A 144179-nucleotide genomic window follows, 5' to 3' on the forward strand; every position below is an offset into this window, starting at 1 on the left:
ATCCCAAGGTATAAATGAAACAAATTAGATTTATATATATTTTTTGTGCGCCATAGCAAAGAACATACTTTTTGTACTGTGTAGGAACATGTCAAAACTGAGATACAATTTTGAGATCTTCTCTTTGAGAATATTCTCAAGATGTGTCCACAATTATCAGTGCACTTAAAATTGCTAACTCATCAGCCATAGAGTAGTAGCCTCATCAATATCATGCACATCTCCACAGGCCTTCAAGGTGCATGCGTGGCCGAGGGGGGAGGGGGGGGATCAAGGGCGGAGAAGTTCACGCACGAAGGTTGGAGAGATCTCAACCCCGCAGATATTTGCTCAAAATCTAAACCTGGACATGTAGTAAACCTGGACAACCTGAGCAATGCATGCCAACTTACAATATTACGTCGTAAAAACGATTGTGGATACACAATGTGCGCACGGGTGAGGTGGTTAGCCTATGTAACCCTAAACTAATTGGACTGCAAGGTCACAGGTTCAAATCTCACTGGCGTGCCTCGTTTTTCTCGCTTGCCAAGTTTAGTGCGCCTCGTTTTTTCGAGGGCGCGCCTCGTTTTGCCTGTTGACCAGGTTTAGTGCGCCTCGAGATCCCCCCTCCAACCCCGACCATCGATCCCACTCTCCCTCGCATTAAATATAGGTGTTACTTAGTGCCAAGGGCATGTGTAGCTGATTGCATATGGAGAGGTCTTTTTCGGGTCTTGGTCAGTTTCCTTGTCATGGCAATGTCAGGCATATTTTGCAATCGATGCACTCTAAGGGACGACATCCTAGGGAGGAGCTCGTTCAAAGAACTTCTGGAGAAATTTGTGAGGCCGTCACATTTTGCACACAAAGCGACCAAAACACCTCCAAGCACTCCCTACCTAGCAATCTCATCGTGTATTCTTTGGCGTAAGGCACCATCTTGCAGAAAGCCACAAGCTTTTAAGATGCATGGATAGGTGATTGCATCCAACGAGAGGCCATGCTGGGCATATTTTGCAATTAAGTAGTTATAAGAGACGAGATTCTAGGAAGGAAGTTCATCTTGAATATTTTAAGCTTGCATGAGGGAATCACACCTAGTGAAAACATTCCAGATATTTCTTACAACGACCATATCGGGCATGTCTTGCAAACAACTGATTCTGAGGACATTCGAGCCAAGGATAAACCAACATTTGGCATCCATACCAACCAAAGGACGTCAAACAAGACATGTGCTAGAGGGAACAATGTAGAAAGACTAACCGACAACTGTGGACAGTTAGGATGAAGGAGAGAGATAACAAGAGAATATCTATATAAACTATACAAAACTGGTATACATGTTTGTTTCTGTAAACTAATAGATTTTGGCTTATAGTAGTTCAATTTGAAGTTTCTTTTTTTATCTTACAAATTTAATTTGATATGTTACTTTGAGAATATAGTTATGCAAATAAAGAAGAATTAGTAGTAATAATATTGGTTCGTAGGAAATAAGTATGCTTTCAAAAGAAACTGGAACTCTAAATCATATATGAAATTAATTTTTATGTAAAACATGCTTTTTTTTTCGAGATGCACTTTGATGTCATCTAATTACTTTCACAAATCAAAGTTTAGTATTTTTCTAGATCACAATTTATATCATTTGCTATTGTAAATTGCCAGGTATATTTATACGATTTCTCACACATATAGTTCAATAAATTTTTAACCAGAAATTTTGATTTTTATTGCATAAAGTATATTTATATGATTTCTCACATATACAATTCAATAACATTTTTAACCAGCAATTTCAATTTTGAATTGGAGGTAGTGCCCTCGCTACTGTAGACGACCTTGTTTCTAATCTTTTAGAATAGTAGGGCACATAAAATAATTCTATTTCTTATAATATCCTCCCCCCGATTCGTGTCGCCCTTGCCTCGCGAACATGCTACGCTTGCATCCCGTCTTCCCCCAACCCTCACAACGGCCCTCCTCAAGGCAGAAGCACGCTCCTCATCAACCCGTGGCCTTTCCCCCACTGCGTGCGCGCGCGCGCGCGCACACACACACACAGATGCCCATCGCCTTTTCAAAAGGCTTCTCGAAGAGCAACACCAGGTGTCGCACAGAGAAAGAAGAAGAAGAAGAGTATTTTGACGTCGTAGGAAACCTAAACATCTTCAAAAGATTCTCGTCATTTTCCCTTTTTCAAAAAACGACCAGATAGACACTCTCTCTCTCTCTCTCACACACACACACACATACATATAAATAAATAAATAAATAAATAAATATATATATAGATAGAGAGAGAGAGAGAGAGAGTCGACTCCCCCTCAGCCTGCCTCCGACTCCAATGGACAAAGAGAGAAGAAGAAGAAGAAGAAGAGAGTTTTAACGTCCTAAATCTTTGATTTTCCTTTTGTTTGTTGTCCATGCTCCAGCCAGTGTGCCCTGCAGAAAGGCGAGACATCGAGCGAATGCACAAAGAGAGAGAATTCCAGTCAATGCAGAAGCGCAGCTTCTCTTCACACGCGCGGCAACTCTGCAGCAAATTAGGTGGGCTAAATCTTTTCCTTTCCTTCTCTCTCCCTCTCCCTTTCTCTATATGGTTACATTCGGGTCTCACCTCCATTGGTGCCATAACTTCGGTCCTGCACACCAAGAAGTGCAGCCAGCACAAGCGTTACTAGGAAAGCAGCAAGAGCTTTCACCTGTTGTGTGTGTATATATAGGGTGGAGAAGGATAAAGGCAGATGGTGTTTTGTCATCCCTTTTCCTACTCACTCACAGTACCTCACCTCATAGAGGAAGCACATCACCTTAAAAACCTCATCATTTTTTGTTTATGTGATTGGATTGATCTCCAACCTTCACAATTGTAAATACTATTGGAATGATTGGAAATTGTTGTGGATGTGAACTAGTTAAACTATTTTAAGCTTTAAAATCTAAAGAATCCTCTCAGGTTGCAAGCTAGATAGAGAGAGAGAATTGACTCCCCCTCAACCTGCCTCCTCGACTCCAATGGACAAAGAGAGAGAGAGAGAGAGAGAGAGAGAGAGAGAGAGAGAGAGAGAGAGAGAGAGAGAGAGAGAGAGAGAGAGAGAGAGAGAGAGAGAGAGAGAGAGCATCTTTGATTTTCCTTTTGTTTGTTGTGGAGCATACATACTAAGGTGAAAGTTCACTATGGCCTACATAAGGCTATGTATTACATACTCTACGGTACATATTCATAATTAAAAATCAGTAGCTTGAAGATATTGGGCTAACGTTGGTATAGCTATGACTGCTTCCTAATGTCCAACCATGGGTAGACAATAGTGCAAAGATGGTGCTTAGGACTGAATTCCACTGTGAGGAATGTGTTGTGGATGGAGGTTGCAGATTGCACGCCCCCCAACTCCCAACCTTGACGGACTGACATTGAATGCAATATAAGGTGTGTTGCGTTTGCAAGTCTTAGAATGCCTTTCTGTTGTGGAACAACTCCATAAACACCACGAGTTCCCCCATGAATAAGAAATCTACTTCGTGAAGGGTGCTTCCCTGATACCTCGAGGAAGGGAGTTAGGCATATATTTGAGTCTTGACTTTTGCAAGTAAAGAATTGAATGATTGCCATCTTCTTTGGTATTTTACTTCATAAAATTTCCTTCATTCAAGAGCTTCATACGGATCCTCTTCAAATTTTTCTTTTGTTTTAGAATGCCAATGTGACCCTTCACCTTGTTTGACTGATGCGTTGTTCTGGTTGCAGCACAACAGGCAAGGAAGGGGTTAAGCCTACATCAAAACCCCCTAGAGGATTGGTCCCCTTGAATAAATAGACAAATTTGGATGAGGCCAAATACTGAAGCCCCTTACATTATTGGCTCCCTCTTGTGCTCCGATTAGACTTAGAGGTCAACGTCAGTGCAATGGTGAGGGCTAGACTCCACAAGCTCCTTCCTACTAGGAAAGAGTCTTAAAAAACCAAGTCCCTCTTTTTTTAGCAACTCAAATAGTGTACATTCTATAGATAGCTTCATTGCCTGTGGAGCTATATCTGATGGCAATAGCTTTCATAAGACATAGTGGTAGTAGCTATATTAGCTTGTAATTTGCACACACTATTGACTAAAGAATTGAAACAGTAAAAGATTATGAGATTGATAATTGATATGTACAAAATTGGATACCACTTGTCCTTTTGCTTTCAAATGTGTCATGTCATCCATAACATCGGGAACATGGAGCACATGTGGCACGCGCATGTAGGGTGCTTAGTGCACACTGCTCTAGGGGGTGGACTCTACACAAGATCTCAGGAGGCGTAGGATGGCCAGAGGGGTGTGTAGCCTAGCACACAAAATCCTTGGGTCTTGTCCGCCCAAATGTGCACTTTTTCTAGTTGGGAATTGACCGTTTACTATTAAGCGATTAGATCTTCTAAGTATCTCACCTTACAGTGTGTCACTGGGTAGAGTGACGTCTTTTCCTTGAGACTGATGAGCTCTTAATTCAATGCCAGTCTTAAACGTGAGTTTCTACATTCATGTTTTCACAAAGGTAACCCATTGTTAGCATAAAGAACAAAAAAAGATGTCTTGTTTGAGAGAGAGAGAGAGAGAGAGAGAGAGAGAGAGAGAGAGAGAGAGAGAGAGAGAGAGAGAGAGAGAGAGAGACTCTCAGGTGTGAGAGATAGAGAGTTCAAATGATCTCACCACAAGTTTATGATAGGCGCACAATGTCTGCATTAGATTGGAAAGTGATTCTCTAGGGAGAGACAACACAAAAATTTCACATGAAATAGAGAGCAATTTAGGATTTTCTAATGAGGAACATTCAATTCCCTTGTTACCATTGCTAGAAAAAGAATCCAATTAAACCTGTCTAGTGGGTGTTTGAAACCCATGATCAGCCATTGGTGTGAATTCTTCAGGGAGTGATGGGTATGGTATGCAGTACACATTTTTTAACCCACAAAAACATGTATTCTTTGGCACAATGGTGAAAGTGCTTGTATGTAAAACAAGTAGAATAGAGCTAGTACTTGTAAAAGAAAGTCAAATTTTAAAGGGGAGGAAAGATATCCTCCACTGCACATAAAGTAGGCACTTTGAATTCCTATATAAAGAGCTTTCTAGATTTTAAGATACAATAGCATATGCTTACATAAAGTTAGTTGTAAAGACTAGCTTGGACAATGGAAGCATGGCAAGGTCTATAAACTTAGACCCTCAATCAAGGCATTAGAGTTGGAACACCCATCCAGACAAATAAAGGCAAACTTAGTAACAATTGAAAGGTAGCATGGAAAGGTCTATAAACTTAGACTCTTAATCAAGGCATTAGAGTTGGAACGCCCATTGAGACAATTAAAGGAAAAGTTAGCAACAATTGAAAGGTAGCATTGCTACCTAAGGTATAAAGGTATTTGGTAAAGCTGGTGAGTGCATGGTCCCTTAAGTCCTTCGATAAACTGACATGCTAGAGACAAACTGGATAGTCACCCGTCTGAGTTAGTCCTCAGTTAGTCCCTTGTCTTTAAACACTCAAATGATGGGGGCATTCTAGTTTTCACCCATGGACAAATCAATCCCTAGTTCAGTATAAATGACCCAAAAAAAAAGGATTTCACACACTTAAATGTTACCAAGTCTAATCACTTATGATTCGGATACTAGTCTCAATGAATAGGATCTGTAATCTTTAGTAGATTTTGTCAACAAAGCGACCTTGAATGAAACCATATGGTAAGGAATGCATGGTTTCGTCTAAAGGCACTTTGGATATGTTCTTTGTCCTCAACTTTCCAACACAAAGGTAGAAAGTGAAGTCCAAGAGGTTGTTACATGTAACAAAGAAGTTTTATATGAGGACATATAAAGTCCTTCATCAGGGAGGAAGAAAGTACACGCTAACAATGATTTGCCTTTAAGAAAACATGAGTGTAGAAACTCACATTTAATACTGGAAGCCAATTAAGAGCTCATCATAAGTCTCAAGGAAAAGATGTCACTCTACCCAATGACACACTGTAAGGTGAGAGACTTAGAAGACCTATTCGCTTAAAATGAGTGGTCAATTCCCAACTAGCAAAAGTTCTCACTTGTTAGAAAGGTAAGAGTATTGGCTTGGATACAAGTAAATATATGGGTAGGCGGCCACCAATGCCAAGACAATAATATTGAACGTCTTGAGCAAATGTATAGATCTTTGGAGATCTCAAGTGGCTAGTGGTTTAAAGATCTCTAAAGATAGGTAGACAACAATTACCTAAGAGGGGACATCATTAGGTTCCACCAAATAGTATGGGATGCTTGGTTTCAGTATGGCAGTAAAGTACCAAAAATACATAAACTAAAGATCTCTAAAGATAGGTAGACAACAATTACCTAAGAGGGGACATCATTAGGTTCCACCAAGTAGTATGGGATGCTTGGTTTCTGTATTTTTGGCACTAAAGTACCAAAATTACATAAACTAAGGTAACACAGTTACTTAACGTCACTCTCATGAAGGAACCTTAGAGGTTAGAGATTGCCATTAAGATGTGATATGAGTTTACAATAGCACTAAACTCTTAAGGTAACAAGGAGTTATAAATAAATAAAATCCGCTTGAAGAGGATAAAAGAGTTTACATAAACTCATGAGGTGATAAGCAACTCATAAAGAAAGAACTCTCAAAGAAAAGAAGGAAAAGATTTCTAAGTTGAACTCATGCAAGGAGAATTTTTCACCTTATGGGTTTCTCTCCTTAGGGGTGTAAGGATTTACGAGGACGCAAACTTTTTTTCAAAGGTATGCAATGTCACATAATCCATAGCATTGGGAACATGGAGCATATGTGGCACATGGTGGTAGGGTGCTTAGTGCACACCGCTTGTGCATAGCTAGGGCGTGGAGTCCACAAGGAATCTCAAGAGGCCTAGGATGGCCAGAGGAGTGTGTAGCCCGGCATACCAAAGCCTTGGGTCTTGTCTTGCCAATTGTGAACGATCAAGGTCAAAGTCTTTTATAAGGAGGACTCCTATGTTTGGGTGGTTATTCTTTAGCATTACTTCTAAGTCAGTGAGTTCACTCTAGAGTTCTATTCGAGAGTCGTACAATGCCTAGGATATGGATTACGTAAAAGATTCCACACATTTCAAAATGCCATCAAATTCTAGTATCAACCTTCGTATGGCAGAGTAGACTTAAAACTTGTGAAGGTACATTCTCTCTCTCTCTCTCTCTCTCTCTCTCTCAACTCTAGGCTCTACCTCCTCACCCACTCGTCAAATAGGAGGAAGACCCCACCTGCCAAAGGAGCAACATAGACACGGCCATTGCCATGTCAAACTACAGATCGAGGCACACATGACCAAGAGAACCCCCCCCCCCCCCCCGGGCTGCCCCCACAACAATATCGTCACCATCACCATATTCAAACCATTATTGCCCACCATAGCAACAATGCATGAAGGCTCAATAGCAATCTCTTCCTCTTGAGGCACAAACTCATGGATTTATTGGGTTGATTCATGACTCTTCCTATGAGATTTTGTTTGCAATGCAACAAGTCTACAACCTAGAATCATCAGGAGGAGTTCCTTCCTAGCTAGCAATTTAGTTAGCAAGATACTTTCATTTTTGTAACACTCTATGAGGAAATATCGCCATTAGTTGTACCTTGATTGATCTCATGGGGCCCTTTGGCCTTTAAGAGACGTTAATGTGTGTGTGTGTGTGTGTGTGTAAGGCAGTGCCTATGTTTGTCGTCAAATTCCTTGATCTAAATGTCCCACAATGCCAAATATATATTGTTGTCCCGATGAGCACACTACTTTGTGATAAGTTAATGCAAGACTCAATAAGGACATTCAAGGTTGAAACAAAGAAAGAGAACTCAATTGTTGTGCACGTGAGAGTGAATTTATGATAGAGTTTGTTAGTAATTGGGAGGAGCACGTGAAGTGGGCTCAACCAATAGTCAATTGCAACATTGTTGACTGTGGTAATTAACACCATGACAGTCTATAATATTGCATTTTCATAAACTTTGTCCACAATTTCACAATGCCTTGACTGTGTAAGCAAATTTTAACATGCCACATGCTCAATTGTGGAGATTGTGCACCTTACAAATCTTTGGTAATGGAAATTGTTTGCCAATGCTCCTATGTTATAATTGTCGATTCTCTACTAACAACAAAGCTAATTGATAGCATTTGACAACTAGTGGAACCATATTCGAGGTGACCATTGGCAGGAAGAAACCCACATGATGACTTATCTTGTGTCCATCATAGTGTGAAGATAGATGCTCGTTCACTGCATACTCTCTATATTATTATGAATTGAAGCTTAGATAGATTGCAAGGCAACACATACCGATCTCAAAAGCTTTCTTGCAAGATTGTTCTATCATTAAAATGTAACCAATATGATTTTTGATGCCATTCAAACAACCGCAATTGTGCATGCTCACTATTATCCAAATCTATGCGCACAAACATGCTATAGTCAAGCTGGAAGACTCACATAAGTTAACCAAAAGTACTAGTTTCTTTTCTTTTGGGGGGAAAGTATCTCATTGCAAAAGGCTAAACTGGGAAATGGAAAAAAAAAGTCCCCAAAGGAAACTATAAGTTCCAACTGCCCCAGACCTTGGAGGACTAGCTGCTTCTCAAGCTCTAGTGGAGGTGAAATACTCCAAATCAACTTTTGAGTTCTTTTTTCTCGAAGTAGCTCATTTAAATGAGCTAAACCATGAATTCAAATCCAATCCAAATTTGTAAAAGATCTTGACCAACATTTACCTGAATTTGACAATTACATTGCCTAAAATGGATTATATTTAGGTGGCAACAACGAAATGAAAATAGAATGTAGATCCATTTTATCAAAAAAGAAACATGGGGTGGCATAAGTCATGATTGGATCTTTTGAATTCAACCTACGATATATCTTGCGCCACTAGAATGATTCGAAGTGTTGCCTCACATAAGATGATTCCATTAGCTACTGCGCACCCTAGTAACTACTCTAAATAGCCAAAGGCCAATTTTACCTAAGAAGGGAAGGATCGGAACTATAATCTCACAAGCTTCATAAAACGCTCAAGATAGGAAAGGAAGGTTGAAAAGCTCACAACATAAAGAAATTTCAAATTTTGAGCAAGTGTTTTCGACCAAGAGCAAATCCAAGTGGCCAAAGATAGTGGAAGAACGGCTTTTATACAAGAGCATGTCATGAGCAATGGATATTGTAAGATAACTACCTTTAGGAGTATTTGAAATTTAAACTTGTTTTTTTTTTTTTTTGGGGCGGGGGGGAGATAGCATTCTCTCACTCCTTGGGAGATAGGTGCTTGCCCATGGTGAATAGACATGGCGTAAGGCTAAGTTCTTACCTGCAAGCAGGTTGCAAGAAGGAATGTTGAGGAATGCTACAATGACTATTCTTATAATTTTGAGGGATGCAACAATGACTATTCTTATAGTTTTACAAGGCAAGGAGATTGATTATGGTAGCATTTCTTTTTTTTTCTTCCAATTACGTTCTGGTAAATTTTTATGTGAAAATTTATTGGTAAGTTGCACACATTTCCGCAAGAAAAAGAGACATTGGTCAAGTCTAGTCTTGCTGATTTAGGGGATCTAGCACCCGATAAGGTGCAACTTCTTCCTTGGATTTTGTTAATATGCTATGCCACAATCTCACTCAATTAGATAACATTTAGATATTTGCTCGGGTTACTTTGCTCGAGAAATCTCGCTTGAGCTATGGTAATACTCATATACTTCTTCAAGACAACTCTCATCAACAATATGGCCTTCAAAAGTGAGCAGCTTGCCATTCTATTCATGTTTCATATGTACAACATTAAAAGTATCATTCAACATTTTTCATATAAATGCTCCTCATTGAAGAAGCTCAAAGGTGGCAAGAACGTTTGTGACAAAATTTGCCAACTATGATCTATTAAGGGAAATTTAATAAATCACCCTAAAACTTGTGAAATTCCCAAAATGCCCCTTAAATTTCAAAAAATTTACAATATACCCTTCTATCATTTTTGGCAAGAGTACCCCACTTTTCGCATAATTGATCTTTTTGATAATGGAGAACCATCTTTAAGTGTCTTAAAACAAAACTATTCACTATTAGAGGCACTTGTCTTAAAAAAAGGAGCAATTTCATCTTGAGAGCCCACAATACCATTTGAATCCTAGCTCCATCATTTTCTACAGAGGGTGAACCAATCCTCCAATGAAGAATTGCAAAAAAATAAATAAAAAATCTTTGGAGCTGTTCACACGGGTAATGAGGAATATTTTGGGAATTTTGGAAAAAATTAAGGACAATCCAAGAGTTTTCTGCCAAATAGGAAGGGAATTTTTTAAATTTGAGGGACATTTTGGGAATTTTCACAAATTTCAAGGATATTCTGGAACACCAAAGAAATCATCTGCAGCACGAGATCAATGTTGAGGAAGAATTATTGTTGCTCAAAAAAACAATATCTCAAAGAAAATTGATGTCCATCACAACTTAAAGCCAGTTCCACAAAAACTTTGGGGATCTTGAGAAAAACAAGCAAGGATGGCACTGCAACTTGCAGATGGACATGTAGAACATGAAGTAGATGAAGCCTTCTATTATTACAGCATCTCTTTTCAACTTTGTCCATTTAAGCTAACAAATTGTGTCGAAGTAGCAAGGCGCAACAAACGACGTTAACCAAACACGTAGAGTCTAAACATTTTAGGTCAAAGAAAAATTCAGAAATTAAAATTATCAAATGGTGGGTGCTTCATTTGGAAATGGCAATGATCTAGAACATTTTTCCAATGTTTGTGCCGCTCCCCAAAGCAGATTCAGGTATCTGGAATCGCTGCCACTTACCTACTAAAGGTTGCAACTGAGGTAACTTGTCATACATCCCAAGGAGACCACCCGTATGAACAAACAGCACTTTTCTGCCAGCCCACTCCTCTGGCCTTTCCTTCATATCCTTCAGCAAGCCAACCAAGGCCTTCCCACTATTGAACAAACGGCACTATGTTATGTACAGGCAGACAGTTTTCAAGGAAAGCCAAGACAGGGGTTTGTCTCTATAATAAGCTTACCTGTAAACAGGGTCAAGAACAATCCCTGTCGTCTCCGCTACTGCCTTGACTACCTTCAGCTCTGCACTTGTACTCATGGCATAACCAAGACCCTTTGCCTGATGCAGACAAAATCTCTTGAGACTACCCAACAATAAGGCAAAAGAGGAAAAGTAAAAGCTCCTTTCAAACCAGAACAAGAGACCTTCAAAAACGATTAAGCTTCGAAGGGTTCAGAACTCACATCAATAACATTGACAATGTCGCGAGAAGCAATGTTTGCATTCATCCCATCAAGGAGGCCTTGAACATAATCATAAAAGTACTCCGGATCGTCACAAACACCATAGGCGTGAACCTGTACCATGATAAACCTTCAAAACAGGATCAAAGTACTTCAAAATGCATTCTCAAGCATGTGTGAGACCTCTTACCCTGGCCTTCAGAGTACTCAGGTGCGATGCCAGTGCCAATCCAGCTGTTGTGCCGCCACTGCATTAAGTAGAACAACAGTTTTTCTTTTAAAAGAGACTCCAGAAAACACAGCACCACAAGCAAAAGCACACAGTAAACCTAACAACCTGCCACATGCCATAACGATATCATCAAATTTATCAACACCGCATGTCTTCTCTCTCAATTGATCTTCGATCTCCTTCACTGCTTCCACATAGCCCCTGCAACAGAATAAGCAGGAGCATCTTGAACAAAAACTTGCCATAGAGATCTTACTACAGGTGTCAAGAGAAAAGGGACATGGTCCAAACCAGGCCCCCAAAGAATTTGAGCCTCCGACTGGTATAATGTAAGGAGAACGCCCTTCATTTATAAGCTTCTCTCTCAGCATCTTTCCAAGAACCTGGATATGATACTAATATATAGCTCTCCTAATGGCTTCAAAAAATATATATTCACTACCAAGGACACACTCTAAAGAGAAGAAGACGTTAAAGGGAAAATAAGCAAAAGAAAAATGCATGTATCAATGTGCACTCGACCATCTCTTTATATGGACACAAAAGGTCTTCTGACTTTCCATTTTCATGGGTCTTTTCATTTCCTAAACTCACCCTTCACTTACACACTTAAGATGTTTTGCAAGGCTTTTCATTTTTCCGAGATTGGGGAGATCTAAACTTATGCACTTCAGATGTTTTGAAAGGCTTTTCATTTTTTAAAGATTGAGGAGACCTAAACTTATGCACTTAAGATGTTTTGAAAAGCTTTTTAATTTCGAGATTGGGGAGACCTAATTGCACAAACACAAAACAAACACACACACATACTATAAGATGGCTTCACATGGGTGAATTTATTAGGCATAAGGAATCACATGAAAAGCCCTGACATCCAAGAAATGTGCAGAGAGCGAGCTGCTCAATGGCATCTCCTTGATCAACAGACAACCAACAACTCAGTCTGTTCAATTCACCAAAAGCATTTTCACAATTGGGGATCGTTCAGCAATGTTATGCAGAGCAGAAATTCTTGGGAACATACCTTGATACTAAGCATCTCTCATATTCTAAGTAACAACAAAAGGAAAACAAAATTTAACCCGCCTTGTCAGACCAAAAAGTGTTAAAATTGGAGTGAATATGGCGCTTAATGCTTTTTGCAGGTAGTGGGCCAGTGGCTCCTAAGATAGTGGAATATGTACAAGCCCAACTAAGGGCAGCTACACACCACATGCCATTACACCAGCTTGATAAGACATGGCTCCTCATGCTACAAAGCTCCTCATATGGATCTCTAACAAGACACATCAAAACAGGGGGACCAGTCCGTTATAAAGTTATTTATCTCTCTCCATTCCAAAGTGTTCGTTGCTCTATCGCACTTCCGAACTAGCTCGCTGTTGTTGTCACGTGCACATCTAACCCTATGTGTACGTGGACAAGCTACTTCATGACAAGGGTTCAGTCCAGTTCAGTTAGCCTAGATTAGGAAGTGTTCTGGCACTTTTGTGAGTCTGTCCGCAGACCATGCATGTCCAGGCACTTAGATTAGATGCATATCCTCTGGTTGCACACAGCATGATCATCAGATTTCCCACCAGGAGCATTTTTACAGTGCATAGACCTATTTTCCCTATTTTAGCCAATTTTCACTTATTATTTTTAAGTGACTTTTGCTGGGAACTGGGTAGGGCAATTTAGCCATGCATATATATAAGAAACCTTAGCGGTAGCACAATCTGGCAGAAGAGGCAGCAGGAACCTTGTGTTCACCAAGCACCTCTCAGCAAGACCCCCCCCCCCCCCCCCCCCCCTGGCGGAACTCCTAGCATTTTCAGCCACCAGAGCAACCAGCGTTTTCAGCCTTGCAACGTTTTTGCATTGCAGATCCACCTGGCGACAGCAGGACACAACAGAACCTAGCGTTTTTGCATCAAGAACATAGAACCAGCCCTAGCGTTTTTGGATCAGCAAGCAAGGTTAGCGTTTTGCAGATTCACCGCGACAGAACTCAGGTCTAGACTAGAGTTTTCAGTTTTCAGCATCAAGACTCCGCACCGCAAGTCCCGAACCTTGCAGATCTCACCTTCCCGCAGCAGATCCTCGCTGCACGGTCAGATCAGCCACATTTGCAGTTTAGCCCGGAAACGCAGATTTCAGCATCTGCGTTTTCAGCACGTCGTCGTTGCATCGTCGTCATCGACATAGAGTCAGAATTCAGCAGATAAAGATTTGCAGATTTCAGCCCTTAGCGTTTTCAGATTTCACTCCGTCTCGTCGTCCTCCTCATCGTCATCGACATCGTCGGCAAGTCCAAGGCATTGTAGAGATTTGTGCAATCAATAGTAGACCGCTCTCGCCATAGAGAGTGGGGTCTTCGGAGGAGGGTTTGACAACATTTTGGTGTCGTATTCTTCTCTCTCTATCTCTCAGTCTCATGCACCTTCATTCAGTGTTCACCACTTTGTTTGTGTCCATTGCACTCTCTCACTAAAGGAACGGAAGGCTCTCCCTTCCGTAAGTAAAAGGAACCCTTGAGCACAATTCGGAGCACTCATCTTGAGCAAAGTTCAACTTTCACTTCCGTTGCCCCACCTAACAGTTGTGGCCCAAGTCTTAGGCTAGAGCACCCAGGGGCAAGTAATTTGTTGTACACCTCAAGCTCTTTCCACTGGCCACCTTGAGAGCATAGTTTTGACTTGCCCATCATTTCCTTTGTCATAATAGCCCATACTTGGTCTTGCTTTGTGATTGCTACCACAAATTTGGCACATTGGGCCTCCGGTGAATAGTAGGGTTAAGGATCCCGATACCACCTTGCTCCATTGGTTTTGCAACGGGCATAATCCTTTCAAGCTTACTTCGTTGATTTTGGATTATGGTATCCACAATACTCTTACCTATTTCTCCACAAGCATTGCTAAGGGAGTTCACTTTAGATGCATATGCTGCTCGTTCAATGTTGTGTGTGTGTGTGTGTGTGTGTGAGAGAGAGAGAGAGAGAGAGAGAGAGAGAGAGAGAGAGAAAAGAAGTTTAAACGTCATAAGAACAATCCAACTCACCAACAATACAGCTTTCAGCTGCCATATCCGCATGCCGTCTCCTTAGTCTCAGACTCCTACACATCAACATTGCCCACCAGACTCAGTACTCTTCTGGGACCACCATTGGGCTGCCTTCATAGCCCAACACCCCCGTTTGCTACTGGCTGTGTCAAGTCACCTTTCCCAGGGTGCAACTCATCTTGCCCGCCTGCAAGCTGAGGCCCATAATGTTGCCAAAGCACCATACCTCCCCGCATTATGTTTCCCTTGATGTGGCAATGACAACGACCCGAGTTTGCTGCACAGCTGCGAGCTCGCATGCCTCGAGCTTACCACCTACTACCACGGTAGATACATCATCCACGTTGCGTTCCCAGGGCTCTATCTGCTATAGGCCCGGGCAAAAATCTTTGGCTTGATTTGTCGGTTACTAGGCCATGGAGCTCAAAAGCCCTATTGACCGCCAATTTCTCACTTAAGGAGACAAAAAGTTGCGCATCAAGTACTATGAAGCTCTTGAATCCCTCCAGAAGTAGCACAAAACGCAGAAGCCAAAGCACTACCTTGCAATATGCTAGCTGTGTCACGGATGACCCAGATTAGGAGGGGGAGAATGCTAGTAGCAGGCTAACAAAGCGGGCCTTATTTTGAGCTCATTATTTGTAATTTCATTCATTTTCTATATAAAAACCCATCATGTCCAAAGTTGTACTTTTAATTATTTTTACGAGATTGTAAGAGGCATCCTCGATACGTCATACTTTATACACAAGCTCCTCAAGAAATCTAAAGGAATCCAACAATCTGCCCAATGTCAAGAGTGAGGAGCTGGTGGAGCCATCAGCTAATTCTCAAGAAACATCCTACTTGGCTAAACTACCCCACACTCTCTCCACCAAAAGGGAAAGCCATTGAAGACTATATGCTAAAGACCTTAACAGATGCTATTGGAGATGCCCCATCCTTGAGGGCAATCAAGGACTCTACTACGACTTGTCAGATCAATCTCCAGATGAAGTGCTTTATAGAATTTATACACAGGTCGTGTTTCTACTGTCATATCATATGGATTCAAAAGACCTAGATAAGCAAGTTTGGAAGGCCAAAAACTGTGGGTTTTCGAGAATTTCCTTGCAAGTTTGCAACAGCTAGATTCATGGAGATTATACAAGAAAGTAGGTAAGTGATTTTTGCCATTGGTAAACGGAAGAACTCTGAAGAGTGGTATAGGGCAATTGGTGCCGTAATAACTGGCTCGTGTGCTAATGATTGTATGGGTTGTGGTACGCCTCTGTCTGGGGCCTTGTAGCTCTTCAATGCATCGTGTGATCCCTCAAGGATCGTCATGAGCTTTTGGTTTCTTTGTACATTTCTTTTTAAGTAATTTAATGTCACGGAGACAGGCACCACGTGCCAACAGAAAAGAATAGACTGAACAAACTTTAAGAACTTCAATAATAATTGAACTGAAATAGATGCACGACACACGAGACGGGGAGTGGTGGAGTTCCACCCCAAGAGAGCACTCGCCCCAAACCTTGGCACCTCTTTCGGTATTTCTTTATATTGCTTGAACTCAATACAATGCCGGTACTCGAGACTCTGCACCTTCTCCAGGAAGCATGCCAGAGAATGAGCCCTTGGCTCATATTTAAAGGCCCTTGGCCATGAAAAGCAATTAACATGAAAGGCTTGAAACTCAAAAGCAACTAGCTCAAAAGCTGGCGCCCAAAAAAACAAGCAGCACGTTTTGCGGAAATCCGTAGAACTACCATGTGGCACTATCAGCAAAAATTGTGGAAATCTGTACACCTGCCATGTCAACATGTCAGTTAGAAATCTGGGATTCCATACAGCTTTGCCACGTCATCAACCTTTACGCAGGTGAGTGTGTGTGTGGTCCTGCATTATTTTTATGCCTTTAGGTCCTCTGGGCCCCATCAGACAGGGTCCCAAAGGTTGGTGGAACTTTTTTTTTTCCGAGAAAAAGATCCTTCTATTAGTTAATGAAAACTGCACAGAGGGCTACAACAAACATGATGGGGAGACTCTCCCAATGAAAAAACAGAATATATACAATGAGGCTAAATCAAGAGATGGGAGGAGGGAAGAGCCACACAGGTGGACGGTAGTGCCATCTGAGCACACCCTGGACAATGGTGTAGAAAGGCCCAAGGAGCCAGAGTCGAAGGAAAGCCTTGCGGCGCTCCCGCATGCGGTCGGAGCTGCCATGTAGTGCCTCAAGCTGTCTTCTGAGAGTATGGATCAGCTCTAGCCAAAAGTCACGAATAGTCTCTGCTGGTGGCACAGGGCGAGCCTCAAAGATGCGGAAACAGCGGGCCCGCCAAATGAACCAAAGTGTCAGGCCACTGATGAGCTCCCAACACTCCTCTCTCTCACTGCACCACTCCTGTGGAGTAGGCTCTGTAGCAGGCTGGAGTGTAGGTCGCCCCCCCTGCATCACTATCATCCTGCTAGTGGAAGATAGCTCAAACTGAAGTGCCGAGCTCGTGAGAGTGGACCAAGCCGCTGCCCCCCAAGTGTACTGTCGAGCCGTGGAGAGAGTAGGCATCAGCCGAAGAACTCGTAGCCACACCTGCTGGGCCGAGGGACAGTCCCAAAGACAGTGACGCTGACTCTCCACCAAATGGTCACAGGCTGCACATGCGGCCGAGAGACCACTATGCACTAGCCAACTCCCTACTGCTGTAGCTCTATGTGAGACCAGCCACTGAAACAAGGTGACGCGCCTCGGCTGTCTGGAGTCCCACAACCTCTCCCAAAAAGGCTGCCAAGAACTCAACTGTGAGACCCTCCTCCTGCCAATGACGTGCTGCAGCGGGGCAGGCCTCTCTCCTGGCCATCTAAGTACAAGGCCGAGTCATCGGCAAACTCAGCGTCCAGTAGCTCATCTCCCCGAATAGGGAGTGCTAAGCCCAGTAGACCAACCTGCTGTGACACCAAAAATCTGCTCATCGCCTCCGTATAGAACAAAAAGAGAAAGGGGGCAAGAGGACAGCCCTGTCTAACCGAGCGTGTAAGCATGAAGCGATCACCTCTACCTCCTGCCAAAAGTACCTGACAATGAGCCTATCTGTACAAGGCTGACACCCCTCTGATCCAAGCATTTGAGAAGCCCATCCTGCGTAGAGTGCCCTCTAGAAAGTCCCAGTCAACTCTGTCGTATGCCTTCTCAAAATCGAGAAGAAGAATCACGAGGTCCTCACCACGGAGCCGTGCCAGGGCAGAAGCCTCCCAGAAAGTAAAGATGTTGTCAAGGATACTGCGTTCCTTGACAAAACCTGTCTGGGTCCCATGTATAAGGCTCTCTAAAAGTGGCTGAATCCTCAAACTCAGAGCCTTAGCAAGAATTTTGTAGGCTGAGTTGAGGATGGTGATGGGGCGCCACTGTCGAATCTCATCCAAGGAGCCACCCTCCTTGGGAATGAGGTAGATCAGGCCCTCACTCATGCTGTCAGGCATCACTCCTATGTGCAAAATGTACTGAAAAGCACTACAGAGATCTGGGCCAAGCAGGTCCCAGTACTCCAAGAAAAAGCTGGGAGTCAACCCATCCTCACCTGGACAACTACCACGGGGGAGGGCCCTAAGAGCCGTGTGCAGCTCCACAAGCTGAAGGGGCATCTCTAGCCTCTGACGCATCTCCTCAGTCACAAGACATGGCATCTGTGCCCAAGCCTGCTCCCTGCACGCATCCTGTCGCTCTGACTAGGGCTCAGCAGACAATAACTCACGGTAGAAGTCAGTAGCAACTGCACGCATATCCTCGGGCTCACAAGCAACTGACCCATCGGGCCTCCTCAACTGAGTGACCTTGGCATGCGAGTGCCGAGGTTCCACTGTCTCAAAGAAAGCACCAATCACTCTGTCACCCACCTGAGTCCACTGAGATGCGTGTCGGTGAAAAGCAAACTCATGTCGCCTCTCCTCTGTGCTAGCAAGCCCTGTCGGCCTACTGTAACTGCTCCTCCAACCAAGGACTGTCTGGATGCTGCTCTTGCATCCTCTGTAGTGAAGCAATGCCCCGTCTGAGACGCTGCTCCGCCTCTCGCTGCAACCCGGCGAGCCAGAGACTCCTGAAGAAAAAAATGGCTAATATGTGCTAGGCCTGAGGCCACTCTGTCAGCAAGAGAATCCTGTCTGTCCATGCCCTCTGTCCAGAGAGCCTCTACCCTCTCTCTGAGTGCTGAGTCTAACAAGACCCCCTCTGGGATGCGGAGCATCGTGCTCCCACTCCTCTGCCTGTCTGACACTGTGAGGATCACTGGTGCATGGTCCGAGCAGGAGGTTCCTGCCAGGATGCCCACTGATCCTCCCAAGTCACTGTAGTGGTCACTAGTGTAGAAGCGATCTATCTGCGATAGATTCACTCCTCCCACTCTGCGGTCCAGTCTAGAGAAGGCAAGACTGTCTGGGGGCCTCACAAAACCAAAGTGCTGCCATGTATCAGAGACCCTCAAAGTCATACACAAAAGGTTGGTGGAACTTTTACTTCTTCTGTTGGTTCTTTTTGGGGTTTAGGCCCCTCGGTCGGGATCTGCAGGTTGGCTCCGTTCTTTAGTGGCTTGACTTTCAACCATTTGTGACATTTAATACATCCACTCACAATCTTGAGTTTGGTAAAAAAAAGCTAGAAGGGAATATAAATAACTTTCATAAAATTCAATACCTTTCTTCATGAAATGGCTTAAGTCTAAAGTACGAACGAAATGTGTCAAGTACCCTTCAAGTTTGTAGGATGCACTACGCAACATGGAATCACCAAATAATAAACTAACATTTCTATAGATCACAAATTGTATATAAAACTTTTTGATGAGAACAAATTACCCAATGTTTAGTCTTAGATCGTTCTTGGAAAACCCAATCCTCCAGGACTTTTGAATCCATTCGCAAATCTTCCCCACAAGGCCTCTAATAATCCGGGCACTCCTTGAATAAGTGAGGGGGATCCTCACTTGTTGTTTTGCACCCCAAGCACCTATTTGAGCCAATACCTCTGGCTTGAATTTTAGTCGGCATGTTACATGCTTGGATACTCCAAGCGAGAAATCAATAGCAACACACGAGCAGAAACTTTCAAAATCACTAAACTTTAATAGAGAGAGAGAGAGAGAGAGAGAGAGAGAGAGAGAGAGAGAGAGAGAGAGAGAGCATGACGGAGCTCCGCACCCAAAAGCACCGGCCCCAAAAATTGGCGCCCCTTCCAATATTTCTTTATTATTGCAGGGTCCTCTGCTCTTAGACTCTACGTCCAGATGCTCTGCAAAGTGAGGCCTAGGGGCTCTTATAAACTTACAAGGGATACCCAAAAGCAAAGCCCCAAAAGCAATCAGTTCAAAAGCACTTTCTCCCAAAAGCGTCAGCTACCAAAAGCTCATGCAAGATTGCCACGTCATCAGCCCAACGCAAATTGCGGAAATCCATATAGCCTACCACGTAGCACTAGCAACACAAATTGAGGGATTCCATAGAGTCCTGCCACGTGTCATTTCAGCACATTTTACAGGCATCCTCCTCAGAGTTCAAGCTTTTGGTCTTCAGGGTTTTAGACCCCACGGCCAGTACTCGTAAGTTCTTCAAGTTGGTCGGTTCAGTTTCTCTTGTCCACTTGGCCATTTCTCTTCCAATTGGTCATGCCACGTCATCACTTTGTGACATTTGCCCCTCTTGAAAGAATTGTAATCACCCTCGATTACGCCTGCAAATCTAGACCACGCCGATCTTTCACGAATGTCTTGATCTACTAAATCTTGTTACTATTAGATTCATATCTTTTCATTTCACATTTCAATCAAGCAAACCATGCCTATGACCGTCCTCACAAGACAATACATCCACAGCATGCAGTTCACAAAATCACACACTTAGTTCACAGTGAACGCCGTGTTATCAATCATTCAATCTAACCATCTCATTCCGCCTAGAACGCTTGATGCACTTAGATCACTCTGCAACCATTTCATCCTTCCCAAACCCTTAATGCACTCACACGAGTTCCAGTCATCTCATCCAGATAGACATCTTGATGCACTAGAATCTCATTCAGTTCTTATTCACTTAGCTGTCACATTTAGATCTCACCGATCTCTAATAAATGTATAGATGCACTAAGTTCAAATCATTCATCAGACAAAATGTTGCAGACATTTCATCTTTCTCTACATGTCTCTGACAATACACACTGAAAGAGCACATGTTTTCAGTTCAATCAAGGAAATTTCCAATTCAGTGTACACAGTTCATAAAGTCATTCCGCAAAATACTGCCAGCTTGTGAGTACCCTAAAATCTCAAAGAGAAATTAGTGACTTTATTCAATCTAGGCAATGTATGACAAAGAAGTGGAGTGACTCCCCTCTTGTGCAGTCTACACCGCACCACAATCAACCTGCTGATTCATCGGTAACTTTTGGCCTAGAAACTGCTAATAGCCCAAAAGCTTCAAGGTACAGCTCTCTCTGAAGACAATTTGCAAGGTTCTCTTCCTCCATCCACTTTGCATCAAGCGCCAAAAAATATCTTGACCAAATTATCCAGTGGATCTAGCTTACCTTTCTGTTTTTTTTCTCGTGCCCTGGGACCTGTTGACAGCCCTTCTTGTCCTTGGCACCTCAATCTGGATCTAGGAAATTCTTTGATGTACCAACTAATTCCCTTTCCTTTCTCTTCCTCCATCCACTTTGCATCAAGGGACAAAAAGTACCCTGACCAAATTATCTAGTGGACCTAGCTTACCTTTTTGTCCTAATCTCGTACCCTCAGACCTATTGGTAGCCCTTCTGGCCTCACTGTCCTTGGCACCTCAATCTAGATCTCGGGAATTCTCTGAGCTGCCAGTTCATTCCCTTTCCTTTCTTTCCTTGTGCCCTGGACTTGTGGGTAGCTTTGCTAGCCTCCCCTATCCATTGGCATGTCAGTCTCAATCATCGAAACCCTGAGACACATTGTCATCTGATCCCCTTTCTTCTCCGGAATCCTCTGATGAACTTACATCTGGTTCCCTTAGTTTGTCGGAACCCTCGGATGCCCTACCATCTGATTCTCTTACTGATCCAGAATCCTGTGATGATCTGTCATCCGGTTCTTCTGATTCATTCTCTTCATTGGAACTCTTGCCTTGGTGAGGTGGATAATATCCTGTCTATAGGATAAGTCAATAAGCCGGCATGCTTTCCAAATCCTTGCTTAGCATGTCCCAGATGTCACAAAATGATGATGTGGCACTGCTGCCCGGAGGATGACGTGGACACAATGTACGGACAACAATACATCAAATGATGACGTGGCAGACAATACGGAAGGCTGTAAAACGCACTGACATGCAACTCACAAGGCAGTACGGACTTCCGCGAAATGCGTTGCTGATGTGGCAGCTTGTACGAATTTCCGTAATCTAAGCTGACTACTTTTCCGTTTTTGAGGACCAGTTGCTTTTGGGGCAGTTTGCTTTTGAGTTTAACTGCTTTTGGGACTCTGCTTTTGGCATCCCTTGTAAGAATAAAAAGGGCCCAAGGGCCTCACTCTTCAGAGCATCTGGACGCAAAGTCTGAGAGCCAAGGACCCGCGGGAGTTGTATTTTGATCAAGCATTAATAGAAAAGAAATACCGAAAGGGGCACTAGTCTTTGAGGCCAATCTCTCCGGGCACAGAACACATCGAGCCGTGTCGACCACATTGAACTGTGATTTTAAAGTTGTGAAGTATTTTAAGTGATTCTCTCGTGTGTCGTGTCGGATTCTCGACTTGGGGTGCCCAAGCCTCTGACAGTGGTATCAGAGCACGGCCGATTTCTCTTCTACCAGGAAATCCGATCCTCGTACCACGACACACATGGATTCAAACGACGAATCCCGCAAGAATCAGACGAACCCTTCTGATACTTCTGAAACGAGAGGCGCTACGGAAAATTCGAATGGATTATCAGATCACGAATACGGGTGTAACAGACTTGGACACTCCAAGTCAAGAATCAACCGCGACATCACCAAATAACCACTTCAAAACAAGTCACAGATCACAATAGATGTACACTGGCCCGGCGGAGTTCCGTGCCTGGAGATATTGGCCCCAAAGACTGGCGCCCCTTTCGGTATTTCTTTTTATATTAATCAGATCAAAGTACAAGAGAGTGGTTAGGGTTTCACTCTCAGACTCTGCGTCCAGATGCTCTGAGAAGTGAGGCCCTCACCACTAATTTAAAGGTTACAAGGGATGCCCAAAAGCAGAGCCCCAAAAGCTTCAAATCAAAAGCAATTGCTCTCTCTCTCTCTCACAGAGAGTCAAAACTTGAAAGCAAAAGCATTCCCTCTCTCTTTCTCATATTGTAGAGAAAAAGCAAAATTTGCGTCGCTCATCATTTTCAAAAATAAACAAATAAATAAATTACTTTTTAATAGCCTCCGCGATTTTCGGAAATTAGGGTTTCTGGCAGAAATTAGGGTTTTTGCTCTCCGCCACGTCATCACTTTGTGACATACCCCCCTCATAAAAGCATTGTAATCGACCGCGATTACGCCTGCAAAACCGACAAAAGCCATAAACCGTCTTAGCAGACACTGACTGTTAGTACCTACGTACTAGGAACACACATCTAGCACATGTACAAAATCGATAGTCACATCACAGGACATCACAGGACATCACATGACATTCAACATTCATTCGGATCTTAGACCATGATTTATCGGCAATGTAGCTAGCAATCACATCTAGGTCCAATCGGGACCGCATCGATGTCCGATTGACTAACCCCTATTGCAACCATGTCTATTCGAGATCAATCAGACCAAAATGCTGCAGTCATTTCGTCTATCAGTTCCTGCACTCACAAGAAGTCAAGAACAAATCAATATCATAATCAAGAATTCCATTTCATAAAGTCATACAGCAGAATACTATCAGCTCTCAGCTGATATCCCTGAAGCTCAAAGAGACATCAGTGACTCTAGTATCTAAATCAAGGCATCTGTTGACAAAGGAGTGGAGTGACTCCCCTCTTGTGCATCCCACTGCACCAGATCTCCGGCCAAGCTGAATTCTAGGTTCCATTTGGAGTAGACTATGCTAAATCAAAAGCATCGAGGTAAAGTTTCACAATCTGAGGAGTATCTGCTAGGTCCTCCTCCTCCATCCACTTCGCATCAAGTGCAGGATAATTCTTGAACTTAACCAAGAACCGCCTTCGGACTTTACCCTTATTCTTCGTATCCTTATGTGCCAAAATCTGTACAGGAACAAGGATCTCCTCGTTTTCTTCCACTTCGGGTTGCTCATCAGGCTCCTCGCCTTCGGGCACATCACCTTTAAAAGGTTTCAAGAGACTCACATGAAATGCATTGTGAATCCTCCAAGTGTCAGGCAGTTTCAGTCGGAAGGAGACATCATTGATCTTTTCGGAGGTCTGGAAAGGTCTGTAGTATCTCATACTAAGCTTCGGAAAAAGTCTCTCCTTTCCCTTTTTCTTTCTCAGGCGTGTCTTCTCAAAATGTAAGAGCACCCAATCATCCTCGTTCAATTTCATGTCGCGACGATGGCGATCCGCTGCCTTTTTCTGTCGTTCTTGAGACTTCTACACAGTCTCGCGAACCTTGGCAAAAGCCGTATCCAAATCTTGCGTATATTCATCCGCTTCAAAGATCTTATCTTTCGTGCTTAGGAAGGGTGGAACCTTCGCAACACCTTCAACAATCTCAAATGGCGCCTTCCCCGTCGACGAGTGTATCGTGTTATTGTAGGCAAATTCCACCAAAGGTAAATATCTTTCCCATTGAGTCTTCTGATCTGAGATATAAGACTTCAATAAATCTAGAACCACTGAATTGGCAATCTCGGATTGCCCGTCAGTCTACGGGTGGAACGATGGCGAGAACTGCAACCGCGTGCCAATGTTCTCCCAAATTGCCTTCCAAAACAAACTCGTAAATCTGGGGTCTCTGTTGGAGACAATTGTCTCAGGCATGCCATGTAATCTGAAAATCTGGGCCACAAACAGTCTCGCTAAGTGATCCGGCTTGACTGTTTTCTTCACTGGAATGAAATGAGCATGTTTGCTAAATCTATCAATAACAGTCCAGATACCATCGTGACCACTCTGTGTTCTCGGGAAATCAAAAGTGAAATCCATCGCTATACTTTCCCAGGGGCGGGTGGGTATGGGTAAAGGCTGTAACAATCCCTGTGCTTTATGCTAGTTAAACTTGACCTTCTCGCATACCAAGCAACTGCGCACAAACTCTTCCACATCTTTCTTGAGTCTCGGCCAAAAGAAATATCTCTCTACCCCTTTCATGGTGGTAGCAATGCCGCGGTGACCCGTAAAAGGTGGACAGTGGCATTCAGTCATAACCTTCTCCCTCGACGGCTGTGTAATGCACAACATAGTCTTTTTCATCAAGTAGCCTTCCCAAAGGGAGTATCCAGCTACTGTCTCCCCATCCCGTAGCCGTGTGAAAATATCTGCAAAATCTGTATCTGTGGCATACTGATCGACCATATCCTCGAAGCTCCTATGATGTATCGCGGAAATAGCCAGAACGAACGGTTTCCGAGACAAAGCATCTACCACCACATTCTTTTGTCCCTGCACATGGACAATCTGGAAGTGGAACTGTGACAAGATGTTCGCCTACCGCATCTGCTTTTCCGAAAGCTGCTTCTGTGACAAGAAGCAGCGCAAACTCTGATGGTCTGTAAAGACAGTGAAATCCGCTCCAAGTAGGTAATGCCGCCACTAAGTAAGAGCATGGATAACCGCCAAAAGCTCTTTCTCATAAATCTGTGCTGTCATCTCCGGCCTAGAGAACAAACGGCTCTCGTAAGCTATGGCATGGCCTTCTTGCATCAAGACCGCACCAAGACTACGACCACAAGCATCACAATATACTTCGAATGACTTCTGCAAGTCCGGCAAAGTCAAAATAGGTCCCGTAGTCAATTTCTCTTTCAATGTCTGAAAGGCAGTCACCTCTGTGGGTCCCCACGAAAAAGGTACTCCTTTCTGTGTCAAGATATGCAAAGGGGAAGCAACCTCTGCAAACTTTCGTATGAACCGCTTGGAGTACAAACACAGTCCCAAGAAGCTTCTAACTTCATGGACATTCTTCAAGTCGGGCCAATCACGGATAGTCTCTATCTTGGCCGGATCCATTTGCACTCCTGCTACTGATACAATGTGTCCCAAAAAGTGTATCTCTAGTAGGAAAAATTCACTTTTCTTTGCATTAATCACTCACTTGTGATCTCGTAATGCCTGAAAGACCTGAAGCAGTTGATCTCTATGTTCTGCCTCATTCTTGGAGAAAACAATGATGTCGTCAAAGAAAGTGCCAACAAATAGCCTGTACTCTCGAAAAATCCTATCCATCATCCGGTTAAATGTCGCAGGAGCATTGGTTAAGCCAAAAGGCATCACCAAAAACTCAAATAACCCAAAAGTCGTCCGAAAAGCTGTCTTGTAGACGTCTCCCGACGCTATCTTGATCTGATGATATCCACTCTTCAAGTCAATCCTGCTAAAGCACGAGGATCCCTGTAACCTGTCGAGTATATCATCGATTCTAGGAATCGGAAATCTGTTCTTGATGGTGATTTTGTTGAGAGCTCTATAATCGATGCACATTCTCCAAGATCCGTCTTTCTTCAAAACCAACAACACTGGAGAGCAATACGGTGAAGTACTAGGCTGGACAAGACCCTTTTCCAAGAGGTCTTTCACTTGGTTCATAATCTCTTCATTCTGTGCTCGGCTCACACGGTAGGGTGGCCGGTTCGGTGGTGTACTACCAAGTATCAAATCAATGGTATGATCTTCAGGACGAGCAGGTGGTAACTCTCCTGGCAGGCCTTCTGAGAAGCAATCGGTGTGAGAGTGTAGAAAATCTTGGCGTTCTTTATCAAGTTTAGACATATTTGTCGGATGTCCTATCATCATCACTCAACTCTTTCATAAAGATCGAGTAAACAAACAGACTGGATTTCATCAATTTTGAAATGGCCGAAGCCGATACAATAGGGACAGACTCGCCCTTCAGTTTAACATCAAGTACAATTGTTCTGCCCTTTTCTGTAGTCAAAGTCGCTTTTCTCGCCCGATAATCGACCACGGCGTTGTTCTTGTGGTACCAGGGAATCCCTAAGAGAACATCACAACCCTCCAAAGGCATTATGAAGAAGTCCTCATGCCCCAAATGCCCCTGACAATGCAACCGAAGTTCAAGAGGAGCTAAGGAACGTGGCAGATAGAAAAGCAGAACTGGTACCATATGGCGTGGGACTTGCACCGAATCTAATGAATGAAAGTACAAACTTTGCCGAGCTTGGGGCAAAGTGAAAGATCAAGAGGCCCTGATTTTCTTTGATGGAGGAGCCAATGCTAGGTGTAATAGCTACGTCCCTGCCGAGTGCCGCTAGAACTGCCTCTGCAAGTGGTCCCATCCGATCGGGAGTAATCTCGAGCCGCGCCGCCAATTCCGGTGAAATGAAGTTGGCCTTGGCTCCTCCATCAAAGAAAATCAGGGCCTCTTGATCTTTCACTTTGCCCCAAGCTCGGCAAAGTTTGTACTTTCATTCATTAGATTCGGTGCAAGTCCCACGCCATGTGGTACCAGTTCTGCTTTTCTATCTGCCACGTTCCTTAGCTCCTCTCGAACTCTCAGGCCTGTCGTCGTCTTTATCATTCTGTTTTTTGTGTGCCTTTTTAGGACACTTCGCGGAGATATGTCCATGTTCCCCGCATCCAAAGCACTTCCCCTCTCTGATGAAGCGAGCTCTCTCCTTAGGAGTAAGCTTGGGTCAGGCATCCTTTTTCTCTGGGTTGCTCTTTTTCTTTCTACTTTCATTCCCAAAAGTCTGTTCGGCTCGTTGTGTCATGGCCTCATATGTGGGGTAGTTCAGACTGCCAGAGTGAATGGCAAAGCCCCGCTTCGCATGACTCATCAACTCCTGAATAGAAGCTGACTTCTATTCCAAGCAATGATCTCGGATCTCTGTAGGTAGACCCAAGGTAAACCGCTCAATCTGTTCTCTGAATGAGATCTTCTTGAATGAAGAGGCAGGTAGAAAAGAGCTCTAGAATCTTTCATGGTAAGCATTGATTGTATCTTTCTTGGTCATCCGAAGATGGTTCCAAGCAGCTCGTATATCTCGTTCATATTCTTACGTCAACCAAGAAGAAATAAAAAGCTTCTTAAATTTCAGCCATTTAACTTGCGCAGTCTTGTTTAAAAGAAGCGTGGACCACCAAGTACAAGCATTCCTCTTAAAGTAAGAGGTAGCTCTCCGAATCTTGGAGTGCTCTGAATAGCGTCCTCCCGTGAAAGCGATGTCAAATTGCTGTATAAAAGACAAAGCCTTCGAAGCATCTGAGTATCCTGAAAAACTATCAAACTTGATCGAGTGGCCACCTTCCTTAAACTCTCGGACTTTCTTGCTTTTATCTTCAAGAAAGTCATACTGGTTAGCTTTGTAAAAATTCTTCTTGTTCGCATAAAACTTTCCGTCATCGGAATCTGAGCTGTCTGTAGACGAGTCCTCAGTAGAACTGTCAATCTCTGGGCGAGATGTAGCCTTCTTTGCCTTTTTTCTTGCCCTTTCCGAAGCTTTGTGTCTTGCTTCGCTTTTTGCTTTTTCTATCTTCTTCGCTCGAATCCGAGGAGCTAGAAGAACTGCCAGAAGAAGAAGAAGAAGAACTGGGTACTCCTTCAAATCGAACACGCTTCTTCCGTTTCTTTGCCTTGTCAAAAGTCGACTGACGACCCAAATAACCTGGAAAGTCAGTGCTTTTCTTCTGCTTTTTGCCGTGCTTTTTGGCTTTCTTTTGCGCGTCAAAACGCTGAGCAATCCGTGCATCAACCACGTTCTCCGGTTCCTTCTCCGTATATTTTCTTGGAGGCAAAAGGTTTCTTGAGAGCGGGTTTTGGGAGTGGTGTTGTGGTTCTCTGCCACTCCGTCTGTACCTCTTCCAAAGAGGTCTGGTTCATATATTTTGCCATCTTGGGGTCCTTGGTAAAAGTGAGCATCATCTTTGTTGCATCATCAATCAATTTTCGACGCTCCATCTCTCGCTGCTCCGCTGGAGAAGGCCTAGGCGGGCCATACTTCGTGCCGGAATCTTCGTTGTGATCCCTGCCCGCATCTCCAGATGCAGAGGGAGTCGACTGATCCTTGCATGAAGCCATAGGTGCCGCGGGAAAAAAATTGGGGATCGGATTTCCCGTAGAAGAGAAATCGGTCGTGCTTTGATACCACTGTAACAGACTTGGACACTCCAAGTCAAGAATCAACCGCGACAACACCAAATAACCACTTCAAAACAAGTCACAGATCACAATAGATGTACACTGGCCCGACGGAGTTCCGTGCCTAGAGATATTGGCCCCAAAGACTCGCGTCCCTTTCGGTATTTCTTTTTATATTAATCAGATCAAAGTACAAGAGAGTGGTTAGGGTTTCACTCTCAGACTCTGCGTCCAGATGCTCTGAGAAGTGAGGCCCTCACCACTAATTTAAAGGTTGCAAGGGATTCCCAAAAGCAGAGCCCCAAAAGCTTCAAATCAAAAGCAATTGCTCTCTCTCTCTCACAGAGAGTCAAAACTTGAAAGCAAAAGCATTCTCTCTCTCTTTCTCATATTGTAGAGAAAAAAGCAAAATTTGTGTCACTCATCATTTAAAAAAAAAAAAAAAAAGCCTCCGCGATTTTCGAAAATTAGGGTTTTTGGCAGAAATTAGGGTTTGCAAGAATTTTAGGGTTTCTAGCAGAAATTAGGGTTTTTGCTATCCGCCACGTCATCACTTTGTGACAACGGGCCACTCAGCCTACGCAATATCAAATGATGGAGATGCAGCGTCAGCAACAAGTTGATGATTGTTGAAAACAAATGTTCAAAATTGCAAGGATCCACAATATGAAATTTTTTTGACCAGGCACCCGATTGACGAGGTGCATACGCATTGGCAGCAAGCCATTGATACCACAATCAAGAGAGCCCTCAAGCAACCTCCTGTTTTACAGATGTTTATTGAAGATGAACTCGAGTACATTGTTGAAAAACGAGTCAACCAACTATTGGGTCAAAAAGAAAAACGACTTAAGAAACGTAACAAGGGAATCGATTTCCCCCGTTACTTGGGCGAAAAATCCTCTTTTGAAAACGCCATAAAACAGAAGAAGCGTGTATGCTTCGAAGGATTGTCCAGTTCGTCCTCATCTCCTTCTGACAACTCGAACAGCTCATCTTCTTTTGACTCGCGTGATGAGGACAAAAAGAGCAAGAAACGACGGAAAGATCATATGTTTTATTAAAAAAGGAATCATTTTGACAAAGCCAATCAATATGATTTCCTCGACGACAAGGGCAAAAAGGCCACAGAATTTGAAGGAGGAGAGGAAATAAAGTTTGAGGATTCGGGATGCTCCCAAGGCTTTAGCCTTTATCCAACAGTTTGATATAGCATTTTTTGGCGGCCGCTATACAGCACTCTAAAATCAGACGAGCACCATCCTTTCAAAAAGGCAATGCACGGACATGGTGGTCCACACGTTTGTTAAGGAAACAAGCACCGACAAAGTGGTCGAAATTTAAGAAACTCTTTATTTCTTCATGGCTCACACAAGAATCCAAACGAGACGTGATTACTGACTGGAGCCATATTTGGATGGTCAAGAAAGAATCTTTGGATTCTTACTGTGAGAGAATTTGGGATGTCTTTTTACCTGCTTCATCCTTTAAAAAGATCAGTTTTAAGGAACAGATTTAACGGTTCTGTTGTGGACTTCCTAAAGAGATCCGAGACTACTGTCTTGACAAGAAGTCCAAGTCTATACAACAATTGATGGAACATGCGAAGCGGGGATTTGCTATACATTCGGGTAACTTGACTTACCCACCATATGAACCTTCGACAGGTCAGAACAGAAACAGACGACAAAGAGATATACGATCTCGACTAACAGAAGAACAGCGAGACTGACAAAAGAACAAAGAGGAATATTTCAAAGCAGGAAAATGTCTGAATGTGGAGAACAAGGACATATTGCTGCAAGGTGCCCCAAGAAGGCACAAGAATGAAAATGGTTGACGGATCAGAAATAGAACGGGGGGAGGAGATACTTGTTCCATAGCAGATTTTAGAAAATTATGCATGAACTAGCATTATTTTGCTTTGTGAATTTATGAAATAGGACTTTTTGGACGATGATCTTGAGTTAAGTATGAAACTAATGTTTTATGGAAGAACCTGCTATTTGTGAACAGATAACAGGAATAAGAATGAGATGATGATGATTTTGGAGCAGTGACAGCTCCCGAATGAACCTGATAATGAATATTGAATCACGACCGATTCAATGGAGCTGTCGTGCACGCATCAAGAGTTCATGCGGGATGAAATGGCCCACACAGCTAGAACTGAATGATTGGACCATTCTCTTCAGTATGAACTTAGTGATGGATTGGGATCCCTGGAAATGATTACTCGCACATGACAGTGCTGGAGTGCAGAAATCTATAGACATGATTCCAATACGGGATTAGTCAATCCAACATCAGTGAGATATGGGATAGATCTAGATGCGGTTGCAAAATACGTTGCTAGGAATCATGCTCCTAGATCGGAACCGAATCCATGGACGTGATCGCAATATGGGATTAGTTAATTGCCATCGTGGATCTAGATGCGATTGCTGAATACATCGCCAGGAATCACGGTCCTAGATTCTACGTGACTGTGATCTCAATGCAGTCTGACTGTGACCTAAATGTGATGTGATGTGACTGTTGTCATTGTACAAATGCTGGATTTGTGTCGTCTAGTGCACCGGTACTTAAGAGTCAATGTCTATTGAATTGGTTTATGGCTCATGTCTGATTTTGCAGGCATAATCGAGGGCGATTACAATTCTTTCAAGAGGGGGATATGTCACAAAATGATGACGTGGCACTACTGCCCGCAGGATGACGTGGACACACTGTACGGACAACAATACCTCAGATGATGACGTGGCAGATAATATGGAAGCCAGTAAAACGAAACACGCTGCTGACGTGGCAGATTGTATGGATTTTCGTAATCTCTGTTGATTGCTTTTCCGACAGTTTTTGAGGACCAATTGATTTTGGGGCAGTTTGCTTTTGGGGCTCTGCTTTTGGCATCCCTTGTAAGAATAAAAAGGGCCCAAGGGCCTCACTCTTCAGAGCATCTAGACGCAGAGTCTTAGAGCCGAGGACCCGCAGGAGTTGTATTTTGATCAAGCATTAATATAAAAGAAATATCAAAAGGGGCGCCAATCTTTGGGGCCAATCTCTCCGGGCACGGAACTACGTCGAGCCATGTCGTCCAAATTGAAATGTGATTTTAAAGTTGTGTGTAGTATTTTAAGTGATTCTCTCGTGTGTCGTGTCGGATTCTCGACTTGGGGTACCCAAGCCTGTGACACCAGAAGTGTTTGAATAGAGTCAAACTTCCGTTCCAAACAATGCTCTCGAATCTCTTTTGGCAAACCACAACAAAATCATTCAATCTGGTCCCTCAAAATAATCTTCCGAAACGAAGACACTGGCAAATAAGTATCCCAAAACCTCTAGCAATAGTCATCCAATGTATTTTTCTTAGTCATTCTCAAATGATGCCAAGCCATGATGACATCTCTTTCATATTCGTCTAATATCCAAGTTGACATGGAAATTTTCTTGAATTTTAACCACGTCGCAGGTGCTTCTCTACGTAACAACAGAGTAGACCACCATGTATGTGCAGTTCCTTTCAAGTAAGATGCCACCCTTCACACCTTGGAGTGTTCCGTGAACCACCCTCCGGAGAAGGCAACGTCAAATTGCTGTATAAACTCAAGGGCTCGATGGGTGTCCTAGTAGCTTGAAAACGTCTCAAACCTGACGGCGTGACCCCCTTCCTTGAACTCCTTGGTCTTCTTGCTTATCAGAAGAGGACAAGCTCTCCTCCTCCGAGCTACTAGATAGCCTCCCATGCCTTCTAGACTTTTTCAAAAATCTGCTTTTCTTGCTTTTTCTCCGCTTCTTCAACCTTTTCCATCCTCTCTAGAACTACAAGATGACGAATTGTGGAAACTCTCTGAAGACAAAGAAAAATCTGAGTCATCCTCGAAACGAGCACGCTTCTTGGATCTGCTTGCCACCTTGAAACTCGACTTCCAGCCTAAATAACCAGGGACATCCACTGATTTCCTCTTCTTCCGGCACTGCTTCAAGCCTTTCATTATCTTGTTCATCTTCTTGTCAAGAGCTATGTCCAGCTCTTTTTGCGAGTACAGCTTCCGCTTTTTTGCACTCGTCTCTCCTTTCAGCTTTCTTGCCAACCCGAGAGGAGAATCAATGGCCTCTCGCCATCTCGCATGAATCTCATTCATCGGGTAATTCTTCAGGTGTTTCACAAATCTCGGGTCTGTAGAGTACTCCATCCATCTTTTCACACATGTGTCAACCTACAGTCGACGTTTGTACTCCGCTTTGGCAAACTTCCCCACCAAAAGTTTGCCCAATTCTTCATTCTTTTCTTCAGTTCTCGCGCTGGATTTCAACTTTTCTTCGCCTCCCCCTCTTGAGAGGTGTTATCTCTGTCAAATTCTCCACGAGAAACCATGTGTAATCTTGGGTTCTTTATGGCTTATGCCCCTTAAGATAGAGCGATGAAGATGGGTGCGCGCCTGATGCGCGATGGACTAAGGGTGAGAGTGGCTAATAAGTCGGGGCACGGACCTGAAAGATTCTTTCACAAACAAAATCTTGTCTACTCTGTCAAATTCTCCTTGAGAACCTGCATGTGTTGCAGAAGGGGTCGGATCCTCTTTAGAAGAAAAACCTTTCTGAGCTATGATACCATTGTTACAGGCTTGGACACTCCAAAAGAAATCAATAGCAACACACGACTGAAACTTCAAAATCATTTAACTTTAATAGAGAGAGAGACAGAGAGAGAGAGTCGACACGGCACGATGGAGTTCCGCGCCAGAAGCACTAGCCCCAAAGACTGGCGCCCCTTTCGGTATTTCTTTACTATTGCTCACACCAAAGTACAACTCCCGAGGGTCTTTTGCTCTCAGACTCTGCGTCCAGATGCTTTGCAGAGTGAGGCCCCATGAGCTCTTATAAGTTTACAAGGGATTGCCCAAAAGCAAAGCACTTTCCCCCAAAAGCGTTTGCTACCAAAAGCTCACGCAAAACCACCACGTCATCAACCGAATGCAAATGGTGGATCCGTACATCCTACCACGTGGCACCAACAGCACAAATCGCACGATTCCGTACAGCCCTTCCACGTGTCTTTTCGCCGCATTTCACGAGCATCCTCCTCAGAGTCAAGCTTTTGGTCTTTAGGGTTTTAGGCCCCATGGCCAATACTTGTAAGTTCTTCAAGTTGGTCGGTTTAGTTTCTCTTGTGCACTCGGCCATTTCTCTTCCAGTCGGCCATGCCACGTCATCACTTTGTGACACGCATAGTCCCCCCATAGCTGTCACAACCCAGTGACGTGGCATGGTGGACAAAGTACACACACACTACCCCTAGGCTGAAAACAGTCCCGTAGTCAAATCCCTGCAGAGAAATGCAAACGTGCCAGCCTCCGCCTTTTGCGGCGCAATTCGCGGACAGTGTACGGCCTAATGACGTGGCATCAGATTTTCGGCAACTTTTCTGGCTATGCGGTGTGGAATGCTTTATTCTACGCAAGGAGATTAAGAGAGAGAGAAAGCCTTTTGCTTTATTTTTACCTCAAGAGGCCTTGTGAGAGAAATTATTGAGCATGCTTTATTTTTAAAGGCCTTTAGATACACAGCTTTTGAAGCTTTTGGGCTCTGCTTTTAGCATCCTTTGTAAACTCTTTAAAAGAGTCTTCGGGCTCTCACTTCTCAGTGCATCTGGACGCAGAGTCTGAGAGTGAGTCCCAAAGACTCGCATTGTACTTTGAGTTGCAAATTAATACAAAAAGAAATACGGAAAGGGGTGCCAGTCTTCGGGGCCAATATCTCTAGGCACGGAACTCCGTCGGGCCAGTGTCGAATCAATTGTGAACTGTGAACTGTTTTGAAGTGATTATTTGTGGTGTCGCGGTAGATTCTTGACCAAGTCTGTTACTGTGGTATCAGAGCGCGGCCGATTTCTCTTCTACGGGAAATACGATCCTTTTTACGCGGCACCTATGGCTTCAGGCAAAGATCAATCGACTTCCTCTGCATCCGGAGATGCGGGAAGAGATCACAACGAAGATTCACGCGAGTACGGCCCGCCTCGGCCTACTCAAGTGGGGCATCAAGAGATGGAGTGTCGACAATTGATCGGCGATGCAACAAAGATGATGCTTAATTTTGCGAGGACCCGAAATTTGCAAAATATATGAGCCAGACTTCTTTTGATGAGGTGCACACGCAGTGGCGGCAGACCACAAAACCACCCCTCAAACCAGCTCTCAAAAAACCTCCTACTCCCAGGATGTACACAGAGCAAGAATTAGAAGAGGTGGTTGATGCACGAATTGCTCAGCTTTTTGACGCATAGAACAAAGCTAAAAAGTACGACAAAAAGCAAAAGAAAGGCGCTGACTTCCCGGGTTATTTGGGTCGTCAGTCTACATTTGAATCGGCAAGAAAGCAGAAGAAGCGTGTTCGATTTGAAGGAGTACCCTGTTCTTCTTCTGACAGTTCTTCTAGCTCATCTGACTCGAGCGAAGAAGACAGAAAAGGCAAAAAGCGAAGCAAAAAGCAAAGCTTCAGAAAGGGCAAGAAAAAGGCAAAGAAGCCTAAATCTCGCCCCGTGGTTGACAGTTCTACAGAGGACTCGTCTTCAGATAGTTCGGACTCTGATGACAGCAGCTTTTACGCAAAGAAGAAGAATTTTTATAAAGCCAACCAATAAGACTTTCTGGAAGACAAAAGCAAGAAAGTTCGAGAGTTTAAGGAAGGTGGACAGTCAATTAAATTTGACACGTTTTCTGGTTATAGAGATGCTTCAAAGGCTTTGTCTTTTGTACAGCAGTTTGACATAGCTTTCTCAGGAGGGCGCTACTCAGAGCACTCTAAGATTCGGAGAGCTGTCTCTTACTTTAAGGGAAATGCTCGAACTTGGTGGTCCATGCTTCTATTAAACAAGACAGCGCCAGTTAAATGGCTGAAATTCAAGAGGCTTTTTATTTCTTCTTGGCTGACTTGAGAGTATGAATGCGACATACAAACTGCTTGGAACCATCTTCGGATGACCAAGAAGGATACAATGGACGCTTATTGCGAGAGATTCTGGAGCTCTTTTATACCCGCCTCTTCATTTAGAAGATCTCGTTCAAGGAACAGATTGAGCGGTTTACCTTGGGTCTTCCTACAGAGATTCGAGATCACTGCTTAGAACAAAAGTCAGCTTCCATTCAAGAGTAGATGAGTCATGCGAAACGGGGTTTTGCCATTCACTCAGGCAGTTTGACCTACCCCACAGATGAGATCATGACGCAAAGAGCCGAACAGACTTCGACAAAATGAAAGTAGAAAGAGGAAGAGCAATCCGGAAAAGAAAGAAAAGGATGCACGACCCAAACTCACTCCTCAAGAGAGGGCTCGCTACATCAAGGAAGGGAAGTGCTTTGGATGCGGAGAAACTAGGCATATCTCCACGAAGAGCCCTAAAAAGGCACAAAAAGAACAGAACAACAAGGACGACGAGAGGCCTGAGAGTTTGAGAGCAGCTAAGGAACGTAGAAGAAAAGGCAAGATGAAAACAGGACTGGTTCCAGATTGCGTGGGTACCGATCCCAGCACGATGGACGAGAGTACAGAACTTTGTCGAGCTTGGGACAAAGTGAAAGACCAAGAAGCCCTGACGACTTTGACCACAGAAAAGAGCGGAACCATTGTACTTGATGTGAAACTTAAGGACGAGTCTGTCCCTATTGTATCGGCGGCTTCGACCATTTCAAAATTAATGAAATCCAGTCTGTTTGTTTACTCGATCTTCTTGAGAGAGATGAATGATGAGAATAGGACAAATATTTGTGCCTTGATAAAGAACGCCAAGATTTTCTCCACACGCATGCCGATTGCTTCTTAGAGGGCCTACCAAGCGAGTTACCACCCGCTCGTTCTGAAGATCATACCATTGATCTGATACCTGGAAGCACACCACCGAACCGGCCACCTTACCGTGTGAGTCAAGCCCAGAATGAAGAAATTATGAACCAAGTGAAAGACCTCTTGGAAAAGGGTCTTGTCCAACCTAGTACTTCGCCGTATTGCTCTACAGTGTTGTTGGTTTTGAAGAAAGACGGATCTTGGAGAATGCGCATCGATTATAGAGCTCTCAACAAAATCAACATCAAGAACACATTTCCGATTCCTAGGATCAATGATATACTCGACAGATTACAAGGATCCTCGTGCTTTAGCAAGATCGATTTGAAGAGTGGATTTCATCAGATCCGAATCGCGCCGAGAGATGTCTACAAGACAGCCTTTCGAATGACGTTTGGGTTATTTGAGTTTTTGGTGATGCCGTTTGGCCTAACCGATGCTCCTACGACATTTAACCGGATGATGGACAGGATTTTTCGAGAGTACAAACTATTTGTTGGCACTTTCTTTGACGACATCATTGTTTTCTCCAAGGATGAGGGAGAACATAGAGTACATCTGCTTCACGTCTTTCAGGCATTACGAGATCACAAGTTGGTGATTAATGCAAAGAAAAGTGAATTTTTCCTACCAGAGATGCACCTTTTGGGACACATTGTGTCAGCAGCAGGAGTGCAGATGGATCCGGCCATGATAGAGACTATCCGTGATTGGCCCGATTTGGAGAATGTCCATGAAGTAAGAAGCTTCTTGGGATTGTGTTTGTACTACATGCGGTTCATTAGAAAGTTTGCAGAGGTTGCTTCCCCTTTGCATATTTTGACACAGAAAGGAGTCCCTTTCTCGTGGGGACCCACAGGGGTGGCTGCCTTTCAGACATTGAAAGAGAAATTGACTACGGGACCAGTTTTGACTTTATCGGACTTGCAGAAGTCATTTGAAGTATATTGTGATACTTGTGGTCGTAGTCTGGGTGCAGTATTAATGCAAGAAGGCCATGTCATTGCTTACGAGAGCCAATTGTTCTCAAGGCCGGAATTGACAGGATAGATTTATGAGAAAGAGCTTTTGGCAGTTATCCATGCTCTTACTCAGTGGCGGCATTACCTACTCGGAGCGAATTTTACTGTCTTTACAGACCATCCGAGTTTACGCTACTTCTTGTCATAGAAGCAGCTTTCGGTAAAGTAGATGCGGTGGGCGAACATCTTGTCACAGTTTCACTTCGAGATTGTCCATGTTCAAGGACAGAAGAATTTGGTGGCAGATGCTTTGTCTCGGAAGCCGTTGGTTCTGGCTATTTCCGTGATTCACCATAGGAGCTTCGAGGATATGGTCAATCAGCATGCCATGGATACAGATTTTGCAGACATTTTCACACATATACGAGATGGGGAGACAATAACGGGATATTCCATTCGGGATGGCTACTTGATGAGGAAAACCACGTTGTGCGTTACACAGCCATTGAGGGGAAAGGTTATGACCAAATTCCATTGTCCGCCTTTTACGGGTCACCGCGGCATTGCTACCACCTTGAAAGGGGTAGAGAGATACTTCTTTTGGCCGAGACTCAAGAAGGATGTGGACGAGTTTGTGCGCAGTTGCTTGGTATGTCAAGTTTGACAAGCATAAAGCACAAGGATTGTTACAGCCTTTGCCCATACCCATCCGCCCTTGGGAAAGTATTGCAATGGATTTCACTTTTGATCTCCCGAGAACAGAGTGGTCACGATGGTATCTGGACTATTATTGACAGACTTAGCAAGCAGGCTCATTTCATTCCAGCGAAGAAAACAGTCAAGCCGGATCATTTAGCGAGACTGTTTGTGGCCCAAATCTTTAGATTACATGTCATGCCCGAGATAATTGTCTCCGACAGGGACCCCAGATTCAGGAGTTTGTTTTTGGAAGGCAATTTGGGAGGACATTGGCACGCGGTTGCAATTCTCGTCATCTTTCCACCCGCAGACTGACGGGCGATCTGAGATTGCCAATTCAATGGTTTTAGATTTATTGAAGTCTTACATCTCGGTTCAAAAGACTCAATGGAAAAGTATCTACCTTTGGTGGAATTTGCCTACAACAACACGATGTATACACTCTTCGACGGGAAAGGCACCATTTGAGATTATTGAAGGTGCTGCGAAGGTTCCACCCTTCCTGAGCACGAAAGATAAGATTTTTGAAGCCGATGAGTACACGCGCGACTTGGACACGGCTTTTGCCAAGGTCCACGAGGCTTTGCAGAACTTTCAGGAAAGACAGAAAAAGGCAACGATCGCCATCGTCGCGATTTGAAATTGAAGGAGAATGATTGGGTGCTCTTACGTTTTGAGAAGGCACGCCTGAGAAAGAAAAAGGGAAAGGAGAGGCTTTTTCCGAAGCTTAGTATGAGATACTACGGACCTTTCCAGATCTCCAAAAAGATCAATGATGTCTCCTTCCGACTGAAACTGCCTGACACTTGGAGGATTCACAATGCATTTCATGTGAGTCTCTTGAAACCTTTTAAAGGTGATGTGCCCGAAGGCGGGGAGCCTGATGAGCAACCCGAAGTGGAAGAAAACGAGGAGATCCTTGTTCTTGAACAGATTTTGGCACATAAGGACAGAAAGAATAAGGGTAAAGTAAGAAGGCGGTTCTTGGTTAAATTCAAGAACTATCCTCAATTGGATGCGAAGTGGATGGAGGAGGAGGACCTAGCAGATACTCCTCAGATTGTGAAACTTTACCTTGAAGCTTTTGGTTTAGCATAGTCTACTCCAAATGGAACCCCGAATTCAGCTTGGCCGGAGATCTGGTGCAGTGGGTTTGCACAATAGGGGAGTTACTCCGCTCCTTTGTCAACAGATGCCTCGATTTTTGAATACTAGAGTCACTGATGTCTCTTTGAGCTTCAGGGATACTAAGAGCTGATAGTATTTTGTTATATGACTTTATGAAATAGAATTCTCGATAATAGAAACTGATTTGTTCTTGACTTGTTTAAGTGCAGGATGTAACAAACTGCTGACGTGTCGAAGCCTAAAGAATGGAGCCAACTTACAGATGCCAACCGAGGGGCCTAAACCCTAAGAAGAACAAGCAGTAGAAGAAGTGTCACAGAGTGAGGACGTGGTTGCCCGAGTGCAGAAAACCCTAACCCTAATTTCTGCCAGAAACCCTAATTCTGAAAACTCTAATTGCTGAAACCTAATTCTGGAAACCCTAACCCTAAAACCTGCAAACCCTAATTTCTGCCAGAAACCCTAATTCTGAAAACCCTGATTGCTAAAACCCTAATTCTGGAAACCCTAACCCTAAAACCTGCAAACCCTAATTTCTGCCAGAAACCCTAACCCTAAGGCAGCAGACAAATTCCGAAAATTGCGTTGACATGATGACGTGGCAAGCTGTACGGATTTCCGCGTTTTGCGTTGGCTGATGACGTGGCAGGCTGTACGGATTTTCGTAAATTGCGCTGGCAGCTTTTGGCATTGCTTTTTGGACCAGAAGCTTTTGAGTTTGAAAGCTTTTCATATAAACTGCTTTTCAGGCCAAGGGCCTTTAAATATGAGACTAGGGCTCATTCTCTGGCATGCTTCCTGGAGAAGGTGCAGAGTCTGGAGTACCGGCTTGTACTTTGATGATGCAATATAAAGAAATACCGAAAGGGGCGCCAAGGTTTGGGGCCAATACTCTCTGGGGTGGAATTCCGCCACTCCGTGTCGCGTGTCGTCTCTCTCTCTCTCTCTCTCTCTCTCTCAGTTCAGTTGTTATTGAAGTGCTAAAAGTCTGTTCAGTCTGTTCTTTTCTATTGGCACGTGGTGCCCGCCTTGTGACAGTGGTATCAGAGCATCAGCCGTGTGCTTTTCTGAAAGCATACCGGTCCTACAAAAGAGCAGACAGAGCTATTGGAATTGAATTATATTTGAGATATCAACCACTCCCACCCTTACTTCATCGCGCATCGGGTGCGCTCCTGTCTTCACCGCAGTGTCTTACAAGGCATAAGCCAATTAAGATCACTTGCAAGAGAAGGATCCAGATTTGTTTCAAGTCATTGTTTTTCTCAGACGTAGTGCCATGCAGACGTTGATGTCTACAGCTACCAAGCAGCATACTCCAAGTACTTGGCAAGCTTTCAAGAATTTTTTTGCCCGAAGTTATATGGTTTCTGACATCTTCCTTCGGAGTGCAACTTCTGGCAGAGTGGGGTATCCTGAAATGCTTGCCATGGAAACCCTAGCAGATTATAACTTGAAGTTTCTCGACATCTCCCAGTAGATGTCTCTTCACGAGCAGATGAACTTGGAGACCGAGTGCGATTGCTATCTTGGGACTACCATCGCCACCAAAGAAACACTGTTTGTACAAGAGATGATGGACCATGCTGTGCTCGGCTACGACCATATGGAAGAAACCTAACCCTAATTTTTGGTGCAGATTTCAGGATGGAAAGTGAGTCGACTTTTCGAGCTCGACTGATGTCGAGATTTCTTTTTAAGTTTGAGTTCTGTTTGAGCTTGTTTGGTGATCCTGTTTGGAATTTGTTTGAAATGGATGGTATCTGTTTTGAACTTGTTTTGGTGCCGATTTGAATTGTTTGACTCTGGTTTGATACTGGTTTCAATGATTGGTGATTTTACTCCCGGGTGGAGAAGTGAGAAATACTGTTTTGGTATTGTTTGAAAACCTCCGAACGACGCAGGCCGATGCCTGGGGAGCGTTTGGTTGTATGCTTGTAAAATAATTGTTGTTGTGACTCCCGGCCCGGACCTGGATGGTTATGCGGGAGGAGTATTAAGAAGTCTGAGCAGTGGTTACTCTCAGCACCTCCAAACGACGCAGGCTGCGGTCTGGGGGGCGTTTGGTTGTAAAAGGCCTCTATATCTCCTGGCCCGGACCTTTTTAGGTTATGCGGGAGGAGTGATGAGGGAGTCGTTGAATATCTCCCGGCCCGGACCTTGTTAGGTTATGCGGGAGGAGTGATGAGGGAGTCGTTGAATATCTCCCGGCCCGGACCTTGTTAGGTTATGCGGGAGGAGTGTTCATCGGCGGCTTTATGTTTCTATGTCTTGTAACATGCATATGTGAGCATTTGTGTTGCATTGTGATGTGCCAACCATTGAATATTCCTAATTGGATGAGATTGCCTGAGCATGTAATTTTAGTGCATCAAGACACCCAAGGAAGATCAGTACGGTCTGGGTGTGATGGCTAATTTTACTACGCCGGAATATCAAGAGTTCCGATCTGGACGAAAGGAGAAGCTAACTCCTTGATCAAAACAGCCGATAGGAGCAGCTAACTCCTTGATCAAAAGAGCATAAAGGAGAAGCTAACTCCTTAATAAAAAGAGCAAACTGATTGTCCCTCGGAATGACCCTCGGAAATTTTTGAGCTAACTTGAGTTGTTTTGCAGATATGTTGTAATCGAGGACGATTACTCTCTTCAAGAAGGGGAGATGTAACAAACTGCTGACGTGTCAAAGCCTAAAGAATGGAGCCAACTTACAGATGCCGGCCGAGGGGCCTAAGCCCTAAGAAGAACAAGCAGCAGAAGAAGTGTCACAGAGTGAGGACGTGGTTGCCCGAGTGCAAAAAACCCTAACCCTAATTTCTGCCAGAAACCCTAATTCTGAAAACCCTAATTGCTGAAACCCTAATTCTGGAAACCCTAACCCTAAAACCTGCAAACCCTAATTTCTGCCAGGAACCCTAATTCTGAAAACCCTAATTGCTAAAACCCTAATTCTGGAAACCCTAACCCTAAAACCTGCAAACCCTAATATCTGCCAGAAACCCTAACCCTAAGGCAGCAGACAAATTCCAAAAATTGTGCTGACATGATGACGTGGCAAGCTGTACGGATTTCCGCGTTTTGCGTTGGCTGATGACGTGGCAGGCTGTACGGATTTTCGTAAATTGCGTTGGCAGCTTTTGGCATTGCTTTTTGGACCAGAAGCTTTTGAGTTTGAAAGCTTTTCATATAAACTGCATTTCAGGCCAAGGGCCTTTAAATATGAGACTAGGGCTCATTCTCTGGCATGCTTCCTGGAGAAGGTGCAGAGTCTGGAGTACCGGCTTGTACTTTGATGATGCAATATAAAGAAATACCGAAAGGGGCGCCAAGGTTTGGGGCCAATACTCTCTGGGGTGGAATTCCGCCACTCCGTGTCGCGTGTCGTCTCTCTCTCTCTCTCTCTCTCTCTCTCTCTCTCAGTTCAGTTGTTATTGAAGTGCTAAAAGTCTGTTCAGTCTGTTCTTTTCTATTGGCACGTGGTGCCCGCCTTGTGACACAGGAACTCATAGACGAAATGATTGCAGCATTTTGGTCTAAATGATCTCGATAGACATGGTTGCAATAGGGATTAGTCAATCGGGAATCTATGAGGTCCTGAGTGGATCTAGATGCGATTGCTAATTGCATTGCCGATAAATCATGGTTTGAGATCCGAATGAATGTTGAATGTGATTTGTCATGTGATGTCCTGTGATGTCAAGTGATGTCATGTGATGTCGTGTGATGTGAGTGTCGATTGGTACATGTGCTAGATGTGTGTTCCTAGTGCGTCGGTACTACAGTCAGTGTTTGCTAAGACAGTTTATGGCCTCTCTGTTTTGCAGGCGTAATCGAGAGCGATTACTTTCAAGAGGGGGGTATGTCACAACCCAGTGACGTGGCATAGTGGACACAGTACACACACACTACCCCTAGGCTGAAAACAATCCCGTAGTCAAATTCCATGCAAAGAAATGCTGACATGGCAGCCTCCGCGTTTTGCGGCACAATTCGCGAACAGTGTATAGCCTGATGACGTGGCAACAAATTTTCGGCAGCTTTTCTGGCTACGCAACGTGGGATGCTTTATTCTACTCAAGGAGATTAAGAGAGAGAGAGAAAGACTTTTGCTTTATTTTTACCTCAAGAGGCCTTGTGAGAGAAATTATTGAGCATGATTTATTTTTAAGGCTTTTAAATACACAGCTTTTGAAGCTTTTGGGCTTTGCTTTTTTGTAAACTCTTTAAAAGAGTCTTTGGGTTCTCACTTCTCAGAGCATCTGGACACAGAGTCTGAGAGTGAGTACCGAAGACTCGCATTGTACTTTGAGTTGCAGATTAATACAAAAAGAAATACCAAAAGGGGCGCCAGTCTTTGGGGCCAATATCTCTAGGCATGGAACTCCGCCGAGCTAGTGTCAAATCAATTGTGAACTGTGAACTGTTTTGAAGTGATTATTTGTGGTGTCGCGGTAGATTCTCAACTTGAAGTATCCAAGTCTATTACAATAGCACCTTCCACATAAAAATCTTCATCGCAAGAGGCCAATGTGGATGGCAAATGTTATTTTGCTATCACCCCCATCTTGATTCAAGCCATTGCTTACCCCTTTGTTTATGGAGGGGGAGAACCGAATGTGGTAGATATCCTTGGTTTGCAGCTTATAGAACTGTCTACTCTTGGGCCTCTGCCAAGCTTTCCACTTGAATTCAGACTTGCAGATAGGCATCAAGCAATTGTCTACCCCTTCTACAGCTTTGCTTATCAACAGTCTTTCAGTACCATTGAGGTGAAATTGGGTAGCCAATTGGTCTCTTTCTTTCTAGCTCTTGTTGCTGCTGTTCCAAAAATGGGCCAATTGTCGAAGTCCTTTGTTATTGACCTTTCTAGCAATCTCTCTCAAAAATGGGTTCAATAAATCGCTTCTTGCTTTAGAGAGTAAGGGGACCATTGCGTTATGGATATTTGAAAATATTTGGTTGTCTATCCCCCTTCAAGTGCCCCCGTTGCTCTGGTACACTACCATACCAGTTCGCTCGTTAAAATTAGGGATTCTATAGTCCATCTTTTTCCTTATTAAAATATCAAGAGGTCATAGCGTAGGCTCAAGAGGAAGCACAACTTTGGATTCTAAAAAAGAAAGTTAAGATGCACCAGGAGATTCAGCAGTTAGTGTGTCTCCAAGATATGCAGCCAACAGACACTAGATCCCAGAATCTTTGTAAGCATAGCTCCAAGACAAATAGAGAAAGCTTTGATTGAATCTTGTGTCGATTTAATCAATTATTCGAACTATTATGGAACATTAGGAACCACATAATATTTAGCTTTGAACAATAAACAAAACTAATTGCAACCCTAAGAAGAATTCAACCCAACCTTATGGTTCATGGTGTCAAATGTCCCTAAAATATTCAATGTAGAGTGATAATGCCTAGAGATATGCTGCCAAAAACGTGAGGGGAGATGGCTATGAAGAGGGAGAGCAATAACAGTTGGGGGGAGGGCGTTGGGGGGGGGGGGGGGGGGGGGGGGGGAGGAGAGTCTATGGGTTGGGTGGATGAGTGGAGCATGTTTTTATAGTGGCTTTGTTTTGTTTTTTATTGTGTTAGCGCTTTTGTGAGTGTTTTCCTCTTTGCTTTGGTGTTTGTGTTTTATTCTTTGTTTTTGCTTGTTTGCTTGTTGCTTTTCGTTTTTGCTCTCTCTTTTGCTTGTCTATGTAAGAATTCGAGTGCTAAGCGCCTTTAGTGAGAAAGGCTATGATGGATGAAGCCTTAAGCTCACCATGATGCTAGGGTTAGGGTTAGAGCAATGAAAATTAGGGTTAGAGCTATGCCAAGGTCAAGAGCATAAAGCAAGAGAGTATAGACACAATGATTAAAACTCAAAGTGCAATTGATTCATTAGAAAATAGCCTCTAATATAGGCTTGGTAGCTTACATCCATTGGCTAGAGAGGTTACATCCTTTTTCCTATTGGACCATGTTATCATCTCGTCCATCAACAAAATATTGGTCGGCCCATTAGTATCTCTGAAATCCAAAGGGGACATCAGTGACTTTATTCCAAATCGAGGTAATCCGTTGACAAAGGAGCGGAGCGACTCCCCTTTTGTGCAAACCCGCTGCACTAGATTCACCCTTGCTATGCTAAACCGAATGCTTCAAGGTAAAGTTCCAAAAATCTGAGAGTATCTGCTAGGTCCTCCTCCATCCACTTCGCATCCAATGCAGGATAGTTCTTGAACTTAACAGAGAACCGCCTAATCACTTTACCTTTTATCTTTTTGTCCTTGCGTGCCAATATCTGTTGTGGAATGAGTATCTCCTCCCTTTCCTCCACTTCGGGGTTGCTCATCTAGCTCCCCATCATCGGGCACATCGCCTTTAAAAGGCCTCAATAGACTCACATGGAAAGCATTGTGAATCTTCCAAGTATCAGGCAGCTTCAATCTAAAGGAGACATCATTTATCTTTTCTTTTATCTCGAAAGGGCCGTAGTACCTCATGCTAAGCTTTGGACAAAGCCGCTCCTTTCCCTTTTTCTTTCTTAGGCATGCCTTCTCAAAACGTAAAAAGCACCCAATTGTCTTCCTTTAATTTCAAATAGCGACGGTGTCGATCTGCTGCCTTCTTGTGTCGTTCCTGAGATTTCGCTAAAGCCTCCCGGACCTTGGCAAATGCAGTGTCCAAGTCCCTCGTGTACTCGTCGGCTTCAAAAATCTTATCTTTTGTGCTAAGGGTGGAACCTTCGGAGCACCTTTAATGATCTCAAATGGCATCTTCCCCGTCGAAGAGTGGATCGTGTTGTTGTAGGCAAATTCCACCAAGGGCAAAAAAATTTCTCATTGAGTCTTCTGATTAGAAATGTAAGACTTCAATAAATCAAGTACAACTGAATTCGCAATCTCAGATTGCCCATCTGTCTGCGGGTGGAAAGATGATGAGAACTGCAACCGTGTGCCAATGCTCTCCCAAATAGCCCTCCAAAACAAACTCGTGAATCGGGGATCTCTATCGGAGACTATTGTCTCAAGCATGCCATTTAGTCTGAAAATCTGTGCAATGAACAGTCTCGCTAAATGATCCGGCTTGACTGTTTTCTTAACTGGAATGAAGTGAGCTTGCTTGCTACACCTGTCGATGACAGTCCGAATGCCATCATGCCCACTTTGTGTCTTCGAGAGATCAAAAATGAAATCCATAGCAATACTTTCCTTGGGGCGGGTGGAAATGGGTAAAGGCTGTAACAATCCCTGTGCTTTATGCCCGGCAAACTTGACCTTTTGGCATACCAAGCAATTGCATACAAAGGCGTCCACATCTTTCTTGAGTCTCGGCCAAGAGAAGTAATGCTCCACACCTTTCAAGGTGGTGTCGATGCCGCGGTGACCCGTAAAAGGTGGACAATGGCACTCAGTTAAAACCTTTTCCCTCAACGGCTGTGTAACGCACAATATCATTTTCTTCATCAAATAGCCATCCCGTATGGAATATCCCGCTACTACCTCCCCATTCTGTATTGGAGTGAATACATTGAAGAAAACCAAATCTGTGGCATATTGATCAACCATGTCCTCGAAGCTTCTATGATGAATCGTGAAAATAGCCAAAACAAGCGGCTTCCGAGACAAAGCATCTGCCACCAAGTTCTTTTGTCCCTGAACATGGACAAATTGGAAGTGAAACGGTGACAAGATGTTAGCCCACCGCATCTGCTTTTCCGAAAGCTGCTTCTGTGACAAGAAGTAGTGTAAACTTTGATGATTAGTGAAGACCATGAAATCGGCTCCCAGTAGGTAATGTCGCCACTGAGTAAGAGCATGGATCACTGCCAAAATCTCTTTCTCATGAATCTGTGCTGTCAATTCTGACCTTGAAAGCAATTGGCTTTCACAGGCAATCACCTGGCCTTCTTGTATTAAGACTGTTCCCAGACTACGACCACAAGCATCACGATATACTTCGAATGGCTTTTGCAAGTCCGGCAAAGCCAACACTGGTCCAGTAGTCAATTTCTCTTTCAGTGTTTGAAAGGCAGTCACCTCTATGGATCCCTACGAGCAAGAGACTCCTTTCTGTGTCAGAATGTGCAAAGGGGAATGTCACGTGACACATCCCAACCCTATGTGTCCATGGACAAGCTACACCACAGCAGGGTTCAGCCAGTCCAATCAGTTTAGATTAGCAGTGATCTGGCACTTTTGTGAGTCTATTCGTAGACCGTGCATGACCATCACTTAGTGTAGATGCATATCCTCTGGTTGCACACAGCATGATCATACCTCTCTTCTCTCTCTCTAAAAATGAGAAACAAAATCACTATCAGGGGCACATTAATTAGCGATTGATTTTCAACAAAAATGCCATAGAAAACCGGTCTTTAGTGTATTTTTAAAGCCAAAAATTTGAAAATTCTCGGCTAGTTTTGAGGGTCGCCTTGAAGGGAACTGGCTAGATTTGGCAGATTAAAGTGTTAAACCCTTAAAAAATCCTAAATTTTATGTGGAGATTTTCAATGCTCTTTTCAATTTCAAAGAAACTAGTATGTCCCAACAATTTTTGAAAAAAAAAGTATGACATGAATCCCAAGAGATGCCTGTTGCAAAGACAAAGGATGGGACGGACAAAAGGAAGGGCGTGGAACCATCTACTACTAGAGAATCAGAAGCAAAGCTAGAGGCAGTAATGCCTCTAGCCACAAGCAAGGGCTAATGACGTCCCGTTTTCAAAATCCACGGCCGTGGGAACATACCTCAAAGGGGGAGCTTAATAATCAATACAAAAAAAATAAAGTTTTTTTATCTTCCTGTATGCTGCCGCCACCTTGACCTAGCGCCCCCCTTTGCTCATGTGCATGCAGTGTCCCCCTCAGCCCCCCTTTGGCACCACCCTTTCTCTCCTCCATTATCGCCACCCCCAACCCCCTTCTCCCTCTCGTTCGTCTGCAAGCGGCCAAAGGCCCTCTCTCTCCATCTCGTTTGTCAACCCGAGGGGTGCCATGAAGAATCTCTCTCTCTCTCTCTCTCTCTCTCTCTCTCTCTCTCTCTCTCTCTCTCTCTCTCTCTCTCTCTCTCTCTCTCTCTCTCTCTCTCTCTCGTTCCCCCACCCATGCCTATACACTCTCTCAATCACACCCGCACAAACCACATTCTCTCTCCCTTTCTCTCGCTCACTCTCCATCTCTCTCCTTCCTTGTGTCGACGGCCAGTTCAGTAGGAGATCACTCCCTCCCTCTCTCTCTCTCTCTCTCTCTCTCTCTCTCTCTCTCTCTCTCTCTCTCTCTCGTTTCTCACACACACACACACACACTCCCTCAGCCTCTCTCTCCCCATCTCTCGCTCGTTCAGCCCCCCCACTGTGTGTGTGCGTGTGTGTGTGTGTATATATATATATATATATCTTTCTTGTTTTCAGCAAGATCTCTCTCTCTCTCTCTCTCTCGTTACTTACACACACACACACACACACAGAAAATAGCATGAGTTCTTTCTTCTGACTCTTCTATTACAAGGGACAAAAAGAAGCAGGACCGATAAGTATTTTGAGAGCACCTCATCTACATCTCTATTAAACCGCCCATTACGTGATCACACAAACAGCTATCGCAGTAAAAGCAGGTGTTTGGACGCTCTGCTAAAGGCAAGATATGAGTCTCCAAGACTAACCCATACTCCCGGGGGCGTGGAGTACAGTTAAAATACCCTCTTAATTGATGACCATAACTACGATACAAAAAGATCTTTTGAGATGGAAGGAATTGGGCTAGTAGGTATAACCGCTCTGAAAAACCTGGCTTCATTGAATGTTCTAGCATTCCCATTAGAATCCATCAAAATCCTTCACGAGAATTTTCCAGTGCATTTAGTCTATTTTCCTATTTTTGGTTATTTTCACTTATTATTTAAGTGACTTTCCAACAAAAGTAGGTAGGGCAATTTTGCTAAGTTAATATATAAGCAAATCCAAGTTAGCACTTTCTGGCAGAAGAGGCAACAGGAGCTTCCCGCTCAACAGGCAACTTCTCAGCAGTACCCCCCCCCCCCCCCCCCCCCCCCCCCTCCCCAGCATTTTTGGACCTCCATCATCGCGGGCAATTTCCACAGCTTGGCACTTCCTTCCACAACAGGCCATCGCCATCACCCCTCAGCATCCTAGCGACAGCAGACTCTCATGATCGCCATCAAATGTCCAGCATTGCTAGCGTTTTCTCACATCAGCCCATCAGCGTTTTATGTTTGTAGATACAAATCAGCCAAGCGTTTTTTGTGAAAGCCAAATTCAGCCAGCGTTTTGTGTTTTCAGCCCTAAGCCACTTCAGACCACAGGTTTCCAGTAGTTAGCAAAGTAGCAGATTCCCCCCAAGTTGGTTGCAGATGTTCCCCCATTTTCAGCCATAAAAACGCAGCCAAAACAGTCATTTTCAGTGACCGAACAGTCCCCGAATTCAGCGATTAGAAGCCTACAGATTTCAGCCATCGAGTCGTCGTCGTCGTCATCGGCATAGTCCCATTGCATCAGTCCATTGCATTCACATTGTACACCTTTGTGCAATCAAAGTAGACTACTCTCGCCGACGAGAGTGGGGCCTTCGGAGGAGGGTTTTACAACCTCTCGGGTGTCGTATCTCTTCTCTCTCCTTCTCTCAGTCTCATTCACTTGCACGCACAATATCCACTCACTTTGTTTGTGACCATAGCACTCTCCATAAGACGGAAAGCTCTCTCTTTCCCTAAGAACTAAAAGGAACCTTGATCAATAAAGATCACTAATCTTGAGAAAATACAACATTCATTCCGCTGCACCTTACACGGAAGCTACCTCTGCAAACTTTTGAATGGACCGCCGGTAGTAAGAACATAAGCCGAAGAAGCTTCCAACTTCATGAACTTTCTTCAAATCTGGCCAATCGGAATAGTCTCAATCTTATCCTGTGTCTGGGGAATGTTATGATCTACCAACTGATTCTCTTTATCCTTTCTTTCCTTGTGCCCTGGGACCTGCGGGTAGCGTCTTTCGCTTCCCTTGTCCATTGGCACGTCAGAGTCAATCATTGGAACCCTAAACGCACTATCATTTGATTCCGCTTTCTCTGGAATCCTTTGACGCACTATCATTTGATTCCGCTTTCCCTGGAATCCTTTGATGAACTTGCATACGGTTCCCTTAGTTCGTCGGAACCCTCTGATTCTCCAGAATCCTGTGATGAGCTATCATTTGGTTCCCTTGATTCATTCTCTTCACTGGCAGACTCTTGCCTTTTTGAGGTGGATACTATCCTACCCTTCGCATAAGTCAATGAGCCGGCATGCATTCCAAATTGTTGCTTTGTCATGTCCCATAAGTCTCTAAATGGAGTTAGACTTTGGTTATAAAGCATAGTCTTGAATTTCTTTAGCAAACCATAGCAAAACCGCTTAATCTGGTCTTTCAAAGTAATCTTCCAAAACGAAGATGTTGGCAAACAAGTATCCCAAAATCTCTAGCAGTAGTCATCCAATGTATCTTTCTCAGTCATTTTCAAGTGATGCCAAGTCGTTATGACATTCATCCGCATTGTTCCTTTTTGAAGTAATATGCGGCCTGTTGCTCCCTGGAATGTTCTGAGAGCCATTCTCCAGAGAAGGTGACATCAAAATTGTATATGGCCAGGTCTATCTGTACCCTTTCTACTGAGACGATGTGTCTCAAGAAATGTATCTCAGGCAAGAAAAACTTGCTCTTTTTTTTCACATTTATAAGCAATTTATGCTTCCTCGGTGTCTGGAAAACCCACAAATAATTGCTATTCTGTGATAATCTAAAAAAGTCGTCATGAAAGCTGCCTTATAGACGTCTCCAGGAGCAATATAGATTTAATGGTAATCACTCTTCATATCAATTCAATAAGTAGAATTCTGAAGTCTGTCGAGTATATCATCGATCCTCATAATGTGGAAATCTGTTCTGGTTCATTGTTTCTTTATCTTGGCCTCGGCTAACCCTATAAAGTGGCCGGTTCGGTGGTGTACTACCACGAATCAATCATGTGATCTTCACGACGTAAGGAGGTAACTCGCTTTGTACGCCTTTAGAGAAATACCCAGCCTCTATTGCAAAAAAATCTTGTCGTTTCTCTTCGAGGTCAAACATATTCGACCTTCATTCATCATTCAGTTCTCTCAAGAAAAATCAAGTAAAAAAATTCATCAAGTACAATCTCTTTGCCCTTCATTTGTCAAAGTCGCTTTCTTAGCCCGATAGCCAACCACGGCGTTCTTCTTGTGGTACCAAGGGATTTCTAGGAGGACGTCACAACCTTCCAAGGGCATTACGTAGAAGTCCTCGTGCCCTAAATACCCCTGACATTGCAAACGAAGTTTGCCAATGATCGGTGTAATGGCAACATTCCGTCCGGGTGCAACTAGAGCTGACTCTGCCTGTGGCCTCAGCCTGTCGGGCGAAGTCGAGCCGCCAATTTAAGAAGTTGGCCTTGGCTCCTCCATCAAAGAAAACTGAGGGCTTCCTGATCTTTCACTTTGCCCTGAGGGAGGGCAAAGTTTTGTACTTTCGTTCATCTGATTCGGTTCGGGTCCCATTCAATGTGGTACCAGTGCTGCTTTCATCTTTCCTTTTCTTTTGCACTCAGCTGCTGCTTTGTAACTCTCAAGTTTATCTTCTGGTGGTTCTTTGAGTTCTGGTCCATCTCTTTCTGTGTGTACAAGTTCCGTTCTTTTGCACTCGTCTGTCCTTTCGGCTTTCCTCCCTACTTAAAGGAGAAGCAATGGCTACATGCCATCTTGAGTAAATCTTATCAATTGGGTAATTCATCAGGTGTCTCGCCAATCTCGGGTCCCTAGAGCACTTAATCAATCTGTTCACACATATGCCAATCTGCAGTTGACGTTTGTACTCCGTTCTGGCAAACTTGTCCATCGAAAAAAAAAATTGCCCAAATCTTCATTCTTTCTTCAGTTCCCGCACCGAATTTTCAACTTTTCTTTGCCTTCCCACTGAGAGGTGTCATCTCTGTCAGATTCTTCACGAGAACCCATGTGTAATCTGGGATTCTTTATGGCTTTATGCCCTGTAAGACAGAGCGATGAAGAGGGAAGCGCGCCCGATGCGCAATGTATGAAGGGTGGGAGTGGCTAATAAGTCCGGAGTCAGGACACAAAGATTCTTTCACAAAAGTCTATTGTGCTGCAAAAAGGATCGGATTCTCCGTAAAAGAAGAATCTTTCTGTACTCTGATACCACTGTAACAAACTTGGGGCACCCCAAGTCAAGATTCTACCGCGACACAGCAGAGATTCACTTCAAACTTATTCACAATTCACAATAAAGTCGACACAACCCGTTGTAGTTCCGTGCCAAGAGGTCCAAAGACTGGTGCCCCTTTCGGTATTTATTTTTATATTAATCTTTTAGCAAAGTACAATGAGCCCCGCCGGTGCAATCTCTCAGACTCTGCGTCCAGATGCCCTGAGAAGTGAGGCCCTTGGGCGTATTTATTCTTACAAGGGATGCCCAAAATCAGAGCCCCAAAAGCTTTCAAACTAAAAAGCAATTGATCTCCAAAAGCTTTAAACTTTAAAGCAAAAGTTCCAAAAGCAATTGGTTCCCAAAATCTGCCAAAAACAGTCAGCCCAAATTACGGAAATTCCGTACAGCTGCCACGTCAGCATGTCAGCGCAAATTGCGGGCGTCCATACAACTGCCATGTCATCAGCCAGCCACGTCATTGGCCAGCCGCGTCAGCCTGTCGGTGCCTTTTCCCGGGCATCTGCCATGTCAGCAGTTGTGTGTTTGTCTGGGGGCCTGCCATGTCACCAGTTTGTGACATGAATAATGCTAGGTTCAAGAAGGGTAGCGACATCATCAAGGCAGGCTTTGGTTAGAATATGAGGCATGCTGCAAGTGTTGTAAGTATCATCAGCAACGGGCAGTTAATCTTATATGGGTTTGGTGAGCTGGAAAACGGTACAACAATTACTGTTTTCAGGAAGCGTCGATGGCAAGCATGGCATGGGTAAATGCGGAGCTTTGTGGGGCTTGCAAACAATACATGGCAGGGCAGTACATGGCATGCACATGTGGCGTCGAGGATTTTCATAGCCTGAGCCTTGAAGATGACGACCATGAGCATTGACTCACAAAACAAATATATGTTGGGGCCTAGTCTTTTCTCCTTTTTAAGTCCACATGGCAACCATTTTTGAGCTTCCTCCACACACACACCCCTATAATTGGTTGTGGAACTTAATAGTGTAGGTGGGCATAAAAAACTCAAAGCCACACACAGAGGGGGTCTTCACTAAAATTTTGCAGCAAGATGGCACACATAAAAGCTCGCTCACACACACCCTAAAATAGTAAATCAAATTAAACAGACTAGCAGAGTGCGAATAAAAAAATTAAGGGCTCGACGGATTGCTCTCAACAAATGCTCTTCACACACACAAGGAATGCAATGATTTGAAGCTCGCATAGAAACTAATTGTGAAGAGAAAAATGCATAAAAGTCAATCGCTAAATGCAATTAAGAAATACAAGTGCAATGAAACACACACTAACTGTCATTTGAAATGCAATTGCAAATCTTCTCCTAGCCTAATCACAAAAGGGTAGTGGAGCATGCTCATGCCCAAATGGTGATTCGGGAGTAAGATTATTAGGGATACTGGTGCAATAGAACTTAATTGGCCTAGGTTTAGAACCATCGGCTCTGATACCACTTGTAAGAATTGGGGTGCTCAACCCTAAACTCCTTTAGTGAGCTAGGCTATGATGGATGAAGACTTAAGCTCACCATGGTGCTAGAGTTAGGGTTAGAGCAATGAAAAGGGTTAAAGCTATGCCAAGGTCAAGAGCATAAAGCAAGAGAGCATAGACACAATGATTTAAACTCAAAGTGCAATTGATTCATTAAATTATAGCCTATAATATAGGCTTGGTAGTTTACATCATAGTAACAGGGAACGGGCGGAACGGGGCCCTCCCGTTCCCGGAATGCGTTCCCAAGCCTGGCGCCTCCTCGAAACGGGAACGGGACCGGAACGCCGTTCCCTTCCCAGGCATAACCGGAACGGCAGGCGGAACGGGGCCCAGAACGGCCGGAATGGCATCCGGAACGCGGAACGGAAAATCCGGAACACCAAAGTTTTAAAAAATGACAGTTTGGGGCAGATTTTTTGAACTTTTGGGGGGGTGTTATTTCCATCCTCTCCTATATAAAGAAGGGCGTTAAACCCTCTCTCTCTCAAGCTCTCTACCTCACCCTCTCCCTCAAGGCTCCCTCTCCCTTTCCCTCAAGGCTACTGTTCCGGCCTCCGTTCCCGTTCCGCCACCCCGAAGGCCCCCCCGTTCCGGAAACGTCCCGGAGCCCCCCTTTCCCGTTCCCCGTTCCCGTTCCGTGTAACTATGGTTTACATCCATTAGCTAGAGAGGTTGCATCCTTTTTCCTATTAGAACATGTCATCATCTCATCCATCCTAGTAGACAAGGGATCTTTTCCATGTGGTGCCACAAGTTTGGGCTTACCCTAACATTCTGGTGACTTGGTGTATGTGGTCTGCATGGGGTTTGTTCTATCTCTACCAGGTGTTTTGCGATTGGATATCTTTTGGGTTGGCCCAAGGAGCATACATACAGTAATCTGCACCACCAAGCCCTCGTAGGCTGCTCCATTTCACTGCTCCTCTTTGTTCTTCCTTTTGAGCTCTACATCTTTGTCATCAATTGCTACCCTTTTCCTGTTCCTCAGCTCCATGGTTGCAAATGGTACTAGTTATTGGGGTTCGGCTAGACACCAAGCTGCTACCTTGAGCAGATACATTCATTTATTACAGGCTGCTGGCCCCTCTGTTACTCTTGGGTTTTTGGATTTCGGATGTAGAAAGTAATTTTGTTGCAGAGTGCCTATCTTTCAGAGGCAACAATCATCCTCTCTTCTTCCTAGGTGGCAAGGGCACCATAGTCGCAAGGGACGCGTCCGGAGGAGTGGGAATGGGGGACGGGGGATGGGGCTCAAATGGATTTTTAGTGTAAAAAAGAGGGTGGGACGGCAAGTGGGGACGGGAAGCCTAAAATTGGGCGTCCCCTGTGACTATGAAGGGCACGCACTCTTGATATATAGATATATACCTAGCTGAAGCCAGGATAAGCTCTGATTCACCCTTAAAGGAAACTGCAAGGTATAGACCCATGGTAGTCAACCACAAGACAATACAACCATCAGCTCCATCACGCACTTTTTACCCTCTTTAGGGGAGGTTTTTTCCCCTAGCTTTTTGAGTTTTTACAGTTTCTATCATGTGGATGAGTTGTATCAGATTTTCCGGTTCTTTGCCTTCAGGCTTGCTTTGTATACAGCTGTGCACTTGCCCTCAGAATCAGCCATTTGGGGGTTCTAAGGGATCTCCCCAATAATAGAAATCTTTTTCTTTTTTTTTGGAGGGGGAGGGCGGAGAGAGAGATGATGGAGCCCCTCTATCCATTTTTGAGTACTCTGTCTCGCTTGAGAGGAGACTTCTTTTGCAGACTCGGCACCCTCTTCACCGTCCACGCCAGTCAAAGGTATGGCAGGATTAACGCATCCTCCCCGCTTGCCAAAGACAGTTTTGGTCACGCATTTGGACCCTCCGGATCAGCCGCAAGATAGCACATGCAGGATTGCCTATTGGAAGTTGCTCGACAGTCACTTGTCATGACCCGACTTGTCAGTGATGTACTTCAGAGCCTGCGTCTTCAAGGCATCATTTCTTGGTTTGTCCTTTTGCGCAGCCAGTGTGGATGGATCATGGCAATTTGTTGTTTATTGATTACAGTGGGCGTCCACGATGTTTGTGACGTGGGGAGCAATTGCATGGCTTTTGCCATTTCCGGGGTCACGCATCTTTTTTTCAAGGCTTGGCGACAGATTTGGTCTTGTGAGAGTGTGCGTATGTGGAAGCATGTGAGAGAAAGAAAGAAAGAAAGAAAGAAAGAAAGATTTTTAACGTCTATGTCAGGCCGAAATCGGCCTATGAGACAAATCAAATGTACATGGCGTGTATGTCATCCGTCTATCGGAAAGACAAATGAAACAAAACTGATATAAAACTGAACTGAATGTAGGTAATGGAGTATCTGAGGAGGGATGGGGCTCTATCTCTAGGGGTATATGCATGTCTATATGCTCAAGGTAGTACAATCATGAGAATGCATCAAGCTCTCTAGCTCCATCCTGTACAAATGGGGGGATGTAAGATGTGGTACATGGGCGGGGCTGGTGCCAAGGCTACCCGGATGAAAGCTGTCGGGTCGGCCCTCATCTGAGCTACTCGCTCCTCAGTGGCACGGCGCTCCCGGGCTCGGATCTCCTCGATCTGTCGGTGGTGGGAGCTCACGCCCCTGTAGCCTGTGACTCGTGGTCGTCGTCTAGCTCGGTTCACCTCCGCCTGTGGGAGTGTCACTCCTCTCTGAGTATCTGGTGAGGTAGGGGTGGCAATCTTCTGAAAGAAGTCTGTGAGCTGCGACTGTCTCCCCTCTGTCTGTGTAGCTGTGCGTGGCTGTAGTAGTGTGTCCCGATGGCTCTGTATCTCTAGTAAGAAACGTCCGAGCTGTCTCTGATCTCGAGAGTCCATGATCTCTCGGAGAGTGGGCTGTCCTCTGAATAAGGCCTCATACCTGCCTCTGATCTCAGTGTATGCTCTGCATCTACATACAAAGTGCTCCTCACTCTCCACCTCCTCTGTGCAGGCTCTGCAGACTCGCTCCTCCCTGGGAACACCAGTATGTCTCCCGATCTCAATCTCTAACCTGTGTGAAGCCACTCTCAGCTGACCAATCGCCACCCGTGAGCTATGTGGCATATATGTGTCCATATAGCGTGGTCTCTGTATGAACCCCCCAGACAATATGGTGAGAAACTGGTCTCTGTAATCTGACATCCTCGTCCCCGAGCCAGGTGACTCCCAGACTCTCCTAGTGTATAGCTGCCACAGATCCTGTCTCAATACCAAGTTTCTCTCACTGCGAGAGAGGTGAACAGATGGTGAGTGGGGGTCGTACTGGAATGGTGGTAGGCTCTCCATGTCAAGACCGTGTCCCTCAAACCATGCTCTAACCTGTGAGTACCAAGCTCTCGCATGCCCACTCTCTGATAGCTGTATAGCTGCCTCAAATGCTCTACGAGTAAGTCTGTCAGGAGGTAGCTCTCTCATCCTCTGGATGAAGCAGACTGTCTGGAATAATGCCTCTACAACCATAGGTGGTGTGGCGAGCTCGGCTCTAATAATGTCATGTGGCACTGTCTTCTTGCTGCGGAGCAAGCGTGAGATCATACATACCTGTGGCCTCTCAAGCTGTGTCCACTGGTCATCTGTCAATCCTGGTGCCCATACTGCGGCCGAGTACATCAGGGCCGGGGTGACTAAGGTGTCAAAAAGCCAGCCCTTCGTGCGGGGCTCCTGAAAGTGTGCCTGGTGGCATCTCCGCTCTAGCATGGTCAGAGTTGCATATCCTCGGGTGAGCCTGTCAGCAGCAGCCTGCCTCATAGTGAAGGGTCCTGGTAGGCTGGTGAATGTGATGCCAAGATAGACATAGGAGGTGACTACATCAACCTGTCCTCCTGCTGCTGTGAAGGTGGCAGCGCTCCTCACTGCACTGGATGTGTGAAAGATCATGACCTTGGTTTTGCCAAGGTTCACAGTCAACCCCTTGTGTGTGCTGAATTCGTCCAAGGCCTCAAGATGGCGTTGCAAGCCCTCGGGTGACTCTGAAATCAGCACAATATCATCAGCATATAACATGATGTGGACCGGAGTACCTGCCAAGTCGCTCCCCTCTCCCCCTGCTCGGAGTATGTAGTCGGAGATCTCGTCGATGTAGAGCCCAAAGAGTGTCGGGGAGAGTGGGCATCCTTGCTTAACACCAATGGTGCTAGCAATGGTCTCTGAAAAGCCGCCTGGGCAACGAACTCGACCCGTCACCCTCTCGTAGAGAGTATATATGGCCCAAATCATCTCTGTCGGTACCCCAATGCTGTGAAGGCGCTGGAAGAGTCTCTCGCGTGGGACTGTGTCAAAGGCCTTGCGGAAATCCACAAAGCAGCAGTAAAGCCTCTTCTTCCGTGCCTTTGCCCCATCAATGAGGCAGCGCAGAACGAAGATGTGGTCAGTGGTGGAGAAAGCTCGTCTGAAACCTGCCTGGCCTGGAGCTCGTAAACCCTCGGTCTCTGCGTAGCAGCTAAGCTGTGCCTCAAGTACTGCTCCATATAGCTTGGCCATCGTGTGGCCAATCATGATAGTCCTGTAGTTCCCTGGGTCCAGGGTGTCGCCAGATTTGTGGATAGGCACTATGGTGTGCTGTGTCCACTCCTCTGGGAAGCCCTCCCCTATAGCCCGGTTGAAGACATGTGCAATCAACGGGGCTATAGTGGAGGCCGCATAAATGATGTGCTCACTCTGTAATCCAGTGTGGTCAGCTGATCGTCTGTGCTGCATGCGGCGTATGGCCCTCTCTACCATCTCTGCTGTAAAGAAAGAGGAGCACGTGGGGCGTGGCTCATGTGGCTGTGGGATAGGAGGCTGCCCTGGCACCTCATAGAGGCGCTCTGCATAATCATGCCATATCTGTGGATCCTCAATAGCTGTGGTCGGACGTGGCTCGCGCAGGGTGCGCCATGCCGTCGCGCTATCTATGCTCATGAATAGGCGGTATAGCTCAAGCTCCTGTGCCTCTTCGAATGCTCGCCGCTTTTGGCGTGTCAGCGTCTTCATATCTCGTCTGGCCTCTCTCTCTGTGATCTCTCCTAAGGCTCGCCGTGCACGGAGGCGTCGGTATAACTCTCTGCACTCATCATCATACCAGCGGTTCTGAGGCATAGTCCCGGGGGGGGGAGTGCGTCCTGTGTGAGTGGTGTGTGGAAAAGAGCTAATAGCTGAAGTGTGGAGAACGGAAGAGATATGTGATGTGAGAACTGAGAGTGAGAGAGAGAGAGAGAGAGAGAGAGAGAGAGAGGAACATAAACACAAGATATGGTGAAGAGGGGGTGATCAGCCCCCCATGACTACCATGAGCAGAAGACCCAATACACAATGACCAGATAGTCTGGAAGTGGGTACCCCCCTGGCCCCATAAATAGGTGCCCAAGGGGAGGTAGGGCAAAACCTGGAAAAATCCCCCACGACCCAACAAGAAATAAATGATATATGGAAATGTATGAGGGTGCCCGTACAAGGTGGGCGACCGGCCCCAAACTTGTGCGGCTAGACCACGTACAACCTAGACTATGGGTGGTCAGCCCGGAGACATACTAGCCGTACAAGTATGCCCTAGACTTGTGAAGCAACAGAGTGGTGTAAATCTAACACCCCCTCTCAGCACCTGATGCTGAACAAACCGCGTGAAGCTGAAGATGTGAAACAAATGATGAAGATGTCTGCTGCAATGTCCACTGAGGACAATGCTAAGACAAACTCCGCGAGTGTAGCAACAGTCTGGGGTGTCCCAACCGCCAAGAGATCTCCATGGTAAAGTGCCGTTACGAGCAGTATAGCAAACTGCTGTACTCCGCCGATACAAGGTGAAGATAATGCGTGACGGTCCCGAACTGAGTGTGAAAACAACTTCTTGTCGTAAAAGAAGTGCCAATAGACCTGCAAGTGTCCTGCCCAATAGGATCTGTGGTGTCTATAGTCAAATAGTCTGGAGAAAATGGGGAAGCCCAAGAACCGTCATGAGCATGACTGGAAGCCCGTCAATGCATGAACCTGTAACCCAAGGTGGCCAAGTGGCTAAGTTGTGTAAAACTCCAGGAAGGCCAAATGTAGCAATCCGCGCCGTAAACGTCCTCCGAATCAAGGAAAGCCAAACTAAACAGTTTGCACTGTAGAAGCTATCGTAAGCTGCAGCAGTCACCAAGAGACCGCACGGACCACCACCGGATGGTGTCCTGTCAGTAGGTAGGGTAATCCAAGATAAGGGGAAAGCCAGACTCAACAGTGTGCACTGTGAAGGGCCTCTAAGAAGAGGTGCAGTCAGACTAAGATGTCTACACCGTACTCATCCTGTAGAAGTAGGGAAGCCAGACTGAAAAGTCCGCGCTGTAAAGATCATTTGAGAAGAGGAAAGGCCAGACCAATCTGTCTGCGCCGTCTTGCTTGTATCTCCTGCCTTCAATCCTCCGGTGTCAACCAAAAACAAAATCCGCGCCAACAACACCACCAAACCGTGAGTCGGTGTGGCTCTCTATGTGAATGAGCTGGGAGTGGCCTACTACCCAGGTCGGGGGATAAGTCTATTGTAAGGTTATCGAGGGCGAGTGTAATTAACTCTGAAGGTAGCGATCCAAATGATCATGGGTGTAGAAGAGCAACGGCACTATCATCCAAGCCAAGCTCCGGGATGTAGTCGCGGGATGCCTGATCTCCCGCATCTCGCGGGTAAACTCTCCAAGAGAGTCCAAAGCACTGAAGTCCCACTCCAATCTGTAGATCCAAGCAATGAACCTGTCCAAGAAGAGATCCAAGATCCTCTCCCTAAGTCCATGTAGATGCTCCTGTGTAAGCAAGTGATCTGATGTGTTGAGGTCAAGTGGTAAGTATTTGTCCACCCAAGATGGTGGTGTCCTCTCTGGGAATGTCGGAATCCCATATGCCATGAGCATGGCCATATCTCGTGTGAACTCGTCTGACGAGGGCATAGGTGTGTCCACAGAAAACCACGAGTCACCACCCCCATTTGAGAGCGCAACCGCCAAATGATGGCTAGAATGAATGGATCTCCCAAGGATCATACGCCCGTAGATGATCAAGCCAATGTCGAAGATACCGTGTACTGCAACAGTCACTAAGAGACCGTACGAACCACCATTGGATGGTGTCCTGGCAGGAGGTAACTTGTTACTTCATCCTCTGTGAAAAACACAAGCCAAGTGTCTGCTGTCCACCCAAAAACACAATTGCGAGGTGATGAAAACGCTGCTGTCCATCAATTTTCAGCGTGCTCGTACGCTCCCGGCAGGGTCCGGAGCGGTGCAGAGGGTCTGGGGAGGGTGGTGAATCACCCACTGCCCCTGATGGGCTGAAAACAGAGAAAACAGCAAGGGTAAATCTGTAGGAAATGGAGAGATACAAACCGGCAAGGCACCAGATGCCGAGCCGGTGGGGAAGGCAAGATCTAATAGAGCAAAGCTGAGCACTGCCCCCTTTGCTGCAAAAACGCAGCAGCTGTCCAAAAACGCAAGTGGATCTGAGGGTTTTCCGACGACGGAGCTGTCCAGAAAGGTAGCGCTAGCAGCGCTACTGATGCCAGGTGTAAATGCAGGTTGAGGTGAGGTCCTCCCACGGCCAAAAAACGCAGATTTCCATCGCTTGCCTGGTGCATGCAAAAACGCTGGCAAATCTATGTTCCTTTTACAAAAACGATGGTTGTTTCTGATCTTAGGAGAAGTACACGATGCAGATGATGAAGCGCTGGTCCCATGGGGAGCCTGAAGTTGTTGATACCATGTGAGAGTGCGCGTGTGCGGAACCATACGAGAGAGAGAGAGAGAGAGAGAGAGAGAGAGAGAGAGAGAGAGACAGACAGGAACGCAAACGCAAGATATGGTGAAGAGGGGGCGATTAGTCCCCCCATGACTACCATGAGCAAAAGACCCAATACACAATGACCAAATAGTGTGGAAGTGGGTAGCCCCCTGGCCCCATAAATAGGTGCCCAAGGGGAGGTAGGGCAAAGCCTAGAAAAATCCCTACGACCCAACAAGAAATAAATGATATATGGAAATATATGAGGGCGCCCGGACAAGGTGGGTGGCTAGCCCGGAGACATACTAGCCGTACAAGTATGCCCTAGACCTATGAAGCAAAAGAGTGGTGTAAGTCTACTTCATGCTTACTACCTTGAGACTAGGGACTCTACAGATGATCCCAGATGCAGGTCACCAGCTGGCTCTCTGTCAGCAAGACATCGTGCTCACCACGATATGCAGCGTCATGCTTTTGGGTGATGTGCAAGGCTCGATGTGCCCGCATTCTGCGCTCACAGCCCTCCCCTACATCCTCCATTTTGACAACCATCTAGACAGAGCTACTGCATACTCTTCGCCGTCAATGGAATTCTTCAGCCGGCTCCTCTGGGGCAGCGGTGCAACATCGATGCGCCTTTTTCCACACATAGGTGCAATCGTCAGTTCTTTTCCGTCGAGATCAAGGTCACATCACATGGCATTATGCACCCCCGCAGTGGTTCATTTTACAGTCATCGTACAGACCACCTTGATATTTATTTACATAGCCTACACATTGTCAATCCTCTTTTGTACTTCCTCCAGGTGATAGGACATTGAGCATCTCCCGAGGTCTCTTATCTACACAGAATACAGCCCCGAGAGAGAGAGAGAGAGAGAGAGAGAGAGAGAGAGAGAGAGAGGGGGGGGGGGGATGGAGAGAAGAAGAAAAAAAAGAAAATTTAACCACGTAGGAACAATCCCAAGAAAACTCAAAAATCTGGCTGACGAGTCTTACACTGAAGACCTAATAACTATAGAGAGAACTGGGATAACTTATCTACACACACACACACACACATAGAGAGAGAGAGAGAGAGAGGGGGGGGGGGGGGGGGGGGGGGGGTCACGAGGACGTGGCAATTGCTAACCTTAGTTGTTGGTTTCTTTCCAATGATTTTTGTTTAATTTTTGAGACCCTCTTTTTGAAGTTGCAAATGGTCGGACATTGTCTGGCCAATGTGAACGGTAGTTTCACCCGTAAACGGGAAGTTGGTCGGCACTGGAATTCGTAAAGTAAAAGGATGTCTAGGCACAGTTCAAGGTCATGTAGGTCCCCCCACCGCACTGAGCAAGTTGGTGGATACTAGGACGTGAACTCAATAAAGGCATAAAGTCAAGGTGGGACTACCAACAGAAAGTATCCGACACTTGGGCCACATTGCACTTTTGGATGCAGTCCCAATGAGGATAGATGGTCAGAAGACCAGTGGGAGTCCAACGGAAGCATCTCCTAAAAATTAGGGAGCTGCTATTTTGGGCTGTGAAATGTGTTCGCGTCATTACCTTCGGTATGATTAGGGGACCATTTTATTACTCTACTGCAAAGTCAACTGATGCACCTGTTGAGAGATTTTTAAGCAAGAAGCTCAATGCGGGGGAAATGTATGTATGAGTGCCAAGTGGCACTTTTTGACCAATTTACCAAGTCTGGGAGAAGAGAACTCGTAACTGACTTTTTGGAGCAGTTTTGGAGGCTGATAACTGTGATTTTCAGCCATCTCTCTCCATTTTTGAGCTTCCCATGACCTCACCTAGGACCAAGGAGCTCATTTTCAGCATTGGAAGGCATCAAATGCGTGCTTACAGGGCTGTTTTGCTGTGTTTTCAGCGATCCGCAGGTTTGGGCAGCCATGGAAATCTTCCCCTTTTTGCATCTATTTGCTCACGGATGCATTACAGGTCAAGGGCAGAAGAGGGGACGCTCGATTTATTCTGGGGGGATGCTTCATTGAGAACCTGTCACAGGTTAAGAGCTATGGAGTGCTATCTTTCCCTCTCATGTACAGTGTGGTGCTAGGAGTGATGCCCTGCAGGCTACGCACTGCTCTCTCTCTCCCCTACGTACAGTTATGTGATGCCTCACAAGAGGGTTCTTCATTTGACTAATGTACAGCTGTGTGGTTTCATGCTTTTGTGCTGAGGCAAGAGCCTCCTTGAGCAGGAACAGGGGTAGCTAGCTGCTACTCCAAAGCAGGCACCGGTGAGGGTCATAACCTCACCGTACAGGTGCGATTTCAGCACTGTGTATGCACTGTAAATTGACTGTTTTTCAGCCATACGGATGCCAGAACCATTGGGAATAGTGCCCCACTGGCAGAGGACAGTTAGGGGACTGTTTGGGGCTGAAAACAGGGCAAAAACCAGTAAATACAGCGTGCTGAATTTACTGTTTTTGGGCAGGAATCAGAGAGTTTATGCCAGTGGAAGTGAGTTCCAAGAGGGGAATTGGTTTCGCGCAAGTTTTGGGGTTGTTATGCTGCCGAAATTTGGCCAAATCAAGTGGTATCTAGTTGGATATAGACAAAGGATTGCCAGGACTCTACTTTGTAAATTTACCCTCTCAAAGTATAAAGAAATACCGAAAGGGGCGTCAATTTTGGGGCCTACAGGTTGTCGGCGTCTGCTCGGAGCATTCTAGCTTCCGAGCTGTCTGTGTATTCAAATGTTAATTCCCGTTGCAAGTTCTCTTTGCAAAGTGCACTGTGTGTGTGTCTAAAGTAAAGAATTTCGGGTGAAAGCCAAAGCCTACCGCCCCACCACGGGCCGGTTTCAAGGTTCCATTGCAGGGATATCAATCACTTTTTCCTCAAAGAGTTAGCCTCGGTTTTTGTGGGTAAAGACACAGAGTACAAGAACTTGGAATTACACTATGACTGACAGGATGAATGACACCAAGGAAGAGGGTTTCTCTTCACAGGACAGACAGGAAATTCCGCATGTTCGCCCTGCCAAAAAGTGGTCAAATTAGGGCTGATTTTCTATTGCATTTTTAGGGTTTGCAAGTATGAACCAAGATGAGATAGGGAGAGGTCTCACGGTGGTAGATTGGCCACTAGATCTCCTACCAGAGTGATGTGGGTCTGCCAGGTGACACGCTGCTTGCCGATTCTCTGAGGCAATTGCTTGGATTCTATGACGCATTGGTAAATCATTTTGAAATTTGAGCTTGCTTGGTCGTGGGTGATACGTCAGTGTTGTGGAATTATGCTCGTTTAAAGAGGCAAGAGCCTCTTGCACAGTTAAAAAGTTAAGGGACAGCTTGCAAGATGCTATGTGGTGAAGTTCAAGAACTATCCGCCTATGGATGCAAAGTGGATGGAAGAGCATGAACTGTCAGAGTCACCAAATGTATTGCAGCTTTACCTTGAGGCCTTTGGGTTACAGCCTACGTATGCCCCAACCCAATGTCTGCAAAGGAGGGGTAATGATAGAGCTAGCACATCAAATGTACTCATGGATTCAGTGCAACAGCAATGTACAGTTTGACAAAAGTATGAAGGTCTCATTAAGTCATTTGTACATATGTTTTGACAGTATTTCTTGCGGATACATGCGATGATAAAAGGGTGCGGGTGCTTACCACACAAGATCATCTATGGCATGTATTTATGGTATGCAATCGAGGACGTTTGCAATTTCAAGAGGGGGGTATGTCACGAGGACGTGGCAATTGCTAACCTTAGTTGTTGGTTTCTTTCCAATGATTTTTGTTTAATTTTTGAGACCCTCTTTTTGAAGTTGCAAATGGTCGGACATTGTATGGCCAATGTGAACGGTAGTTTCACCCGCAGACGGGAAGTTTATCGGCATTGGAATTCGTAAAGTAAAAGGATGTCTAGGCTCAGTTCAAGGTCATGTAGGTCCCCCCGTCGCACTTACCAAGTTGGTGGATACTAGGACGTGAACTCAATAAAGGCATAAAGTCAAGGTGGGACTACCAACAGAAAGTATCCGACAGTTGGGCCACATTGCACTTTTGGATGCAGTCCCAATGAGGATAGATGGTCAGAAGACCAGTGGGAGTCCAACGGAAGCATCTCCTAAAAATTAGGGAGCTGCTATTTTGGGCTGTGAAATGTGTTCGCGTCATTGCCTTTGGTATGACCAAGGGAACATTTTATTACTTTACTGCAAAGTCAACTAATGCACCGATTTTTAAGCAGAAAGCCCAATGCCGAGAAATTGCATGTATGAGTGCCAAGTGGCACTTTTTGGCCAATTTACCAAGTCAGGGAGAGGAAAACTCGTAACTGACTTTTTGGAGCAGTTTTGGAGGCTGCTAACTGTGATTTTCAGCCATTTCTCTCCATTTTTGAGCTTCCCATGACCTCACCTAGGACCAAGGAGCTCATTTTCAGCATTGGAAGGCATCAAATGCGTGTTAACAGGGCTGTTTTGCTGTGTTTTCAGCGATCCGCAGGTTTGGGCAGCCATGGAAATCTTCCCCTTTTTGCATCTATTTGCTCACAGATGCATTACAGGTCAAGGGCAGAAGAGGGGACGCTCGATTTATTCTGGGGGGATGCTTCATTGAGAACGTGTCACAGGTTAAGAGCTATGGAGTGCTATCTTTCCCTCTCATGTACAGTGTGGTGCTAGGAGTGATGCCCTGCATGCTACGCACTGCTCTCTCTCTCCCCTACGTACAGTTATGTGATGCCTCACAAGAGGGTTCTTCATTTGACTAATGTACAGCTGTGTGGTTTCATGCTTTTGTGCTGAGGCAAGAGCCTCCTTGAGCAGGAACAGGGGTAGCTAGCTGCTACTCCAAAGCAGGCACCGGTGAGGGTCATAACCTCACCGTATAGGTGCGATTTCAACACTGTGTATGCGCTGTAAATTGACTGTTTTTCAGCCATACGGACGCCAGAACCATTGGGAATAGTACCCCACTGGCAGAGGACAGTTAGGGGACTGTTTGGGGCTGAAAACAGGGCAAAAACCAGTAAATACAGCGTGCTGAATTTACTGTTTTTGGGCAGGAATCAGAGAGTTTATGCCAGTGGAAGTGAGTTCCAAGAGGGGAATTGGTTTCGCGCAAGTTTTGGGGTTGTTATGCTGCCGAAATTTGGCCAAATCAAGTGGTATCTAGTTGGATATAGACAAAGGATTCCCAGGACTCTACTTTGTAAATTTACCCTCTCAAAGCATAAAGAAATACCGAAAGGGGCGCCAATTTTGGGGCCTACAGGTTGTTGGCGTCTGCTCGGAGCATTCTAGCTTCCGAGCCGCCTGTGTATTCAAGTGTTAATTCCCGTTGCAGGCTCTCTTTGCAAAGTGCTCTGTGTGTGTGTGTGTGTGTGTGTGTGTGTGTGTGTGTGTGTCTAAAGTAAAGAATTTCGGGTGAAAGCCAAAGCCTACCGCCTCACCACGGGCCGGTTTCAGGGGGGTTGGGAGAGAAGAAGAAAAAAAGAAAATTTAACCACGTAGGAACAATCCCAAGAGACCTCAAAAATCTGGCCGATGAGTCTTACACTGAAGACCTAATAATTGTAGACGGAACTGGCATAACTTATCTACACACACACACACACACACACACACACACACAGAGAGAGAGAGAGAGAGAGAGAGAGAGGAAGAAGAAGAAGAAGATTGTTTTAACGTCATAGGAAACTATCCCAAGAGACCTTAAAGATCTATCCGACGAGGAGAGTTGAACTCAAGACTTGTTATTCAAGAGGGAAATGGCATAACCAATCTACCACACTTGGGTGATAGAAACATTATACAATTTTCCTCTTTTTATTTAGGAAACTATCCCAAGAGACCTTAAAGATCTATCCGACGAGGAGAGTTGAACTCAAGACTGCTGATATGGGACCAGCCAGCCTCATGCAGTAACGCAAGGGAGATGAGAGACCAAAAGCCCAGCATGAACTGATACACTAGAAGAGGGAGAAGGGAGGGGGGGGGGGGCACTCTCACATATAAATGTGTGCAAGGAAGGCCCCACGACATGGAGAAATGGGCCAACCATATGAAATGCACAGAGCAGATTTATAGTGGAAAATAGCACAATCACAACGGCAGTCATACTGCAGGTCGCCACATGCATTATACTGGCTGGGCAATACATGGCATATGCCATAAACATGGCCAGAAAAGTGCAAAACCTCAACTGGGCCAGGCATAGCCACAAAACAGCCCCCATCCCTATGATCTGCCCCTAGAAGTACCAAGGCACTAGCAGCCCCGTCCAGAGGTGCAAAACTCTATCAGTACTGACTGCTAGCTACTCTAAACTACCAGTCTGAAGCCCTACGCTTCCAGACGAGTTTGAACCCTGATTGAAGCCTCCTTGTCCTTCCTGCAAACAGAATTTTTTAATAGATGCTAAAGCCTAAAGAGTCTAATCTTTGTGCAAAGCAAAACAAGGCTACCAGATTCCCTGGAGACAATTGGTAGCCTTCTCAAAAAACGTTGACCCCTAACAACCCCTCTTGTCCCTCCTGAAAACAGAAATTTCCATAGATGTCAAAAGTCTAATTTTTTGAGAAAAACAAGGGGACAATTTTCTCTGATAAAACTACACAAGAATTGTCTGACCAAGATGCAAGTAAAAAGAAAACCATTGAAATGACCTCAACTGACTGCACCAGCATGCCCCTTTAGCAGAATGTATAACGTGTCTGAGAAAAGGGCATTGACTAGGAAAATTGCCCTAAGAACTTTAACACCTACAATCTAAAGGATGCTAATTTTGGACTGATAGCAAACAAACTGCTTGCATCATTATCTCCACAAAGCTGAGAAAATAATCACTAAAGTATCCTCCTGAATATTCCTTACCAATTAGAATTTTCCTTGAGGAAGAAATTTTATTGCATCCCATCCTAAGATTCACCCAACTCCCTGTATGGCACTAATCTACAGGATGCCCTATTAAATTATGCTCGGTTTCTCGAGTCATCTTCAAATGTATTCATCCACATAAATTTTAAACTCAATTCTTTCAGATGATTTTACTTGAACACAATAAGCCATTTGAGCAAAGATATGCTTCACCATGCCTTCAGCTTTTTTCGAGGGTATCTCAAAGCTTGTGACGGAATGATCACGCAGTCTTTCAAACCCCTTGGGATTTTTACCATGAGCACATGCAAGAGCACTCATCAACTTGGCATTTTAAATATTGAAAGTACAAGAACGTGAACGATGTGAGATCACAAACCCAAAAAATGCTTATTTTGATTCAATCAATTCTAGAAAAAATCCAAGGAGCTGCAAAGTGAAAGCTATGATGGAATTCCCGAGAGAGATTTACCAACGTAAAAGAAAGTTTACTGTATCCTCTAAAACCAGACCAGACAAACATGTGAGCTTCATTTGAGTTGCTGCAATAATTCTTAAAAGCAGTTAAAGCTAATGGTAAACTTACCTCAGCCCCATACAGGCGGTATTCTTCCTTAGAGACGAGCTCTACCTGGGCGCCAACCATCCTTTCTACCAATAAATTACCGACAAGCCCTGGATCTTCATCAACTTGAGTCTGAAGAGCAAGAAAGTGTTCACCGTTTTATTTTTTTTGTTTAACATTGATCACCTCAACAAATAAAAGGGCATAGGTTTCAACCCTGCTGGTTCGTAAAATAAGATAGCAGTCAAGGTTCAGATATCGTGCTGCCACTGCAGTTGCACGGCAGTGATTGCTCTGTATTCCTCCTAATGTGATTACACAGTCTGCACCTTCAGCTTTTGCTGCTGCCAGGAGAAATTCGAGCTTTCTAACTTTGTTACCACTAAGTTGCATTCCTGTCAAATCATCCCTCTGCGAAATCCTGAAAACTCAGGGCTAAGCCTTACTATCTCACATGCTCCAACAAATATTTAACTCAAAACAATGTCCTGGCTAACCTTTATCCAGACTTCAGCACCAGCGGGCAAATTGGGTAGATTCCAACGATGTATTGGAGTGGGAAACTGTAAAGCTTAGCTTAAAATTAGATACTATTTGCACAATTAAAGTCCAAAATAACTGAAAAAAGATGAAGCTTACATAATATATATATATATATATATATATATATATATATATATATATATATATATATATATATATATATATATATATATACCTTCATAAGTTTAGAAAAGTCTGAACTCACGAATTATAAGAGAGAATAAAGCACTAATAAAACTATAAAAGCAAGGGACACAAGAAAAGAAAAGGAAAAAACAAAAAACAAAAAACAGAAAAACTAAATCACCTTTTTTGCTACGAAACAAAACTAGATAAAACAAAATATTATTAACTTAAAATCTTTTAAGAAAAGGCATGCGCAAAACAAGCTGACGCAACTCACTTGGCTAAAACTTAAAACACGTACTCAACTTTAAACAAAAAAGGACAAGGCATCTTAAAAACTTAATCATAGAAATCAAACTTCACACAACAACTTCTAAAGGAAGAAATTCTTAATTCCTAATGCAAGCTAAATATGAAATCAAAAAATGAATACTACTACAAACCTATGAAGAAGAGGCTACAAATAACCAAAGAAGTACAAAGATCCAAACTCGACAATATGTGACCTCAACTTCGCTGCTTGTCTAGACAGGAAGAATAAGATTATATCACCTTTATCATGCATAGCTTGGACAACAGCTATGACATCCCTACTCACGTCGTCAGTGCCCAAGAGTAGGTACATTAATAAATTATATTGCCATCTTTCTAATAAGAGTCTTAATGAATTAAATTGCATAGAAGCTTTAATATAAAGGAAGAGATCAAAGGCCAGCTTTTGAATTCAAACAAGTAAAAATGGCTTGTTTATTTGTTCTCTTATTGTGCAGAGCTACTGCACTTGTGACAGCATGGAGAAAATAGCAAGAGGTCTCCAACATCATTAGCATAGTCTCTATGTTCAATCGACAGACATTGGCACACGTAAGATAGAAGAGAGCAAAAAGATGTAAAATGAGGGGGGCTAACACCTCCTCCAGCTCTTAAAACGTGCCATCTAGGGAATTTACAAGTGTCAAGGTAGTATGATAAGTAGAGCAATAGCCAAATACAATGCAGAACATGTCAAAACAAGCACATGAATAAGATGGTGTTCCTAGTTTTGTTCAAAAAGTCATGTTTTAATAATTTTACTGTGGCGCCGCCCATGAACTGACCGGCTGAACAAAGTATAAATAGTCTCCACGGGAGAAGGTGAAACCGGCCCGTGGGGCGGTAGGCTTTGGCTTTCACCTGAAATTCTTTACTTCACACACACACACACACACACATAGAGTACTTTGCAAAGGCAACCTGCGACGGGAATTAACACTTGAAGCACACACATGGCTCGAAAGCTAGAATGCTCCGCGCAGACGCTGACAACTTGTAGGCCCCAAAATTGGCGCCCCTTTCGGTATTTCTTTATTCTTTAAGAGGGTAAATTACAAGAAGAGTCATGGGAATTCTTTACCTGTATCCAGCTAGATACCACCTGTTTTGGCAAAATTTCGGCAACAACCAGCCCCAAAACTTGCCCGAAACTAATTCCCTTGTTGGAACTTGCTTCCACTGACATAAACCCTCTAATTTCTACCTAAAAACAGTAAATTCAGCACGCTGTATTTACTGGTTTTTGCCCTGTTTACAGCCCTAAACAGTCCCTAAACTGTCCTCTAACAGTGGGGCACTGTTCCCAATGGTTCTGGCGTACGTATGGCTGAAAAACAGTCAAAATTCAGCACATAACCAACGCTGAAAACCCACCTGTACGGTGAGGTTATCACTCTCACCGGTGCCTGTTACAAAACGTGTCCCCAGCCAATGGCAATTCCATTTTTGTTTATTTTCTCTTTCTTTGGGGAATTTCGTTTGTTTTACCTTTTGAAAACACCCCTCTGGAAATCTAACTGCCCTGCATTGCATAGCCAGTGTGGAACTGTTCAGAGAGAGTCCAAGCCTGAGGGCTAAAGAGCACTAAGGTTGGACAAGGACTATGGTTAGCCAAAGTGGGGTCATTGGCCAGCCAAAGCGGAATCCTTTGCTACATAGGCTACATTTCAGTTCTGGGTGTGGCTACAGAGTACAAAGAGGGTCAGATGACCTAGAAGAATGTAATGGCAGAAACTCCTAAATTTTAGGGACTGCTATTTTTGGACGGCAAAATGTCTTCGCGTCATCACGTGCAGTTTGACATGGGGATCATTTTGTTACTCTGTGGCCAAGTCAACAGAGGCTGCAGGTGAGATATTTTTAGACCCGAGGATTTAAAGCTGGAAAATGCACAAATGAGTGACACTTGGCACTCTGAGACCAGTTTACTACTTAAAGAGAAGGCAAAAACGTGATTTTCATCTGTGAGCTCGTTTTTGAGTGCTGTCACAAGTGGGAGAGCTTCAATGGAGTGCTGGCTTACCCTCTATGTACAGTGAGGTGCAGGATGTCATGACCTGCACACCTCTCACTGCTCTCTCTCTCCCCTATTCTTTATGGTTATGCCCCTCTAGTGGGCTCATCAGATTGACCAATGTACAGTTATGTGGGTTCATGCACGATTGCCGAGGCAAGAGCCTCTTGCGCAAGTATTAGATTAGCTAGCGGCTAATCCCCCGCACGTACAGGTGATTCGGAGAGGTTTCACGTGCGAAATCTCGTCCGATTCAAAGGGCAAGTAGTCCTATAGGTGCGGGAGCTGGAGGCATAGTTACAGGGGACGGGGGGGACGGGCCCTAGGGCCGAGGAACGGCCGTAACCGGGCCGGGAACGGCTGGGAACGCCGAGGGACGGACGGAAAACGGGCCGGACGGGCGGGTCGCAGGGGGGACGGCCGGGGCCGGACCGGGGTCGGACGGACCGGACGGGGACGGCAGGGGTCGGCCGGGGTTAGATTCAAAAAAGTGACCGTTTGCAACGGCTCTGTGCAGCCCCAACTGCCATATTTTTTAAGCCTTGGCCCTTGGGAGGCTATAAAAGGCTCCCTTGGGCCTCTTAATACTCATAGTCTCAATGCTCAATGCTCATTCCATTTCCCTCAAGCTCAAGGCTCAAGCTCATTCCATTTCCCTCAAGCTCAAGGCTCAAGTTTGAACTTTGAAGCTCTCCTCTCCCTCTTCTACCCACTTTGAAGCTCTCCTTTACTCTCTCCACACAAGCTCTCCTCTAACCCTTCTAACTTCTAAGCTCTACTCTCTCGAGTCTCTCCACCATCATGTCATCTCAAGCCAACTCCACTTCTCAAGCCGCTTCTTCTCGAAGGAGGCCCGCCGTGCAAACGTGGTCGTGGTGGGATGAAGTCGACTTTAGCTCGCGTGGCAAAGGTGGCGGTGCAAGACCATGGACGTGCAAGCTATGTCCATACAAGAGATCGGGTGGTTCAAACAAAGTGCGAGCCCATCTTCTTCATGAACCCGGTCACGAGGTGAAGTTTTGCCCTCATGTAGCTCCCGAGAAGAGGTTGGATCTTCTTGAGAAACTCACGGTGTATGAGGTTGCGGAAGCGGCCAAGAGGGGCCGTTTTGTTGCCGTTGATCCCTCCGCCACGGCGACACCGCGAGAGCAAAGGGAAGCCAACCTTGACGACATCTCTCGAACCTTCAAGAGCCATGGATCTACACCGTCCTCTTCCCTTCCGCATCGCCAAACCACTCTCAACGAAAATTGGAATCCTAAATTGAAGGAAGAGGTAGATAGGTCGGTTGCCCGATTCTTCTTCCACGACCACATTGCCTTCCATGCTTCGCGGTGAGTTTCCCTTGGCATATACACATTGCAATCTTCCATTTTGTATTCATAATGGGTTATAATTTCTCGACTCTCCATACTAACGCAACATGCTCTATTTTGTGTGGATAGGTCTCCATACTTTCGAACCATGGTTACAAAAATAGGGGAATATGGCTCCTCTTATGTGCCACCTTCATCGGAGAGGCTTCGCACCACCCTTCTTGACAAAGAGAAGCTTGCCGCGGAGCAAGCGGCCCAAGCAACAAAGGATTTGTGGGAGACCAATGGCGTCTCTCTTCTTGTAGATGGATGGAGCGACACCCGCAAGCGGTCCATCCACGGGGTGGTTGCCTACTCTCGGGGGGAGATGTACTTTGTGGAGTCACATGATGCATCCGATAGTGGCAAGGCCGCCGAGATGCTTGCTGCGGAGTGGACAAGCACCATAGAGATCACCGGCCCGGAGAATGTCCTTTGTATGGTTGCAGATGGAGAGGCGTCAAATAGGGCAGCCGGAGCTATCATTGAGGGCATGTATCCCAGCATCCATGTCACATTTTGCATGGCGCATTGCCTCAATAACCTCCTCAAGGACATAGGGAACTTGTCATGGATTTCACCCACCATTGGTGACGCCTCTTGAATTGTCTCCTTTGTGCTCAACCATCAAAAAGTGCGCCATGAATTCTCAAAGAGGAGCCAGTTGTCTTTGCTCAAATATTCAGAGACAAGATTTGCATTCAATTGGCTTATGCTAGGCCGCTTGTCTACATGTGGTGGAGCCTTAAGGGGCCTCTTTCTCAATGATGAGTTCCAGGCCATGCCGGAGTCTACATCAGCAGTAGGATTGAAATGCCGAGAATGGGCCGACGACGCCGCTTGGTGGGAGGAGGTGAAGACTCTTGACGCCATGGTCAAGCCTATTCTACACCTACTTCGAGTGGTGGATGGCTTGCAGCCATGCATTGGCAAAGTCTGCGAAGCCATGGATCGGATGATAGAGGCACTTGAGAAGCTTGTGCCTGACCCTGTTCAGTATGCGGAGATTCATGGCTTGTGTGAGTCGAGGTGGAATGGATACTACTCTCCACTTCATGCGGCAGCTTATGTGCTTGACCCTGAGTTTCAAGGAAGGCGTCAAGAGACCGACAAGGAGGTGAGCAAAGGATGGCGGCTTGCATTGGAGCGCCTTGAGCCTAGCAGTGACATTAGGCGCAAGATTAGAGACGAGCTACTCAACTACAGGCAAAAGAAGGGCTCCTATGGATGTGTAGATGCACAGCTTGATCGCAACAAGATTGGCTCGGTTTTGTGGTGGGAGGACTATGGAGGAGATGGCCCACATTTGCAGCGCTTGGCTGTTCGTGTCCTTAGCCAAGCATGTACCACTAGTTGCTTGGAGCAACTATGGAGTGTGTACAGCCACATTGCCTCTAAGAAGAGGAATCGCCTTGGCGTTCAGAGGGCCAATGATTTGGTGTTTGTGAGCGCGAACTTGCGCATGCTTGCCAAGAGCATCACACACAAGGCAGATCCTTTCACTGAGTGGGAGATGGCACAAGAGAATCCATCTATGGCCGATACTCTTTTGGAGGAGCTAGAGGAGGATTTCGAGCCTCAATGCGAGCCTCCCGAGCCGGAGCCCTCATACGTTGCTGACGACCTCGACTACGACGACGATGTGGAGATTCAGCAGGTGAGCACTTCTTAAGTTTGATGATCATTGATCACTCGACTCTCAAGTCTAGACTCTTGAGTCTACGACTCTACCTACTACATAGCCCTTTGTACTTTTTGTTATCCTTGAGGCCTCAGGCTTGTCCTAAGTCCTTTAGGCTTTTTGACTCTTGAGCCCTTGTGGCATGCACTTCTCATTTTGTATCCATCGATCATCGATGTTTTATTAGCACATTTCAGCCTATATGACTCGTGTTCTTTGGTCTATTTAGTGTAAATTTATGGTCAAAGTGATGCTCTATGTGTGTGGCATGTGTGTAGGTCAAAAAATGCCAAAAGAACTCTCTTTTTTTTTTTGCCGTTCCGACCCCCGTCCCCGTTTCCTGACTTTTGCCGTCCCGACCCCGTTCCCGACCCCAACCCGCCGTCCCATGTAACTATGGCTGGAGGACTTGCTACGGATGCGACCGGCACGCAAAAAGAGCCCGAAACAGTGAATTACAGCCTGCTGTGTATTTTTGCAGGTTTAGGGTTTTGGCCCTAAACGGACCCTAATACCCCCAAGAGGTTCGGGGACGCGAGGGGACCGTTGTACAGGTGATCTGGAGCATTTTCACGGTAGAAAACAGAGAATTCAGCGTGCTACAGATTCTCGCCAGGTTTTGCAAAGTGTCCGTATGCGTCGGGAAAGTCATCTAATGCGTGGGGATACTGACTGTGAAGGGTCCTAGTACAGTTATGCTGCCGAAATCGGGCCAGAACAGAAGAAATTCAGACCATATTGTGCAAGACAGCTTGTAGGAAACCACAGCTTTTATTCCCTCTTTTAAAGAATAAAGAAATACCGAAAGGGACGCCTATTTAGGGGCCAATCTGGTGTCTGACTCACATATAGATGCATTCTAGCATCTGTATCCCATTCCCCTCTCTTGTGTCATTATAGCACAGGTAGAATAGACGACTAATAATGGGTGAAAGCTAAATCAAGGTTTGAAGTAAAGTCTACCGCCCTTTTTGGATTTAACACGCCAGTTACATGGTTCCATCGACGGGATTAAATCACTTTTTCCTCAAAAAGTGACCCGTGGTCAATTTGGGTTAAAGACACAGAGGAGAGTTTGGGATGACCTTGAAAACACAGAGAGTTTGAAAGTAGATCGAGTGGATTTACAGGTGAGAAAGGCTACGAGAGTCTTTCTTTGGATACAGGCGAGAAAGGCTACGAGTCTTTCTTTGGATACAGGATGGATGGCAACAAGGAAGAGGGTTCCTGTTCAGAGGATAGACAGCCTATTCCAACTGCACATGAAATTGGTGAGAGTTCAGGCCAAGCAGAGAAAGCTTTGCAGGTTGTTACTGCTGTGACCATGTTCAAGCAATTGATGGAGAATCCAAGATTTATGGAGTTCATACAATCTTCATCAATAGCACATCAAGTTCAAGGTAGTTTTGGCATGCCACGAACAGTGTTTAGGGGTATGCAAGGCATGGTGCCCAACCCCATGTATGCAAACATTGGTTTGCACCCAGGATTTCAAGGCACACAAGGTCAGTTTGGGGTGTCACAAGGCAACTTGGGTATGGCTGGTTTTTCAATCCCATCAGTGAATATGACACCTCCACATCAACATGTTACTGGCCAAGGAGTACAGATGGCTCCCACAGGTGTACCCATTATGCAAACTGTCTCTTTTGACAATTTGGAGTCAATGGATAAGCTAAAGCCATACAAAGAAGATGATCAGTGAGTCCATTGACACATTCAATGGCTTTGATGAGAGGACAAAGGTTTTCTCTTTCCTCGAACAGTTTGACAAAGCATTTGTTGGAAGGAGCATTTAAAGTCAAGAAAGCTGCCACTTTTCTGGAGGAAAAAAAATGCAAGTCAGTGGTGGAATACACTGTTGTTACAAGGACAGACTCCTTCCACTTGGAATGATTTCATACAGGTACCGAATTAGCTAAAGGCTAATTCAAAACAGGTACAGGATGATTTAACAAGATTTCTTGCAAGAAATCTCGTGTAAATCAAAGGGCAAGTAGTCCTACTCATGTAGAAGATCAAAGGCTACGAATTGGTGCGATTGGCACGCAAAACAGAGCCCGAAAGAAGAAAATACAGCTTGCTGTATTTTTCTGCAGATTTAGGGTTTTGACCCTATTTGATGCCTTTCTGTCCCAAGAGCTTCGAGGAAGCTAGAGGACAGTAATACAAGTGATCTGGAGCATTTTAGGAGCTAAAAACAAAGAATTCAGCGTGCTGAATTTCCAGGACAGGTTTCCAAAAGTGCTCTATTATGCGTGGATAATCACTTGGATATGTGGATTTTTGGTTGTGAAGGTTTCTACTACAGTTATGCTGCCAAAATTGGGTCAAAAAGAGAATTCTCGGCCCAATAAAAGTGACAGCATAAGGGTAGATCACAGGTTAATCTCCAAAGATCAGGATGAAGAGCAGAGAAAGATTGTTTTCGATGCTCAGTATAAAAATCAGTGATATTGCATAAAGGCTGAAATTGCCTGAGAGTTGGAAGATTCACAATGCGTTTCACGTGAGTCTTCTCAGACCCTATGTGGGTGCTGTGCCAGAAGATATGCTAGCTGAAGATCAGTTGGAAGTCGAGGAACTTGACGAGATCTTGGTCCCGAAACAGATTTTGGCACATAAAGAAAGAAAAGAAAAGGCAAGGTTGCAAGGTGCTGTTTGGTAAAGTTCAAAAGCTATTCACCTCTGGATGTCAAGTGGATGGAAAAAAGTGAACTTGCAGAGTCACTAAAAGTATGGAAACTTAAAACCTTGGTTTGCAACCTACCTTGACCCCTTGAGATTCAGAGCTACATGGATTGTCAGTGTGACAATGGCTTCTGAAAGAAATGAGCTCAATTGAAGTGCATGTTACATGAATGTTAGAGCTGTACAGATTGTCAGTTTGGCAATTGCTCTTATGGAATGTCCAAAAGTTTGTTTAGTGCTATAGAAGTGAGTATTTCTTGTCAGTTTGTCAAGGGTACAGCAATTATTTCTATTGAAGAGTGCATGTGTAACTGCATTCTTAAACTGTTGGTTTGGGTATGCTCGAAAGGTTACTGGATCCAACATGTACTAAAAGACAGTGGCAAAATGTGACACTTCCATTTTGTCATTGGAAAGTTATGGACTCAAAGCAATGGCAGAGTGTGACGCTTCCACTATGTCATTGGGACAGGGTTCACACGCAAGCAATACATGTGTCAACAACGAGGTGTTGACTGTGAGCATGTATGTGTCGTACATGTGTTGACACGGTGTCCAGACACCCGAGTGCTGATTGTAAGCATGTACGACATAGGTGCAAATGTTGCTAATTGGACTATTTTCTTATTTTTAATGATTAAATCTCTTTTTTAGGATATTTTATTATGTGCACTAAGAACTGTTAAAAAGATTGTAGCTACAGGAACTGCCATCAGGAACGGACAACTCTGATGTGTCATTTGATGGGTGACGGTAAACATCGCGAAGGAGTTTCCGTAAGTTCGGTGGAAAGGGCCGGGTTACGAGTGCCTCTAATGCGTCACATGATGGGTGACGGGTGCATCAGTAAGGGGGCATCCCGTAGGCTAAGGAGGAAATCCGAACTGAGTAAGAAAATACGCGTAAGAACGCAAGCACAAGAATAAAGATGGGTTCAATGAAGCTTTTTACGAAAAGCAAGAACAATCGCGAGAAGGCAGACGCTTTCCCGCGAGGAATCTATGTTTGCATTGCATTCGTGCATGTGGTTGCATCCAGGGACGCCTGGGAAGTGTTGTGAAATGCATTGGTTTTAACTTATAAGGTTTTATTGAGTTTTTGGGCAGGTTCAGACCAATTTTAAAATATGCCGGCTGCCCACTTAATAAGTGGGCAGCCACTTAGAAGATAAAGCAACCAGCGAATTCTCTCCCCCTATTTCGGGTAGAACAGCGCAACAAAAAAAAAACGGCCGCGATCTCTACGCGAGCAGCTATTCGTACCGTGGCCAGGGAGCTATAAAAGCACCACATGCCCTCATTCAAAGGGGGTACCAACATCAGCAAGAGAAGACTCTGCCGCAAGAGATCGCGAGACTACGAAGCACGGAAGTCGCTTTTCCCGCGCAAGAGCGACAAGTATCTATTGTGGATTTTCCATACGAATTGTTGTCGCGTGTTTGTGTGGTTTGTTTTGCAGGAATCTCCCGTCTTACGGGAAGGCCCTTCACGGGAAGTACGGCTTCACGCCTAAGTCCCTTACGGGAAAGTACGGCTTCGCGCCTAAGTCCCTTACGGGAAGGAACGGCCTTGTGCCCAAGCCCTTTACGGGAAAGCACGACCTTCGGGTCTAAGATTACAGAACGGAGGAGTTTCCTCGGGTTCTCGTGCTTGTATACGAATTCTCCCTGAATAAAAGAATACTCTTAACGGGGGGGGGACCAGCCCATCTTCTGGTCCCCAATACTGTGTCGATCTTCTCCCTTCTCTCACATTTGCAAAGTATTTTAATTTTCAGATTTTCAAGTGCTCGTGTACGCTCCCGTTTTGTGACAGTGGTATCAGAGCTCGGACTCCTCTCTTTCTCTACAAAGAAGGACGATTCCGGGAAGAACGGGAAGAACCATGTCGAGCCAAGGGAGAAGCGTTGAAGAGGAGCTTCAACAAGTGCAAGCTCAGCTTACGGAGTTCGGAGTTGCAACAAATCTTACTGTTGCCAGACGTCCAAAAGCTTTCGGGAGGAATGAAGAAAACGAATGGAACTGATGCAGCCAAGAATCCAGACAACACTGTTGGCGTGAGACCACAGGAGGCAAGAGAAGAAGACGTGCCGAGGTGCACAAAGGATCTACGGATCGGAATGAACGGCCTACTTCAAGGAAAGGCCAGGAAAAAGCGCTCTCTTTGCTAGACGAGAGCAAGGACATCTCTATCTCATCTCCATCTTACTCTCCTGATTATACTTCTACTTCTCGATCATCTCGTTAGAAGAAGGAAGCCGCTACTACTACTACCCTACATCAACCTAAAGATAAGCCTCAATTCAAGAAGCATGGTCGCAAGTCTCAACATCGCATGAGAGTCTTCAAATCGGGCGACAAGGACATCAAGTTCGAAACCTACAACGGACGGAGAGACATCTGCAAAGCAATGTCCTTCATCAGACAGTTTGAAGTCGCCTTTACCAATGGGCACTTCACAGAAAAATCCAAATTACACCATGTGGGGATGCACCTCAAGGAAACGGCAAGTAATTGGTGGTTAGCCAAGATTCTGGAAGGTTCTCAGGCCAGAACTTGGGAGAGCTTCAAATCTAAATTTTATGAACAATTTCTTCCACCTGACTTCGAGCGGGACATACGGAAGGAATGGGACTGGCTTGCCCAGAAGGAACATGAAAAAGTAACGACCTATGTGGACAAGTATTGGTGGGTTCTTCTGAAGGTCACTCCCTTCATGAAGATTGCCGACAAGGAAAAGAAAAGAAAGTTCGAAGCGGGTCTCCAACCGCAGCTTCGAAAGAGTATGAAGGTGTATCCGCATGATACTCTTCAAAGGATGATGGAGTCAGCAATCATTGCTGAGGATTTGCACTCAACTGGGACGCCCAGAAAGATGGAGCATAGCACTTACCGTGCAAGACAAAGAGGGGTCTACGATGACCAAGGGGGCCAAGGAAGAAAACGTCCTCCATCTAGAGACGATGATCATTCTAAGAAGCCAGAGGGCACTGGCAAGCGAACTAAGTATCTTTCTCCTACTCAACTCCAAACTTTCAGAGAGGAAGGAAGATGCTTCTACTGTGGCGAGAAAGGACATATGAAACTGGACTGCCCTCTAAAGCAGCAATGGCAAGAACAAGCCTCTACGAGGCAAGAGAAAGCAAGGAAGGAACCCGCACCACCAAGCTCGAACTCCATTCCAGATGTTCAAGGAAACACAGAAATGGAGAAAGGGAAGCGTCAACTTTTGAAGGGCGGGGGGTCTTTGAACAACCAGCGAGTACTGATTCTTTATGATCTAGGATCCACAGATAACTTCATCTCCCTGGATACTGCGGAACGTTTGTGCCTCACACCGGCTCAGCTTGGCACAACGGTTACATCCGGATCGGCATTCGAGGGGTTGACAACCAATGCAACTCCCTTGCAAGGACAGCTCAATCTTCGGATTGGCGAGTACAAGGACCGCGAATCATTTTTGATGGCACCTATCATGGGATGTGATATCATCTTGGGTATGCCATGGCACTTTCACATGACACCTATTCCCGATTATGTGGAAAAGACCCTCACTTTTGATCATGGGGGTAAGAAAATAAAGATTCAAGCTGATGCAAGAGATTGGCAGTTCCCAATTGTAAGCCATATCTCCATTAAGAAAGAAATGAAGAAGTGTGTTTCTGCTTACTTGATTTTTGCAAAGGATAAAACTAGTAGGGACTCTCTCTCTAGTTTGGAAATTAAGCGTCTTCAATTTATTGAAAAGTACAAGGATTGTTTCACGGAAACACTTCCTGATGAACTCCCTCCGGTACGCCCGGAAGATCACCGCATAGATCTCATACTGGGTAGCTCGCCTCCCAATCAACCCCCTTATCGGGTGAATCTTGCTCAGCAAGAGGAAATTTTGAAGCAAGTCAACGAGCTTCTAGAGAAAGGGTTAGTACGACCAAGTGCTTCACCCTACTGCTCTCCAGTTCTACTGGTGCAGAAGAAAGATGGCATGTTTCGAATGTGCATAGACTATCGGTCTTTAAACAAGATCACAATCAAGAATCGCTTTCCGATCCCTCGGATTGATGATATACTTGATAAGTTGCAGGGTGCAAGTGTCTTTAGTCGCATAGACTTAAAGAGTGGGTATCACCAGATATGGATCGCCCCTGAGGATGTCCACAAGACTGCTTTCCGCACAACCTTTGGACTATATGAATTTTTGGTAATGCCTTTCGGCTTGACAAATGCTCCTGAGACGTTCAATCGCATGATGGACCGCATTTTCAGCCCGTATCAAGCTTTTACGGGAGTATTCTTTGACGACATACTCATCTTCTCTAAGTCAAAAGAGGAATATCGGAAGCACTTGGACTTAGTGTTTCAAGAATTACGAAAGCATGAGTTGCATGTGAATGCAAAGAAAAGCGAGTTCTTTCTCTCAGAGATACACTATCTCGGCCATATAGTCTCTCACAATCAAGTGAGTATGGATCCTGCCAAGATCCGAGTGGTAGAAGATTGGCCTATTCCCACTACGGTACATGATGTACGTAGCTTTCTGGGATTATGTTCATATTATCGAAGGTTTGTCCGAGGATTTGCTCATGTAGCAAGACCACTTCATGATTTGACAAAGAAGAAGATTCCTTTCAGATGGGGATCAAGACAACAAGGAGCTTTTGATCGGCTCAAGTACTTGCTAAGCCATGGACCTATTTTGATAGTGCCTGACTTAAGAAAACCATTTGAGGTTCACTGCGATGCTTCAGACGATTGCATCGGAGCAGTGTTAAACCAAGAAGGCCATGCAGTGGCCTACGAAAGCAGACGGCTTAAGGATGCAGAGTTGCATGCATCAATCTACGAAAAGGAACTCACGGCTGTGATTCACGCCTTATCCAACTGGAAGCACTATCTTCTAGGAGCGGATTTTGTGATCAAGACTGATCACCAGAGTTTGCGGTATTTTCTTACGCAAAGGAAACTATCTGAGAAGCAGATGAGATGGGCAAACTTTTTGTCTATGTTTCACTTCCAGATCCTTCACACGGCTGGGAGTAAGAATGTGGTCGCGGACGCATTGTCTAGGCAGCCAAGGGTGAACACTATCACTTCGGTGTATCATCAAGAATTAGAAGCACTACCGCATTTGTATCTGAATGATCCAGACTTCTCCACCGTTTGGGGAAAGCTACATCGTGGAGAGAATGAGTTTCCCTATTCCATTCGGGACGGTTATCTCTATCACCATCAGGCCATATGTGTGGCGGAACCATTAAGAAAGAAGATCATGGATGAAGCACACGCTTCGCCTTATGCGGGTCATCGGGGTATTCTCCCTACGACCTTAGCAATGGAAAGATATTTCTTTTGGCCTAGCCTTAAAGCAGACATTGATAAGTATGTCAGGGAATGTTTGGTTTGCCAATAAGTGAAGTATGATCGGCATAAGACGCCTGGGTTGCTACAACCTTTGCCTGTGCCTAATGAACCTTGGGAAAGTATTTCCATGGACTTCATCATGGAATGCCTAAGTCTATTGTGAGTGATCGAGATCCTCACATGACAGGAAATTTTTGGCGTGCCTTGATGGATAATCTTGGTACGAAGCTGAATTTTTCATCTGCCTACCATCCTCAAACGGACGGGCAAAGTGAGATAGCCAATTCCACAGTATTGGATATGTTAAAAGCTTATGTGTCAGACCGGCAATCTGACTCGGAGAAATATTTGCCTCTTGTCGAGTATGCGTATAACAATACCATACACTCATCGACGGGGAAAGCACCTTTTGAGATTCTTTATGGTAAGCCTTTGCTTCCACCCATCCTTTTAACTAAGGATAAGATCTTTGCAGCAAATGAATTTGTCCGGGATTTGGACACCGCCTACGGGCAAGTTAGGAGAGCTATTCTACGCTCTCAGGAAAAGCATAAGAAAGCTGCAGACAAGCACAGAAGGAATCTAGACATAACAGTCGGACAGTTAGTCTTACTCAAGTTTGAGAAGGCAAGACTTAAGAAACAAGCGTCTCATAAGGGGAAAGTGGTAAAACTTTCTACCCGTTATTATGGGCCGTTTAAGATCACTGAGCGAGTGAATGATGTCGCTTTCCGATTAGAGCTATCGCCTAATTGGAAGATCCATAATGCTTTCCATGTCAGTTTACTCCGGCCGTATGTAGGACCGCCTCCGAGCCAGCCTAGCGCTAAGGAACCTCCTGAGGTTGAGGAAACAGAAGAAATACTCCAACCGGAGCAGATAGTAAGTCATCGGGAGCGGTCTCTCAAATCCGGAAAGATAACACGGAAGTATTTGGTTAAGTTTAAGAACTATTCGAATCTAGATGCTCAGTGGAAGACGCAGGAGGAATTAGCAGCTTATCCCGAGATACCGGAGGTATATGTCCAAGCACCACAGTTGAGGTCAATTGTTTAGAAGCCAGAGGGATGTTGCTAATTGGACTATTTTCTTATTTTTAATGATTAAATCTCTTTTTTAGGATATTTTATTATGTGCACTAAGAACTGTTAAAAAGATTGTAGCTACAAGAACTGCCATCAGGAACAGACAACTCTGATGTGTCATTTGATGGGTGACGGTAAACATCGCGAAGGACTTTCCGTAAGTTCGGTGGAAAGGGCCGGGTTACGAGTGCCTCTAATGCGTCACATGATGGGTGACGGGTGCATCAGTAAGGGGGGCATCCCGTAGGCTAAGGAGGAAATCCGAACTGAGTAAGAAAATACGCGTAAGAACGCAAGCACAAGAATAAAGATGGGTTCAATGAAGCTTTTTACGAAAAGCAAGAACAATCGCGGGAAGGCAGACGCTTTCCCGCGAGGAATCTATGTTTGCATTGCATTCGTGCATGTGGTTGCATCCAGGGACGCCTGGGAAGTATTGTGAAATGCATTGGTTTTAACTTATAAGGTTTTATTGAGTTTTTGGGCAGGTTCAGACTAATTTTAAAATATGTCGACCGCCCACTTAATAAGTGGGCAGCCACTTAGAAGATAAAGCAACAAAACCAACCAGCGAATTCTCTCTCCCTATTTCGAGTAGAACAGCGCAACGAAAAAAAAAAACGGCCGCGATCTCTACGCGAGCAACTATTTGTGCCATGGCCAGGGAGCTATAAAAGCACCACATGCCCTCACTCAAAGGGGGTACCAACATCAGCAAGAGAAGACTCTGCCGCAAGAGATCGCGAGACTACAAAGCACGGAAGTCGCTTTTCCCGCGCAAGAGCAACAGGTATCTATTGTGGATTCGCCATACGAATTGTTGTCGCGTGTTTGTGTGGTTTGTTTTGCAAGAATCTCCCGTCTTACGGGAAGGCCCTTCACGGGAAGTACGGCTTCACGCCTAAGTCCCTTACAGGAAAGTACGGCTTCGCGCCTAAGTCCCTTACGGGAAGGAACGGCCTTGTGCCCAAGCCCTTTACGGGAAAGCACGACCTTCGGGTCTAAGATTACAGAACGGAGGGATTTCCTCGGGTTCTCGTGCTTGTATACGAATTCTCCCTGAATAAAAGAATACTCTTAACGGGGGGGGGGGGACCAGCCCATCTTCTGGTCCCCAATATTGTGTCGATCTTCTCCCTTCTCTCACATTTGCAAAGTATTTTAATTTTCAGATTTTCAAGTGCTCGTGTACGCTCCCGTTTTGTGACAGCAAACGAGGACGTTTGAGATTTCAAGAGGGGGGTATGTCACTAGCCAGTGGCAATTCCATTTTTGTTTATTTTCTCTTTCTTTGGGGAATTTCGTTTGTTTTACCTTTTGGAAACACCCCTCTGGAAATCTAATTCCCCTGCATTGCATAGCCAGTGTGGAACTGTTCAGAGAGAGTCCAAGCCTGAGGGCTAAAGAGCACTAAGGTTGGACAAGGACTATGGTTAGCCAAAGTGGGATCATTGGCCAGCCAAAGCGGAATCCTTTGCTACATAGGCTACATTTCAGTTCTGGGTGTGGCTGCAGTGTACAAAGAGGGTCAGATGACTTAGAAGAATGTAATGGCAGAAACTCCTAAATTTTAGGGACTGCTATTTTTGGACGGCAAAATGTCTTCGCGTCATTACGTGCAGTTTGACATGGGGATCATTTTGTTACTCTGTGGCCAAGTCAACAGAGGCTGCAGGTCAGATATTTTTAGACCCGAGAGTCTAAAGCAGGAAAATGCACAAATGAGTGACACTTAGGCACTCTGAGGCCAGTTCACTACTTAAAGAGAAGGCAAAAACATGATTTTCAGCTGTGAGCTCGTTTTTGAGTGTTGTCACAGGTGGGAGAGCTTCAATGGAGTGCTGGCTTACCCTCTATGTACAGTGAGGTGCAGGATGTCATGACCTGCACACCTCTCACTGCTCTCTCTCTCCCCTATTCTTTATGGTTATGCCCCTCTGGTGGGCTCATCAGATTGACCAATGTACAGTTGTGTGGGTTCATGCGCGATTGCCGAGGCAAGAACCTCTTGCACAGGTACTGGATTAGCTAGCGGCTAATCCCCCGCACGTACATGTGATTCGGAGAGGTTTCACATGCGAAATCTCGTCCGATTCAAAGGGCAAGTAGCCCTACAGGTGCGGGAGCTTGAGGACTTGCTACGGATGCGACTGGCACGCAAAACGGAGCCCGAAACAGTGAATTACAGCCTGCTGTGTATTTTTGCAGGTTTAGGGTTTTGGCCCTAAATGGACCCTAATACCCCCAGGAGGTTCGGGGACGCGAGGAGACCGCTATACAGGTGATCTGGCACATTTTCACGGGAGAAAACAGAGAATCCAGCGTGCTGCAGATTCTCGCCAGGTTTTGCAAAGTGTCCGTATGCGTCGGGAAAGTCATCTAATGCATGGGGATACTGACTGTGAAGGGTCCTAGTACAGTTATGCTGCCGAAATCGGGCCAGAATAGAAGAAATTCAGCCCAGATTGTGCGGGGCAGCTTGTAGGGAACCACAGCTTTTATTCCCTCTTTTAAAGAATAAAGAAATACCGAAAGGGGCGCCTATTTAGGGGCCAATCTGGTGTCTGACTCGCATACAAATGCATTCTAGCATCTGTATCCCATTCCCCTCTCTTGTGTCATTATAGCACATGTAGAATAGACGACTAATAATGGGTGAAAGCTAAATCAAGGTTTAAAGTAAAGTCTACCGCCCTTTTTGGATTTAACAGGCCGGTTACAAAACGGGCACCACATGCCAATAGAAAAGAACAGACTGAACAGACTTTTAGCACTTCAATAACAATTGAACCGAAAGAGAGAGACGACACGTGAAATGGAGTGGCGGAATTCCACCCCAGAGAGTATTGGCCCCAACGCTTGGCGCCCCTTTCGGTATTTCTTTATATTGCATCATCAAAGGACAAGCCGATACTCCAAACTCTACACTTCTCCAGGAAGCATGACATAGAATGAGCCCTTAGCACATATTTAAAGGCCCTTGGCCTATGAAAAGCAGTTTACATGAAAAGCCTTCAAACTCAAAAGCTTCTGGTCCAAAAGCAATGCCAAAAAGCTTGCCGCGTAAATCACGGAATTCCGTACAACTGCCACGTCAGCACTATCAGTGCGTTTTGCGGAAATCTGCCATGCCAGCACTGTCAGCAGAAAATCCAGAAACTGCCACGTCATCAACTGCTACACATGTGTGCAGGTCCTGCTTTATTTTAATCCTTTATGTCACTTGGGGCCCCATCCAATGGGGTCCCCATAAGTTGGTAGGACTTCTTCTTTGTTACTTGTTCTTCTTAGGGTTTAGGCCCCTCGGTCGGCATCTACAAGTTAGCTCCATTCTTCAGGGCTTTGACACGTCAGCAGTTTGTGACATCTCCCCTTTTTGAAAGAGAGTAATCATCCACGATTACAGCATGTCTGCAAAACAACTCAAGTTAGCTCAAAAATTTCCGAGGGTCATTCCGAGGGAGATTCCGAGGAACAATCAGTTTGCTCTTTTTGTTAAGGAGTTAGCTTCTCCTTTCTGCTCTTTTGATCAAGGAGTTGGCTCTCCTTTCGCCTCTTTTGATCAAGGAGTTGGCTCTCCTTTCGCCTCTTTTGATCAACGAGTTGGCTTCTCCTTTTGTCCAGATCGGAACTCTTGATATCCCGGCGTAGTAAAATTAGCCATCACACCTAGACCGCATTGATCTTCCACGGGTGTCTTGATGCACTAAAATTACATACCCATGCAATCTCATCCAATTAGGAATATTCAGTGGTTGGCACATCACAATGCAACACAAATGCTCACATATACAAAACATAGAAACATAAAGTCGCCGATAAACACTCCTCCCACATAACCTAACAAGGTTCGGGCCGGGAGATATTCAATGACTCCCTCATCACTCCTCCCGTATAACCTAAAAAGGTCCGGGGCAGGAGATATAGAGGCCTTTTACAACCAAACGCCCCCCAGACCGCAGCATGTGTCGTTTGAAGGTGTTGAGAGTAACCACTGCTCAGATTTCTTAATACTCCTCCCGCATAACCATCCAGGTCCGGGCCGGGAGTAACAACAAATATATGTTTCAAGCATACAACCAAACGCTCCCCAGGCATCGGCCTGCGTCGTTCGGAGGTTTTCTAGCATACAACGAAACGCTCCCCAGACATTGGCCTCATAGTTACATGGGACGGCGGGTCGGGGTCGGGAACGGGGACGGGACGGCAAAATTCAAGAAACGGGGACGGAGGTCGGGACGGCAAAAAAAAAAAAAAGAGTTTTTTTGGAATTTTTTTACCTATACACATGCCACATACATAGAGCATCACTTTGACCACTAATTTACACTAAATAGACCAAAGAACATGAGTCATATAGACGCAAATGTGCTAATAAAACATCGAGAAATGAGGGCCCAAAGGGTGGCTTTTATAGCCATTGGGGTGCTTTGAAGTTCAAACATATGACTATTGGAGAGAAACTAGCCTCTAGAAATGATCAGGTTTTCAAATTTAAAAAAAAGTCCCCTCCCATCCCCTGCCGTCCCCTCCCGTCCCCTGCCGTCCCCTCCGTCCCCTACCGTTCCCTGCCGTCCCCGGGACGTTTTGCCTGCGTTCCCACTTGGCAGATCTTTTCCCGTCCGTCCCCCTCCGTCCCCACCCGTCCCCGTCCCGGAAATGGGTGTCCCCCGTCCCTAGGGTCCGTCCCCTCCGTCCCCTGTTACTATGATTGGCCTACGTCGTTCCGAGGTTTTTCAAACATACAACGAAACACTCCCCAAGCATCGGTCTGCGTTGTTTCGAGGTTCAAACAATACCAAAACATTATTTCTCACTTCTCCACCCAGGAGTAAAATCACCAATCAATGAAACCAGTATTAAAACCAGAGTCAAACATTTCAAATCGGTACCAAAACAAGTTCAAAATAGATACCATCCATTTCAAACAAATTCCGACAGGATCACCAAACAAGTTCTCAAACAGATTTGAAACTTAAAAAGAAATCTCGACATCAGTCGAGCTCGAAAAGTCGACTGACTTTCCATCCTGAAACTTGCACCAAAAATTAGGGTTAGGTTCATTCCATAAGGTCGTAGCCAAGCGCAGCATGGTCCTTCGGCTCTTGGACAGACAGTGTTTTCTTTGGCGGCGATGGTAGTCCCAACATAGCAATCACACTGGACCTCCAAGGTCATCTGCTCATGAAGAGACATCTACTGAGAGATGTTGAGAAATTTCAACTTAGAATCTGCTAGAGTTTCCATGGCAAGCATTTCAGGATACCCCACTCTGCCAGAAGTTGCACTTCAAAGAAAGATGCCAAAAACCATATAATTTCGGGCCAAAATTTTCTTGAAAGCTCCGTGTCGCGTGTCATCTCTCTCTCTCTCTCTCTCAATTCAGTTGTTATTAAAGTGCTAAAAGTCTGTTCAGTCTGTTCTTTTCTATTGGCACGTGGTGCCCATCTTGTGACAATATTTTTGGATTTATTAAAGCCTTACATCTCTGATTTGAAAACTCAATGGAAAAAATATCTGCCTTTGGTGGAATTTGCCTACAATAACTCGGTTCACTCTTTGACGAGGAAGGCACCATTTGAGGTAATCGAAGGTGCTAAGAATGTCCCTCCCTTTCTTCCGGCGAGGAAAAGGGTCCCAAACCCTAGCGCTATTGGAGAAAACAGTAGATCTGTAGGGTTCTTGCAAAAAACGCACGTGGCAGAACATTCCGTCGCAAGAAACACTGGCCAAGTGATGGTGTCATCTCCTCTTGCATAGATCGCTGGCTGATTGTCCTCTTGGGAGAAGAACCTTATGTTGATGATGAATGCGCCTGGTCTCAAGACCATGGAGAGCTCACTGCTGATACCATGTGAGAGTGCACGTGTGCGGAAGCGTGAGAGAGAGAGAGAGAGAGAGAAAGAAAGAAAGAAAGAAAGATTTTTAACGTCTATGTCAAGCCGAAATCGGCCTATGAGACAAATCAAATGTACATTGTGTGTATGTCATCCGTCTATCGGAAAGACAAATGAAACAAAATTGATACAAAACTGAGCTGAAAGTAGGTAGTGGAGTATCTGAGGAGGGATGGAGCTCTATCTCTAGGGGTATATGCATGTCTGTATGCTCAAGGTAGTACAATCATGAGAATGCATCAAGCTATCTAGCTCCATCCTGTACTAATGGGGGGGTGTAAGATGTGGTACATGGGTGGGTCTGGTGCCAAGGCTACCCGGATGAAAGCGGTCGGGTCAGCCCTCATCTGAGCCACTCGCTCCTCAGTGGCACGGCGCTCCCGGGCTCGGATCTCCTCGATCTGTCGGTGGTGGGAGCTCGCGCCCCTGTAGCCTGTGACTCGTGGTCGTCGTCTGGCTCGGTTCACCTCCGCCTGTGGGAGTGTCACTCCCCTCTGAGTGTCTGGTAAGGGGGGGGCGGAAATCCTCTGAAAGAAGTCTGTGAGCTGCGATTGTCTCCCCCCTGTCTGTGTAGCTGTGTGTGGCTGTAGTAGTGTGTCCCGATGGCTCTGTATCTCTAGTAAGAAACGTCCAAGCTGTCTCTGATCTCGAGATTCCATGATCTCTCGGAGAGTGGGCTGTCCTCTAAATAGGGCCTCATACCTGCCTCTGATCTCAGTGTATGCTCTGCATCTACATACAAAGTGCTCCTCACTCTCCACCTCCTCTGTGCAGGCTCTGCAGATTCGCTCCCCCCTCGGAACACCAGTATGTCTCCCGATCTCAATCTCTAACCTGTGTGAAGCCACTCTCAGCTGACCAATCGCCACCCGTGAGCTATGTGGCATATATGTGTCCATGTAGCGTGGTCTCTGTATGAACCCCCCAGATAATATGGTGAGAAACTGGTCTCTGTAATCTGACATCCTCGTCCCCAAGCTAGGTGCCGCCCAGACTCTCCTAGTGTATAGCTGCCACAGATCCTGTCTCAATACCAAGTTCCTCTCACTGCGAGAGAGGTGAACATATGGTGAGTGGGGGTCGTACTGGAATGGTGGTAGGCTCTCCATGTCAAGACCGTGTCCCTCAAACCATGCTCTGACCTGTGAGTACCATGCTCTCTCATGTCCACTCTCTGATAGCTGTATAGCTGCCTCAAATGCTCTACGGGTAAGTCTGTCAGGAGGTAGCTCTCTCATCCTCTGGATGAAGCAAACTGTCTGGAATAGTGCCTCTACAACCATAGGTGGTGTGGCGAGCTCGGCTCTAATAATGTCGTGTGGCACTGTCTTCTTGCTGCGGAGCAAGCGTGAGATCATATATACCTGTGGTCTCTCAAGTTGTGTCCACTGGTCAGCTGTCAATCCTGGTGCCCATACTGCCGCCGAGTACATCAAGGCCGGGGTGACTAAGGTGTCGAAAAGCCACCCCTTCGTGCGGGGCTCCTGAAAGTGTGCCTGGTGGCACCTCCGCTCTAGCATGGCCAGAGCTGCATATCCTCGGGTGAGCCTGTCAACAGCAGCCTGCCTCATAGTGAAGGGTCCTGGTAGGCTGGTGAATGTGATGCCAAGGTAGACATAGGAGGTGACTACATCAACCTGTCCTCCTGCTGCTGTGAAGGTGGCGGCGCTCCTCACTGCACTGGATGTGTGAAAGATCATAACCTTGGTTTTGCCAAGGTTCACAGTCAACCCCCTGTTTGTGCTGAATTCGTCCAAGGCCTCAAGATGGCGTTGCAAGCCCTCGGGTGACTCTGAAATCAACACAATATCATCAGCATATAACATGATGTGGACCGGAGTACCTGCTAAGTCGCTCCCCTCTCCCCCTGCTCGTAGTATGTAGTCGGAGATCTCGTCGATGTATAGCCCAAAGAGTGTCGGGGAGAGTGGGCATCCTTGCTTAACACCAATGGTGCTAGCAATGGTCTCTGAAAAACCGCCTGGGCAACGAACCCGACCCGCCACCCTCTCATATAGAGCATATATGGCCCAAATCATCTCTGTTGGTACCCCAATGCTGTGAAGGCGCTGGAAGAGTCTCTCGCGTGGGACTGTGTCAAAGGCCTTGCGGAAGTCCACAAAGCAGCAGTAAAGCCTCTTCTTCCGCGCCTTTGCCCCATCAATGAGGCAGCGCAGAACGAAGATGTGGTCAATGGTGGAGAAAGCTCGTCTGAAACCTGCTTGGCCTGGAGCTCGTAAACCCTCGATCTCTGCGTAGCAGCTGAGCTGTGCCTCAAGTACTGCTCCATATAGCTTGGCCATCGTGTGGCCAATCATGATAGTCCTGTAGTTCCCTGGGTCCAGGGTGTCGCCAGATTTGTGGATAGGCACTATGGTGTGCTGTGTCCACTCCTCTGGGAAGCCCTCCCCTATAGCCCGGTTGAAGACATGTGCAATCAACGGGGCTATAGTGGAGGCCGCATAAATGATGTGCTCACTCTGTAATCCAGTATGGTCAGCTGATCGTCTGTGCTGCATGCGGCGTATGGCCCTCTCTACCATCTCTGCCGTAAAGAAGGAGGAGCACGTGGGGCGAGGCTCGTGTGGTTGTGGAATAGGAGGCTGCCCTGGCACTTCATAAAGTCGCTCTGCATAATCATGCCATATCTGTGGATCCTCAATAGCTGTAGTCGGACGTGGCTCGCGTAGGGTGCGCCATGCCGTCGCGCTATCCATGCTCATGAATAGGCGGTATAGCTCAAGCTCCTGTGCCTCTTCGAATGCTCGCCGCTTTTGGCGTGTCAGCGTCTTCATATGCCGTCTGGCCTCTCTCTCTGTGATCTCTCCTAAGGCTTGTCGTGCCTGGAGGCGTCGGTATAGCTCTCTGCACTCATCATCATACCAGCGGTTCTGAGGCATAGCCCCGGGGGGGGGAGTGCGTCCTGTGTGAGTGGTGTGTGGAAAAGAGCTAATAGCTGAAGTGTGGAGAACGGAAGAGATATGTGATGTGAGAACTGAGAGTGGTGTGGATGGGTGGAGGAGACATAGGCCATGTTCGACCTTGGCCGAGTAAATAGAGGCTAACTCATGTGTGAAATGGATGGTGGTGTGTGGAGTGCGTGTTGTGGAGCTGTGTGTGATGGTATCTCCGGTGATAGAGAAAGAGAGGTATGTGTGGTCGGCTCCGATGGGTATGGGTGGAATGGTGAAGGATGTGATAAGGTGTGTAGCCTCCCTGGGTCCCAGAATATAGTCGACTGTACTCCCCCCTCCTTCTGCAACTCCATGTGGCATACAAGTCAGGCCCCCTGAGGTGGGCCACTGGACCATCCCGTTATAAATAACGAGACGGTGCTGGGAGCCAAGTCGAAGTAGATGTCGTCCATAAGCTGTGACTGGAGCTCTGTCTGCTGTGTCTCTCCTAGTAGCCTCCTCATCTAGAGTGTGTAGTGTCTCTGGGTCCTCATGGTCATATGTCTCACACTGCTCACTGCGTGTACGAGCATTGAAGTCTCCCATAAGGAAGACTTCGCCCAGTGTGGAGTACTCCATAATCTCCTCCGTGAGGCATGCGTACGGTGACTCCTGCTCAATAGGGGCGAATCTGGAGCCTGTGGGAGCAAAATAGCAAAGGGCAATGTAGACGATCCTGTCTCGTGAGAGCTCGAGGCGAATCCACATGTAGCGGGCCTGTGGGTCCCGGGCAACAATCTGTAGTCTGCTGTGAAGCCCCTGTCTAAAGAGTATGGCCACTCCTCCTGAGCCGCGAGTGGTGTGCTGGCGCATACATCCTCGATGTAGAGACTCCCACTGAAATCCATGTATCCGTGGTAACCCTCTCTCCGGGCTCTCGTGTGTCTCTGTAAGTAGAATGATGTCTCGACCTCTCATCACCTCCTCAAGTCTCTCTGGGTGTGTCCATAAGTCTCCATTGCAATTCCAAACCGTGACATGAATCTCCTCGTGTGTCCCACAGGCCGCGAGTCCCTATGCGATGGTCTTGCCATCAATGATAACCCTACCATCCCGATATACTGCCTTCTTCCCTTCTTTGCGGGCTTGGTGGACTCGAGGCATGCACGCGCGACGGTGATCTTGTTGCATCTTTGTGAGGTCATCATCTAGATAAATCGGTGGGCCGTCGATCCCTCTCAGGATGACCCTCTTTCGGAGGAAGGAAGTTCGAGACTCCTCGGAGGCGAATTGGAGGATGAGAGCTCTTTTCTTTGGATCTTTGCCGGCTCTCCAAACTTTGGAGAAAGGGATCTCTTCTTCCTTGTATCCCACTTTCTTGCATAAAGCTTTCCCATCGCTTTCGGGTGTAGACCCTTCTTCTTCTTTGATGCCGGTCACTCGCACATTGAGACGGCGAGCTTGTCGCATCTTCTCCTCTTCGATGGTTGTGTGTACGATGAGTACTTCATCTTTTTGGGCTTCCTCTCTTGCTACCTTCTTGATGTTCTTTTTGACTACTTCGACCCATCCTTCTTTGGTGGCCTCTAATTTGTCCTCAATGCTTGCGGTGAGGGCTTTGGTGATCTCCTCCTTGAGGGCTTCCTTAGCCTCCCCTTTAATCTCTCCTTCCTCGGGGGTGAGGGATGTGAGGGAAGCATGAAGGAGATCGATTTGTGCCTTCATCTCTTCTTGCTCTTTCCTCCATCTCTCCCTCTCCTTCTCGTTCTCCCGTTCCCTTCTCTCCATCTCCTCTTTGAGATTTTGGATTTCCGCTCTCATGTCCTCCTTCTCTTCGTTCCATAGCTTGATGAAGTTGGCTTTCTCCTCCTTCCATATTTCTCTCTCCATCCGCCATTCCTTCATGTCCTTCTCCAATTGTGCAAGCCTCTTATTCGTGAGCATGAAGGACGTTGTCTTCTTTGTCGGTGTCGGCGTCTTGATGATGGGGGAAGACATGGTTGGCTTCGTAGCTACCCTCTCTTCATATTGTGAAGAAGAGGGGAAGAGAACAAATTTTAAAGCCTGCAAAATCTTAACTGTTATGTTCTGTACTGACTGCCTTGACTGTAGTGGCGCTGAGGATGCAGCAGGTCGTTGAATGACTGACAGGGGGCGAGCCCACAGTAGGGTTAAGCTGTGCAGGGCTGAGTACTAACTGCTACAGCAGGTCACGGACGAACAGACCACACAGTCTGAGGGGCGCCCAAAAGCTGAGGAACGTGCAGGAATCTCTTGCCCACACACACGCACGCACACACACACTCACATACACCTGCTGGCGCAGGTGCAGCAGGTGTATGTGAGTGTGTGTGTGCGTGCGTGTGTGTGGGAGAGAGAGAGAGAGAGAGAGAGAGAGAGAGAGAGAGAGAACGTGTAGGGAAGAGGGGGCGACCAGGCCCCCCTTACTACCAGAGCAAGAGGACCCGTACAATGATCAAATGATAATGAAATGTGTAGCCCCCTGGCTCCATATATATGAGTGCCCAAGGTGGACGCCCAACTCAAGTGGGACCGGCCCAAACTCGGGCTGTCGGACAAGGTACAACCCATGCTATGGGTGGCCAGCCCGGAGACACTAGCCGTACAAGGAAGTGCCCTAGACCTGTTTGAAGCAGCAGAGTGGTGTAAATCTAACAAAATGCTGATGGAGAAGAAGGCTGAAAACGCTAGGTGCTGGCCTGCAATCCCCAAGTCTACAGGTTCCTCTGCTATTGTTGCCTCTTCTGTCTTCCACTAGCGCCTAAGGGATTTCTTTTAAGGTCCTTTAGCCATTTGCCCTACCTACATTCCAACAAGGGTAAATGAAAAGTCGCTTATTAATAAAATGGCTTAAGAGGCGGTTCACACGCGGTAAAATGCATATATGTTGAAATGTTGTCCTGTGCAAGAGAGGGTATGCAACTATGACCGGCTTGGACAAGCACGTCCTGCTAGAGGCTCACAAAGGTGCCAGGCTAGTCCTAAGCTAAGACTCATGCTAGATTGTAGCAGAAGCATGTCCACATAGTGCAAGTGAAGTGCCCACGTGACACTGTAGATCAGCCCGCAACAGCAAATTAGCCCTAGCATTTCCATTTTCAGCCTATTTCGTCGCTGGAGCGAGCGAGATCTGCTATCGCTAGCCTAACCCAGATGCAATCCGGACTTCGGCAGCCAACGAGCCTCCCTCGGCCATTCTCTCGCTGGCATCAAGTGCTCCATTGCTGTCCATCATCGCCGTCATCGAGATCTGCCTTTTCAGCCCTCCATTCCTCTCACCTCGGGAGTGTAAATCAGCCCCATATCTACCCCTTGGTGGCCATCCGCAATCCCACATTGAGAACGATCCAAAGGTGCATCGAATCAGCCCCGAAGGTGCCTCGTCTTGAGGAGTTACCACAACGACATTCACCATTCGAGTCATTAATAGTCTGCCCTTGCGGTATTGCATGTGTGTACATTCCATTCACGCAATCTAAAGCAAAGACCACATTGGCAACTATGTGGGGGAGGTTGGTTGGGACCCCTACAGATGTCATTCTCCTCTTTTCTCTCTCTCCCTTTACACATCTCTATCGCTCTCTCTCATTCCCTCTCTTCAGGGAAAGTAAAAGGAACCATCATTCCAGCTAAAGCAATCACTAACGCAAGGAAAAGAAGTAAAAGATTTGTGGAAGTGTAAAACCTAGATCTTCACCATTTCGATTCTGTTGCACCTGACACACGATCACGATTCCTGATTGTGTTGCAATTGACATCGTTTTAGCAACCCGTGGTGGTGGAGCTACTACTCAACAAGGACAAGCAAGAATCATTGCCCTCTAGCGACTTCATTTGCCCTTTTGCCCTCCTCCTATGTCAGTTCCTTTGGCCTTGGAGGGTTGCTTTTCTTCTTGACCTCGGCAACCTTTCTCCTTTCGAGAGAGTGTTTTGCTTAGGGGGGTCCACTTCTTCCTCTCTCTCCACATGCTTTATCCTTAGCCAATGGGCTCTGATACGCTCATCTTTAGCACTTTTATTTCATCATCTTCCATGACTTGTTCCATTTTTATGCCATTGTTTTCAACTTCAATTTTCGACTTGATGGATGTAACCTCCGCTATGGTCATCTCCACTTACTTGACGTCGGATAGTTCATCGTTTCTGGTCTTGGCACTCACTTTGATTCTCCAAGGACTCCAACATTTTCCTCCAAAGCTTCTTTGCATATGTTGTTGAGGGGGATGTTAAGAGCTTTATATTCACCTTCCAGATGCTTTCACTCCTGCTTAAGGCTTTTCTCACATGCACTCAAGACCTTGGTTGTGGGTTGGCCATCCTTTAACCCTCCAAGCAGGAGATTCCAGCCATATTTAGGGTTTGCACCAAGCATTTTGACCAACCCAATTTATATTTTTTCTCAATTTTGTGAAGTACCGGTGTTGGGTATTTTTAGAGGTTTTGCACGACCCACACTTGGCTCACTATATCAATGCAAGTTGGCTCAGTGCAACCCCAGTCCACTCTCATCATCTTGTACTCTTCTATATTGAGGCTAGCTTCACCTCTCTCTCTCTCTCTCTCTCTCTCTCTCTCTCTCTCTCGCTTGAAAAGAACATAAAAGGAAAGTGTAATCACTTGTCCAAGGGAGACTAATTGAGCCGGGAGCGGATGAAGGTGGGATGCCCAGGAGGGAGGTGAGTATGAGGCCTCTTCAAACATAAAAGGGCGATGCTGTTGAGCAGAGGTCGCCATGGCCACGCCTCGCGCGAATCTGTGAGAAGGTAGGAGCGAGAACGATGGCGACGGAGAACTCAAAGCCATTTCTAGTTTTTACTTGGTTAGCAATTTAAGCATTCTGTAGCAGCGATGACGGCGGCTAAGTATACTTTTGTTTTTTTTGGAGAAGTACCTAAACTTTGAAAACCCCTTGTGCCTAAGGTCTTGGGTTCAGACCCCCTTGTTAGCTCGTGTGACATGTAGGGACTGTTCCCCTAGTCCATATGATGGGTTGGACAACCTTATCTAGCCACAAAGATTCACCTTAAGAGTGGGGTTGCCTCCAAGTATACATGCTCGCTTTTACCATGCTTTTGAAGATCGCTCGTCTTTCAACAGCACCATCGTCAAGTAGCTAGTCTTGCAACAGAAGTGGAGCAAAAGTGATAATCTGCAAACAATTCTAGTAACAGGCTTCAGCTCTAATTGTGCACATGTTTGGAAATCCCAAAGCCTGACTCTACGTAGTTGTTGGTGTTTTTGCAAATCTTATCACTTGTTCAACTCAAGAGTGCCTTCATCATCTTGATGGTCTATGATGAGTATTGGGCCAATCTGCTCTCTCTCTCTCTCTTTCTTTGTTTCTACAAACTTGCAACACGATTGGTATAAGGGGTTAACGAATATAGTCTACGAGGAGAAGCTTTATCACCTTAGCAAGAAGTTTGCGTTTAATTAAATTACCCTTCTAGTAATAAGATTGTCATGAGTTGGGCATCCTTGTGTTCCCTTGCCCGTAGTATGACTTAGGAGTGCTTTTGGAAACTTGAGAAATACCACTCATTTTCTTTGAAGGTCAAGGCTCATCTATGCTTATCAATAGTAGCCTTTTGCATCTGGTGGATGATGGATATAGCTTCCTTAATCTTTTTACAAGATTCTTTAATGTCTCTAATATACTCATCATCAACATCAAATATCTTCCCAAGTGTCTTGACTAATAATGGGAGCTTGGGTCTTCCTTCGATTACCTCAAAGGGTGCCTTTCTTGTAGAAGTAAGTTTTTAGAAGTATGGATAGTGTTATTGTACATATACTATGATAAGGCTAAGTACTTTTCCCATTGATCTCTTTGATCTACTTCTGTAACGTAGGCTTTAAGTAGATCAATAATAGATGAATTTTCTATGTCACTTTGTCCATCCATTTGTGGGTGATAAGCGGAGGAGAAATTCAACTTAGTACCCAAATTCTCAAAGAGACCCTTCCAAAAATTGATAGTCATTCTTGGATAATATAGATATTGGTAAACCATGATACCTAAAGACCTGCGAGATAAAGAGGGTTGCCATATGGTGTGTTTTAATAGTCTTTTTATCGGTGTCAAATGCACTTGCTTGCTAAATCAATCTACTATTGTCCATATTTGAATATTTCCATGAATGGATTTTTGTAATCCAAAAATGAAATTCATAGATATCCTTTCCCATGGGGAATGAGGTCGTTGGAGAGGGGGAATAGGGAACACACCCAGCACACAACACAATGCCTCACTATAGCCCAGGGTATACACAGTGCCCCAATCCACTAGAGTTCACCTTCAAAACTCGACACTGCTCGCAAGCAAACCGCCACTCCGCTCCGCTCAATTCACAGCCTTTCACACTCACACAGCCTCTCTCTAACTCTCTTTGCACGACAAACTTTGGGGACACACACTCTGACACACACACAGAAACACGCGCACACAAGCAGACAAGAGAAGGGGGAATGACGCCCATAGACAGTAGAGAATAGCCTTCTCGCATACATTAGGAAATTTTGGAGGTCATTTGGAGGGCCTTCTAAGAAAAATAGAATTTTGAATTTCTCTCTCTAGAAAATAGGTGTGGTAAAAGCAATTGTAAACTTGGAATAACCATTCGAAAAGTGCACTTACAACTAGATTCTTGCCACAGCGTCATAACGGTCGTGATGATTGAAGAATAATTTTTTTCCAGTTTCATTTAATGAATGACCTAAAATTGGAGGGAGTTTCCTGTACGTGGAATGTATGACTAAAGGAAATAGGAGGTATCCTTCTAAACCTGCTCTCTCCTTACTCTCTCACTGTTTGTGCGTTGATCTCAAAGAAATCCTCCCTTTCTTGCATTGTTGCATACATGGCTTCTTCTTCCACCCCCACAAATGTCCTCCTTAAAAGACCCTTCTTTCATCTACACATTGACATGGATCCCTAATATACGCCACTTTGTAAGCGAGGCAAAACTAACATCAAAGTGACACCGATCATGACAGAGAGACTCAGAGCAGAGGGAGCAAAACACCTAGATATTTGGACAAAAGGCTCACTCTATCCATTGAACCCCATGACCAATGCTTTCCCTGCATTTTCAAATCTCGCTAACTTATTGACCTTTGCATGTAATGGAGAGAATGGATTGCTTGGCTACTGTAAAGCTCTAAACAACAAATCAGAAACTTATAAAGACATGGTGAAGCACCAAGCAAATGAGATTCAGAGACTTTCAAACTTGCATTATGAGGACCAAAAGAATGTAATGCAGCGCACAAGAATCAAAAGTTTTGTGAACAAAGGTATGGTCATTACAAAACAAAGACACGATGTTAGGCACTCGTGTGCGAAAGAAACTACGGAATCTTGAAACGTTGAAGGTATGCTCTGGCAGACTTAAGAAAAGAATCCAAGCATTGAGGTGAGCATTGTAAACTGTCTAATTAATTTAAACTAATATAAGTTTTTGCTTATGTTAGTTATGCTTTCTTTGTAGAGATTCTATCTATCCAGACAAAGAAAACATAAACCCGAAGGCCAATGTAGAAAAGCAGTTAAAGCCATTGATAACTAGTGGTCTTGCAAAGGATATAATGCATGACAAAAAGTTTAAGGTTTTGCAACGGGATGTCATTGACAGATTCATTTCAAAGAATGTAGTGCCTGCCAAGCAAACACAGGTACATTGGACTCCCTTGGCGTTAGTAAAAGGGGTTACTCATCTATTCAACAATCTATCTCTTCCATGTTTGTGAAGAAGGGAATAAAGTCTAAGCTTTTACAAACAGCTGCAAGTGTTTGGAAGGAAACACTCCAGCTCAATAATGAACAAACCGACTTCATTAGATGTCCAGTTCATATTCAAGATATTTATAGCTCACAGGGAACTACTGTCACTTATGATGAGTACAACAATATCTTCATGGACTTGACTTTGTTGCAAACTAGAATGGTAAAGTTCTACAATATCACATTCGAAGAGACACGTGGCGTTCTACATTTTGTTTTGAAGCTAGATGAGTGCGAGATTCTTAAAAAGAAGAAGCTAGAGCAAGTTACAATCACATTAATGAATAGGGCTCTTTCCAACCATTGATGACCCTTCATACTTCAGTGTTCAATCAGAAATAAACATATGGTGGCTTGGTGCATTTCAGGTAATCCATTTGTTTCCAATTTTTTGCAGCTCTAGCAAGCCCTCTATTGTACATAAATTTTAGATTTATTTTTCTTATCTCAAAAGGATTAATCTTGCAGATAAAGAAAGAAGACCATGACATTTTATTTTGGGTGTTCCATCAAACCCCTATTCCAGATAACATTGATAGGCAAATGAATCGAGGAGAGGTACTGGATGTAGATGGGAGAGGAGACTTTAAGTTCAATGGCATCTTGCAAGTAACCTCAAAACACTAAAGTGTATGTATAATTGTGGAATGGGTGCCATGGCAAAGTCTCCATGCTTGTAGTGCATGGAGCCTGCAAAGGTGATGGACTCAAAGCGGTTGCAAAAGGCTCCTACTCGTCACAATCAAGACTCTAATTTCCGGCCAGTTCTGGACATACCACTTGTTAATGTCCATATTTGTACAATGCATGGTCTCTGCCAAATTGTAGAGAAGTTGGTATATCTGTACGTTGGGTTTGCTTGGAAAATCAAAAAGTCAGTTGAACAATAAGTCGCTCTAGAGGCTTTGGAACTAGTTTTGTCAGATTATTAGTCTACATGGGGGCAATGTGAAAATCCAGCGGGACGAAAAAAGGTCAACCAATGAGAAAGATGTACCCTGCAAACCATCCATAGGTGGGGTCAAGGCACGCAGTTTTCTATCTAAACCTCAAGGTATGAAAGATGTGAAGCTAACAAAGCGAGGGAGAGTATATCACTCTACCTACATATAGCAAAGTTGAGTATATGGAAAAATCTTCATTTAGCAGTGAAAGACCAAGAGGCAACAACTCGCAATGCAAAGGGTTATGTGTGGCATTCCATTGACACGTTATTTCAAATGTGTGACAATGATGATTGGTCGCAGGATAATCTCAGCAAGTTTAAATAGAACCTTCTACTGAAAAATCTTTCAAGACAGCATGGACTGACACTCAAATCACTCATTACATGGTAAATTCAAAGCACCTCAGATAGTCTTAGTACTAAGTTTGTGTTTAAATTTTTAAATAATTTTTTTTGTTTTACAACACATTATTTTTAATCATTTGCCATACTTCATCCAAAAGTATGGGCATCCAGGTATATGGAACACCCAGGGCCTAGAGAAGTCTCATTACATGGCTAGAAATGCCTACTTCAGACACACACGGCATGGAGGCTCTCGAAATAAGGCAGACAATCTGAAGGAGTTATTTTAGTGGTTTTATCGTAGAATCATTCATCGCATGCAACAAAAGCAAGTATAGGCCTCTTCAGCAACCGTACAGGCAATCCGACATTTGCAACTTCAAAAAAGAAAGCGAGCTGACGCATTCAACAACTCAAGTGCTCTTGAAAGTCAAATGAGGTGGAGGGAGACAATGCAATATGCCAATCATCGGTGGAACAAGAGAATTAGATTTTAGATAATTGGATGTACCACAAATGCCTGTAGAATTAAATTCAATATGTACCACAACTATTTCAACCTTTTGATGATTTGCAAATATCATTTGGAACCTCGTCCTTGTACCTGATCATTAAATTTTTTCCATACTCTAAGAGTTCAGTAGGGTTTTTTTTCTCTAAAGATAATGCCATTGCTGTGTATGTGTAGTAATATGTTGCATGGCCCCTAGTATATCCTGAACTAAGCAAAACATTCTCTCTCAAAAACCTTGTCGCGACGAGGATAACTTTGTCAGCATTTTGTGGCAGCATTGGATCACCTAAGAAGGGAGATAATGCCTTGAAAGCATAGGTTGCAGTATTCCCCTCTTGTGACATTCCGTTGTGGAAGATTAGGATGGGTGCCTCACATAAACTAGGAAGATATTGTCCTAGAGCTGCATCCCTACCATGGAACAGTCTTCTTCGACGACAAAGAAAGTCGTCCTTTTCAGCATTCCATGACTGTAAACAAAAGAAGTTTCTGTGTATGTGTGTGTGTGTGTGAGAGAGAGAGAGATAGAGAAGGGGGGGGGGGGGAGATTTTATACCATGAAACTCTCATCTTGCAAAAAATCTCATCCCTCCATATATTGACTGATCGGAGAGATATCCTTTGCATTTATTCTTACAGCGGAATGGCAAGAACTAAGGTAACAGCAAGGAAGGTAGGGAAAGGACCAGGGCTTGCAAAGAAAGCATGTGGAAGGTCTGCTAGTAAGAAGAAAAGTTCAGGTAAACCAACGAAAGATTTTGAAGGGGCCAAGAATGAAGAATATTCAGAGAAACATGGGTTTATTTAGAGAGATCAGAAAATCTCAGAAATGTATTGAGCTTTGTGTCCCTAAACTTCCTTTCCAAAGGGCAGTAAGGCAAATTTGTGAGGAAGCATGTGCTGGTACAATGAGATAGAAGGTTGTTGCCTTGCTCTGTCTTCAAGAAGCAGCATAAGATTTTTTACTAGAGTACTTTAATGATATCACCATTGTTGCTTCTCATGCTCACCGGGTCACAATGATGGACAAGGACAGTGAGACGCTCAAGAGAGTACATTGGAGATACAATAAGCTCCTTATCCGTAATGAGTTTATTGACCCTAAAATGAAGGATATATTGCTAATACCACCAGGCCGATGGGATCATGGGGTTAAGATTCATGAATTTACTCATGATGTGAACACCAGAGCCAGAGTTGAGCAAGAAGAAAGATGTAACGTGGAATCAGAGAAATATTAAAGAGGATACAGATTGCTGCTACTGATGAAGAGGCACAGAGGAGAAATTATGGACAAGTTACCACAGACTTGAATGAAAGAAACAAAAATATTTTACATTCCATGAAAGAAGGACTGTTAGCGACCATTCCCCTTGCTAATGGTACTCGGCAATTAGCTCTGGATTCTGTTGATATTGGGATTTTGAAAGATCCCAATGCACAAATTATTGACTCTCTTGTTTGTTTATGCCTAAAGTAAGTGCTCTTCTCTACCTTTAAGATCCATTAATATTGTGTTTGGTCTCTAATTAAATCTTTGTTATTGATTGTAGCTTAATAAAGAGCCAGCTCCCTCAACAAACCCATACTGAAATACATGTTTTAGATTCACAGCTGTCTGTGTCACTCCGAATAAAAAACACCTCTCATGGCATATTGGAGAGATGGTTTGTCCACTGTCCAATGCTTCACGTCACAACTCTGGTGTTTTCATACGAATTAAATAATCATTAGAGCCTTGTATGCATTGAACTGGACAACAAGTGGTATGGGCTATCAACTCCATACGAGAAACACATTCAGAGATAAGCGTGTGAGTGTTGGTATAACCTTGTGTTTTTATTCGGGCTATGGATGATGACCTCAATATTGTTAATAACAAATAACTCTCACTGTTCATAGATGTGTAAAAAGATTACTTCATGTCTATGGAAAGCTTTGTGGAAATCATGAACTCTACAGGGCAACCTTTAAAGCTGTTGAAGTGCCTAATCAAACCGATATAAATTCCTGTGGTTGGAGATGTCTTCTCCATGCAGAGTACATACTACAAAGTTTTTTTGCTTTGAATCCATTTATGTCTTAAGGTAATTCTGTGCTATGGTTTGGACCAACTTGATGCTATTATTAATTGAAGTATTGACGACAATTTAACCTAATTTTGCAGAATGCTATGGAAAATTATACATTGGAATATTTACAAAGGTACCACGCATCAATGATTCAACATCTACTATCTCTTTCAACTCCAAGAGTTTTAGATGCATAAGACATTTTTGTCGACGACCATATAATAACTTTAACAATGACCGGTGATGAGGAAGTCATGCGAGTTTCCACCACTGGAAACCAAATCCCTAAAATTGACCCCATATTAGAGGAACAGACACCGGTTTGCTTTGCAGTTGGAGTGGCTGAAACGAAATTTGGGGTTGATCAATGTAAAGTAGACCAAGCTCTTGAAAATGCAGATGTAAAATGCTCTTCAGAGCTGAGGAATGCAAAAGAGGGTCTAGGCCAAGTAGAGGAGGATAAGGGAGTGCCTATTATTGTGGCACAGGATCAATATGAGGGAGCCCAATCTCTTGTAATAGCTGATGTGAAGAGCTCTTCAGAGCCGAGAGAAGATACAGAGTGTATAGACCATGTAGAGGAGGAGGCCAACGTTGCAAATCAAATCCAGGAACAAACAACAGAACAAGGTAACCATTCGGCCATGGAAACACAAGAGTCCTGTACTGCACAACCACAAGAGGTGGATACCCTTGGCAATACAAACGGGAACATCGACACTCAACAACAGAATGTCAACATTAGAAATGACCAATATGGACTCTTGCTTCAAGTAGATATGGTTGTTCCGGTAATTTCAATTGTACTTAAATAATATACTCTTTTTTGTTTCTAACTACTTATATGTATACACACAATGATTGCAGAGATTAATTATTTTGGATCTCAATGGATTGTCGCTGCTACGACAGCCGTACAGTGTACATACAGAGATCTCCGATTTACGTAGTTTTTGCTTGGGAAATCTCAGAGTAGTAATTGGACCAGGCACAAAGGAATTTTTGAATTTTTTGATTCCACGGTTTAGGGTTGCTATTGAGAGGCGGATTTGCAAGATAGACCCGGTGGCCTCAACACAAGGGCTAACGCATGATGGCCTCACCATGAAAGGCAAACAATAGGGGCACCACCTAGCTTGAAATGCGGCTAGGACTCAATGACAATACTATCTCAGCACACCATACACCATGTTACGTAGTTGAACATGTTATGAATTGTGGTATGAGGTGGTAGAGAAAGAAGTGGAGATAGATAGTGTGAGTTGTGAATGTAGGTGTGTGGACTACTATTCACACAAGAGGTGGCGAACCCGCACACCAATACATGCAAATCAAGAACAAAACAACCCTAATGTGGCGAACCCGCACACCTCTATATACAACACAAAAGAAATAAACAACTATGTGACATACTCACAAATCGAGCACAATAGAAAGAATGACACAACAAAAAGAGTAGATTATTTGTGGGGAGAAATAATGGATAGAGAGGAACAAGAGAGGAAGGAGGAGAGCATGGGTGCCTCGTCGATGGGTGGAGATGATGTTAAGGAGTGGTGTGAGGGTAACCTTCACTCTTGTTGAATGCCGAATCCTCCACTTCAAATTGCACCAAGGCGTAGCGGTTGATGATGATGGAGGTGGAATATGTGTTGATGAGTAGCTTGTGTGTGCATAACCTCCTTACCATTATGGTGTGATGGTGTCTCCCAATACTCTTTTACATGGACTAATACTTCTAGCTATATTAGAAGTGTGGAGGCATGGTGCCTACACCTCAAAATGCTCATCACTTCTAATAACGTAGAGCTTGTGTTGTGGTGAGAGCATTCTTTTTTTTTGGTGATAGAGACCCCTCCTTATATAGGAAAAGAGGGTGGAATTTTCCTATATTTTATTAGGACGTGACCCACACCATGTGACCGTGGGTCGCCATGTCTGATGCAATGATGCTTGTGATAGAGGTCCACATAGAGAAAATAGTAAGGGAAGAGAGAGATGGAGGGGAAAAGAGGGTAGAGGAATGGGGTTTTTACAAGGTATGCTAGTCGTAGCTAGCTTATTTGAGAGAGGAGAGAGGGTTTTTTATAAGAGGTTGTCGAAGGTGGTTTTGTCGTTGGAGAAGATACATCCGTCACTTATAGCGGTAGTAGCTCTATCTTTGGCCAAGACTTCATTTATTGTGGCTTTGTTTCTCTCACTCATGCCCTAGATTTCAAATCTAGAGTAGAAAATATACAATGATTTTGTGTTAACACACAAAAGAGTGATTATGAGGGCGTAGGTGGAGTAAAAGGTGATTACAAGGTTGATGTTGTCGTTTGTAATTGATGAACGTAGGCATGGCCCACCTAATTGGCGCATCCCTAACTTGATGCTTTGCTCCGACAAGTCTCCCTTGCGTCGTGTCGTTTGTAGTGGTCGTAGTCGAATGCCTTTGCGGTTGTCACAATGGTCATCACTTCATTGAAGCCGTTGGCGCGAAGCGCGTATAGACGAGAGCATGTGTATGTGTGCGAAATGATGGTGGATGTAGCTTGGCTATTTTGGGCCTATGGACTGATTTGTGAGAGTGTTTGGCGGTGATTACGAGAGTGGGGTGCGTGTTGATGGTAAGTTGTGTGTGTGTGTGTGTATGACTGAAAAAACAGCAATTTTCAGCTATGGAGAGCTTGGGAAAGACATGAGAGTGAGAGAGAAGAGTGTGTGTGTGCATGTACTCTATGTGTGCTGAAAATTGGTTGTTTTCAGCTTTGTGTGTGTGTGTGTGGAGGGAGAAAAAGTTTTTTGTGTTGGTCAAAGAGAGAGAGAGAGAGAGAGAGGGGGGACAAAAGTGTGAAAATTTCAGCCAAGAGAGAGAGTGAGAGGGCGAGAGAAGACAAGGAGAGGGAGGGCTCCATGGATGGAAGAGGACAAGGTGGAAAGAGGTGATAATGAGAAGGAGGCCCCCTTTATTTGCTTTTGTAAGAAGGTGGTGGCCATGGTTGTACAAACCATTGAATGCCCTCTTATTTACCAATATAGTTATCAATTATTTTGAAAGTGGAGCCCTTTGAGGAGAAAATAAAAGAGGGAGAAAAATGATTACTAGTGGCTCCGCGGGTACTTGAGGACAAAGGCTCCTTACCATGCAAGATTTTCTGCTTCGGTGAAAGCTTTATTGGAGATTTTGTTTATCTTGATTCTCAAGTGATCGTTTACACGCCCTGTGCTTGAGATTTTTTTATTTTTTTTAAATTTTTTTGAAGGGGGGGTTTCCATAGAGAGAGGTGGGTTGATTTCAAACGTCGGCCCTCACTATCTGGTCTTCAATGCAGGCACAAAACTTGAATCTCCTTGTTTCCATAGTTTGCAGTTTGGCTGAAATTCAGAGATTAGATTTTTATTTTGTGTATAGTCAAAGAAATTGTAATACCATTGCGGGACATTTCCACCCAACTAAAGCTAATGTGCCACTTTTCTACAAGCCCTTTGAACAGATCAATGTGCCTTATGATGCTCTCAATACTTTGTTGATTGATGACACACCACATAAGGGTTTACTTAATCCACCTGGCACTATTATTCCCCACCTTCATTTGAAGGGCATCTTCACAATTTTTACCTAGAGGACATTTTGGTCCCATACCTGCAAGGAATGTACTTAAGCTCATCGAGCACATTGGAATTTGTACTTACAAATGTACTTAGTAATTCATTGTTTATACAATAAATTGATATTGTCTACTTGTCTATTTGTTTTGAATACTCACAGAGAGAGAGAGAGAGAGAGAGAGAGAGAGAGAGAGAGAGAGAGAGAGAGATAGAGAGAGAGAGAGAGAGAGAGAGAGAGAGAGATTAGATAGATTGTATTATCGTCCACGAAGGTCAGATATGACCCATGGGACCAAAAACAAACATTACAATGGTTTTGACTAAGCAGAGGATGATGATGACGATACATATCAGTTAAGGACTGAGGGTCCATTGAGAGGGTAAAAAAGGAAAGGGAAATGGGGAAAACAGAAAACCTAGGGAGGGTCAATTGTGGAGAGAGCTAATATGGGGTTTTGAAATTCTTGGATGATGTCTTTCCCACCTAGGTAAATTGCCCGTTTACCTTGTTTGCGAGCTTCATGTACCTTCTTGAGCTCACTTGCTTTGGCTTTGAGTTGGTTTGTGGTTAATTCTTCGGTGATCCAAAATGTTGTTCCCTTAAGGAGACGGGATTGACGTAGTAGATTTTTCCGTTCTTCTTTGTCCTTGAAGGTGAGAATACAATGCTCGGGTGGCACATGCTTGTGTGTGTCATTGATCCAAGAAATGGTTTCAGGCTCGATGTTGATAGGTTGAAGAATGTCATTGAGTTTGACGATTGCCTCTTCGAGAGTGTCCTTGCTTGTGCACCAAGGTATGTGAAGTCCTCCAATCCTGACCTTAAGGACAAGGGATTCTTGTAGTTTACATTCTTGTAAAACTGCTTGTATCTTGGTGTCGATCTTCTTGTGTGTTGCTTCATGGGCTTCCTTCACTGCTTTGACGGTTTCGGTAAGGGACGCTTCAACACCGTGGGCTTTTGCGAGTAGGACTTGGCTCTCTATCTTCGTCTCCTCTAGCTTAAGCAAGCGCTGTTTGAGTCGCTCATTCTCTCTAATAAGTGCTTGAATCTGAAATTAAAGAGCAGTAATCCTTGCTTCCTGACGAGTGGCAGGATCCTTCTTAGGCGCAGCTGCCACCGCAAGGAAACTCTTGCGTGTGCTGGCCATTGGTGTGCTGAAGGAGGCCATTGGATCTTCAAAACTTCTCGGCTTTGTTGTGTGAGCAGGCTCGACTATGAGAACCAAGCTCAAACTGTGTTTGATGTTGCTTAAAAGAAATGAGCAAAAAACGGGTTTGGAGGCTTAAAGGGTTAAGGAGGAAAATGGTAGGTAGTTAGAAAGGGTGAGTCTTGAGGGAAACTCGCCAAAACACAGAAGCAAGTCTCTGCAGCTCGTCCTAATGCCGAGACAAGGACTCTGCAACTCAAAAAGATGGGGCTTTGCAGTTCGTCGAAACGCCAAAACGAGGTCTGCAAAGGTCAAAACCCGGCTTGTGAGGTTCGATGGTGTGCTCATTGAGTGCAGGATAGTATCTATTGGTGGGACAATTTCTACTGGCAATCGTATCTTCTGGCGGGACAAGGCTGAGGGATGCATACGCCCCCCCCAGAGGGCTGCCCCTCGCCCCAGGGGAAGACTCAGCAAACACTTGATATTAAGAGAGAGAGAGAGAGAGAGAGAGAGAGAGAGAGAGAGAGAGAGAGAGAGAGAGAGAGAGAGAGAGAGAGAGAGAGAGAGAGAGAGAGAGAGAGAGAGCCTTGAGCAAACACTTGATATTAAGATTAAACTAGTCAAAAAAGTAACATTTCGTAGAAGCCATTCAGGCTAGATTACATGGGTACAATTTGAATACGGCCAGAAAGATCTCCACATAGAAAATGTTTCTCCCTTTGTTGCATTACTCTTCGTCCGCCCAGCAAGAAATAAAATTTTATGGAGTTAATGTCGGCAGTCTCCTCCACTATGTCATGTCGAAGTTGCAAAAGATTGCATTGCTGCCTTATTGTAATTGTTGTAGAAGACAAATCCATAGCTATAATGGAGGGAGAATGAGTTTTGAAAGCCGTTCATAAAGGTAGTGGATATCTTTTAATGAAGGGAGAGAATTAGCTATCAATCAGTAGTCAAGTTTCAGCAACTTGACGGCTACTGGCAGTGGGCCCTACTTTGTGAGACGAGGAAGTTACCTTACGAAAATGGGACAAATCTCAATATTTTAAAATGCTTTCTTTCATTTTTGTGATATTTTCCATGCACTTCTACGTTACGTAAGGTTGCTGCTCATTGGTTGCGCCTTCTTTTCTCTATCTTTAATAAGGCCCTGCAAAGTGTGGGAACCCCACCCCCTCTATCAAAATACTGGGCCTTTGGAGACAGTGTAGGAGCATCGCCCTACGAAGCCCACTGCCATGTCATAATCATCCATACATTCCATTGTTGACCGACTCCAACAATACTTGCCCAGTGCCGCCCACGTAGTGCCAAGAGGCACGGATGCCATGGCCAAGCTCCTCAAGAGATCTCTCTCTCTCTCTCTCTCTCTCTCTCTCTCTCTCTCTCTCTCTCTCTCTCTCTCTCTCTCTTTCCCCAATATATAAAGCCCTCAATTCTCCTCTGCTTTCTCGCATGTGGGATTTGGAAGCCACCACTTTGCAGCGTCTCCTTGCTTCGGCCCTCCACTTCAGAACCCTACAATTTATTGCCCCCACCGGTTTGGGGACCAAGCCACAAAATACACCTGAAAGCTTTGGTCCTCGGATTTTATCCCTCAAATCCACACCACATTCCGAGATTCCCGAGCTTGCAAACAAAGGCCACCAAAACTGGCAAGAGTCATCTGACATCACTGGGCTGGCAACTATCACCAATTTCAACTTTCAATATCTCCACAACTAGAGCTCTGATTGATGTGTCATCGATTCTTGGCCTTCATATTATGTAGCTAGGAAGATCAAGAGTAGAGGAGGAGGAGCAAATATGTATGCTTGATGTGGTTTTGAGGGTCAAAATGCTCTGGTATGGTGTCTGTTAGAGGTGCATGGTTGAAGTGTGCAAAGTGCAAAAATGGGAGTGCCAAAGCTCGCCCCCAATGTGGTCTATAGGTTGGTCTAGACAACTCCCCAAATGGAGCTGTGGAGTGACAACTTGAAGTTCAAACTGGTTTGCAAATTTGTACCGGATTGTACAATTGCAGGCAAAGGGTTAGAGATAAAGTCAATGTGCATAGGCCTAAAGTGCTCATCTTACAATGCATGTTGGCATTTTTGGATCGGCAATTGGAGATCAAACGGTCAAGATATGAGCAATTGAGGTTTCACCAAGGGTTAGTTTTGTGCCAATTTGACTGCCTTGATAGGTGTGCCATTTGGTGTTCTCTTAGTCCCACTATGGTTTTTATGGAAGGTATGTGGTGTATAAAGGCCATAGGAATTGACGACACATATATTGGGCTCTAGTCGTGAAGATATTGAAAGTTGAAATCGACGGCAATTGCCAGCCGGGTGATGTCAGATGACTTTTACCAATTTTGGTGGCCTAGGTTTGAGGGCTCAAGAATCTCAGAATGTGGTGTGGACTTGAGGGATCAAAGTCAGGGACCAAAGCTTTCAGGTGAATTTTGCAGCTTGATCATCGAGTAAATGAGGAGTAAACTGTAGGGATTTGAAGTGGGTGAAAAAAAAGGAGTTCGTTGAGTTTTGTTGTGAAGCTTGTGGTCCAAGGGAATTGCGAGGGCCGAAACAAGGAGACAATTTCCATATGGAAGCTTCCAAATCCTACATGCAAGAAATCAGAGGAGAAGTGAGGGCTATATATTGGGGCATGTCCCTCATACGGTTTATCAGAGAGAGAGAGAGAGAGAGAGAGAGAGAGAGAGAGAGAGAGAGAGAGAGAGAGAGAGAGAGAGAGAGAGAGAGAGAGAGAGAGAGAGAGAGAGAGAGAGAGAGAGAGAGAGAGAGAGAGAGAGCTCTTGAGGAGCTTGGCCATGGAGTTTGCTCCTCTTGGTGATGCGTGGGTGGTGATCGACGGGTTTTGGTGGTGCCAGGCAGTGATAAAATCCGTGGATGATGATGATGTGATAGTGGGCCCTGTAGGGTGATGCTCCTGTGGTGCCTCCAAGAGGCCCAATATTTTGATAGAGAGTGTGGGGTTCCCACAAGACAATGTCACGACATCCCATATGGAGAGCAGCTCACATATGATGAGGCCTCCAAGGCATCAAAAAATAGAAGGGCTATTCTCATGCATGAAGGGCTAAAAGAGATGCTCACAAGCCAATGTGACATCCCATATGGAGAGTAGCTCACATACGATAATGCCTCCAAGGCATCAAAAAATAGAAGGGTTGTTCTCATGCATGAAGGGCTAAAAGAGATGTCAAAAAAAAAAGAAAAGGCTAAAGAAATCATACATGCCCTATAAGGGGCTTTTTTGACATTGTTTTGGGGGAGTTCTTGGAAAGGTAAAAGAGGAAATGAGAGCTCCACATGGAAGAAGCCGAGTACTATCGGGGAAGCATTTGTGCTTGTCCATGTGTGTGCCGATGGAGCCAAGCTGATGGAGCCAAGCCAATAGGGAGTTTATGGTGATTGTGGAGCAAATCATTGCCATTTTTTTTGCCGTTTCTTACCCCTTCCCCCCTTCTCTTCTTTGCTCTGCTCAAGCGTGGGTAGTGTCGGTGTGTGTTGATAAGTACATAGATTAGGGTTTTAGGATAGCATTCATGATGATGGTGAGAGAATCATGTGGAGCCACACCAAGTACAATTAGGAGACTCAATGCACAAAGAGAATATTGAACTAGATTGATTATTGAACTATAGTGCTAGTACATAGTGAGCCATTATATAGGCTGAATCTGGGGAAAGCTTTCGATGACATCTCAAGTGATGGTAGGAATCAAGATCAGCCCAAATCACCTCTTGGTCGTGCATACCTCTCCATGTATGTGTGTGTGGGTGTGTGTATCATGTGGATTCAATGCAAGCATGAATGAAATCAAGTATGCAAGTCTAGTAGGCAAATACATTGAATCTAGACAAGGTAGAGTAAGGGGAGAGTTCCATGGTGTGGACTTAGGAAAAAATTCCTAACAATCCTCTCCTATTTGTTTATGAGCACATCAAATGTCAAAGGTACCTTCTAGTGGGGTCTAAGAGCCCCATCTCATTAGGTGTATTGAAAAGAGTGCCTCCCCTAGAGAGTAGTGGTAGTAGGGTGTATGCCAAAAACCCCTCCCCTTGAGAATGGTAGTCAACAAGGGTGTAGGGCATAAGTTCCTCCCCTAGAGAGTTGTAAGAAACTAGGGTGTAGGAAATTTTTTTTGAGTGCATCAGAGTACATCTATGTAGAAAATTGCTCCATTGTCTTCTTCATTAGATTCTTCAAAGATGTTGACTTTTCCTTTATCTTTGTACAAACACCTATTAGACCCATGATTGTTTTTACCACAATGCACACAAGGGTTGATTTTGTAACATTTGTTGGATGTGTGATTGGTTCAATTGGAGTGCTTGCATCTTTGCTTTGTTTGGTTCCTTGATGATGTAGTGACAAAAGCTCCTCAAGAAATCTTTGTGTCTCGACGGATCTTCTTCCTGTGCTCTTGGAGAGAGTTGATGACCTCTTCTAGGTTTGGTACGGCGCTCTTTTGTTTTGAGGACTATGAAAATATGACCATAGTCTGCATCTGGTACTGCTTTGAGTAGAATGGCTACTTGGTCTTTGTTCTCCACTGTCATTTAATGTATGCCAACTGGGTGCATATGTTCTTCATTAGGTTGACAAGAGAAGCAAGATCTTCTCCTGGTTCCATGATAAGAACATAGAGCTACATTTTGAGAGAGATTTTGGAGTGTTTGGCTATAGCTCTAAAGTGTCTCTCAAGCATGACCCATGCACCATATGAAGTAGTGAATTCATCTAGGTAGTGGATGTAATTATCCCCTACAGCTGTGAGAAGGATCCCCAATGCTTTCGCATCCCATGCTGTGAATTCTACGTGAGACCCTCTAGTCTCAATTCTTTCTCCTTCTCCCAATGGCTTGACCGTGGACCATACTTTTTTCATTAGGTAGCCATTCATCTTTATCTGCCAGGTATGGAACCATAAAAAACCATGAGATTTCTTTAAGATTCCATGGTGTAACCCTCCTTCCTAAGTCCTAAACACCTCAGCAGGGAGAAATAACTAGAGGGTAAGAGGTAGATGAGGGTAAAAGAAGTATTTTTCAAGCAAGATAATTTTTACTTTGTATACACTTACTCCATGGGAATGTCTTAGGATAGCTTAGCATAATAGAGTAGTAGAATTTGACAAAGAAGAAGGAGATGAAGTTTTCCCTTTCTTGGATTTACATCCATAGCAAAGCTCTTGAGCATAGACTTTGACTCTAGAGATCCCATGAGAGAGAGAGAGAGAGAGAGAGAGAGAGATTTATTGTCCACACTTAGCACTTGAGATGGTTTGAATGAGAAAGAAGAGCCAAAAATCCCAATGAGCCCTTGCTTTTGCCTCATGCAAAACTTGCAACTAGTCTTTAAATGGAATGCATGCACCTTGACCAATGAGAAGTGAACACTCAAAGTGCAATTCATCCAAGCTCATACACTTGTCCACTCTTGATAATCATGAAAAACTTGCCCTCCCCTTCTGTTGGACTCTTCTTGGCACGTGTATACATCACACACACTCACACACATTTGCGAACTTCACATAAAGAAAGTTGGTGTGCTACTTTGGACATGTGATCTTGCCAAGCTTAGAAAATAAAGACTAGAGTCAACTTTCTAAATGAGGAAGAGCTACTCTAACTTTTAACTTTGGCTTTTACCTTTCACTTACTGAAATCATAAACTTACCCTTAGTTTACCTTAGAAGCTTTGTGAAGCTAACCTGGACTAAAGCCTACCTACTAATTTAGGACTTGCTAAATCAAGATGGTTTTTGGTAAAAGTAAAACTCATCCTTGGGCTTTAAAACTTCATCTTTGATGTTGTACATGCTGTTGGACGGGAGCGACTCACACACCCATGAAGTGCATGCAAACACTACCTAGATCAACATAATGTCAATCGAGGACACATATAACACGATTGGCACACGGAGGAAATCTCTTTAGCTTGTCAGGCTGAGACCATCCTACACATACAAGGCATGACATGGATCACATCCTCAGGTTTTGCAACTGGTGGTTCTAGTAAAGCTTGGGCTCTTTGAATCATTTTCTGGCACATTTCAAACCTTTGCTTTTCTAGTTCCGCATAGGGATATTTCATCCACCTGTGTTCTTGGGTTTGGTTTTTTTTGAGCCTCACCTCATAGGCTTTCAAGAGGGCATCTAATGTCTCATTAACCTTCTTTGCCAACACAGATCCTCCTGAACTAGCACTTCTCGGTTTCTCATCCGTGGATGGTTCTTCTAGAGGTTTAACCATCTGTGTCAGAGAAGGTGCCTCCTTTTCCTCATGTTGTTTTATCTTCTCCTGAGCTTCGGTAAGCTTCTCAGCTAGGGATTTTTGCTCTCGTTCCCTGCGTGCTTTCATCCTAGTCTTTCTAGCTTTCCAACTATTTCGTTTGCTCTTGGTTTTCTGACTAGGTGCGTCTGTGTTTGGTCCATCATCTGTCTTTGGACTCATGTCACTTTTCGCGTTCTTTGTCTCTGCATTCTCATCAACTTTCTTTTGAGCTTGTGCTCTCATAACCACTTGAACGGGTACAACATTTTCATTTTCTAAGCTATTAGGGAGCTGAACAATCCCTAATACATTTGTCGTGATTTTCCTGATTTGGTTTGGTTTTTTCATGCAATCAATGATCAAGTGAGTGATGCCACACTCAAGACAATAGGCATTTACTTCAGTGATCTCCGTATGAGGACATTGTTTGACCAAGTGGTTGTCACGACTTTTGTGACAATCTGTCTCTAGTTGAGGAGATTCTTTTAGCATTTTCTCTTGGCTATAAGCAAGCTTTGACCTAGATAAGCCGCTATTTGCAATGAATCGCAATGTCCTTTCGTCCATTTCATACCTTCTTTCTTTCGACTGAAACCCAGGAGGTGGAGGTTGTACCGGCCTCACCACTCCATGTGTTTCTCTCACCTTTTGTTGCTCCGAAGGGTAGTACTCACTGTGGTTGCTATACCACATTGTAGCTGGTACTGGTGTTGGTTTATTTGATGCTTCCATCATTGGCATGTATCTCATCAGTGGAGGTTGTTGTCCTAAGACAAGTTGTGGCCTTAAAACTCCTACTGGTCCTGGCGTATTCCCCGTAATGTATCTAGGTGGAGTAGGTGCTTCTGGAACAGGTTGTACATACCTCTCCCTAGCATTTTCCATGATATAATAGCACTCTTCCCTCGTATGGTTCGTCCATTTTCTCTCAATTTCACACCACTTCGGCTCTCCCGAATCAGACCTTACAAGAGGAATCAACCTCTTGACCAAGTCGTCGATAAGCTTTTCTTGATCAATAGGTGCCGTTGGCTTGGCAATGGACTCACTTATCTGTGAAACACTGTGCTGAGAGGATGTGTCATCTCCTTGACTCTTTAAGTCCGTTTCTTTGTACGCCTCACAGTTATCCACTAGATAAAGAGCCTCTTTGATCAACTCGTTTAGCATCATCCTCCTTATCATATGCATATCCTTCTGAAGGCCCTCATCTCTCATTTCCTGGATAAAGATCAGCATCAGTCGTGCTTGCGTAGGTAATTCCGCTCTCGGACATAGCTTAACATATCTCTTGAGCCGTAATGATGCTTTGCGTACTGATTCATTCTCTTTCTCTTTGAATCTATGGATTTGCGAGACTATGTTGTGAGCAATGCCTTTTGGTGAGAATTCTTCAATAAACTCCTCAAACAGCTCATCTAGGGTCTCAAACAGCTCATCTAGGGTCTCAAAATCCCATTTTTCCACCGAGTCGAACCATGTAGCTGCATCATCTTCTAGAGTCAACCCAAATCCCGCAAACTGTGTCGCAAAATCTGAAACTTCCTCTGCTCTAATCACTCTTCTAAAAGCCGCTACGTGATCTCTCGGATCTTTATCTCCGGAGTATTTTCTGTTTACCCATTTCTGGACTTGGGATTGTTTAACTCGTCGATTGTCTACAAGTCTAACCAGAGAGCTTGTAATCCGTTATCTCTTCTAGGTATGGATCTGAGCACCTATAAAGATTGACCTCATTGTCGTCAATGTATCTATATAGTCCTTCACTCTCATGACCAATCATCCAAACTCTCTCAACAAGATGGGTCTTTATCAATTGTAAGTTTGGAAGATCCATTGTGGGAGGATATTCCTCTATCGTCGGGATCTCCAAGCTTGTGTAAGCCGCGTTTGAATCTAGGGTAGACATGATTTCTGGGCTTAAGAGCTTTTGCTTGGTTCAAGTAGACTTAGTCCATTGTGTTCAAGTGCTTTGGTTAGGGAAAAGTCGAAACTATGTCCAAAACCGCAACCGTTTCGTCACAATTCTCGCAAATTGTCGCTTTTAGACACCCCTGACTTGCGGATGCATTTTGAGGCCTCCAACGACGTTTATTTCAAAATAGAACTAGCCGTAGGAATACGTTTAGTTCATGTTCTGCTCTAAGATCTGTAGAGCCGCTCTTAGGCTACGTTTTGATATAAAAACTTTTCCGATCCGATACCGTTTGTGAAAGTTATGGCCAAAACAGTGAAATGCAGTTTAGACTGGTCAAAATGAGTCCAAATTCAATTTTGAAAAAAGATTTGGGATCTCTGTGACACTGTGAACACTTCTGTATGGTCAAAATTACAGTTGGACCCTAAAACTGGCCTAGAGACATCCTACATGTAGGATGTCTATATGCTTAGAATTTAACAAAATTTGGTCCAGAGACTCCCCTTAAGTCCAACAACACAATGGTATGCTCAGATTTGAGTTTGGATGTCAAAAGTGGCCTTGAGACATCCTACGCGTAGGATGTCTTTTTGCTCAGAATGACTTGAAATTTTCACCCCAGCTTCTCCTTGAGGTGCTGATCACAGTGGTGTGCTCATAGATTGGTTTGGAGTTCTAAATCAAGCTTTTCACCCCAGCTTCTCCTTGAGGTGCTGATCACAGTGGTGTGCTCATAGATTGGTTTGGATGTCTTTTTGCTCAGAATGACTTGAAATTTTCACCCCAGCTTCTCCTTGAGGTGCTGATCACAGTGGTGTGCTCATAGATTGGTTTGGAGTTCTAAATCAAGCTGGAGACATCCTACGCGTAGGATCGCGTAGGATGTCTTTTTGCTCTGTTTCAGCTCAAACTTGCACTGTAGCTTCCCCTTGATGTGCTAAACTCACAACTATTTTTACTTTTTGATTCTGACACCTATAGGTTGGTCAAATGATTAAGAATCTGCTTCAGAAGCCTGATGTCTGTTCTGATGAATTCACCAGTCAAATCAACTCCAAATTGGACCAAATTTTCCCAGGAGGCTTATCTAAGGCTATATGACAACATGCTATGTCCACGGTTTGAATTTGGCCTCTAAATCATGCCTTAGACATCCTACGCGTAGGATGTCTAACTGTTCAGAATTGCCCCAAATTTGAACCACAGACTCTCCTTAAGGTGCTGATCACTGTGGTATGCTCATAATTTATTTTAGAGTCCAAAATCACACAGAAGACATCCTACGCGTAGGATGTCTTTTTGGCCTGTTTGACCCCAGACTTGTCCCACAACTTCCCCTTGATGTCAGTAACCCAGTGGTATGCTTAGATTTTAATTTGGATGTCAAAAGTCCCAAATTTTAGTTGTTCTTGCCTTTTTCAGTAAAAAATGCTAAAGTCTGTTCAATCTTCACTTTCACTGACCCAAATGAGATGAAATTTATCATATGCACTTAATACAACATTTAGAACATTCCTATGGAGTCATCCTATGGTTTGGTCTCAAAAATAATGCCTTGGGCACAATTTGGGTAGGATATCTGGCAATTCTCGTCTTTTGGCTTTGATCTGTCAAAATTTGGTCAAATTTCCACTTTCCAGGTGAAAATAGGGTAAAACCTACCTTCTAAACACACTGGTAACCTCAGATTTTCAAAAAAAAAAAACCCAGATCACCCTGTAGAGATCACCCTGTAGACATCCCATGCGTAGGATGTCTACTGCTGTTTTTTTGAGACTGAAGTGTCTCTGATGCTTCCTTATGCTCTCAGCAGGTGCAAGTATGCTTCACAATTGCAAAAACATGCAAAAATCACTCAATTTAAGCCTTTTCTGAAATTTTACGTTTTCTGATTCCGCCTTTTGGCTTTTGGTCAATAAAAATAGGGAAAAACACCCAAGTCAATATGTTACTAGGGTAAAACCTACCCTCTGAACACACTGGTGTAGTCAGAATTTTCAAATTTGGTCTCCAGAACCCCCTTGAGACATCCTATGCGTAGGATGTCTATGTTTACAGAATTGCAGGTTTTCTTTACAGAACCCTTGCAAATGCTCTTTTATATGCACATCATCAGTCACTCATACAAAAATATCCACAAAAGCTTGTTTAATGCATTTTCACCCTCAAAAGCACACTTTTCCATGATTTCAAATGCAATCAAGCACTTTAGCAAATAATTCAGTGATGAATAGCTCTAGATCAGAATCGGATCACTTACCTACTCTTACAAATCATATGGGGTTTTGCATCTATGAGTAGAAAAACGCTTCACTGCCACACACGGACTAGTAAACGCTTTTATCACCTCACAAATCACTCGACCACCAACAACTACTCTAATCCACAGATCCTAAGTAAACCTATCTAGTCGCAGACCCTCGGCAAGACACACGCTTCCTGGCTATCCACTTGATCGCAGAATATCCTCTTCCGGATCCACTTAAGAAAAACGCTTTCTTTAGCCGAAACTAAATCAAGCAACCATCAAACGAGTGTTAGTAGGAAACCTACTTAGTTCCTTGTGTCCCCGGCAACGGCGCCAATGTTGGACGGGAGCGACACACACCCATGAAGTGCATGCAAACACTACCTAGATCAACATGATGTCAATCGAGGACACAGATGACACGATAGGCACACAGAGGAAATCTCTTTAGCTTGTCAGGCTGAGACCATCCTACACATACAACACTCAGGAAGGCCAACTAAACCACAATCAAGAACCTAACTACTCTCAACTACACCACCTAGCCACATACACACATACGGAAGGTAACTCACCTAATCATGCCAGATTCATACGAAACTTAAGGAACACCATCCCCTCACTAGGATACACCTGTCCCTAAGCTTCTACACTCAAAACCCTCACTCTAAATCCATCTGCGAAAAACGCGTAGGATGACAGAGCAGAATTTTGAAAGTGCCCGAAACTGAAATCTATGAGTACCTATGCGTAGCTTATGTTTCCACGATTCTATAGACTACTAGCACGCAGAAAACAGACATCGTTTGATACACTTACGGCCACAAATAGCTCGTAGATGCGTCGGCGTGTGCGCTTCGTCTCGCGTGGAATGCTTGGCGTTGTCGCGTAGCTCTCCTCGAGCCTACAACAATGGTGCAGTCGGATCTCCAATGCGTTGAGCGAGCCGGGCGTAGCGAGAGGATGAAGCTCACACTCACTCTCTTTCTCTCTCACACAGAGTAGATGGCAGCGCTAAAGTTTTGATTATGATTAAAAGTCTTTTTTACAAAATGACCTAGGTACCTTATATACTAAGGCTACCTTCTACCTTAGGTTTAACCAAAAATGGGGTTGAAAGGGTCAAATGGCTTTGTATTTACAATCTGGAAGTGCCATTGCACCCCGGCTTTTGAAACTAGAATAACTACTCATTACAAATGACATTTATAGCCATAATCCGAAGCATTTCATAACTCGCAAAAGATAAGACTTTGGTATGAAACTTGAGTTATGTCGTGTTGTTGACCTAGCGGTCAACACATGCACCCTCTGTGAGAGTAGCTGACCACGGGGTAGTAGTAGTAGGCAAAACATGAGCAAGGTTTTAAAATAAAACGTATGATGCATGTCAATATCCGAATCCATGGCATAATGTGTTGTGCTAGCTAGAGAAAAGATGTACCTTAGAGAGAAAGTGGCCAATTGAAATAAGATTTGAACTGGCTATGAACAATAAAAAATGAAATCAATTGGCCTTGCTAATTCAATACCATCAGGTCATAGACAATCGTTGATGGCAATCACAAACTAAAGAAATCATCGACCAATCGTGAGCCCATGAGAAAGACCATGTCTAATTTGAAGACTAGAAACCATCAACTTGTAGATAGAAAATATGTGTTGCTAGCAACGATCAGCTTGTGCAATGTAGCACGTGGTTGATGCCATTTTTGGTAGTCAAAATACATCACTAAATAAATAATATCAAAGAACTTCTATGCTTTGAAAACTCTCTGGATTTTTTATAATTTTCAAAAAGATTTGAGAGCTTTGCTTTTGCTTGCCTCTGTTATCGTCGTTTGGTATCTTGAAAAGTATGTGCTCAAAGAGAGAAGATAGGGGGGGTGTACCATGAGCATCCTCCCTGAGATGGTTTGTTATTTTGAAAAATACCCAAAACAAGCTTGCCTTGGGTGCTCAAATGAGAAAAAAGTGGTATCTACACAGCTCAACAATGGTGGGCATCATTGGGAAAGAAGATGGCATTGCCGAGCTTGCTACAAGCCACAAGGGAAACCGATGTTGTGATGAATATTGGCCCTCTCCCCAACACAAATGCAACTAGATCACATGCTGGCAATTTTCTGCACCTTCTTCTCCCAAAATAGCTCCACGGTATGTCATTTCCAAATTAGCTTTGATACCACTATGAGACCAGAGGAAGCTTAGATTTTCTCTCTCCGCCCAACCTCTAATATTTATATAGGTACCCCCAAGCTTGGTTAACCTCTGGCCTTTGGCCCTTGGATTGACAGTTTGGTAAGTGCAAACTTTAGCACTTCTATATATAACATGTCAAAATGGAAATGTACAGACTGTACGGTACGTAATCAGTACGTAAGGTACGTACTTCTGTACGGATCGGCCTTTAAGGTACGTGACCACTACGTAACATTTGTAACAACAAAAAGAATAATGACTTTAGCCTTTTTCAGCCTATACATACTAGGAACTACATAGAGTCTAGACATAGATACTACTTCAAACATCCATTAGATACTGCTTCAATGTCCATTAGATACTGCTTCAAATGTTATCCGTACTTAAATCTTAGAATACATCAGTTAGCCAAATTTCAATAGCACTAAACATGAGTCACGATTGCAAAAAGTTACTCTACCATCAAAAAGACAGAAAAATGGGAATACACTATATAATACAATAAACTTTAGTCCATTTCCCAATGGCAAGATGCCCCTAAAAAAAAAAAACAATTTTTTTTTGGTGAAAAAAACCGTACACTATCTATCCGTACGTACGGAACCATACCGTACGGCTGTACCGTACTGTACAGATCCGTACGTACGTACGGTTTGCAACCTTGTAACGTGTAATAAAGTTCAATAGTTATTAATAACATAGTGTTGCTCTCTCTTGTGAATCAATTCTCTACTCTCTCTCTCTCTCTCTTACTCTCTCTCTCTCTCTCTCTTTGTTTCTCTAGTTGCTCGCACTCTCTCCTACCTTGGTTTTCCTGTGACTACACCTACCATAGTCATGTACCTAACAATGGTTTCAAAGCTAGGCTTTGGTAGGTGACGAGCGTTCCAAACATCTACCTAAGATCTTATCGATGGTGGGTGAGCATATCAAAATGATGTCCAAAAACAGGGGCATGTGCTAGGTGAATAAAGTTCCCTACGAATAGAAAATCAAAATGCTACTACAGAGTTGGTGGCTGATGAGAGTTCATTTCAAAACATTGCTAGAAGGTGGTACGATAAAGCAAGAAGTCTTTGTTGCACTACAATTGTTGGTAGTTTTGCAAGCATCTGGGTGGAAGCATGTTAATGTGTCATGTTTTTTGGGCTAGTTATTATGTGCCAACAAGCACATCTTGTAAGCATAAGGTTAGTGATGTCTTTCAAGTGTGTAGGACTCCATCATGAACTATATAAAGTGTATAAATACTTTGAAAAAGTTGGACCAAAGTTTAGTGTTTGCAAATGAGCTTGAAAATTTACTTTGAAGGTGTGGTGCAATCATGATGCATAGAGGGAAGCAAGGCGCATAGACCATAGATGGGGGGGGGGGGGGGGGGGGGAAGGTGATTGTGAGCTCCAAGTAGTCCCTCAATTGCAATTCACCACGCTACCCAAGTGTAGTATAGCTCCAATGACTCTCTTGACCACCAAGAAGGAAGGCGAGGGCAATTGCTTCTCCTCTGCCCCGCAAAAGGGTGAAGCTATTTGAATCCCAAGGTTCCCCAATGTCAAAGAACATGCATGTAGGAAAAGGGAAGAATGACTCAAGTGCTCTCTCTCTCTCTCTCTCTCTCTCTCTCTCTCTACCACCAAATGACACCGACTACTTCTCACATTACACCAGGCCTCTGTCTGTGTGTGTCAAGTGGAAGTTATTGTTCAAGCATGTGCACAAATTACTTGAGATTTCTTTTCTAGTGGGGTTAGTTAAAGAAGCTTTGTAGGGTGTTAATTGTTTCTTTGTGTTGTTGTATTTATGAAATGTGAGATACATATCATTTCCCAATAAATAGAAAATTTTCTCTTCGCCATGGATAGCCTTGCATTATATTATCTTGCACCACTAGGGGTGTGCAGGCCCGTGGAAAGCTCCCAAGCTCAACATCCCAATGCAAGAGAAATATTGTATTACAACAGAAGGTTTCAATGTTGTTCATCACCTCTCCATGGATGGTGTCAACCTCAAACTGGTGAAGTGGAACAAAATCACTGATGTAGAGTGGTTCAATGTATTCAAAGATCCAAACAATTGCAGCCAATACCACATCAAATGAAGTTGCATACAAAGCGATATGTATGACCAAGTAATGCAGCTGCACTATAGGGTGTACCAAAAGTCCCCAACCAACATGAAGATCAACTTTTCGTTTGTGAAGGGAGGCAATTACAAGTGGTTGAGCCATGTAGTTCAATTGGGCTGAGTTTGTTGTCTAGCATTTGTAGGACCTTTGAGAAAAAGGATACTACAAGGGCCGTGTAAAGAAGTGGAGGATGTGTCATTTATGTCAAAACACCAAGGAGGGGTCTATTGAAATGAAGGAGGACTACTCAGACCAAGTAGCTCCAAATACTACCAAAGCTACCGAAGCAACACCCCTCTCCCACCACATCACTCACCAAGGGACAAAAAGCCTATCATATTTTAGCCTTGAGGATTTGCAACACATAAAAGTTTTCGGTGACTGTCTCAGAAAACAATTTCAAGATGCTAATCAACATCTCGTGAATGCAAGATATGATTTTGAATATGTGAGTGTTTTGGAAAGCAAACAACACTAGGGCTAGTATAGTTGTGGTTGCTATGAGACAGAAGCTTCATGATGCTGACAATCAATTGTAGAGCTTACTATAGAGCCAGAATGTGGAAGGGGGAAATAAAGCTCAAAGTGAAAATAGAGACACTAGATGGTTTGGGGTTTCCTCACAGTGAGGACAACCCCATTGATGCTTAAATTGACATAACTTCTCATTTTTTAGTGTCCATGACTTTTGTAATGCACACAACTATACTATGTACTGATGCATGGTTTTTAGGACCCCTTTTGAAGATGCAATAAAGGCACAGTCAGTTGTTGGGGAGATGAGGATACTCTAGTCCAAGGGATCTCGAAAGAGAAGAAAAATCTACTTCACAAGCACCAAAGAGTAAAAAGTGCCATGGACAGAAGATACGTGGGAACGAGCTCTTATGCATGCCTACAATCTATATCTTACAGAATAGCCCATTCTAGGTGTGAATTTCTAGTGAAATTTACACGAGGATGTTCGTGTGGACTCATAGCACAGCATACTCCGTTTTCACTTTTTTACCGACAGTAAATATTTTTTACCACAGTAAATATTTTTCACCTACATGGTAAATACAAATCACTTTTTACCTACAGTAACTTTTTTTACCCATGGCAAATATTTTTTACTGCACCATAAGTATTTGGTAGGTAATAGTTCACTGTTACTTAAAGCAGTGATTGGGTATCAACAATGCAGTTACAGGAGGAGAAAAAGGGAAAATCTTATGGTAAAGGTGAGTCAACAGGGATAAAGACTTTTGAGTTGAAAAGAGACATGCTGATTTTTTCAAAGAACACATGTCAAAAGAAGCCATGGTTGAGGATTTTTTGAGAATTTGATATTCAGGAGGACCCAGCTGCCACCTTCCCCCCGCAGGTCCCCCCCTGACATGTGCAGAACCTCCAGTTTCAACAGCCACCTTACCTGCTCTTAAATGCTGGTCAAGGCCTTATCCCCATGTGTCACAATCAGAAAAATCAGCATTTACCCTCCCCTCTCACATCACTCTAGAGAATATCTTGATGGTGACATATCAGGTGACCTCAATCTGTTGACCACCCCAAGAAAAAAGTAACCCCAATCAGCGGATTTAAGCATGTTTATCCCTAATCCTAAACCCTCTCAGAAACCTATATAAGGAGGCCTTCTCTCACTCAAAACCAACACTTCACCCACTTCACCAAGCAACGAAGCTATGACGACATAGCTCACAACGAAGAGCTATGGATGGAGCTCTACTCTCTCTCCCTCTCGCTCTCTCCCTCTAGTATGCTACATTACTAGCCCGAAAACCTAAATAAGGAGTCTTCTCTCATGCTCCATGGCCACCATCCTCGCCATCATTCTCTAAGGTATTGATGTGTTGCTAGTAGGATCATACCTACTTGCTGGGTTGATTGTTTTTGACAAGGGGTTATGCCATCCTTGGCTTGCTTCTCTATATCCTTGTTATGTATGATCATATGCCGTTGTATTGTTAAGCTGATGTCTTGTGTATATATATGCTACATAAGGTCCCTAAGCTTCGTATCTATGTGTTTTGCCATATGTTTTGATGCCATCATAATGCCAGAAGTCTCACTTGCCTATGTGCACTATGTGTGAGGTCCCTAAACCTCTTAATTTAGGGTGGTGCCCCCTTTGTTTTGTTCTTTGCTTGTTTGCATGAGGCGTGGTTTGTGGAGTGTGCACGAGTACAAAGGCCACCCGATTGCACTGCTCTTTTTCCCGCTATCATTTTGGTGCCCCCACGGAGGAGGGCTACACAGACCTTCAGTCCACAAGCAATGAAGATGTGCAATCTACAACATGGACGAATGGCATGAGGAGTTTGCAAATTGGAGAACAGAAGAGGAGGAGGCTTTAGAGGCCTTAAAAGCTTTCATCGAGGTCTTGTTACCAGGTTGCAGTGTCATTGAAATTCAAGAAGTAAGTTCTTCTACATGCCTTGTTCGTGATCGTCGCCAACGAAGGAGAGTAAGAAGAAGAGCTTGATATACCTCTCCTCTCAACCTATGAGTGCTCCAGAAACCTCCAACGCACACGAGCTTGAAATATTCTACATCAACATACACGAAGGTACTGTGACACACATTAAGGGAAGAGAAAGCATCACCAGACCTCTCTTTCCTGAGGAGCCGACTAAGAGGAGGAAGATCACCTCTACACCTAAGTGGCCCAAGGCCGCAGCGCGTGCTCAAGCGTAAGGTAACATTTGGCTTAATCTCATTAATAAGGGATTACATGACCACTACAGGCAAGAAAAAGGCTAGTGAGCAACCAACTTCAACCTCCAACTTGCAACCACGACTCTCACCCCTAAATCCTCCTGAAGCAAAGAGGCGAAGGCTTGCCTACAAGATTGCCACCCGTCTGCGAGTGCTCCCAATGCACTTTGTGAATCCAGACACCACCAATCCCAAGCCAACCTCCTGTCCGTGTGAAGATCACTTTGGATATTGTCCAAAGTGCTTTGGAGACCGGGTGAAAAGCCTCCCTGCCCTACCTTTGCTGCTAATTTTCAAGAAGTTATCTCAATCTAAGGAAACTATCTTAGTTGATGATGTGCTGCACATTAATGGTGTCACTTTCATTCGTCATGCTGATTATGGTAATAGCATCCAATTGTTGCTTGCTAAAAGGCTCAGCATTGTACAAAGTGTTGCCATCACGCCTTACGTCTTCACAGATGCATCAGGAAGAGTCGAAGTGATCCGAGGTGCTGACCTTCTGTGGCTGATCAGGCTCATTGGTCCCAAGGTGGTGCAACTAAGCTAGGCTCTTGTGTGTAAGTATGGATGCCAATAATGAGAATGATGATCCCCGCATGTTTCCTTTCCATTTTGTGCGTCACATCCGTGTGAATATTTGTATTGATAGAAAAATCTTTTATCAGCAAAGAATAGCCCTGTTGTTTGGAGCCGAGAGACTTGGGGAAATCTTGCGCTCTCCTCATCCTGTCATTCTACCCTTACTAGACTATTACCATTCCTTTGATGTGTCGATCTTCATCCTATTTTGAGCTAAGTTGTGCTAAAGCTCCAAATTGTAATTACCATACTCTATTTTAAAATAAATTGGAGCTGTTTGTGTAATTGTTTACTCTCTCACTTATGGCCTTCCCTAATTTTTATGGTAAGCCTGGGGAGGTTGCTCCAGACTTTTTGGATAATTTGGAAATGGCCTTTTTGGTATCGGGAAGGGATGACGAAGCTACTAAGTTAAGGGCCTTTCCTTTGGTCTTGAGGGAAGGTGCAAAATTATGGTATCAAACTTTGGCACCTGAAGAAAGAAGAGACTCGGAGTCCTTAAAGATGGCCTTCATCGAAGAATTTCGCCGCCATGAGCCTCCAGAGGAGATATGGAGATAGCTCTTAGAGCTACGCCAAACATCACCCAATGACTATAGAAGCTATGAAGGAAAGTTTTCCAACCTGTGGGAGAAATGGTGTGCATCACTAGGTGAAGGAGAAAGGGCGCCAGAATGCCTAAAGAAGGACTGTTTCCTGGCAGGGCTTTACCCCATCCTTCGAGAAAAGGTAAAAGGTAAATTCCCAGATACCTTTGATAAAGCTATGACTTATGCAAGGGAGAAGGATAGGAAGTTAAAATTCCAAGCTCAACTACAAGGGGGAATGGAGCCTCCACCGCTAGCTCAACCTATGGCAAGGGTAGTAGCAGGGACAGGAGCAACAGACCAAGAGTCCTCTCAACAAGAATTACTTCAACAAATCACCAATCAACTAGAGAGCCTGTCCATCAATCTGGTTCAAGGTGTAAGGGCTCCCTAGCCAGGAAATGAACGAAATAGACAAGAAGGACAAAGGCAAGCACGTGAGTACATTTGCTACAACTGTGGAGAGGTAGGTCACGGCATGTATTATTGCCCCCATCCACGACGCTATCAAGGAAATGGTAATCAAAGACGGCCTCCTCGCCAGCAAGTCACTCCTCCTCGAGCTAGGCCACTAAATGGACAAAATGCACACGTGGCTCCACCAATCCAAATATTGAGACCCCCTCCTCCACCACCACAAGCACCAGCAGAGATCCCTCCACTACCATCGGGAGGGGAGGACAGGGCTGTCTATGTCATAAGTCTTGACAATGGTAAGGATAAAGGGAAAGAAAAAATGGAGGAAGCTGTTGCCATGCCAATAAAGAGAGTTAGGAGACAAAGAACTGATGAAATGGAAGCTTCAGAGCCGGATAAAGGGAATGAGGGTTCCTCCCAAGTGATAGGAGACAAGAAAAGGAAGAGTAGGTCAAGGAGGCACATAGGAGTAGAAGACTTTCCACTTGGGGTAGGATCCATACCTTACGACCTGGTAGTAGATGTGAGTAAGCAAGGACCAAATATTTCATGGCAGCAACTCCTCCACATTTCCCCAAAGATGCGTAGAACCTGGTCTAAGATGGTCAGCACCAGGAGGGCTAAGGCAAAGTCAGTTGGGTCTATTAGTGCAAGAGGCATGAAAGATATCGTGCCAGTCATTGATGCAAAGATTAAGAGTCAGCGAGTCTCCAATGTGTACGTAGATGGTGGAGCCGAGATTAGTGTTATGACAGAGAAATTAATGCACAGGTTGGGTTTGGAAGTAAATGAGCAAACTTCCTTACAAGCTAAGATGGCAAATAATGTAAGGGTGGCTTGTGTGGGAAAGGTTAATGGAGTGAAGGTTTCAACTTTTGGTGTTGCAATCTCAATTGATGCTTATGTGATCCCAACTAAGGGGGAGGGCTATCCGCTAATCCTTGGAAGACCTTGGCTTATGGCTATGAAAGCTAGGCAAGATTGGAAGACAGGTTCCCTTGAGTTGCGACCAAATCATAAGGTAGGTGGCAAGCAACAAAAAATTGTGTATGACATGAAGCAGGGTAGACAACAAGACCTAGAGATGGAGACTTCTATGGATGAATGGAGCACAAGCAGTTGCTCTTCATCTGAGGATGAGTCATCTGAGGAGGATGCTAGCTCTTTGGAAGTCATGGGTATAATACTGCGAAACCCAGAAGGAGAAGGTGGTCAAGACTCTCTAAACAAGGAAGAAGCCACATGCTTAGAGGAGATGCTAGCTAAGGACCTACTAGAAGAAGAGAGAGAACCCTATTTGCAGGTACTAAAGAAGCATGCTGGCCTCTTTATAACTGATTACGAGCACATTAAAGGAGTGACGGTAACCCAACACCATATCCAATTAAAGGAAGGTGCCAAACCAGTGGTGCAAAGGCTAAGGAGATTAGGGCTAGTGCAACAAGATGCACTCTTAAAAGAAGTAAAAAGATTACTCAAGGCAGGATTTATCTACCCAGTGGAAGATTCTGAGTGGGTGTCTCCAGTTGTGGTAGCACCAAAGAAAAATGGGAAGTGGAGGGTATGTGTGGATTACAAGCCTCTAAACGCAGCCACAAAAAGGGACCATTTTCCTTTGCCTTTTCAAGATGAAATACTAAATGAAGTGGCTGGTCATAAAAGGTACACAGTGTGTGATGGGTACTCAGGCTACTTCCAAATCAGAATTGCAGATGAAGACCAAAGAAAGACTACCTTCATAACACCTTGGGGGTGTTTTGCTTATAGAGTTATGCCTTTTGGTTTAACTAATGCCCCAGCTACTTTCCAAAGGTTTATGAACTTGGTGTTTTAACCTTACTTTGGTAAGTCCATACGAGTCTTCATTGATGATTTTTGCATTTACAGCTCTAGGGAAGTACATCTGTCCAAGGTTGATGAAGGTTTCACCCGTCTGGCCCAATTGGGTGGGCAATTGAATAAAGACAAGTGCCACATAGGTGAGAGCAAGGTCACTCTACTAGGCCATGTTGTGTCTCAAGATGGTATTGAGGCTGACCCTGAAAAGGTAAAGACATTGTTAGCTTTACCTACTCCTTCAAACGTGAAGCAACTAGTCTCCTTCATTCAAAAGGTTCGCTACATGGGACGATTCATACATCTCCTTTCTCAGGCAATCTATCCTTTGCAGCAGCTCACTAAACACACTACATTGACATGGAGTGAGGAGGGTGAAAGGTGCTTTCAAGAAGTTAAAACCATTTTGAGCTCATTGCCTGTCGTCCTACAACCCACATGGGGTGAATTATTCTATGTAAATCCTAGTGTAGGTCCAGAAGCTCTAGGGTCGAAAATGACTAGGTCAAAATCCACTACTGTTAATAATCGCGATTTTGGCACTTGACCTAAAGTGGAGTTTGAAACCATAAGCATGTGTGCTTAGGTCTTATAAACATATCCTTGAAGTTTCGTTACATATGGATATCATTTGATGCTGTAATGGATGTGATTTATTTGTCGATGAGCGATTGGCTTTTGGTGATTTCAGTCACTTGAGTGTAGCTTGAGTTAGATGCGAGTTGTTAGTTGTTTTCCGATAGATTGACAACCTCTTGTAGCCTCTATGCACTAGTCGAGTCAGCTTCATCCCATAGATTGACAATTTAATCGTGGTTCTTGCTAAAACTGCAATAAGATAGGATAGTGAGGTTAGACGCATGTCCCACATTTGGCGCCATTGCCAGGGATCGTAGAGATCTAAACTAGGAAAAAACATGAGCATCTTGTGAAGTTATCCTTTAACTTCCTCTAGGATCTCCTACAGTAAAAACTTTTTTTTAGAAACCACATAGCTTAAGCTTGTCGTCTTTTGCTGTGTAGAGGTAGCTTGAAAGTAATCGTACTTGCCGAGTGCCTTTAGAACTGTAGGATTGTAGGATTAGATTAGGATTTTGAGAATGATTGATAGACGAGACAAGTCTTAAGATCAATGCTCAGGTTACCTTAAAAAACAAGAAAATGAGTGTTTGTGGACACTTTCCACAACCCCATTGCATGAGAACATAGGAGTAGGGTAAGTAGGATCCGAGGTGGATTTCAGGACATTGCTCTCTCTGAAAGAATCATTGAGAGTTGTATTTGAAGTTGCAAAATTTCAGGTCTGCGGCTAGAAATAGCACAAAAAGACTCCAAACCACTTAATCCGACTGGAGAGTATGCTTAAAAGTTGTATGAACCAGTGGGTAAGTTCAAGGACACTATGAGGTAAAAATTTTCAAGAGTTGGCCAAAACTCAGATTATTTGCTTTTTCTTGACAATTTAGGCCAAATTAAGTTTTGACTTGATTCATAGACTTAAAATAACTCATGAAATGACTGTCCTTGGAAAAAGTACAAAAATTGATTCATTTCAAGCCTGAAGTAAATGATCATGATTATTTACTTTCAACTCAGATTTGACCAAGGTTGATACCAATGATTCATTGCATATGTACAAACAAATTTTGTAAAGGCACATTGGATTTGGATCACCAAACTGACAAAAAATTGGGTAAAAACTAAAGTTCGTACTGACTTTCTGAAACTTGAGTGTAAATTGGGGAAAAATTTGTCCAAACTTGATGAAATTGGATTCATAGGCTTATATTGATGTGATATACATGTGTACATGCTCAGTTGACCAAAAAGATGCAAAAAGTTGCTAGTTGTAAATAATCGCGATTATTTACATCTGTCCCGTTTTTCAACTTTTTTGACCAAGTTAGCATACCACTGGTTTTACCATGTAACAATAAGCCCACAAACCAAATTTGGTAAGATTTGGATAATTGGATTGAAAATTGTGACCAAAATTGCAAGGTTAGTCTACGGACAGAAAATTGATGACCATTTGACAAAAAATTGACCAAATTTGATGAAACTTGGCTAGAACTTTAAGTAGAGGTGATTAATAGATCTGTGCAAAGGTTGGGACAAAAACTTGCAAAAAGAATAGCTAGAGTAAATAATCGCGATTATTTACTTCTGCTTCAAAAATTGATAATTTTGCAAATTTGAGTATATCACAAGGTCAAGCATATCAAGTAGATCACACAAATCAATTTTGGTGAAATTTGGATCACAAAAGTGAGACTTAAGCCAGATTCTTGAAATAAGAGTCTACGGACAAAAACAGTTGATAAACTTGAACAAATTTTGTTCAAACTTATTGAAACTTGCCCAAGGACCTTAACAGGTTGTATACTTGGCAAACCAAGCCAAAAATTGTAAAAAACTGGCAAAAGTAAATAATCACAATTATTTACTACTGCTACATAAGGACACTAGTTTTGACTTTTGAACTTGTACAGTGTTAGACCAACATAATACAAAGCCACCGGGTAGTTTTGCGTTCAATCAAATCCAAATTGGTACATGTTCACTCAATTTCCAAGTTGCAGATTAATCCTTTGATTTTTTGCCAAAGTCGAATCTGAAAGTCAATTGCTGACTCCCATAACTTGATTTGCAATGATACGCATAGAGCAATCATAACAGCTAGCAAAAAACTATACTGTCTTTATAGAAAAGAATGGCTAACTTGATCAAGTTTGTACAGAAATCAAGTTGCAGATGATGAATCGGTAGCTTGACAGAAAGTGCAATCCAATCAAGTGGAAGAAATTGACAAGAAGTCAATCCAAAGGTAAGTACTCTATCCAGGGCTGCACAAGTCTTTATGAACCTTAGATCTGGTCATGCACTAGGAAATCAGGGCATATTTGTAAAAACCTCCAGTAGAGTATCCACGTAAGAGAGCGTGAATCAAGGTAATTCCTTGCACACTATCCTTGAAGGAGTCTCACACTTTATTAGATTCAACCTCTAAAATGTCTTCTTATTCGACTCACTCAGAGACCGGAACGACAGTGCGCTATAAGCATATACTCTTATTTTATAAGACTAATCGCCATGGAGCTCAGGTTTACCTGGATCCTAATGAAGAGTATGCTATTTGCATTGATGACCATGGTATTGAGTTTGAAGAAGAAATAAGGGCAAACAAACAAGGAAAAATGTACATGGACATAAATGGAACTCAGTATTTACAAGTTGAAAACCCTGACACGATAGACAAATGGGGGTTAGGAGTAAACACCGTAATCCCAGATATGTCAGCAACTTTAGAATTTGAGGGGTACGATCAAGTAGATTTGAAGCCTTTGAAACAGCTTAGTACGAATAATCCTAAGATCGGAGTCTATTGTTGGGAGGATAGAAATGTAAAAGATCTTCTGTGGACTTCGCATGCCAAATCAGGACAATTAACACCCATGAAGATCATCTATATCTTCAAAATCAAGGATAAGGGATCAACAAACCTATCAACCTACCTGTTTAGGGATTGTTATAACAACAACTTTGTTATGATGACTCATGAGGAGGTAGAACAAACCAAATACCAAGGGTATTCCATAAGGGATTGGCTATTGGGACAAGGACCAAAAACAATTTCAACAGATGAACACCGTGAGAGATCATCTGAGAGTAATGTTAAGAAACCAGAAACCACCTCATCACGTAGAAAACCGGGTGACACTAAGGCCAATCCAAGGCTATATGAGTCACTATTTCCAACAGACTGGTTTGAAGGACTTGAGACAGGACCAACTGCCAAAAGACCGGGAGTTGAACCAAATATATGGGTTAGACCAGCTGATTTTCAGAAATGGGTCAAAAAATACAGTGGATCAGGGAATCCATACGACCACTTAGCAAGCTTTAAACAAGAGCTAAGAGCAGAACGCATATTCGACTTCCATACTCAATTCAAGGGGTTTGGAATGACATTAGAAGGGAAAGATTTAACATGGTTCCAAAACATTCCACCGAGGTCAATCATGGACTTAAACACATTAGCTCAAGGATTGTAGACGGCGGAGATAGTCTTAATAGGTGAGAATCATCTCCAGGAAGCCGAACAACGGACTAGCCAATAATTACCATGGCGGTTACCACAGTAACCTCAAGAATCTATAAATAGGAACCATTACATTTGTAATTGGGCTGATTGTACTTTGGGGCTGTTTGCACTCTTTGACTTCTTACTTCTATCATTAATACAGTGGTCCATCAAGCTTCAGTCTGTAATACCTTGTATTTGTAAACTCTCAATCTGAATCTGAAACACTTTCCAGTCATTCAGTCTGTTCCTAATTCCAGTAGAGTATTTTAGTTCGGTAACTATTCCAGCTCAGTTACTATACTCCATCTCAATCTCATTAATTGAACTGGCGACTTCCAATAATTGTAAATTCTAACACTGGAATCAGCTATCTGAAGAGATCAATGCCAATTCCATTTTGGCGATCACGGTGGCTAGAGCTGTTTGCTCATTGACCAGACCGCTTCTCCCAGTTTGAATTTTCAGTTGAAGATATGGCACCTAAAACCAGCCGTGGTAAAAAACCATCCTACCACGTTGACCCTATTCCCGAGGAGTCAGAAAGAGATTCTGATCCACTACACCAAGGACTAAGACTAAGGCTCCGGAGGAGCACAGTCAAGTTGATGATGGTAAAGGCTCTCATCACTCCAGTCAGTCCAGATGAAGGAAGGCTGAAAGGGAAGAATGCAAGGCCAGAAGTTCTTGGACCACACATGGGGATGAAGGAGCCAAAGGCAGTAAAGGTAGTCGCCACAGTTCTAGAAAAATAGCCAGGAAAGAGACAGAAACTGAGACTGCAGAAGAAATTGATTGGGATGCAGATACAGATCATTATAAGAAATCTTCTAGTCTTTTGGTTGTAGTCTCTTCACTTGTAACTCTACTCTGTAATCATTAATACAGTGGTCCATCAAGCTTCAGTCTGTAATACCTTGTATTTGTAAACTCTGAATCTGAATCTGAAACACTTTTCCAGTCATTCAGTATGTTTCTAATTCTAGTAGATTATTTCAGTTCAGTAACTATTCCAGCTCAATTTCTATACTCCATCTCAATCTCATTAACTGAACTGACGACTTCTAGTAGCTGTGAATTCTACCACTGGAATCAGCTATCTGAAGAGATCAGCTCCAATTCCAAGGATTTGTAGCTGCTTGTTCCAAAACGGGGATCAAACACAATGCGGTAGCTCAAATCTACAGCTTTAAACAGAAACATGGTGAGTCTGTTAGGGATTGTGCAACTTGAATGAAACAATACATTGCCAGATGCCCAGAGCTAGAGATACCTGCAGAAGAACGACTAGTATCCACTAAACCAGCACAAGTGGGAACGGCTGCTGCAGCACCACTTTCAGCCATAGAAGACATGGTTAAAAGGATGAATGACATGATGAATAACATGCAAAAAACACCTATGTGAGGGGACCAGGGCAAGGGATACCTCAACACGGCCAACCAATTAGATCGCAAAAATGGTGTGCAATCGAGGATAAATGGACCAACCATGAGACCAACGAGTGCTATTTCCGACCAAAGTATGATGAGAATGTTTAGTACGTGCCCATGAGGCCACAAGGGGACAACCCATGTACAGATACCAGCTTAACATGGCACCAGTTCAAAGATCACCGATGGGTATGGAAAGACCTCAACTTGTGTTGGGTCAACAACCTTCGTATCCAGGACATAATATAGTTCCTGTAAAGTAGATGCATTCAAAAGGAGTCGTAGATGAACAAGCACTAGGGCCTATTACACCCTATGCTGAGCCTAGTCCATCTATAGTAATGGTAGAAGGAGATTGGTATAATTCACATCCACCACCAATGGAAGAACTTGTGACTTATGCTCCACCAGAGCTCGCACCAAAGTATTATGTAGCTAATCAAGGTGTTAACCCTCCTATGGTAAGACCCATGATTAAGCCAAGAACAAAAAACTGTCACAACTGTGGTGCAGATGATCATTGGAAAAATGAATGCCCAGAGCGTGACAAGAACCTCAAGCCAATTGAATCTTAGTGCATACAATGTTGCAAAAAGGGAGGACACTTCCCAGAAGATTGTCCCAAAAATACTTTAAACAAGGGGAAAACAGTAGTAAATGTAGTCCAAGTGATACCTAGTAGCTCATCTGAGAGTGAACCAATTGTTCCAATCAAGGTAATCACTAGAGCTTAGGCTAAGAAAAAGAAACATAACTCCTCTGATGATTCGGAGAACACAAAAGCTGCCTCTCAAAAGACCAAAAGAAGCAGAAGCAAAAGGTATGAATTGAGAAAACAAAAACAACAAGCTGAACTCGAGGAGAAAGCAGAAAAGCTATTCCAAGGAAAGGTGAAAGAACCTGAAAGTGAAATCAAAGAAACAACAGTGAAATCTGGAGGATCACTTTTAGTTGATAAAATTTTTAAGCCTATTAATGTAGCCTTGGAAGCCTACCAAGCAGGACTTGAAGTAGGCCAAAACATGGAAAACAAATGAAAAAACTATCCTTCTCTAGACATGGAAGTAGCTAATCTTGAAGCTTATCAAAATTTGGTAAGAATCATGCAAGAGATGCTGGAAAAACAAAAACCCAAGCTTGAAAATGTCACAAAACCTGAAGAGCTTGTGGTAAGAGAAACTAAAGAAAAATCCAAAGCAGTGGTAGAACCCCACCTTGAAACAAAAGAACCAGAACTTGTAGTGCCAGACAACGAAGATGCTGATAGACGACTTTTGAAAATCAAAGAAAAAGAAGAAAAAAAAAACATATTTTTCCTCTGTTGAAGCTTTGGCAACACTGTTGGAAGGCTCGGCACCACCTTGTCAATCCTCCCAACACCCCTACGGGCATGACACCCCCCCCCCCCCCCCCCCCCCCCCCCCCCCTTCGATTTGTCGGCCTTGTCACCCTCAGCCCCGTTGGTCCATACCCCAGCCTAACCGGCCGCCCTCGGTTTCAGAACCCTTAATCCCCCCCGTAGTTTATCCCCCCCCCCCCCCGACGGGCATTGGATGAAATAACACCCCCTCTCTTTCTCTCTCATTTTCCCTACATACCTCTCTCTAATATCCTCTCTCCCTCTCTCCCAAATTTACCACCCCCCGGCCAAGCGCAAGCTTTGAGCACTCACCCCGACCCCTCTCTCGTGCTCCCTCTGTGTTGAGCCGCATGGACCCCCCCCCCCCCCCTCACACTTTTCCCCCCCACTCTCATTACCCCCCCCCCCCCCCCTTGGCCCGCTAATATTCTTCCCCTAACCCCTCCCCCCTCTTCCCCACCCGCTCGCCTCACCCTCCCCTTGGCTTCACTCACCCTTCCCTTGGCCCGCTATCCCCACTATCCCCCTTCCCTTGGCCCACTATCCTCCCCACACCATTGACTTCTACCCCCCCCCTCATCCTTGAGACAACATACAAAACGGAGGATAAGACAACACCCCCCCCTCTCACACACTCTCTTCCCCCCCTCCCCCCACGGTGGGCACCCGCCCTAGGAGATTCCCCCTCCCTCTAGTGCCACCTCATCCTCTCTCTCTCTCTCTCTCTCTCTCTCTCTCTCTCTCTCTCTCTCTCTCTCTCTCTCTCTCTCTCTCTTCCGTTTCAAGCCCGAAGGCGCAACATGTAGGACCATGGAGCCCACGCCTTCATACACCACACACTCACCCTCATCCTCACCCTCTCCCTCATCCTCACACTCACACTCACACACACACCCCCAACCCCCTCTCCCTCTCTCGCGCTCTGTTTCGGCAGCAGCTGCCCGCCCTCCCGCTCTCTCTCCCTCTCAGCCTGTACAGGCGCAGCGAGTTCTTTCTCTCTCTCAACACCACACACACACACACACACACCCCACTCATGCACACACACACACACACACACACACACACACCCCCCCCCCCCCCCCCAAGCTTGCGTAGCTGCCACTGGCCGCCGAACAGAGAAGAAAAAAAAAAAAAAAAAAACATATATACATTATGTACATAAGCCCCCGTTCCCACCGCACGCTCGCGCACACATACAAATACCCACATGCACATGCGTACACACACACACGTGTATACGCACCACGAATTTAGGAAAAAAATGAAGTACTTCACAACTACGACAACCACAAAAAGATGAAGGATTCAAAGCACGAGCCGCCAACAACAAAAAGAGGAAGTGCGCCGAAGGCATGCCTCATCCGATCCCGAAAAGAAGTATGCTCGACACCGACGCACCGGCAACACACCATTCGCCGGCAACACGCAACCACGACGCCATCCCAATAATTTATAGGTTATTTTCATCATTTTCTTCAGTTTTCACCCGAGCCATTGTAAATTCCCATTTTTTTGTAAATATCCTCTCTATAGGTGATGGTCACAAAGGCCCACCTAGAGATTCCCATCTTTTAATAAACCTCCCAAAACAAAGCAAGGGTCAACCACACCAGGCCCACCGCTTGCTTTGTCTCCCCGATTAAGCTTACCCTAACCACACTGGGATTACCATAATCCAAGCAGCCAACACCTATAAATTGGCACTGAGAGGTCACTATCGGGGGCGGGGGGCAATTCATGAGGAGCCAAGCATTTGGTAGAGTGTAGTGGGAAGGATTGACACCATCACCATCACGGGGAGGGGGCTTGTGTGTTGGGTTTTCCTTGGGAATTGCACCATGCGAAGGGAACCACACCCATCTCTCGACTCCAATGGTCGATGCACACACGTATACACGCTCTTGGTAGTAAGTTTCACAATCATGGAGTCGTCTTAGAGAACGCACCAAGTAGGTTGCACCACCTCCTCTCCCTACCTCTCTACCACCACGGCATGACACTTTGTAAATACTGCAGAAATAATTCACCCTCACACCCCTCGAGGGTTTTCATCATTTGCAAATCTCTCTGTGTGTGTGTGTGTGTGTGTGTGTGTGTGTGTGTGTGTGTGTGTGTAAGTTTACGGTGTTCATATCATCGTGGTTTGCATCCTAGTCGCTCAAAGCTAGGTGGTGCCCCCTGTTCTCTTTACCGGCTCGAGGCGCGCCATTCGGATCCCGGCGTTTTGGAGGCCGTCGGGGTTCGGGGTCTGCTTTGCGTCCATCAATGCCTTAGACGGAATTCCATTCGTGGAGGAAGACTGGCTAGGACACTTATGGGAAAAACTTCGAGAGATCAATGATGGGAGCCTAACTCTAAAGTCAGCTCCTATAGAGGAAGTTTGGTTAGACAACCTACCTCCTGATATGGACGTGGATGTAAATATCCTTGTATGGGGATTGTGGATCTGAAGCTTCAGGAATGTCGAAACCATTGACCTTGAAAACATTAGCCTCTTACTTGGGAGATAACGAAGATGAATCCATAGTGTGTAAGACCACTCAAGTAAAAAGAGCAGAACAGACCCTAGAAGTAGACAACATTCATTCAATCTTGTCTACACCCATCCAATGCACTCTTACTTTGGGAGAACTGTTAAAAATCAGACCATATTTATGAATTGACCTACAGAAAACCCTAGAGAAGGTGGAGATAACGGGGCTTATCGTAAAACATTTGGAAAGATTGAAACACGAAAATGGATAACAAGAGAGTCGATCTGTTCCAATGAACAAAGTTGGAGAATACTATGAAGGGAAAGAAGGAAACACCACCCTTCCAATGAAATAAATAACATTGAAACCATGGTAATACTGAATAATGGAGCAGGCATAGCCATAGCCACAAAAACAGTATGGGAATCCTGGGGACAACAAGCCATTAGACAAACTCGAATGAAATTGCAATTGGTAGACAGACATATTGAAAGACCCTTAGGACTACTAGATAAGGTGATAGTTAATTTTTTTGGGATTGAATATCAACACACTTTTGCCATAGTAGAATTTGGGAAGAAACTCAATTACGAAATCATATTGGAAGACCTTTCATGCAACATGTACAGCTTATCCAAGATTGGGAAAACAACTATCTGTACTTGAAGCAAGTGGGATCTATAATAAGGGTTCATTTTAAAAATCACACTTATAGAGATGTTTTGAAAACACCCATACAAGAGTTCCTCTTTGGCTGAAACTAAGCTTCCTTCTTGGTTAAACAAAGATACTTCTATTTGGATGTGTGGAGCTTCAAAAAACGGGAGCTTAAAAAGAGAAGAATGTACCTTAGAAAGGGACTGCACAGATGAAGGCTATGTACCTGAACCCTTTCTAAAACATTTGTTTGAGCCATTTGAGTGGACTTAAATTTTAGCGACAATGGATGTATGTGTGAATACGTCTATGCCTACTTAACTTTGCAATGAGGATGGCTACCACATAATTCACATCCAAATGATTTCAACCCTTCACATTGAAGATGAGATTGAGGAACCCAAGGGCCTGACGAAAGCTCAATAAGTCTTTTCAGACCTCTATTATGATGCAACAGATGAGTTAGAAGAACATTCAGCTATTTCTGATGATTTGGGGTTGGAAAAAGAACATGTGAGAGCTAAGCTACTCATAAAAGGAGGGGAGGAAAAGTTTTTTGACTTTCCTTATCAGAAACCGAGAAGACAGAAATGGTATAGGCGAAAAAGAGACACCAAAAACATGAAAGCTAGACCTATGCCATCAGTCTCCAGTAGAACACAATTCCTGATGCAGATAGATACACATGATTGTGTCAAGGACAAAATCACTCGTAGATATCCTTCAAAAAAAAATCAGAAATATCGAGAACATTGAGAAAAACAAGGAAGGATACTCAAGCAAAGTCAAACAATAGGAGAAGGAGCCAACCATGACACGAATTGAGCGGAAAAAGAAATATCAAGAGTTGAAAAAAGCTGTAAAGAAGATATATATAACCGAAATGGAAACCATAGAAGAGGATGGTAAAGATGTATTGAGTGTTCCATCCCATTACAATTACAAACAATATACTCTCCAAGACAGAAAAATCATAGTAGAACAACCTATTAGAGAACTACGAAAACAAAGCGAGTCCTACGAAGGGCCTGAGAACGCGAAAAAGATAGACTTGGCTGAACAAGGGGAAGAACCTAGGCCTGCCTACATTGCAAATGACCTAACAAAAGATGAAGAAGACATTTTACTAATCTTACTAAAAGAATACCGAGATATCTTTGCTTGGTCTTACAAAGATCTCAAGGGTGTTGATCTCGAAATTTGTTAACATACCATACCCATGAGAGATGATGCAAAACCACGTAGACAAAGGCCATACACATACAATGAAACATTTGCTAGGAAGATCAAAGAAGAGATTAAGAAACTAAAGGAAGCCGATTCATTTAGGAAATTGAACGCACAGATTGACTGTCTCCAATTGTGGTACTACCCAAGAAGAATGGAAAATTACGAGTGTGTGTCAACCTCAAAAAAGTGAATGCAGCTACCATTAGAGACAACTTTCCTCTTCCAATCACTGAGCATGTGTTAGAACGAGTTGCAAGAAAAGAAGCTTACAGCTTCTTAGATGGCTTTTTGGGATACAATCAACTGTTGGTTGACCCAAACGATCAGCATAAAACTGCTTTTGCAACCGAATGGAGTATTTTTGACTATCCGGTTATGCCCTTTTGGTTAACTAATGCTCCTGTCACCTTTCAAAGATTTATGAGCCATGCTTTTAAAGATTATCTAAGGAAATTGTTAGAAGTTTGTATGGATGATCTATGCGTACATTCATCAATCCGGGCTGATCATTTTGAACACCTCAAAAGGGTATTCCAAAAATGTAGACTTTATAGGATTTGCTTAAATCCTGAAAAGTGTAATGGTCGACAAGGAAAAATTCTTGGACATATAGTGTCTAAAAATGGCATAGCTACTGATATTGAAAAAATTCATGTCATTGCTGATTAGCCTAGACTAACAACAGTTAAGGGGGTTCAAGCCTTCATGGGGCATGGTGGATATTACAGAAAGTTCATTTACATGTACGCTATAATTGCAAAACCCATGTATAGCTTGATTACACACTTTGAGTGGACTGAAGCATGTGAAGAATCCTTCATGAAGCTTAAACAAGCTCTCACCTCAGCTCCAATATTGAAAGCACCAGATTGGAATAAGATATTCCACATACATGTAGATGCTTCCAATTTTGCCATAGGTTGTATACTAGCTCAACTAGGAGATGTGAAAATCGATTTTCCTATTTCTTATGCTAGCCAATAGTTGAACATGGTAGAAAAGAATTACACTACCACATAAAGGGAAGGATTAGGAGTGACGTATGCCGTTAAAAAGTATAGACATTACCTATTAGCCAACAAGTTTATGTTCTTTGTGGACCACCAAGCTTTGTTGTACTTGGTCAACAAGCCATGCAGCACATGAAGAATAGTGAGATGGTTTATCATTCTTCTGGAATTTGATTTCACTGTGGTTGTAAAAAAGGGTACTACACATCAAAGAGCAGATCATTTGTCAAGGATTGTTTCAGGAGAATCACCTAAAGGGGTAGATGATGAACTACCAGATGCCTATTTGTTCTCCGTGGAAATGATACCTCGATGGTTGGAAAACATGGTATCATTGATGACAATAGCTGAAGTGGATTCACAAATACCACTTCCTATTACAATCGGATTAATCGAGCAATCGACTATGTATCAATTACTAGCTGGTAGGCTATACAAAAGAAATTGAGATGGAATATTGCTCTTATGCATTAATCCTAAAGAGAAAAACCAGTACCTAAGTCAAGCGATTCACTTTGCGGAAGACCAAACTATGCAACGAATTTTGAGACTTGGAGTATTTTGGCCGACTATGAGGAGTGATGTTTGCTATTTTGTAAACGATTGTCCTCAATGTCAAAAACAGACACCCATACTTCACGTAACATTGTTCCAAATGTCGCTTGTTCCTAAGTGGACTAAATATCTAGTTACTTACTTATCAAGCCGAACATTTCCCGAGGATATGTGTAAACACCATCAAAGAGCAATTGAAACTAAAGCAAGAGACTATGCTCTTATTGGAAACCAATTGTATCGGAGAGGTAAGGATCAACATTCGCGTCTTTGTGCAAATGAAGACGAGTATATTCCAATTATAGAACAAGCACATGCTGGATTAGCTGGAGGTCACTTTTCTAGTGAGACCACCGCAAGAGCAATCTTAATGGCAGGCATATGGTGGCCAACAGTTTTTGCAGATGCCAAAGAATATGTTTGAAGGTGTGATGCTTGACAACGAGCAAAAATGCCAACACGTGTACATAGCATGCCCTTAAGACCAATGATGGGGCTAGAGCTTTTGCAAAATGGGGTATAGATTTTTTTGGGCCAATACAGCCACCTGCTTATAGAACCCAAGCTCAATATATCATTGTAGCTACAGACTATTTGACCAAGTTGGCCAAGACTAAAGCAACTCAAAAGAATGATGCCAGAACCACTGCCGCATTCTTATATGAGTATGTATTCACGAGATATTGACTGCCAATAGAAATTGTCAGTGATCGGGGAACTCATTTCCTCAATGAGGTAATCGAGT

General features: G+C 44.3%; 1 protein-coding gene across 1 annotated transcript; it reads right to left on the reverse strand.

Annotated features, from left to right (window-relative positions):
- Positions 1-10580: 10580 nt before the first annotated feature.
- Positions 10581-98144, reverse strand: D-CDES (D-cysteine desulfhydrase). Its single transcript, XM_086504416.1, has 10 exons — positions 97921-98144; positions 69823-69888; positions 69542-69736; positions 69347-69457; positions 11824-11915; positions 11638-11733; positions 11491-11548; positions 11301-11414; positions 11078-11175; positions 10581-10990 (listed from the first exon to the last, which is right to left on the reverse strand). The coding sequence occupies exons 1-10, from the start codon at positions 98104-98106 to the stop codon at positions 10783-10785; spliced, it is 1224 nt and encodes a 407-aa protein (XP_086360542.1). The 5' UTR covers positions 98107-98144; the 3' UTR covers positions 10581-10782.
- Positions 98145-144179: the final 46035 nt, after the last annotated feature.

Source organism: Adiantum capillus-veneris, chromosome 28 (assembly GCF_014529385.1).
Source record: "Adiantum capillus-veneris isolate H3 chromosome 28, ASM1452938v2, whole genome shotgun sequence".
Classification (NCBI taxonomy): Eukaryota; Viridiplantae; Streptophyta; class Polypodiopsida; order Polypodiales; family Pteridaceae; genus Adiantum; species Adiantum capillus-veneris.

Coding starts and splice junctions, on each gene's coding strand:
- D-CDES (XM_086504416.1), bottom strand. CDS start 98,106: ATGGCTTTGAGTTCTCCGTCGCCATCGTTCTCGCTCCTACCTTCTCAC. Junction 69,737..69,822: donor GTGCTGAAGTCTGGATAAAG/GTTAGCCAGGAC, acceptor AGGATTTCGCAG/AGGGATGATTTGACAGGAAT. Junction 10,991..11,077: donor GTTCTTGACCCTGTTTACAG/GTAAGCTTATTA, acceptor TTTGTTCAATAG/TGGGAAGGCCTTGGTTGGCT.